Source organism: Papilio xuthus, unplaced genomic scaffold (assembly GCF_000836235.2).
Source record: "Papilio xuthus unplaced genomic scaffold, Pxut_1.1 DF828952.1, whole genome shotgun sequence".
Classification (NCBI taxonomy): Eukaryota; Metazoa; Arthropoda; class Insecta; order Lepidoptera; family Papilionidae; genus Papilio; species Papilio xuthus.
In genome coordinates this window covers 7,497,026-7,621,771 of record NW_013529697.1, presented here as the reverse complement: position 1 = coordinate 7,621,771, position 124,746 = coordinate 7,497,026, and the positions used below count along the sequence as shown (strand labels likewise).

At 35.7% G+C, this 124,746-nt stretch overlaps 14 protein-coding genes across 18 annotated transcripts in view; 6 read left to right on the top strand and 8 right to left on the bottom strand.

Annotated features, from left to right (window-relative positions):
- Nucleotides 1–18,987, bottom strand: part of Msp300 (Muscle-specific protein 300 kDa) — a 134,789-nt gene extending 115,802 nt beyond the window's left edge. Inside the window, exons 1-2 of the mRNA XM_013320259.1 lie at nt 18,747–18,987; nt 9,375–9,906 (exon numbers count right to left, since the gene is read on the bottom strand). Coding sequence (XP_013175713.1) covers nt 9,375–9,855 — 481 coding nt within the window. The 5' untranslated portion in view covers nt 9,856–9,906; nt 18,747–18,987. The remainder of the gene's footprint in view (nt 1–9,374; nt 9,907–18,746) is intronic.
- Nucleotides 18,988–21,729: 2,742 nt separating this feature from the next.
- On the top strand, nt 21,730–25,216 carry Stlk (Ste20-like kinase). 2 transcript variants are annotated; one of them, XM_013320432.1, is made up of 8 exons: nt 21,730–22,082; nt 22,190–22,422; nt 22,780–22,957; nt 23,520–23,712; nt 23,812–23,835; nt 24,360–24,483; nt 24,559–24,680; nt 24,885–25,216. In XM_013320432.1, exons 1-8 carry the CDS (start codon nt 21,918–21,920, stop codon nt 24,959–24,961), a joined length of 1,116 nt encoding a protein of 371 aa, XP_013175886.1. In that variant the 5' UTR covers nt 21,730–21,917; the 3' UTR covers nt 24,962–25,216. The 2 variants fall into 2 exon arrangements, with proteins under 2 accessions (XP_013175886.1, XP_013175893.1); XM_013320439.1 differs by lacking the exon at nt 23,812–23,835.
- Nucleotides 25,217–25,473: 257 nt separating this feature from the next.
- LOC106127834 (bifunctional ATP-dependent dihydroxyacetone kinase/FAD-AMP lyase (cyclizing)) lies at nt 25,474–31,005 on the bottom strand. Of its 4 annotated transcripts, none has more exons than XM_013326114.1 (15): nt 30,876–31,005; nt 29,211–29,360; nt 29,026–29,089; nt 28,741–28,851; nt 28,381–28,469; nt 28,209–28,298; nt 27,867–27,984; nt 27,635–27,762; nt 27,430–27,547; nt 27,126–27,358; nt 26,816–26,978; nt 26,588–26,735; nt 26,318–26,417; nt 26,026–26,153; nt 25,474–25,676 (listed from the first exon to the last, which is right to left on the bottom strand). In XM_013326114.1, exons 2-15 carry the CDS (start codon nt 29,349–29,351, stop codon nt 25,562–25,564), a joined length of 1,746 nt encoding a protein of 581 aa, XP_013181568.1. In that variant the 5' UTR covers nt 29,352–29,360; nt 30,876–31,005; the 3' UTR covers nt 25,474–25,561. The 4 variants fall into 4 exon arrangements, with proteins under 4 accessions (XP_013181568.1, XP_013181567.1, XP_013181566.1 ...); XM_013326113.1 differs by lacking the exon at nt 30,876–31,005 and adding an exon at nt 29,822–29,900; XM_013326112.1 differs by lacking the exon at nt 30,876–31,005 and adding an exon at nt 29,787–29,839.
- Nucleotides 31,006–32,152: 1,147 nt separating this feature from the next.
- LOC106127858 (neutral ceramidase) lies at nt 32,153–38,173 on the bottom strand. The gene is made up of 15 exons (XM_013326143.1): nt 38,139–38,173; nt 36,935–37,240; nt 36,390–36,533; nt 36,047–36,223; nt 35,725–35,852; nt 35,408–35,606; nt 34,948–35,151; nt 34,683–34,802; nt 34,519–34,608; nt 34,035–34,148; nt 33,481–33,708; nt 33,276–33,371; nt 32,801–32,968; nt 32,454–32,566; nt 32,153–32,371 (listed from the first exon to the last, which is right to left on the bottom strand). The coding sequence occupies exons 2-15, from the start codon at nt 37,235–37,237 to the stop codon at nt 32,191–32,193; spliced, it is 2,265 nt and encodes a 754-aa protein (XP_013181597.1). The 5' UTR covers nt 37,238–37,240; nt 38,139–38,173; the 3' UTR covers nt 32,153–32,190.
- A 2,917-nt stretch (nt 38,174–41,090) lies between these two features.
- On the bottom strand, nt 41,091–53,648 carry CDase (neutral ceramidase). The gene is made up of 14 exons (XM_013323218.1): nt 53,394–53,648; nt 47,119–47,223; nt 46,547–46,690; nt 46,021–46,197; nt 45,567–45,694; nt 44,892–45,093; nt 44,394–44,597; nt 44,199–44,318; nt 43,911–44,114; nt 43,373–43,594; nt 42,979–43,074; nt 42,546–42,713; nt 42,038–42,159; nt 41,091–41,707 (listed from the first exon to the last, which is right to left on the bottom strand). The coding sequence occupies exons 2-14, from the start codon at nt 47,221–47,223 to the stop codon at nt 41,530–41,532; spliced, it is 2,070 nt and encodes a 689-aa protein (XP_013178672.1). The 5' UTR covers nt 53,394–53,648; the 3' UTR covers nt 41,091–41,529.
- Nucleotides 53,649–55,423: 1,775 nt separating this feature from the next.
- Bacc (nuclear regulator Bacchus) lies at nt 55,424–59,203 on the bottom strand. The gene is made up of 3 exons (XM_013323230.1): nt 58,980–59,203; nt 57,360–57,543; nt 55,424–57,207 (listed from the first exon to the last, which is right to left on the bottom strand). Exons 1-3 carry the CDS (start codon nt 59,082–59,084, stop codon nt 57,155–57,157), a joined length of 342 nt encoding a protein of 113 aa, XP_013178684.1. The 5' UTR covers nt 59,085–59,203; the 3' UTR covers nt 55,424–57,154.
- Nucleotides 59,204–60,968: 1,765 nt separating this feature from the next.
- Nucleotides 60,969–67,249, bottom strand: LOC106127341 (DDB1- and CUL4-associated factor 8). Its single transcript, XM_013325424.1, has 11 exons — nt 66,943–67,249; nt 66,530–66,869; nt 65,889–66,148; nt 64,394–64,567; nt 63,988–64,163; nt 63,357–63,544; nt 62,918–63,086; nt 62,333–62,478; nt 61,657–61,855; nt 61,458–61,577; nt 60,969–61,312 (listed from the first exon to the last, which is right to left on the bottom strand). Exons 1-11 carry the CDS (start codon nt 67,058–67,060, stop codon nt 61,169–61,171), a joined length of 2,034 nt encoding a protein of 677 aa, XP_013180878.1. The 5' UTR covers nt 67,061–67,249; the 3' UTR covers nt 60,969–61,168.
- A 588-nt stretch (nt 67,250–67,837) lies between these two features.
- Nucleotides 67,838–74,928, top strand: LOC106127363 (uncharacterized). The gene is made up of 7 exons (XM_013325447.1): nt 67,838–70,639; nt 70,706–70,768; nt 71,797–72,130; nt 72,565–73,233; nt 73,615–73,769; nt 74,184–74,354; nt 74,757–74,928. The coding sequence occupies exons 1-7, from the start codon at nt 67,932–67,934 to the stop codon at nt 74,902–74,904; spliced, it is 4,248 nt and encodes a 1,415-aa protein (XP_013180901.1). The 5' UTR covers nt 67,838–67,931; the 3' UTR covers nt 74,905–74,928.
- On the bottom strand, nt 74,925–76,920 carry Mulk (acylglycerol kinase-like protein Mulk). Its single transcript, XM_013320149.1, has 5 exons — nt 76,689–76,920; nt 76,432–76,612; nt 76,101–76,218; nt 75,069–75,903; nt 74,925–74,940 (listed from the first exon to the last, which is right to left on the bottom strand). Exons 1-5 carry the CDS (start codon nt 76,796–76,798, stop codon nt 74,925–74,927), a joined length of 1,260 nt encoding a protein of 419 aa, XP_013175603.1. The 5' UTR covers nt 76,799–76,920.
- Nucleotides 76,921–77,879: 959 nt separating this feature from the next.
- On the top strand, nt 77,880–86,458 carry Swt1 (Swt1 RNA endoribonuclease). The gene is made up of 12 exons (XM_013326090.1): nt 77,880–78,091; nt 78,208–78,355; nt 78,465–79,186; nt 79,570–79,714; nt 80,264–80,422; nt 81,097–81,200; nt 81,558–81,743; nt 82,243–82,429; nt 83,036–83,240; nt 84,015–84,152; nt 85,436–85,582; nt 85,876–86,458. Exons 1-12 carry the CDS (start codon nt 77,969–77,971, stop codon nt 85,952–85,954), a joined length of 2,343 nt encoding a protein of 780 aa, XP_013181544.1. The 5' UTR covers nt 77,880–77,968; the 3' UTR covers nt 85,955–86,458.
- Nucleotides 86,459–93,521: 7,063 nt separating this feature from the next.
- LOC106124065 (glucose dehydrogenase [FAD, quinone]) lies at nt 93,522–98,104 on the top strand. Its single transcript, XM_013320523.1, has 3 exons — nt 93,522–93,711; nt 95,201–95,334; nt 96,547–98,104. Exons 1-3 carry the CDS (start codon nt 93,576–93,578, stop codon nt 98,071–98,073), a joined length of 1,797 nt encoding a protein of 598 aa, XP_013175977.1. The 5' UTR covers nt 93,522–93,575; the 3' UTR covers nt 98,074–98,104.
- A 459-nt stretch (nt 98,105–98,563) lies between these two features.
- Dbp21E2 (putative ATP-dependent RNA helicase Dbp21E2) lies at nt 98,564–100,990 on the top strand. The gene is made up of 5 exons (XM_013320487.1): nt 98,564–99,152; nt 99,335–99,606; nt 99,780–99,952; nt 100,158–100,434; nt 100,660–100,990. Exons 1-5 carry the CDS (start codon nt 98,642–98,644, stop codon nt 100,909–100,911), a joined length of 1,485 nt encoding a protein of 494 aa, XP_013175941.1. The 5' UTR covers nt 98,564–98,641; the 3' UTR covers nt 100,912–100,990.
- Nucleotides 100,991–102,447: 1,457 nt separating this feature from the next.
- GABA-B-R3 (gamma-aminobutyric acid type B receptor subunit 3) lies at nt 102,448–118,272 on the bottom strand. The gene is made up of 16 exons (XM_013320139.1): nt 118,260–118,272; nt 114,016–114,200; nt 113,631–113,774; nt 109,356–109,468; nt 108,067–108,229; nt 107,775–107,840; nt 107,309–107,485; nt 106,826–107,077; nt 106,436–106,496; nt 105,844–106,072; nt 105,539–105,674; nt 105,322–105,410; nt 105,050–105,239; nt 104,470–104,788; nt 103,853–104,079; nt 102,448–103,499 (listed from the first exon to the last, which is right to left on the bottom strand). The coding sequence occupies exons 1-16, from the start codon at nt 118,270–118,272 to the stop codon at nt 102,597–102,599; spliced, it is 3,267 nt and encodes a 1,088-aa protein (XP_013175593.1). The 3' UTR covers nt 102,448–102,596.
- A 730-nt stretch (nt 118,273–119,002) lies between these two features.
- LOC106123720 (uncharacterized) lies at nt 119,003–119,809 on the top strand. The gene has a single exon (XM_013320133.1). It carries the CDS (start codon nt 119,003–119,005, stop codon nt 119,807–119,809), a length of 807 nt encoding a protein of 268 aa, XP_013175587.1.
- Nucleotides 119,810–124,746: the final 4,937 nt, after the last annotated feature.

Here is a 124,746-nt window from a genome sequence, read left to right as displayed (position 1 = left end):
TGGGTTAAAATGTCAAAGGTTACAATATTTAAAGCTTATTGCAGAGATAAGATAGGAATAAAATAAACATGACATTTACAATGGTATTCTAAACTGGCTTTAAGTATTAACGATCAAGTATTAAAAATCCGAGCTAACAAAATTCGCTATGCAAATATAGGTTATTTGTACAACTTCCAGTTCCTATTAACGGGTTTGGTTAACAACGCTTTGTTTTCTGAGTGTAATTGACCCAAATATCAAACCACACGTAATGATACATAGTAAGTATGGTATTTTTTACTTACATTACTGTAAGGTGTGCCACAAAAATAACGATTATAGGGGAAATAATACAGATATGGTCCATTTTACAGATTGGCCTACAAAATTAATCTATATTTATCTTCGCTGAACATTAAAATGAATGAAAGTATATTTATTTTAAACTTGAAAATATTACTTAAATGTTCATAAGGTTCTAGACTGTGCATTGTACCAAAAATTCAAATGATTGGACCACAAAAAGACATTTTGGTCCACCCAAGACAGATATGGCCCACCATTTTGGGTACAATTAATCTATAACAAAGTATTGCCATATGCAAACTTTTAGTTGCTACTACCGTTAATCCATTGCAGAGATATGGCCAAAAGATACTAGATATTAATAGACCAGGAAGTGCGGTGTTGCCACATTAAATGTGTGTCTCGTTGCAATGGGATTCGGACGGTGGCAGTGTCAGCGGCTGTGGACATCAGCACGCTAATTGATGCAAATAGAATACTTAGAGGACGCGCTTAGCGACGCCATTTGCAATTGAGATTTAACGCTTTAAGTGCCGCTTCGCTACAGCGAATACGAACAATATGCGAATCGAATTGCATATATAATTTTTCGAAATTACATGATAATTATTTAATATTAAAAAAAAACGGTTTTATTTAACTCTTATTGTGGCAAGATTTCTTTTTTGAAGAAAAGCAAAAAACTAAATTTAAAATAATTTTATAGTGATCCTATATTTTTATAAAGTTGTATGTATGGTATACTATACAAAATGAACATAAAGATTAAACTTTATCTTCTAAAAATCGGTTTAACATAATTAGAAATCTACACACCCGTATAGTTAATTTCCTTTTAGATTAGTAATGTGTTTACCATACTGTATTTATAACTAACTAAAATTTTAAAAACTCGTATCCGTATTTACAAAACAAACTAATAATAACTAACAATAACTGTTGTATTTGAGCTTTTAATAGACTAAACATTCGACGTAGGTAGGCCGCACTTACATCCATAGCATTACAGGTCAATGAACTCGACTATGCAGAGTTTATCGTAATGGGCGTAAATACCTTACTGTGTTAATGTTATGTCCTATTTAAAATAACAACTACTTTCTACACTAAACGTTCACGAAGACTTGAATTTATTCAAAGCAGTTATTAAAGTAGTAAAGTAACAAAATACAGATGGTCAATATTTTACGAACTTATGGATAAAAAAATTGCGTAAATTTGTTACATAAACAATTGTATCTTTTGATTGGGATGGTTTAGAAGTTTTATTTTCTCACAGCACCTAGCTACCGCAGACCTGAGTATTTGATATAAATTCCAGCTTGATACCTTCACGCGTTTTCGAGAAAAAGGGTATTGACAGACAGACAGACAACAAAGTGATCCTATAAGGGTTCCGTTTTTTTCCTATGAGGTACGCAACCCTAAAAAGCAATTTGCATCGGACCATTACTTACTTCCAATGCCTTTAATCTAAGATATTCTCGCCAGAAACAAAGTAACATAAATAATAATAGCAAACAGTGTTTAAAGAATCTTTGCATTTATTTCTTTCCAAGATGGACGATCGAGAATTCTTATATTATATAAAATACATAATTAACATAGTAAACTAAAAAGAGGATAGTATAAGTTATAAGGAATCTCGGAACACGACATATAAGGCATACATGCTTGCGGGGACCGTGGATTACAATAAAAATATGGTGCGCCCGCGCCCACGCCGCGCCGGACCACTACCAACCGGTCGGACAACCTGGAACCCGAGCTGGCATTGTGCTAGGCCCGCGTCTAGGTCACAGCGCGTGCCTAACACTAGCAATCTAAGTATTTATAGCATAGATGATATGCAACTTTCTCGATGTACTTGTTTATATATTCGTTACTTTATGCTAAACGAAATGTTTGCCTGTTTGTAGGAGTCACTAAGTATATCGAAAATTCCCTCTAGCGGGTAGCGACTGCACTAAAGGGCTTCAGGCGATCGTGACGCGGCGTTTGTTGCAGGTCAAGTCAATAATAATTATGGACAAACCGACACCACTCAAGCTCGTTACCCAGAGGAGTAGGCAGAGATCTCTTTACACAATGTTTTATGTTAACAACAATTTGTTATGTATTTTCCTCTGTTCACAACAATTATTGAGAAATTGCACCCCTTATTTGCCAATTACCAAACGTCAATATGAGCCCACTCTAGGATGTAAGCCTTTAAAAGCATATCTGTCTGTCATAGTTACGCTTTCCGTGGGTCTAGCAAGAATATATACGACAATCGCCTTCGTATCGTAATCATCAATTATGTCAAAATTAGTATGACATTTTTGGTATACTTTACCGATATAAATCACATTTTGTCGATGATGATACGATGACGATGGTCACAAATATTCGTGCTAGGCCCACAGTATTTACAAATACCACGGAATTATTGGACCGCCTACATTGATCTAATCAAATAACTAATTTCTTCTTCCAACTGTTCTAAAAATGTAAAAACTGGATATGTTTTACAATAAAACGTAGCTCCATTAATAATAATCAAGAATCGTATTAACATAGTAAACATCGGGAGATATTCAAGATAAGCAATACGAGTGACCCCGACGTCTGCACTAATAATAGACGTAAAGGTCAGCTCTGGCAAATAATACAAACAAATGTATTTAAAGTCATACCAGTATTTATTAAACAAATGCCCACTTCTTGTACAAGAATACCCAAATAATTTACTAATATATTTAACTTTATATTCGCTTTTTTATGTCATAACAAACGAGCGAATGCCCTGAAACTTCGAAGTGACCTTTGCGCGTAAACATACGTAATTGCATATGAGTTGTCTACCTTTAATTGACAGCGCAGGAAATGCACAGAAAGAAATTATTTTCCCATCCCATGCATTCATCGGAAAATCCACTTCCACTTCCGATCCTTACTTAATAAGAAAAAGGGTGGGAAGGGAAAGAGGACTAAAATTAGGCCTCCGTTTTATAAACGAAACAAACACATTGGCAAAGTGTAGGTAGCAGACGGAATTTAATATTTTATTCGCGTATTACGTTAACAAATGAATGCGCAATTGCATTTGTCTGTTTGTAAACAATTTTATGTCTACCTACGAGCTTAAGCCAAAGGTCTAGGTTGCTCGTACAGTCATGTTCAAAATAAAATGTTTATCATAAAAATACTAGTTTGTATTTAAAGTGTAACTGGATTTTGATGTTTTTAGGTCATCAGAGTAGAATCATTTCTAATAAATTCCAGCTTGATACCTTCACGCGTTTTTGAAAAAAAGGGTCTTGTCAGACAGAGGGACGGACAACAAAGTGAACCTATAAGGGTTCCGTTTTTCCTATGAGGTACGGAACCCTATAAATACTCTAAGCACGTTGTTATAGACGTACTATTTTTTTTATTTTACTTGTACCAGTTTAGCAATGTTAAGGGAAAATTTATAAATGATTATAGCTGCAATGATGACCCTAGACAAATATTTTAAAGATATCTTGCTACACATTTGCCTTTTATCTTCTTATAAAAGTTTTGTTTTGTTGTCTTTTGTGCATGATTGTACTGCATATGGCCTTGAGGCATGATGTCACCGAAATCAATGCGCACTGCCGTACCCAGTAGCCACAATCTCTCATTAATTTTATTCACATGACATTCGTTCTAGAGGCGCCATTTTATTTTTCCTGTATAATTTTACGACTAAATATCTGTCCATAAAAACCCTCTATCTCTATTTAATCTTACTAATATTATAAATGCAAATGTTTAAATGGAAGGGTGTTTGTTTGAAGGTATCTTCAGAACGGCTGAATGGATCTTGACAAAATTTGGCATACATATAGAACATAGTTTAGAAGAACATATAGGCTACTAATTATTTTTTTTATTCAGCGCGGACGGAGTTGGTGATTAGCCAGTGCAATGTAAATAAAATAATTTTCGAAGCTTTCTAAGGATCGCTTATTGATTTTACCGTAATTCAATAAATTCACGTACACAAAACAATCATCCCGAATTTCCAAGATTACATCAAATTTAACGGTCATTAAGCGAGTTAAGGGCCATTGTAGATCTTCAAATAATCGAAGTAGAAGAGGTCAATGTCCTGGTCGGTCTAAATCTGTAGCAGTTTGAGGAAGCACGCAGCGGGACGCGTGTGATTGACGTGACGAGACGTCCACACGTGACAGATACATTCCATGTCACGCTGTTGGAGGAACAGACAGAATCTCTAATAAGAACACTAATACGGTAACTTCAGATAAAAGCTGTAGTATCACCAAAGTTTCTGTATGGAAATAACAGATATTTGTACTCACAAATTATTTTTCTTATTTCCTAGATGAGGCTAGTAACACGAATATATATACAATAGATCAGACCAAAGCAAAAACAGATGTAGCTTTAACATAATTATGAATTTGACAACAAGAGCTTAGCGCATCTAGAAATATGTAGTTCACAGTTCGTTGCTTTCGTGTAAAAGTGTTTACTTTCATTATTCATTTTATACATAGTTAAGATTGATCGTCGGTGTGGTTGTCTACACATCGCCTATCAAAACATTCAATAACTAAGCTTTGATCGCACATCAAGCGAAACTATCTCTAAAACCAACATAATACAGCATAAATTTCTATCAAATATGACGTCCAATCTATCGGTGCACACGAATTGAAAATCCAAAGTTTTAAATAGAGATGAGTTGTGTTTAAATATAATGAAGTTTAATATAGCATCGGATCTACGCGCGAGACGCAAGCGTGGGTACAGCCGCGGTTATTTGCGATCTGCGGGTTCGAGTCCAGTCTAGTTAATCAAATGATATATAAGACTAATAGACAAGATTTGATTTGAAGGAAATTATACGATTAAAACGAATCGATAACAACTTCTATAACTTCATTTTTGAAAATTTTAACACTTTCAATGCCACCGACTCGCCCTACGAGTTCACTTTAGTATACATCATGATGTATGCCATGGCGTGGCGTATATTGTTTTGTCATCAGAACATCATCATCATCAACCTGTCCTAATCCCTATTGGGGGTCGGCACAGTATATACTCCTCCATACATCTCTATCAGCCGTCATATCCAAATCTACCCCCTTCCTACGCATATCCTTGTTTTGTCATCAGAACAAATATTGTAATATCAAACAGATCAATCTATCAAAAGGAACTTGGTTTAATTTAATTGACTTACTTTAACCCAATTAAATAGAGAAAGTTAAATAAAACTATTTATCAAAAGTCAAGTAAATGATGCTCAAAATATTAAACTTGAGTGAAACCAAATGTCGAGTGTACTAAAATGTGGAATGTACTAGAAACATTTCAACCAATGTTCTGTATCCATTTATTAGGATTCTTATGACGCTCGCGGGACAGAGACGGGGGCGGGTGACGTCAACAGAAAAGATCAGCTGGACCAAATATATTTGGTCCAAGATCGTGTGTTATCACACGGCGACTGTTATTAATCTTAGCGACAGATAGAACGAACACATGTGAAAAGGATAGACAAAATAATATAAATGTTGGAATCACTAAAGTACGCATTCAAACCGAAGAGACAATGCGCATACACACGATTCTAAGACAGTACAAACTTCATAAAATGCGACAACTTGCAGACGAACTTGTGGCGCAAAAGCCTGGGAGCTAAATCTCGCACTGGGATTGGCTCCCGCGTTTTCTCGCGACATAGACAGGGCGCGAACACGATACGTCGAATATAAAATACTGAGAGTGAATTTATTGTAATACCGTGCCCCTTTATTTTAATATATTTCGTGCGTAGCAAGATTGCGTTTTATTATTGTTGCTTTACGTTATTGACGTTTACGTTCATGGGTATCCCGTTTACCAAACTAAGAAAACCCATAAACTTATTATATTTAGAAATAGAGAAAATATTACTAATATAAATTAAGGTTTTTTTTATAGAAACAAAAGAATAAAAGCTCTAATTTTAAATGTCTATATCAACTTGTAACAAGAATGAATTGAAAAAGGATTGATATTTTAGTTTCCTGGGAAGAGACTGATGCTTCGTTTTATGTGACGATGACGCCGTTGTAAATGGCGATTGGCTCTTGCTATTGGGATCAGCATGAGGGGCGCCGGCGTTCCTCAGTTGACGATCTGCCAACGTACAATAAGGTCGTAACCTTAATGAAGTCAACGGTAATATTGTTTTGAGGGCCGCGTGTCTAGGGGTCAGTGTACCAACCAGTCATGTACTACCAAATTCAACTTTTTTTCTATCTCACATTATGATACTCCGACACGTTTTTGTACAAGGGTTTCGACAGTGTAAACTCATCATTGTAATGATGAATTCGATTTGTTTGTGAAATGAAACCGTACACTTGTGCGTTTACCTTTAGGCAGCTGGTTCTAAACAATCAGACCTGTCACAATCGTCAAGGTGCGAGTTCAAAATAATATTCATGTATACATCCACGCTTGTATATATGTGCGTACGTCAGTCGTAACACTGAACCACTGAGATCATCCACCTTGTGCCAGATTCGGGCGCGGCGTGCACCGGGCTTCCTGTTGCCAAACGATATCGTTCTATTCTCGTATCTGCATCGTTATACAGGACCGGAATAAGCGGAAACTATAGTCGAAAACATTATGCTTTCGTAATGTATTCAAATTCCGTATGATTCAGAAAGTTACAAGTAACAATGATACGAATATTATTTCTTAATTACTTTGTTACTTTTTGAATTGAATGCGTCACGAGATTTCAAAGTAAAAAGCCTATAAAATCCCTTTTTACTTTTCTTTAACTTGTTCATTTCTTAATTTTTTTATAAGGAGTAAACGAGCAGGATCTTTATTTAAAAAAGGTCACCGTTGTCCATGGACATCCGCAACTCCAGAAAAATTGCAGATGACACAGACTTCAAGAGAAAGGTACCTAAGAACATAGCAGTTTGAAAATGACGTCAACTATTCCACAACACGGTAGTGCGAGGCAGAAAGTTTTGCGAAAACCCTGATGAATAATAAGTCCTCAATAAATAAGAATTAACTGTACTATTTAATGGAAATATTTAATCACAATATCGAAATTTAACCTAAATTTTATAACAGAACGAATAAGAGAATACTCAATTCTCAGTAGTGACGTGCGACCTAAATATTTTTCAAAGTGTTAGAATTTGAAAGAGAAAATATCACATCCGGTGCTACCTCGCACTTACTGTTCTATAATACGAATTGCTTCCAAAATATTTGTTAATCTAACCTCTTCTTCAGTATCCCAAATCGACTATCATGCCTTATAGAACTTTTTTTTTATAAGAGAAAAGGGCCAACCCATCCAAACCCAACATCCAAAACAAGACCCCATGGGACACCTATGTTCATCCGCAACACCAGAGGAACAGTATTCCTCACTCGCGGCTTACAAAGTTATAGGCGGTGGCCCGTCTGAAAATCCTGCTTCACCATACTGAGCACACCGAGCTCGGCAAATCTAGAATGTTCAATATCTCTTGATGAAATATCTTTTCGCATCGTTCTTTTATCTAAATAGATATAAGAACTTTTTGCTTCGTGGCTTTGATAAAAAAAAACTGTATTCAAAGCGCCTGATTGACATGTTGAGCTCACCAATCACATGTCTGTCGTTTTGTCGTGTGAAGGCATCAGCCACGCCCGGAGAATTATCGCTTTTGGCTCAACACCAACGTTACCGGACCGTGTCACCCTAAACTATAACATAAGCTTCATCATAATCTTACTGCCCTTTTCTCTACGGAGGAACGGCATCACTGACTAAATAGACTGGCCAAAAGACGTAGTATTTTGTGCTCATTTGATATACTCCATTTTGGCATTTATAGTAACTGTTTGTAGCGGTGGTATGGATTCGAAGTAATAATATAGATAGAATTAACTGTCGCGTAAGTTCAAGTGCTTGTTTAAATCAGTACGACACAAAAGCTGTCATTTCCAAGCAATCGCCTATCCATTTAGACCACCAGAGGTTTATACAATGTACAAACCGTAGTCTATTCAGAATGGCGCTAAATATGAATATAATTCCTTTAATATTTTTTTTAATTTGACGTCTTGTACGTTCCACAATTCACAAGCAACTTCTATGTCCTATCCTAAGAAAAACCTATTTTACAATAAAAATAACCAGATTCAGGCCACCAGTGTATTCGAAGCATCGGTCGCGAGCCGTTTTTATTTCCGACAGACAGATTTAGCCCAAGGCTGTCCGGAGCTTCCCTCAAACTGTAATCAATTTTACTAAAACGTTTGTGACGCGATATTCAATGGATTCGCAATACTAACAACGTGCTTTCAAGATAAAGTTAATCTTACTTTTTTAGTCGTTTACCGTTTTATAGCCACAGAATAGGAGAAAAGAGTATTCTTAAGCCGTTTACACAATTTAACAGCGCAGTATAAACTAAACAGTAAGACTCTTTAGTTAAATCGTAAATGAGTAAACAAAACTGAGAACTGGACTGTAAAAGCTAATACTTCAAACAGGATATTAAAAACAAAATTAAATAAGTAGTTTTAATTTTTTTAAGATATCACAAAATTATAATAGCAACCTTTTTAAAACAAAAATGTATACGAAATAAGCCTAAAGGATGAAAACAAACTGAAAATGTTTTGATAATTGTGAGATGTGTTTGTTTAAATAAACATTGAATATATAAATAGTTAATCTATTAAATGCATCGCCCTTGTTTACAACAATCCCGAAATACTTATGTTCGCCGAAACGTTAATGACTCATAAAGGTGACACCGAGATCGTGTGCACAGGAATGCAGTGTACTTCGCATGTTCCAATAGACCGTATCGAGCGTTATTCTTTTAAACACTAAGTTTAACAGAGATTTTAAATGAGTTGCAGTATAATCATAGAATACTGACTCAGGAAGCTATGCCAGTCGTTTAGAAGAAGCACTTGTTTGCTTTTCAAAGCCGCTGTTTCCATATTAAGATTGCTTTCGAAAGAAGACGGTACTTAAAGACGAAGAATGGTCATATGTTCCGCAAATTGTTAAATTCAAATCTTACCTTGTAGGAGTTGTATGGTGGCCTGGTACTCCGCGAGCTTCTCATCCACGTAGCCCTCCTGCGACTGGTTGGCGATGATCTCCGCGGTGGAAGGACCGCGATCTTCCTCCTCCTCCTCGAAGATCATAGGACGCGGTGGTGGCGGTGGCTCCGGGCCCGCGTAGTCATATTCCCGAATCGGTTCGTAGGGGGACGAGTAGTAGTACTCGGGACTCTGACCCAGGGTCGGGGACATTGGGTAGGGGGAGATGGAGAAATGGGAACTCGGGGAGGGAGAGTGAGGTCGGAAGTGGGGGGAGTGAAGGGGACGGAAAGGTTTTGGGGAGGGCTGCACCGGGGGTGGGGAGACGAGCGCGGTGGAATGGCGCGGGCCGGAGATTAGGGGAGGTGGGCTGGGCGCCCAAGGTGAGGGGGGCCGGTAGTGTAGCGAGGAGGGGGAAGGCGCCCGCGCGCGCCCCCTCCCATGCGGCTGCTGTGACATCGCGAGGATTGAGACAAGTCAACCCTGTGTGTCACACACGTATCGGCATCGCTGCAACAATACAAAAAACGATGTTAAAATTGAGGAACATACTACAAATAATTTACAAAAAAGATGAATTCTGCGCGCGATTGTATCAATTTCGAAGATAATTTAAACAATGCCGAGGACACAAAACGGCAATATACACATGATGATTATTTAAAGATGAAAATCTAAGGAAAGAGTTTTCATTGAAAATGGAAAGCGAAATTGTTATTCATGTAATTAAATACAATTTTCAATATCTAAATACAGATTCGTGTGCCAATTGTGGGCGAATCTATTTGCGTTCCTCCCTACAAAAGGGTAGACTGAGTTCAGTCAAGAATCAAGATGGCCGCTGACGTTTAGCAGATGGCCACCTTTTATTAGGTTCGAAACGATTCATAAGTGTTACTCTTATGAAATGATAGCAGGTTATCTTTGCAGGTTATTCAGACATCGGAATTTTTATTTCTTTGTTTTTTATTAGTGTTTGATTCAAAGAATTGTTTTTTAGAGTTTTATTTTGCAACCAACTAGCGTCGTTAGACGAAGTAATGTGTAAATTAGCTCCCATATGCGATTATAAACTAACCATCAGTGTTTTGCTTGTGGTAGATAAATTCTTATGTTATTAGAGAAATATCTGATGAAGAAGGAAACCTAGGACCTAAGTGTGCGCAGGAATTACACGAGATTCCCCCATCACCATTTTACCACCGGACGTTCAGTCATACGGCAAGAATCCATCCTTTTGTGGTAGAGGTACCGCGCGTTCGAACGAAGCGATTCGAAGCATCGTTCCTTGTTACCGCAAAGGATTGGAACAAGTTGCCAGCCTCTGTTTTTCCGTCCAAATATGATATTGGGACCTTCAAAAGTAGAGTGAATAGGCACATACTACGCTAGCGCGTACCATCTTTCGACCAAATCTCCACTTCATCAGGTGGGATAGTGGTCAAGCGCTAGCTTATAAAACGTAAAAAAAAACCTAAGAACCCGACACAGCATACTAAGTGTAATAGAAAGATAAGATACATTATTTATTATAATTCATATTAAGAAGAGAATATAATTATATATTTGTTACTAAGCCTAAAGGATTTGATACGAATTATTTATTCCATAAATGTATAAGAGAGTCCGCAACGGTGCCGCAGTTGTTTAGCGTTTGGCCGGTCCAGACCGAAATCTTAACGTATAGATGTGATCCCCGCCATATACAAATGTTATCCAATTTTTGTATACGACGTCCTGGCGGTGAAGGCAAATATGATGATGTAATCTGCACATATCTGTGAAGAAAGTCAAAATTATATGTGAAGTTAACCCGCACTGGGCCAACGTAGCTTACTATGGTCTCGTCACCTAACCTTCGGTAAGCTCTGTGCCTCTGACATGTATTATGACGATAATATGTTCGCGTTTTAATAACTTTAAACGTAGTTTTTGCATAATTATTTCTCCCTATAAAAAACTTTACAATTATTTTTCTTAGTGTTCCGTACCTCGATAGGACAAAATGGAACCCTTATAGGATCACTGTGTTATCCGTCCATCTGTGTGTCTATCAAGATCCTTTTTTTTCTTAAGATTCCAAATGACCAGTAGTATTTGAGTTAGACTCAAAGATAACAGGTCTCAACTAAACAACTGACAAACATATTATCGCAAAATTTATTTACACTAAAGTTAAATAATGCGTACAACAGCCTTGACGCAGTTGCAAGCCTCTTGCAGTCGATTTTGAAAGACATAACTATTAAATAAATATTTCTGGAGCATCGCCAATGGTCGTTACTGTATTAGACGCCATATCTCTTCTCCCTAACAATATAGGATCAAAGAACAAACATATTTATATATATTTTCGCAAAAAAAAACGCTTTCCGACATTTGAAGCATTTAGTTACTTATTTAATAGTTAAATGGGAATATTAATTCGGTCACCAGATGTGTATTTGTGTCGTCTTGTCGAAGTTAATTCTAAATATCAGCGTTCTTATTCGCTAGGTTAAAGATGTACCATTTTCTGTGTCAAGGTGACGAACAATAGGAGTTTAAAAAACACTTTATATTAAGAATAACGTTGATTTTTCCCTCAAAAAAATATATATCTTATATATAAAATTCTCGTGTCACAATTTTCGTTCCCATACTCCTGCGAAACGGATTGATCGATTCTCATGAAATTTTGTGAGCATATTGACTAGGTCTGAGAATCGGACAACATCTATTTTTCATTGCCCTAAATGTTAAGGGTAGTTCACTCCAAAATTTTTATTTTTTATTTTTTAGACAAACACGCGGACGGAGTCGCGGGCGACAGCTAGTATGTATATATTGTTATCTTTGTTATGTAGACAGAATCACCAATAACCAAGTAAGGATTTATAAACATCTAGCGGACCCGACAGACGTTGTCATGTCGTGACGTTCAGAAATTGAATTGACGTTTAAAATTCGAATATTATTTAAAATTTGACACTGCGATGGTAGCGCCGTCTGTCGGATCCAATGTAAAACATTCCAAAATCAACAACTACTAATATATTAAAAATTAATTAAAAAAACATTGTCCAGCGGATAAAATTGTGAATCTAAACCATTCCCAGATCCCCTTGAACACACACAAAAAATTTCATCAAAATCGGTCCAGTCGTTTGAGAGGAGTTCAGTGACATACACACTCACAGAAGAATTATATATATAAAGATAACCTATTTGTTTACTTAAAAGTGCTATTTTACTCTCGTTTATGTAACATTTATATGAGTAGTTTTTTTATTGCAGAACATAACAATATTTTCCTGTCACAACCAAACAACAAACATCCCCCGAAATTAATTTCAATTTACGAACACTAGAAAATTACAAGACTGAAATTCACCATTCACCCAAATATCTAATACAAGCGATAATAAAACGTAGAAACAGATTAGCAAGGTTTTGAAGTGTTAAACTTATTCGTTAAAATCCGTCCAGACATATATCACACGGGTCGTAAAATTGTCAGCGCCTGGATATTTCGAACATGCAACATAACTCGTCGTATATCATCCTTTTTTCACTATCAACAGGGACACATGCTCGACAAACAAACATAACAATATTCTAGTGTGATTATATCATTTCTTGGTTTGCTTAAACTTTAATATGATGATGTGCTCTGATATAACAACACGTCGAAAGTTTGAAATATTAAATTTCTGCCACTGCTGGCGACGTCCATGTCTGGTCACTCCCATCATATTATCTCTGGATTATAAAAGAATACTGCACTTAAGATTAAATGACGATATCGGGATTTTAATATGTTTTTATACAAGCGTTTCATCTTAGAAAATCAAGGTCAAAGTCAAATAACAATTTGTTAATTAAGTTATAACTTAAATGTACTTGAAACCGCTGAGAGGACTTAAAGTTTTTTCTTTTAACTTCTCAAGAGCTTATTGATTTGTTAATTTATGGATTTGCCATCGTCGGGTCTACGTGTACTACGACACGTGCTACGAAGCCTTACGATGCTACACCGGCTCACCTCTTAAACTGGTTTAGTATGATTAACGGAAATATCGTAATCTTATATCCAGCTGCACGTGAATATTTCCATAAATATCATCCTTTGTTTCCACGATTTTTATTTACATATTTTTTTAAAGAAGGCAAACGAGCGTCTGGTACACCGAGGTGATCAACGACACCCATGAACATCTGCAACACCAGAGGAACTGCAGACGGTGCTGCCCTTTAAGGAAATGGTATGCTCGCTTCTTAAAAGTCCCTAAGTCGTAAGAAGATAAATGATATAACAAATAAAGTGTCCTTACATAATTTAATTTAATTGTAAAACCACAATTCCAGCTGAAGTTGTAAATATTAAGCAATTTAATTATAGTGCTACTTAAAAGGCCCCTGTTCCTCCCTGCCTCTAGTCATCGACCTCTTAACGCGGCAACAAAATGGCCGCCGGCCAGACGGCCATAAGTCTAGCAAAAAATTAGAGTTCGGGACATGCAAGTTTCTCTGGCCATACTCCAAGCGTGCCAATTCCCGATGGGGTGACCACGCTATGCAAGGATGCCGGAAATTCCATGTATTCGTTTACTCCTATTATGATGAATATTATTTATTTTGACTTAATTTTATTTTCAACAGTCAGAACCAAATGTGATGGCATTGATTTATATATTTTTAAAGTACCACGTACAAGATGAGAAACCAGATAAGGATTTTGCTTTCAATTTATTTACTTCAAATCGTCCTTTGACTTTATTTAAAAGAAACGCCTACTCATCAATCAATAGCACTTACTTCGATAAGCAATATTGCTTTACGGCTGGAACAGGCACTACCATAAAGCACTCGTATGATTTTCCTAACAGGGCTTCATCGTTAGCGAATTAACATGGTAACCCTAATGAAAATTTGTTAGCGTTCTTACGTAATGTTGCGATTATGAAGCGCACACGGAAAAAAAGCGGCTGCCAAACTGCCAAATTGATTGCAAGGGTGTGAACACACTAGCTAAATAGATTATATTATAGTTTTTCCTTGTTATTTAAAAAATAATAAAATACACATTTATTTATTTAAATAAATTCAAGTGGAATTTAAGGGTTTCAAGACTTGCAATCTGCAAGTTCGAATTCCGCCGTGTACCAATGCCGTGTACCGATTTACATATCTACATTTATTCGACGTTCTTACAGTGAAGGAAAACATCGTGATGCAATCTGCACATAACTGCGAAGAAATTCAAAGATATTTTGTGAAGTCAACCCGCACTGGGCCAGTACGGTTGACAATAGTTTAGCCACCCCTAACTTAGGGTAGGCTCCGAGCCCTCTGTGGGGACATATAGTGAGCTGATGATAAAAAATAAAATGTATAAATATCGTTTAACTCCATACTTAAGATAATTGTTAGGATAAAAGCGCATTGTTAGTCTATTTGCAGTTCATAGCTAGCGTTAATCAATATTCGTATGTCCATGCCCTTATCCAAACATATGATATACCCGTGGCAGCTGAGCGCGATGTATAGCTCACATACAGATCCGTCACGTGATAAGTCGAAACTTTTATTTATTCTTGGAACAAAAGTTGCTCCAAATCACTTTTTAGATAGAACTAGAATTACTGCATCTAACCTATTTACGAGTAAACTACTTTGTCGACCAGTTATGCTAATATTGAAAGTACTATTCACTCTGCCCTTCTTCTAATCTATTTTAGTTAATATCCCTCTCTAAAATTGGAATGCTATTGACTCTTCTTATCAGTCTTTTCTTTTATTAGTCAATCAAATTCACTTTTAACCATTCTTACGCACATTTATAGTCAAATGTCGACATTTTTGTCCCACACTTTTAATTAATCGGTTACCAATAATCTTTTTTGTTATGCTAGTTTGTAAATATACATTTAAACATATTGTTATCTCCGTTTTGACAAAGACAATAAAAGGGATGACAATTTTTTATATATAGATTTCTGTCTCAGAAACCAACGCTAAATATATATCTTTAAAAGAATTCAAACAATCATCTCTTGATTAATAAATTTTTAAAAGGTAAAATACCTTTACTGGTAACACAGAGCTTATATTTTAGGTTAGCTTTTAGGTTATAAGACGCCGTCCCGCCCCCGTACGCTACTAAACATCGAACAGACGTAATATTAAATCAAAAAAAAAATTACGAAATTAGCCATACATCATGCGCCTCTTCGACTGGAGTGATTTTTCAATCTAAATCGGTCGCTTGTATCAGTGCACCGGCCGCCAAGAATAGTACGGACCGTGTATTGACTCCAGCACGCGCTATTGACAACGTCTAGAAAAATCGACATCTTGGATTTATCGAATTCAATTTTATTTTCAATGAAACTTTGAATTATGAAAGTCTAGTATTTATTTTATTACTACGCAAATTATTTCGAATATATTCAAGATTTGTTAAATATCATCATTGTTTTATTTAAAAAATTCTTTTGACGATTTTTAGCAAAAAGTTTCACGGAATTGTTTATTTACAACAAAAAAAATGATAATTTGGAAATTTCTTAAATCTGTTTAGTCCATTTGAGTCCAGTACGCGTCCATTGTCCCGCGCCGGACGCACCGCACGCACTGCCCACAACAGATTTTAGTTTGCTTTGTATGATGCTTCCATTATCCACGACGTCCGCATCTCATCAAGACAGAGCAAATCCGTTTAAACCGTGCGGTAGATGCGTCCGGCGCGGAACAATGGACACGTACCGCATATCTTCCATCATCGCTTTAACCGTACTCTTTGGCTCCATAAGCACGAATCTCAGCCAACAGTAAACACCGTCATCTTCATTCAGAGGACCTGATTCATTGCTGATAAACGCAATTGACATATTGCCTAACTACTATTAATATTACTTCTAAGAAACTTTAACATCGTCAATTAAAACAATACTGTATACTTCAAGTTAGAAACAAAGATCTAAACTTAGCATGGTGTCATCGTAGTCTTTATTTTTCAATAGATAAATGTTTTACATGCATACATTTAACCAGCGGGGCTTATGCTATAGGGGAAGGGCATTGAAGGTCACGATGCCTTGATCACCTTTTAAGGGAGACGTATTATAAACTAACTCTTCTCTGTACATATCCCATGAACACGTGGTAATTCTCTTTTTTTGTTCTGACTGAAATAATGTATTTGGTCTAATATATTTTTCAAGATTCATGTCCAAACCAACTTCTCGCTAAATACACTTATTAATTAGTAGGCACCTTTATTCGAAATATAATCAGATGATTTATGCAATGTGATTGAGGGGAGCTATGCGACTACTACGCGCGGGGATTTGGGCAGCTGTTCAGACAAGTATCGTTGGACGTGCTAGCGTCAGCAGTCAAGGCATCACGGGCACTGGGTTACCAAGTTTTCTAAATATTGAAGACATTAAAACAAAAATTAAGTGCACAACTTAGTAATTATTTAAGCTTACTAAGTTTTTTTTAATATATGTAGCAGATTTTTGTTAATTAACTAATATTTCCTGTACCATTCCTCCTAAGCTCTACGTTCGTGTTAGGATATGGTTTACGACAATAGTGGAATGGCGGAATACGAGCTCTAGACCACGTGGTCGGAAATCTGTACCCTTAACCATTAACCATTAGGCTATTGATCCTTCGATTTGATTTAACTTTCTAATTTAACAGTCAACATGCATCAATTTTTCTTTTCGCCTTCCTGTAAAATTGTAGACCCAACTTCAGAAACTTTAAGCACTTTGGCAATAGTTTTTCTGTGACTTCTTTTTCTCTGTCATTATCCCAATGTATTTGGCAGCCCTGAGCATTGGTCGCCGATCGCCAACCTCTAGGCGCCTTGGCCAAGGGCATTTTGTAACTTTTATTTTTAGACAACTCTTTTACAAGCGCACACCAACAATCGTTATATATTTCGTTGTCAAAACACAATTTGTTGTAGTCACAAGTAAAACTTTATTGCGTGCACATAATTGGAGTTAGATATAATATAAAGAACATAACAATAAACACATAATACTCGTTAGAGTACTCGCACAGAATAATGTACGTAAGCACCAAAAAATACGTTCATTTTTTTTGAGAGAAGAAAGAATTAATCGTGATAATACGAGCACCTAAATTATTGATAAAACAATTAAATACATTTTGTATAATATGTATATCATTAGTGAATTTCTTCTTTTAAAATAATCTTTATTTTAAAGTTCATTTCAAGAAGATATAACTCTTAACAGATATTGTGAAATATTTAACAAAATCTTCTGTAAATGCTTATATGGCCGGTGAATTTAGAATGTATAATGAATTTAAGGATAACAAGTCGAAGTAAAAAAGAGAAACGGATAAAAAAGAAAATTATTGATAAAGCGAAGGAAATGTTTTGGATTTATTTATGATTGGTAATAAAAACACTAAAATACTAATATAGTAAGTATTATTCATAAATCAATAAAGAATGTAGTCTATCCAGTAACATTTCGATAATTCATCATTAAAATTCAAGACGCAATGCGGAACCCATCGTAATATAAAACAACTAACATGCGTGCTCAACAACGCTAAGTTACAAATCAAGTAACAAAAAGAGAATTGAACTAACCATTTTCTCTTTTGTTTATAATTACTATTTTAAGTAAATGATTGTTTAAAGTCATGATAAACTATCTCATCTTGAAAATCATTTCTAAGTTAACAGCAGCCCGACATTTTCATATTGAAAACATGTTAAATACGGCTTATTTACAACACAGTTTGAAGCAAGATGAAGAAATATTTAAGAAGTACCTACTTAACATTATCATCCTCACTTATGAAGTCGTGGTAAAAAACTTGATAGTAAGAGTAGGGTAGATGCAAAATCGTTATGCGGATTATATGATTAACTGTAATCATCCATTTGGTGAGTAAACACAAAAAAATTATAAATACACAACATACGACTTTAACAATGCAATATCTTCATGGTTTAGGCTAAAGGAACAACCTTTGCAGTAAATAAAATCACACCAAAGACCAACTAAACAAAATATTCAAGTATTTATTTGATGTTCACAAAACGTCGTTATAAACTTTTGAGGTTATAAAGCTATCGGAAGCGAAAAAAAACAACGTAAATATTGCGCAACTGTTAAATATAAGCATTGCTCTAATTTATATTCACTGAATAATTCTGGAACGGCAGGCAGACATGTTGAAATCCAACACTCGTGCTGGAGGCACGTGTCAATCAATCATAGAGCAAGCGATTATACTTTTAATCTCTATCTACACGCCACAGATTAGAAATCGTTAAAGCTTTAAAAAATAAAACTAAAAAACATATTTACCGGTATCACGGAAAAAACTCGAAAATCCACCACACACTGTCACTTTGACACGATAATAAAAAAAAATAAGTTTTCACTTTAAACACGAACGCGTTCCCAAATTTGGAATTTGTTCTTTTTTTGAATTTTCACGGAGCGGTGTGTCGATGGCGACTGCGAGCGGATTCGTCGGGTAGCGCGCGTTCGGTCGCGACGTTCGGGAATGTCGGGGCGGCAGTTGGCGATGGACTGAGGCGGGCGGGCGGCTTCGGTGCGTTTCGGCTCGCTTCGGCCTTTAAATTTAGATTTTGGCTCTCACTCAGGTTTTATATAGCAGTGAGTACATCGTATAAAACGTACCTATTGGAGATGCGGTCTCCGGCCGCGTATATATAGGGATTACCGTCTTTATCGAGTCGATTCTTAGTTTTTACATTCCGAACTGTCGCACGCGAACTTTTTGGCCGATGTGACTTTTTAAGTTCATATTATAATCGAAAATAGCTTACGATTGCAACGTCACATCACTAGAATCTAATAATATCGCAAGCGAACGTCCAAAGTCGCGCCGAATGTTTACACAGTGCTTCTACAAACAAATTATGTTCTTTGAATAAAAGGGAAAAAAAATAAACTCCTTGTAAAGAAACGAAAAGCTTTATTTGTACCACACCTAAATTCCTTACACAGTTATTCATTACATGAATGGTATTTAGGTGACTTACGCTAACAGTGAGCTTAAGATTTAAAAAAAAAAAATTAGCTCAAAATTTTGTTGAAATACTATAGCACTGTTGACCTAGTTGACAATCCAGAAAGAAGTACTCATCCTCAGTAAACTAATTTGATTAAAACACGCGATATTAACTTCGCGAATATAAAATGTACAGTTGATAACTGTAATTTTCTTCTTTAATAAATCTCCTAACCTAAATTCACGACCTTGTGATCAGTCGCGATACAGTTTTACAACTCGTAAACTTACCCGAGGTTGAAGTTTAATTTTCGCTAATTTGTCTATGGCCGGTACACGTATGTGCGAAACGTCCGATGACCTAATTGTACGCGCAATCATCGAAATAACACGTTGAGTTATTGATAGGTATAACACCTAAATTAAATAATTGATGACTATTGAAAGCTGGTAATTTAAAAAAAAACTAAAATTGATGTTAAAAGTTACGATCGCTGTCTGTTCAGGGAACCTAGCACGAAAATGTTCTAGAATGTATTCGTAATATCAAAGAGAAAATTTGTATTATATTTGTATCGGGCGGTAAAGTACGACAAATCTTATAAGTAAAAATTTACGAATACTTTCTTTCAAATTTTCGTACTAGGCCCCTTTCTTACACACATTCATAATTCGTTAAAAGTCAAAGTGTCTACAATATTTAGTGACTTAATAATTAATATAGAGTTAAGTAATTCAATAATAAGTTTATGTATATATTTTTAAGTTATTTTTGAATGTTGGATGATTAAATTATTTATGATATTGAATCTGTTATACGTTTTTATACATTTAAATTTGTATTATTTGTTTGCTTTGGTGGAATGCGGTAGATCGCAGTGAATATATCATTTGTTGAAAAAAAAATGATATCTTTGGTTTTTTTGCAGGGGAATTAAAAAGATAATATATTTAAACGGTTTTTAGAGAACATAAACTACGATTGAAGACCAAACTGGCAAATTTCGCTATATCGAAATCCGCTTACGCTTCTGAATTCTACCGATGCTATCCAGCGAAGATAGGTAACATACATCAGTTAACTTATGACGTCATGCTTTTGTTTTTTATTACTTCTTTTCCGCAGAGGGGTTCGTACAAGCTAGAACTTCCAGTATTACAAAACAGCAGAATGGCGCATTGCGTCCAGACGGGCAGTCGTCCAAGTCCACAGGGGACCGGCGTACTTTTAAATATTGAACATTTTATGCCCCTTAAATGGTAACTTTAACCTTTGCTTATGAAGTGTAATATCAATATGGGGGATTGTTAGCGTTGTGTTTGTGTGCAGTAACACACTACGAAGCGATGCGTGATAATTCTTCAAGTTTCTTGACACGGATGATTTTCAAGGAAACCAAAACACAAGCGAAATATCTTATATACGTACAAAATAATGTCTAAATACCTAAGTCAAAGATTATAATAGTCATTAAGAGTCACTGCTGGAACGTAAAGACTTGTGATGCGGGAAATTAGGGTAAATCGGTCTAATAAGGGTCGAGGCGTCTAGGATAACCCATGCCATGTCCAACTTCCAACACTATTGGAATATGGTGGGGTTAATTGTATGCGGTGATGGCAGTTATTTTGATGGGGCTGCAATACGCATGTCGAGGGATCGGAATAGGATATTGATTACTCTACAAGGAAATAGGTTTTGGACAAACTACCCGCGACCGCAAGGCGCCTTGCTTTAATGGGGACTTGATTATTTAACTATGCATTTGAGAGGTATGTGGGTTTGACGACGGTAAAAATTGAGCTAGAATTGTTGTAATTTAATTACATTATGTGATGGTATCGAAGTAAAAATCATTTTGTCGACAGATTACGTGAATAGATTTATGCATTGTTAAAAAAAATAGTACCGGTGTTAAAATTAATAAACCATTTTGCAGTCTAAACGTACGTTTTGTTTAAGGCCAATTCGATGTAAAAAATGACATGACTGATAAATGAGTAGTTAATAACCTAGTTTAAAATCTCAATATAACTTGTATTATAATATTTTTACATTTCTGTTTATCCCAGATGTTGTGGCCGTGATAATTTATTAATCTGTTGGGACCAGTGTGCGTTCAAATACCATGTTTGAGAAACCGCATTTTAACGATTAATTGAAAGCAAAATAAAAATAACTAAATTAAATTGTTATAAATTAAACGAAATTTAAAATATATGTTTTGTGACAAAAAATCAGTAGCTGTAATTTTTCGTGTAACATTCTTGTTTTTGTGATCTCTATCTGTCAAGCTATGTGGTTTCTGAACTTACTTGTCACATGAATAGCTGAAAACAGGTTTATTTTGTTGATATTTACTTTTAAATAGTTACTATTTTTAGAACAAAAACATAACAATACAATGTTTTTATAACTGTTGGAACCTGAACAAATAGTGCGCAATTTGTTTGAAACAGACTGAGGAGTCAAATATTTTTTTCTTTTGTGCCTTGCCATGTACATTCCCGACATAAATGAATATCAACTGACTTCAATAGTAGCAGAGTGTTGTGGTGGAGTGGCTGTAGTTTATTCCGCTTTATACAAACCTAATAACCAAAATGTGGCCATCAAGAGATATTTCGTGGACAAAAGTAAAGAGAAAGCTAATTTGATACAGGTATTCGTAATTTTTAAACATCTCAGAAACACTACATTTATAAATGGTTCCAAATAATAAAGAATAATCGGTGTATATAAAAGCAAGAAAATTTATCTAATTTCCAGCAAGATATCTTGACAAGAAAGGAATTACAGCACCCTAATATATTATCATATTTGACCTCCTTTGTGCATGGTAAAGAGTTATATGTTGTATCTCCACTGATGAGTTTGGGTTCATGTCGTGATGTCCTGGACCGATACTTCCAAGAGGGGCTGCCGGAGCTAGCCTGTGCCATCATACTGAGAGATGTACTCTTTGCATTACAGTATCTACATAAGCAGTTATATATACATAGGTATGTTTAATATTCTGATACATTTACTCTGTATTCCTGAATAAAATATATCCTGATCCCTGACTTTCATCTTTGACAAAACAGAGATAATGTGTTTTAGACAAGGATTTTAGGTCTCGGAAATGACAATCCTATTAATATTTTTCAATGCGAAAGTTAAGATGGATGGATGTTTGTTAGAAGGCATCTCTGGAATGGCTCAACAGATCTTTATGAAATTTGGTATTAATGTAGAACATAACCTGGAAATACACATAGGCGTTTTATTTAATGACGCACATACGGAGTCGACAACTATTCGGAATATATCTTATTATACTTTCCGCATGTAATTCTGTAAAATTCTTAATATTTCAGAAGTGTGCGTGCAAGTCATGTATTACTTGATACAAATGGCTGTGTGAAGCTGTCAGGGTTACGAAGTGCAGCTTCAATGATGGTGCGAGGTAGAAGGCAACGTCAGCTACACAACCTACCCCCACCAGACCATGATAACGCAAATTTAATGTGGTTGAGTCCGGAGTTGTTGGAACAGGTAAATTCGAATGTTACTTATTTCTTCTAAGGGAGATAAAAAAAATCTTAACTGCGCACTGAAAAAAATCATGTATAGGTACTATCAGGATATGTGGTATTCCATCTTTGACGCCTAATTATAGTCCCCTTTTACTCCTCACCTTTTTCTTAAAAGGAAAGGATGGGAATGGGCAGTAGATTTGACAGAGTAGGGGACTCATATGAATATAACCTGTTTCTGTTTGTTATTGCCTCCGTTAATTGAAAGTGGGCAATGCATCTGCATTTGCAGATGTCCAAGGGCACTAACTACTCTGTGTGTCAATAAATCTTATCTTACTAATATTATAAATGTAAATTTTTAGATGCATAGAAGGATGGATGGATGTTTGTTTGAATATATCTCCATAACGGCTGAATGGATCTCATTGAAATTTGGCATACATATAGAACATAGTCTTGAAAAAAACGTAGGCTACTAATTATGTTTTTTTTTCGCGCGGTCGGGGTCGCCGGCGAGTGCTAGTATTTACATAAATATTGAATAGTATTAGTATAAAATAATTTTTTATCCGTTGCAGAATTTAAAAGGTTATGATGAACGTTCAGATATTTATTCTTTGGGTGTGTTGTGCTGTGAACTTGCCAATGGTGCTGTGCCATTCTCTGATGTGCCCACAACTCTCATGTTTACTGAGAAAGTGAGAGGTAACAGACCTCAGCTCCTCGACTGTTCATCATTCCCGGAACCACTTGATGACGGAGAGATGAAGAGTGAGTATTTACGTTATTATTTTTATATTTGTGTGGCTTGTGATAGTATTAGCTGTATATGTTAGATATAATTTAATATCTGAACATATTTTTTACCAGATTTAATTTGGAATGAATCGGATGGTAAGTAAATTTTGTCTTAATGTACAATTTGTTTATTTGTTTTATATGTTATGAAAAGATATTGGTCTCTGTTCAAGGTAGCCAGTTGTTGGTTAGTATATTTTCTAATCTCATACTAATATTATAAAAAAAAGAATTGATCGTTTGCATTGTATAGGCTCCAAAACTACTTAACTCTGACGCTAACCGCTAAACAATCTACAGATGAAATAGAATATATATTATTAGATTTTTTTATTAATTCTTTTGTGAACAAAGTCACGGGCAATTGCTAATGTTAATTAAAAGAAATATAAAGAGTAGAATACTTTTCCATTATATTAACTATCTACTTTATTAAGATGGATGGAGATATAATAATTATACAAAAGTGATTTTACTAAAGTACTTGAACTAAAAACACCTCTTTTCATGAGGGTACTGCACCGGTCAAGCTGGCTTACAGCTAATTTTTACAGTTTCATACGTCTAGTGGCACTACGTGACCTGAGTAAGTGGATACTTAAGTGTGGAACTGTAATTAGGCATGTACAACACGGACAGTGGTGTTGGCGACAGTGCGGACGGCGTGTGCCGACTGCGGCAGGTGTACGCCGCCCGCAAACTCTCAGAACCCTTTCATCATCTCAGCGAGATGGCGCTGCAGAGGTTTGTGCTAACAGTGACATCTGATAATTGAAATAACAATGTCTTTTCAAACTTTTAAACTTGTGCGTGACGCAGAGATCCCGAGCGGCGGCCATCAGCGACTCAAATGTTGAATCATCAATTCTTCAAGCAGATTAGGAAGACAGATTTCTTGCCGAGTCTCATCGGAAGAGTGAAGCCAATCAAACCAGACGCTAGTAAGTGTTACAGATTAAATTATGACACAAAAATTAATTATTTTGTAACAAAAGTACTTGCGACGCGACACCGCCCATGTGGCATATCTCTTAAATCTATTTCTTTTTTTTTTTAGCTTCAAAGCTAGTTATATGTAATTCCAAAACGATTTTAAAGTCTTTTTATAACATGTATGATAAGGTTTTTATGGTATCCTAAACCAGATGACATGTCGGCGCTGCTGCTGCAGGAGAAGATGTCAGAGATGGAAATAGAGAAACAAACGGAGTGGGACTTTTAGTGGCAGTACAATAATTTATTATATTACTAACAATTTAGATCATACGATTGTCGTCGGTTAAATCGTATGTCAAAGAGATAGAGAACAATTTTCAATAACAGCTAACATAATACTTTTAACAGCCGAATTCGGTAGAAATATCCATCCCATAGGCAAATATATTTTTCTACAAGAACTAGAACATTTCATATCAATGCTTACTATTCGAATATGTCAAATGAATGACTTTAAACAATAAATAATTTATCACTAAAATTTTGTCTTTTTTTTGTCTAACTGTCGCTCACGACTCCATGGGCGCGTGTTAAAAAAACTTAATTAGTAAGCCAATGTGTTCTTCCAGATTATGTTCTACATCTATGACAAATTTCAGCAAGATCCATGCAGGTGTTCTGGAGATACCTTCAAACAAACATCCATCCAAACATTCGCATTTATAATATTAGTAAGAAGTAAGATTGACATAAAAACATTTTTCATTCAATTATTTAAAAAATAAAACTTTAAAATATTTTTATTTAAATAAATATAATTCGAAAAATCAATTAAATTTTAATATTATTTTTTGGTATAAAATAATGTATTCATTGTAATATAAGCTTAATATGCTTGTGCAATAGAGTCGAGTACAGCTCGCAGCCAGAGCGCGGCGGCGCGCGCGCCCGCGTCCTCGCCGCTCACGTGCTCCTCCGACACGTACGACGCACGTCCCGCCCTGCACCTCACACAATATTAATTAAAAAAAATAAAAACTCTACCTCTATAAATGGAATGGCTATAAGAAATAGTACTTTGTGCCTATTTCATTTTCGTCATTTTGGTGCCGATGGTAGCGATTTGTAGATGGTGTGGTTCCAAGCAATCGCCTATCCATTTATAGAGACCAGTTATTGTTAAAAATAAAACAGCAATAATAAAGTTGAGGAAATTATGTTTGCAAAATTTACTACTAATAGTTATTTTGTAATTCTTAAAGTCCATTTAAAATAAAAAAAATCTACACTAAAGGTCCTCCTTAGTGCGGAAATTAATACTTCGGGTGGCGTAGTGAAAGATTAGATTACCTGGCCGTCATGTTGGCAGTAGCTCGGCAGCCAACTTCCGCAGCATCCGCGGTCTTCTGGAGTAAAGTTTTCAGGTCTGCGTTGAGGTTAGCTTTGAACGCACTCGCAGCCGTGTGCAGAGTGTCGAGCTGTATTCAGAAGAAAATAATAAATACGATAAACTCTAAAGATATTGTAAAACGCGGCTGAACGCCATAGAAAATAAAAAGAAGTTAAAGTCTGTAGGTTATTATAAACTTACTCAAAGGGAATAATGCTGGTCTCTTTGATTTAAAAAAAATACACGTCATACCATAGTCCTGTCTCCGGGTTCGGCGCCTCCGTACTTGGTGATAGCAGCCATAGCCTGCTCCCACGCCGAGAGCCAGGCCGCGGGGTCATTACATTTCGCACTAAAAAGATACGTTGATTCAGATACAGATCAGTTCAAAAGAAAATATACTTCAAAAGACTTTCGGACAAAGAAAACTAAGTAAGTAGTAAATAAGAGTAATTTATGTCAATGGTTGGAAGGACGTTACTCTTGTCAGTCTGGAAAACTTGAGCTTGTGCAGTAACTTACTTAGCCAGTGCCTGTGATGCGGCTGCCAGACCGAGGCTGTAGATACCACCAGAGGTGCCGCCCATGTCAGTCTCCGCCGCCTCCGACAGCGCCCACAGCACGCTGGACGGGTGCTCCAGATCCGCGTTCTCCAAGTATGATAGTGTAGCTACAAGATACATTGTTTAAGCTTTCGCCCTTCAGCGAGAGTGAGTCATGAACGTAATGTCATCATTCAAAGCGCCATACCTTGTGCAAACTTCTTGAGCGTGATACCACAGTCACCGTCCCCGCAGCCGGAGTCGAGCCTGTTGAGCAGCGCCTCGCTCTTAACGAGCGCCGCCGCCGCCGCAGTCAAACTGGCTTTAAGGACCGCCTGCTGCTTGCTGCCTAGAGATGGACCTGATGTCATCTGAACGAAATAGTAGCATTAGAAGAAACATCTGACCTGAACAGAAAATGTAGCGTCTTTCAAACCAAATTATGTATTTTTATACTCAGTCTTTTCAAAAGTCTCTAAGGGAGTATCTGAATGTAGATGTAATAAGAAAATTCTTACCTTCCTTCCATCAGCCTGCAGCAAGGTAAGATCGTCTCCGTGGTCCACCTCGCCCCTCTGGGACGCGACGCCTCCTGTCCAGCCGGCGGCGTCCGTGGGGAAGTCGAGCAGCTCCAGCCACAGGTCCCCGTGCTCCCTGTTCAGATGCAGCACGCAGATCTGGAAACCGTGCATCTCCAACGACGTCTTGAGATGGCCGGAGAATATCCGCTCCACAACAATTTGTTTGGATTCTGTAGATTAAAAAAGATATGGGAAAATTTTCTACAAACACTGAACTATCTCTACTCCTCAAAAACCCTACCTAAGTAATCTTTGGTTTCTGCGCTGATGATGTTCATCTCCAGGAAGGAGGTGCTGCCCAGGTTGTCAATGGTGACTGCTGTTCTGTCTCCCGCCTTCAACTTCAAATGATCTATTACCTAACAAAAGAAGTCGATATCATTTAAAATGTACTAATCAATCAATCAGGTTCTCAAACTTTAAACTACTTTTAAATTGATAATTACCTGGTCAAGTATCATGGCGACGACTTCCCTTGCAGTGCCGAGCTTCATTTTACGGATGCCCGCCTCTCCATGCACCCCCGCCCCCAGCTCCATTTCATCAGACAGGATCTCGAACAGCGGTGGCTGACCTGTCAATGTCACACTGGTCTTTAAATTTGTGGCGCTCTCTAGTGTCAGAGCCTAATACTCACTGCACCAGAAAAGTAAAGACTAGTGTAATGAGGTGTCTCACCTGGTAGGGAGCAAGCGCTCAGACAGACACCGAGGGTGGCCATGTACTTGTTGGCTTCAGCTGCCATATCACGGATGCTTACCAGCTCATACCCTTTCTGAGCCATCGCACCGCACAACTGAATAACATGAAAACACATTAAAATAATTCAATTCAATAGATTTTGTGTCCAGCAGTTGTAATCCTACCACAGACCGTAAGTCGATCGCACGAAATTAAAAAAAAATAATAGCCTATGTCTTCATCCTGCCTATGTTCTACATCTATGCCATCTGTTCTGGAGATACCTTCAAACAAACCTTCCATCCATCCATCTATCTAAATATTTGCGTTATAGGTTACCTTATAAAAGATGACCTCCCCGACCATACTACGACCGCCCGTCTTGTTCTGACTGGACGCCACGTCCTCGCCCACTATCAAACCTTCCACCTGAAAGAACAACATTCAAACTATGAACATTTAATAAAAAATCATTTGAATCAAAAGAAACGGTTGAAAATCGAATATTAACCTTTATGCCAGCAATCTTTGCCTTCTCTATAGCCTTGCCAAAATTCAGTCTGTCGCCTGTGTAGTTCCCGATGATCACCAGCACGCCACCTACCAAATATTATAACAGCTTAGAAATCTTTCATGTCCAATGTTTATTAGACTTGTTCAACTTGATAGTATTCATAATCACAAATAGAACTCTGTTAAAAAAATTTACTAATATTTCTCTGCGGATAATTTGACATAAACAAAACTTCAGACTTTCGAGGTTATTATAAGATTCAAATTTAACGTCAGCTCATTGTTAGCTGAGAACGTTTACGGAGTTTGATCCCAGATCCCACTTCGAGTAAAGAAAAGCGCTCGCAGCGTCTCATACCTGAGTTATACTTGTAGAGATGTGCGATGCCGTACAGCACATGTCCGGTGGGAGGCGAGGCAAACACACCGCCCGCCACCGCGCCGTCCAGCATGCCGCTACCCACCATACCTGACATACTTATTATTTAAGCAACAAACAGACGAACATTATGTGATGTTTAACATGTGCATGCAGAAACAACTGTCAAGATATCACCAAAAATAAACTAATCTCTTCCACAACCGGATTACGAACGTATTTGTTTTAACAGTGCCTTTAACTCTAAAAATGTGTAAAACTTACCAGCAGCAAAAGGTTCGTGACCGGATCCTCCACCGCCAAGCACCGCTACTCTACCAGTATCATTCTGAAAACAATCAATTACTTAAAACAATGCGGGGGCGGAGCCTATCTACGATGACATGCGCTGGCAGTTTGTAACAGGCGACCATAAAGTTTGAATCTGTTAATTCCATTTGACATTGTACCTTGGTCCGGACAGTAATAACACGATGTTTGGGATGCAACTTGAGCGCGGGGTACACTGCCACCACACCGCGCAAGTTGTCATCCACACACGTCTCCGGCGAGTTGATCACCTTCTTAGTCACTGGCTTCCGACCAGCCATGGCTTGATACTGGAACGGACATTATATACATCAATTTTAAAACCATGTTAAAATATCGCGATCGTTTGGACTCTCGTTTACTTTCGACTGTATGTAATGTCAGAAATTATTGTTAAAATGTTTAATAAAAACGGACTTTTTTGGAACAACTGAATTCTTTCGTATCATATCTATAACATAATCATTTCATATTTGTAACTCTTAAGCAAAAATCTTATAGCCATAGTAGCAGGAAGATATTGAAAAGGCATTTACGCAAACAATAAATAAATAAAACATCAACGCAAACGCATAACACAATGGTAAGATAGTTTAATAATAGTTATAACCTTAAATAATTTCCTAACAAAATTCACAAACGCAAAATGTAATATTAATCCTTATCAACCTTAAAACTTGATAAAATTTAAGATCAATAACAATTTAATACATAACTTTTATAACCACAGATAAAAAATAACGTAACGTACGTCCGTTCGCTTTGCAGTAACGAGAACATAAGAAAGATAAAATTTTATGTCTCAAACAATCTTATCAAGTTATGTTCTTCATTTATTAGTGTAAAGATGATGACCCTTGATTAAAAATAAATTGTCGTATTCACATGAAGATAAAAAAAAAATTGTTTTATCGAGTTCTTTTACATAATACCAACATTTATTACATAACGCGTACTTACACTGCTACCAAAATATATCAATTGGTCTTTTTGTAATTTAAATATTTGGTATTTACCTGATTACTAATATTTATCGTTAGGGTAGGGACTATCCGTCTATTTCTTTTCATTATCATCAACCTGCCCTTATTCCTATCGAGGGTCGGCAAAGTATGTACTACTCCTCTATACATCTCTATCAGCTGTCATATCCGAATCTACCCCCTTCCTACGCATATCCTCTTTCACACAGTCATTCCATACTTTTTTTGGTCTTCCCCTACCCTTGTAGCCATCCACATTCAATCTCATTACTTTTTTGCTTATATCATCATCATCCCTCCGCATAACATGTCCAAACCACTCTAATCTTTTACTCGTAAATTTCTCGATCACTGGCGCTACTTTCAAACTTCCTCTAATATACCTATAATAGTATATTTCTTTTATTTAACTAAATTATTTTAAACTTTCATTCGCTCTCTTTCAAGGTACTTCTCAATTTAATGGAAGTTGGGCGTCAGCATTTACTTATGTTAAATTTATTAGTTTATTTTATAGAACACACCAATTACACTCAACCTTCCATTATTAAACATTTATATTGTTAGAAACTGTATCATTTGATTATTTACAAAGGTGAGCATTAAATCTTTAATCTGTTAATCGTTAATTAACGAAATTATTTTTTTATTTAACAATTAACTAAGTTAACTTTTGGATTAACTGCCCATCTGATTATCCAAATTTTAAGAGTTACGGCGATGTCAGTGAAGTTGTAAGCTATAACTGGGCAATATCATAATTAACTATTCTTTTCATTTAGATAACAACAAAGTTAACATCTCATTATCTTTAATACATACCTTTTTACATGTGATATTTCTTCACTGACGTTAACACAACTAAAACTAAAATTATATAGCTTTTAAACTACATATTTTAAAAACATATTATTTATTTTACGACGAAATTAAGATTTACTATTTGAAGCACTTCCCTTTGCTTATTCTTACGTGAGACTAGTCTTCGAATTGTAAAGGGAAAACTCAATACAGTTGATATGTATTTTGTAATATGCACCTTATTATATGGGTAGTTAAGTTTATTTCTAGATGATATTGATACTTCGGTCATTGTGACAGTGTAACATTAGGTGTACTAAGGATGGACAGTAAGACAAATTAATATCTCTAGTTTACATATTGGTATATCGATTTTATCAAAGATATTTATTAACTGGGATAGTGATATGTTTTATACAACCATTTTGATTTTAAAACCGAAATAATAATAATATAAATAGTATAAATTACGAATTAAAAGATTTGGTTATTTTTTTAATTGGTTAAAGCAGTCTAGTACACTTTGAGTTCACTCACACTCGATATATATACTAGCGAACACGACAGACGTTGTCCTGTCTACACGTCTTTAATTTGAATAAATTAATATGAAGTTAATATTTGATGAAAATTGTCAATCTAAACCATTCCCAGATCCCCTTGAACACACACAAAAAATTTCATCTAAATCGCTCCAGTCGTTTGAGAGAAGTTCAGTGACATACACACGCACAGAACAATTATATATATATAAAGATATATATCAGTTATTTGGCATCAGAATTTTGCATTTCGATATTTAAATGATTTAGCAGGTACATCACTAGAGAATAAATTGCTCAGTTCGAAGACGGAAGATCTATTTGCGGTGTCGCTGCGTTCAGTACATTTGCTTTTATAACCTTGAAATGTCAAACTCATTGTTACATACGTGTCTTATATCATTTAAAACAAGTTTCGTATTCTGTTTATGATTTTACTAGCTGTCACACGCGACTCCGTCCGCGTCGTATTAAAAAAACTTAAATAGTAGCTTATCTGTTCTTTCAGAATATTTTCTACATCTGTGCCAAATTTCAGGGAGATCTATGCAGCCGTTCTGGAGATACCCTTAAACAAACATCCACCCATTCATCCATCCATCTAAACATTCGCATTTATAATATTAGTAAGATTATGACAAATATTCAGCTTTGCTGAAATGACTTAACTCCCAACAACGAGGTCTTTATTTATTAAACACCATATTAACTTATCGTTAAGTAATAAGTGAACAATTAAATAAAAGACTATTAATTTCTAATATTTAATTAACTAGCAGGTACTAATCTTAAGGTTAACTTTGAACTATGAAGGTGTCGGTGGCCCCTGTGAACTGTGTAATGAAGCCGGCGATGCTCCGCCAGGCGCCGCGGTACACGATACGGTAGGTGCCGGGCCTGGTGCCGGCCAGCACGTGCCACTCGTAACGCACTCGGCTCGTACCGAATATACTGGATATGCGCTCCCAATGGAACCTGAAACAAAGAGATTTTAAGAGCCAATTTGTTTTAAAATACACACTAAAATAGCAATATTAAAAGCTGGATAACAACTAACCTGGTTTCCCAGTCAGCGTCAGTGGCGACGGTGAACCATTCACCCTCCTCGTACCTCTCCACGTCTGCGTGAGAAGATTCCTGCCGGATGTCATTGCGAGGGTTGGCAGCGACCTGAACAAACATTATAATTGATGTGTAATAGTGTAACTTACACTGGTTAAATTATCTCAAAAGTCTGTTGTATGATAAAGGAATCAAACCATAATTTGCCAAAAAAAGATGTAGTCAAAAAAGCCCAATGCCCGAATTTATCTCTTTATTTCCATCAAAGAATATTCCACGTATGTTCGTACAATTGTCATTTTGTACGAAAATAGGTGGAATCTTTTGTCGTGGTGTACTTACAAAAGCGACGCTGACAACGTCTCCTACTCTGACAATAGTGGGAGGGGATATCAAGACGTCTCCAAACTTTCTGCCGATAGGCGTGGCGTCCAGGATGACGGGCGGCAGAAGAGAGGACGCATTCTCTCTGTGGTCTTCCGGCTCCGGACCGGGATCGACAACTCCGCCCTGGAATTACATTTTACTTGTTTACACAGAATTTTTTATGCAGTATTGTATCTTAAAAGTTGGTTTTCAGATTCGTGATACAACATTGAAACTAGAAGATATTAACGATGAAGACAGGTATATATAGGTTATCATATATCTTGTTGGCTCGGAACATTGCACGAGTTGCTGCGGAGAACACAATGTTAGGTGTATTAGGTAGTAGCGGGATGCGAGGGGGAAGGACACTACGCAGCGCACATGACCTTGAGCTGTCAACATATTTGAAAAGACGTATATCTTGCTATAGAGTTAATGAAACAATTACATCAATAGCAGCGGTGGTTAATTCAGCGAACTTGTTCAGTAAAATCTCGAGTGTGTGAGGTCCGTACAGCGTTGATGCGGCTTCATACCTTTGTACCTGTTTAAAAAAAAAAAATGAAGTCATAATTCTAAATTGTTCAAAGTTGATTAAAGCAATGGCAGTATGTAAGTAAAAACAAATAAAAATAAATAAAAATCCAAGTAACCTGATATTCCTCAAAAGTACTAATATAATGTATATATTCATTTGTAAGTCCCATGACTTCGACCCTGGGTTGGTATCCTCGAGCGCGCATCACGTCACCGAGTACATCGCGGATCCTTCTGCCGGACATAGTGGTCGGCTCCCCCGGAACTCCCGCTACCGCGAACCCCCCCAGCCAGATTACTGTCGCCGACACTATCTGTGTGTGCCACGGGATTGTTGAGTTTGCCTGCAAATAAAAACTGACTCAATATATCGTTAATTTATAGTTCAGTTTGCAAAAACAGTCCAAGACAGACCAACGTTATTAGCATAATTTAAACCAGACATAACACTTGTTGTTTCTGTCGTTTTAAAAACAGTGAAACAGTGGAAACTCACTCTTAAACAAAACAATAGCTAGAATTATGTTTAATTTATTACTCTTTTATTCAAGACTGCAGCGAGACATACTTATTTGAATTGGAATAGTTAAAATTATTAATAATTACTACCCATACTCAGCCAGCTAAATGCATTTTTGACGAATTTGTTTTATACATATTCCACACTCACCCTCGCCGTGGCGAGTAAGATAGGTTTAGGCGCGTGACACTCGATGTCCTCCACTGTTGGGCTCATGATAGCGCCCAGCAGTCCGTCCAGCTCCGGGACGCCAGTCAATGTGCCCTGACAGTGAAAAACTATGATTATATGACCAACAAGTAAAAAATGGTTTTTGGTCGAGTTCTATTCCTTTGTTTGCACAAACGATGTCGATTGAAGCGGTTTGAAAAATGCTTAGGACCATCTGTCTTGTATAATAAAATACTAGCTGTCGCCCGCGACTCCGTCCGCGAGGATTAAAAAACAAACTTAATAAGTAGCAAATGTGTTCTTCCAGACTATGTTCTACATCTACGCCAAATTTAAGCGAGATTTGTTTAGCCGTTCTAGAGACATGTATAGTAACAAACATCCATCTATTCACCTAAACATTTGCATTTATAATATTAGTAAGATTTTGTTAACAAAATAATATCTGATGTTAATAAGTTACCTGAGTTATATTAAATACATTAGCGCCATCTGTAGTGCCCGAGGCGAAGCTGTAGCCTAGCGCTGGTTTACAGCCTCTCACTGGTTCATTCTACGTTAATAAAAATACCATTTTAATTTCTAAAATACTTTTGTATCGAAAAAAAACAGAAAGTAAATATTTACAGTAATAAATCTCCTGTTGACAGGGTCGTACTTGGGCACGACCTCTTCCGGCACGTTGATAAACTGATGCATTACGGCCAAATCACCTTTCAGTTCTGTACCATCTCTGCTCAATACCTCCTAGAATATGAAAAAAAAAATTATAATTTTATCTCCAATCTTAAAAAAAATCATGATAATGTAGTCTAGAAGTATGTTATAAAATATAGTAAACGCAGAAGATAAGCCAGAGAATACTGATTTCACAATTGTGCCAATAACTTACCAAAGCAGCTTCAAACACCGCTGTACCGATAATCTGTGTGCTCTCAAACATATCTTTGCCAGGTCCGCCGGCGAAGCAGCGCTCCATGCGGTCACACAACACGAACTGGTTGTCGCAAATCTTGTCGCTGAATTCGCAGCGTGCTTCCTGCGTGTTGGGCGACACATCTCCCAGGTTCGCGGGGAAGAACCCGGCTACAATTGGCTGGAAATTATGGAAATTATTGGATTGCAATGAGGATTAATAGGAGTGAGCAAATTAAAACATGGAGTCACTAGACTCTTCTTGCAAGCATGTTTTCAAATGTATTTACTTAAGAATTCCACAAAGATAAAACAAGAAGAAACAAGCAAAGATTATCATTAGCACAGGCTAGTTCTGAGATCTTTTTCTGATTTACAGTTACTTTGAAGAGAAGTTACAAAGGCGAAAAGCTCGTATGGCACTATTTTAGTCTCACCCTCCGACTTGGGTACATAGCATTGAGTTCTTTCTCCAAGCGGACAGCCGCATAGCCTAGGTTGTCTGCGGAGATGAGGCGGTTGGTCATGTTCATGCTGGTGGCGTGCAACGGGAACCAGGTCAATGCGCCGTGCACACTGCCGTCTTCACGCTCTATGCGCACTTGTGTCAACACTGCGTCTGTGTTGCCGTCGTAGCTACAAGATACATTGTAAATTAAAGTGGACTATTAATTTGTAGTAGCTAGATTAAGATTGTCTTAATTTAATATCATATCGGATTTCATTTTATTGTTATTGTTAGAGTTTTATTTACCGTTCCCTCTCCTCAGCAGGATTGTTTTCGTACGAAAAAGGCGAGCGGTTCTTCTGTACGCCTGACACTCGTGTTTGTCCAAAGAACAGCCGTGCAGGAACTATATTCTCATGAGCACGCACTATACTCTGCATCAGGGAACACAGACAAACTATAGAAAATAAGAAATACTAGAGGCTAAGAGCTTTTCAATAGATAAACCACTGAGGAGCTAGGGTTTATTCCCAAATACTCTCATTTGTTTCTTCAAATTAATCACAGATTTAAGTGCAACCTTACTGATTTTCAGCCAGCTACTCATTGATAATTAGAAGGTACTCACCCTGGTGATTCCAGCAACATACGCGTTATAAGTCTCTCGGGAGAAACCGAGGATGGTGATGTCTAGCAACAGGTCGACTAGATGTCCGCCGGGCGCGCTGTGTGTGTGTGTGCCTGTCAGGATCACGTTTCGCAGCGAGTACATATCTCCATATAATTCTTGAAGGTTTTTCACCACCTGTCATATCAGAAGTCAATATTTATAATCAAAGAAATGAGTATCAAAAATTAATATTATATTTCTATGCAAAACTATGCAAAAGCCAATCTTCTGGGACTTTTCAAATACTGTTCCATCGTCCCGATAATAGATTTAAGATTTAAATTTACAAATCCAACTTCACCTCTCTTCTGACGCCAATACCGATGGCCAGCACGTCAGCGGTGACAAGCACAATCCTGGTGTCACCCTGCACGAAGAGGAAGGCGCGAGAGAACTGCCTTGTATGCAGGCCGCGACCTGACTGACCAATCTCCGCGTATCCCATCTGGAAGAGTACACAATTACTGAGATGGACAGGAAATAAAGACAAGCAAAAGAGAGAAAGAATAAAGACGCTGTGGAATAACTTTGCATTTGGGACATCAGAGACCTTGAGCGACAACGGAATATGATGCTTGTAGTGCGCTTCTCAGATGAAAAGCCTAAAGGACTTGATCTAAATGTAAATTAAATTCTTTCTATAATAATAGAATTGTAAAGCAATGAAACATTCCCGTTGAAATCAATCCATTTGTTCCATTATTATTGTAGCTGATTATTCTGATAGATCATAGATAATGTTATTTCCATTATCACTGATACGGTTAATTAAGAGTTTAATTAATAACACATTTTAAATACACATATATATTTAAGCAACTTAACTAAATATCTATCAGTACTTACAAAATTGACCTCGACACAAGGCCCTGTCATATCAGCGATGCCTACGCCGACTTGGTACAGAGTTTCCTTGGCGATGGGGCCTTCCGTAGTTGTATCTGGCGTAGCGCTACTTGTAGTACCTTCTGTCGACGGTGTAGAACTCGTAGAGGGTGTCGTTAACGGCGTTGTAGAGGGAGGTGGCAAAGTGGTGTTCGCAGAATCATTCTGGTCGTTCACTATGACCACTATGAGAGCCACCATTCCACCGATCACAGCAAGGACCAGTATTGGTATGATTATTTTACCAGCTAATGGTAACGCCATTTTCTGAGAAATAAATAGTTTTGTGCAGATTCTATCGTAGTTTTCTTTTTACGTACTTTCTTGTATAGAAAGGGATTATGATGGTTGAAATACTACGTACTTTAATTAATGAAGTTCATCGCTGTCCAATTTGGTATACTTGAACTTTGTAACAAAAAAAATACTGTCAAGGCTCCTCCGTAGTAATAGAAATCCGTTTAAAAAGATAGTGTTTGTCGCTGTTTATCAGATACATAATAAAAACAAATTAACATTAACGCAACCTAGGACTCAACTAGATAAAGGTAATCTACATTCCGTTGTACTCATTAAATCAGTAATTTCAAGGTCATCCATATAATCTGATTAACAGGACTTATTTACAACTAACTTCATGACTAAAGGTCATGGAAATAGAACGGACGGATGGGTCAAAGAAACGTAAATATCTACGAGTAGTCTACTGCTAAACATTTTATTTAGTTACGAACATAAAAGAATGTATTTATGATTGCGATTTGGTGACTTTACATAAGTATATTATATCAGTGACAGGGTCTGACTTCGAAGTAATTAGCAACTAAGTTAAAAATAAATTTACACAAGGGCAGAGAATATTAAACGATAATCCTGGTCATAATAGAAATAAACTACATTTATCAAAATTCTCTGTTCCTCAGTAGTTCAAAATAGGGATAAGTACATGGAAATTACGGAATAGAAATGGACTTGGGATTATCTTATTTACAACAAATAACGTAAGATAAAGTTAACAGGTAACTTTATGTGAACTTTTGTTTATTTCAATCAAAGGAATTTCCCACCAAAATAAAACCAGATACATTCTTAGAGTAATACTTGAACGAGTTTAGGCCAAAGGATTTTTGACTACCGATTTAAAAAAAAAATAAGCAATACTTACCAATAAAATAACACACTTTCCAAAACTAAACTTAAAACTTTAATTCATAAATACTTGTAACTTTTCAAAAAATTAATTTCTTAAAATGAACATCATAAATAAAAACGTGTGTAACTAATGCGACTTGATATTCAGTTATTAGTATCCAAAATGTACTTAATCGACTATTATGATAATGAGCTTAATCTTATCAGGATTATCAAAAAACATGTGCTATTGTCAAATGTATTAAAATTTTATCATTCATATAGTTACGACCGTCTTAACCCGAGTTTGTTAGCGCTCCATGCCTTAGGGAGACAAGCACTGGGGGCGCCAGCTATTGGCGCCCCTACACATGTACGTATTATTGTTGGAGGGCGCCTTTTCGCTATTGGGCGCCCACAATACTGAATACGGCCCTGTTAACAGTAAATGTTTTAAAAAGCCCCCATAGACAAGACCCAATTTCGGTTTTTATTTTATATCAAAAGGTGGCAAACGAGCGAGCGGCCACCTGAAATCGCTGAAATAGCGAAGTGACCGTTGCCCATAGACATACGCAATTGCATATGCGTTGCCTACCTTCAATCGACGGAGGAAAGGATGCACAGAAAGAAAATATTTTTCCCTTCCATGCATCCTCTCATCCGGAAAGTCCACTTCCACTTCCCATCCTTTTCTTATGAGAAAAAGGGTGGGGAAGGGAAAGTGGACTAAATTAGGCCTCCGGGACGCACACTCATCAGACGAAACGCAGAATAGCTTCCACTTCACGCCTGAACGGTGTGTTAAATGAAACAACTAATTAGGTAATGTTTTTTTATTCATTTTAGAAACCAAAACTTATTGCTATAAATCAATATTTTATTCGATATAAATAAGCTTTACATTATTATTAAAGTATTTCTTTCAGTTTACTTATTTAATAAGTACTAGTATGGTTACGTTATTTTATAATCCAATTAAGATCAAGAACACTGCACGAAAATTAGAAATGTCTTGATACTATTTATCACTCATAAAAATATCAATTCCTATTAAACAACTTCGTTAATCTTCAATAATTTGTTGACATGATCCATCCAATGCTCTCGCGTAACCTTGAAAACATCCACCAGAAAACGCAGACCTAGGTATATCATCGTTATCTCCATTTACCACTATCTTAGGTCTTTCCCTCCCTTTAATTATACAATCTCCGTTCTCTGTTGAAATCATTCCATCCGGACAACCAAGAGTTACGTTAATTTTGCTGTCCGGAAATAGAACTTTGTCATCTACAGTATTTGTTTCTACAACTACGACACCATCATTGTAAGTTATAATTGGTGTATTCATAGGTCCAGGAAATTTGATATTCGTATTAGTTTGTTGTACATCTACGGTCGATATTTTAATTGAATTTTGGTCAATATTAATTAAATTTGCATCAGTTACAGTTTCATTTGTGTTTGGATGATTTTTTTCAGTATTATCTTTGTTAGATTCTTCGTTTGGATGCGTGCTTGGTTTATTGTAATTTACAACTAGTGTTATGTCAACATTAACTTGTACAGGAGTATTATTTCTTTGATTTTGAATATTTGCTGAATTTTGTAATTCCGTATTAATTACCTTAGTAGATATATTATGTTTAGTATTCTCATATTCTTTTGCGTTTATTTCAATAGTTTGATCTTTATTTTGTACGTCAGATGTATTTTCACTTTTATTCGCTGCGATATTTTCATTATATCCAGCAATTTTGTTCACTTCGTTAGCCGCTGTTTCCACTAATTCTTTAACAACACCACATTGATAACTTTGACAATATAATAAAATAAGACTTAATAATAATAAAATCTTCATTTTCACTGCGAATGATGTTTATAATGTTCAAATCAGAACTATTTATGTAAGAAACGTGTATATGACAGTTTCTCATTAAAACGTGTTCATCGTATCTTATTAGAAGCAAAGGTTATCGTGAATTCCGTGTAATTTCACTACATAAAGAAGACTTACTTGATGTAATTGAAAATATTATATCTACATGCGACTCTGTCCGCGTGGAATTAAAAAAATTTAAAGTAGCCTATGTGCTCTTCCAGACTATGTTTTACATCTGTGCCAAGTTAAGACATTCCGGAGATACCTTCTAATAAACATTCATCAACAAAATGGTGAGAGAAAATTGTACCATATATTCTAATTGTTGAAAGCGCAGCGCGTTGTTTTGAGTGTTTCTAGTTTCTTAGCTTCTTTTGACTAAAAAAAGTCCTTTTATAAATTTTACACGGCTACTTATAACGCCATCTAGTGACAAAAGAATAAAATGAATTTTTTTCAAGAACTAGGAATGTTGTAATAAATAAAACTGTCATTTTAAAATTTTATTACGTTTATTCATAACTTAAATAATAATTTACAATATACTTTATCTATAAGCAAGGACACGACTAGTTATATGTTTAATCCTAAAACAGCTTAAGTAAGATAGTCTCTATCCATAAAGGTACACGTTCATTATTCCGCGCCGGACGCGCAGCACGCAACAGATTTTAGTTTGCTTTATATAATTTTACATAGCACTGCGTCAAAAGACAAAGCAAATCCGTTTAATTTGTCCGGTGCATCCGATACGAGCCAATGTACGCTTACCTTAATACGTCAAACATTTACGTATTATCGTGCATTTCCAATATCTAAGATCTGTTCAAAACATATTGCTATTTTTTTATTCAAGGAGTACGAATGTTTTGTCTTATTTAAACATTGTATTTGCGTTTGATCTTCTAGTACTAATAAATATTTTGTACTTAAGTATCTTAAAGAAATCCTATATGGAAATATTTTACAAGTCTTTGTATAAAACAGTAGGTTTACTACTGGATTAAAAAAAGGATAAACATAAATATTACTTAAACAAAACAAATGGTTTTGTTAGTAACTAGTGAGTTTCTGAGACCGAAATCTCCTTTTAAAATATATCGTTATCTCTGTTTTGTCAAAAATGACAAGAATCACATGTTTTATATAGAAATTTTGGTTTCAGAAACCCACAGTTTGTAAGTCATCTGTTTGACGTAACCGTCCACGGGAAATATTTTAAAATTATGACTACAAAAAATATCTTCAAAATATCTTTTTGGTAATTAATTGGTTATTAATCTCTTGACTATGAAGAATGATTAAACCCATTTCCACTAAGCGATGAAATGTACGACTGTTTAACTTGACTTAATCGCGCGCCAATATAACGTTCCGCGTATTTCTAGTGGAAATGTGGTTTAAGTGTGTAATTATTAACCATTATCCACTAAGCATCCAACTAATTCGACGAATTCATATGACCACTTGCTCGATGCGATTTTACTGAGGCGTAGCTGTTGCATTGTTGCGCTAGTGGAAATGGGGTTTAAGTGTGACATTATGTGACCTCGAAGCTGTCAGAGAAGCCACTGTATGGGTAGATACCACCGAGGATGTATTTGTAGTTACCGAAGTGATGGAGGCGGTATGTACCTGCAGGAGTACCCGCGGGGATCTCCCACTCTATCTCCGCGTGGCTAGTACCCAATATCTTTGAGTTGCGACGCCATATGTACCTGTGGATAGAGATAGACATTCCTCTTTCATATCCTTTGAATCCACCAAATCTAATTCTGACGAAAGTTATAAAAGTACAGAAGTAAAAAAAAATTAAGCAACCCTTATTAAGTTAATTATTTAAGATACTTTTCTTTAGAATTTCTAGACATCTTCTCCTAGGTCTTGAATTTATGTAACTAGATTAAAACTGGGAAAAACAAAGTAAACATTTCAAAGCACTCAGACCAATGGAAAGCTTCTAGATCAGGAGAAAATCTGAAAGCACCAAGTAGGTGGTTCCAGCACCAATAGTCCGCTATCATCTGTCATCTGTAAGAATGTCTTACTTGGTCTCCCAGTCAGCATCAGTGGCGATGGTGACCCAGGCGTCGTCCTGTGCAGACTGCAGGCGCTCCACTGCAGCATACCAGCGACCATGTCTCACACTGTTGCGCGGGTGACCTGACACCTGGACAACAACATACCGCTCCATCGCATCCGACTCCAAGGACCAGACATTTCAGTTGGTCCTTCCAGTCGGGATAAAAAGTATATTGGGACTTGCGGTCACCTGGAACTTTATCAGCGAAAATTTAAAAAAAGTAGCCTATAACATGCCCGCGTGCATTAGCTATAGCTATATTCCCGTCTCAATCTCATCAAAATCTGTTCAGCCGTTCCGGAGACTATTCGGAAAAAATGCGGCCTTGCAGACAGACATACAGATAGACAGGCAAACAAACATTTAAAATTAGTTTTCCTTTATCGCTTCAGTGATGAACTAAGGAGTGCGAGCAATCTTATTTAAGAATCTGATGATATAAAACTGTTGCCTAACAAAAAAAAATCTCTTACAAAAGTAGCAGTGACGGTGTCTCCATGGCTGTACTGCTTCTGTGGCTGGACTAGACAGTCCCCGAACTCCTTGCCCCAGGGTGCGGCGTCCCACAGCACTGGCGGCACCAGGGTGATCAGCTGGTCACTGAAGTCTGGCGGCTGCGGGCCAGGGTCTACTGATCTACCCTGGAAGAAGACAGAAGGTAACATATATTATATATACTAACATTATAAAGAGGAAAGTATTGTTTGTAAGTATTAAATAAGCTCCGAGACTATTGAACCTACACTATCCCCGGGTGATAGGCCTTTTATTCCTTCAGTATAGGTAAAATTAGGAAAAAAACTGATAGAATTAATTTAAGAGCTTGGATTTATATATATGGAAGTCAGTAATTTTTGCTTATCGATATGGTTATATAGTTGTGTAATTGTATAAGTATAAACTGACCTCAAATAGTGCACGAGTGAGCTCGACGTACTTGTTGAGGTAGATGTCGAGTGTGTGAGGTCCAAATATTGTGGACGCTGCTTCGTACCGCTGTGCCTTTGGATTGGACAAAATGTTCTAGTATTTGTCTTTTAACATGATTAAGATAACTATGTTAGTCAATTAAAAAAAATACAAGTAAAACCTATCATATACGAAAAAACTGTTTTTATAATAAAACAAATCTAACCCAATGAGAGACACTTTTTACGTTTACACGAGGGCGCTAGTGAGCTATCATAATTTAGTTTGTCCTATTCCCACCGAGTGAGACATCCTCATCGATATATAAGTTATCAAACTAATCAGACAGAACGTAAAGAATTGAACAGTTAATTCGGCAGTAATGTTATACCTGATACTCTTCAGGCGTGGCGATGTAGTCGGCGTAGACATTGGAGAGTCCGGCGAGCACGACACGAGACGCGCCGGCGGAGGTGATGCGGGCGAGCTGACGACGCAGCCGGCGTCCCGACATCGTGGTGAACTCTCCCGGCACCGCCGCCACCACCAGCCCGCCCACACGCGCCACGCTGCACGACACCACGCGCGGCTGCCACTCGTACGGGAACTTCGCCTGAACACCAAACTTTACACTACAAAGCTGCTTCAATAGTGGTACCACACAGAGGGCACGCAACACTGGTGACTTTGATGCCGAAAGCCAAATTTTAGTCGTGTTTCGTTTAAGGAAGAGAATTTGACGGAAGTCGGTCACGGAAAGAACAATCTTGGATCACCTTTGTGATATCCAGAGGGGGCGCTACTGGGCTATTATAGTTTACTACACTTATAAACTAATTAAAAACGTCTGCACTCATATATAATTATATTATCGTGAAATTGAACGTGGATATTATTATTTGAAGCGCATAGTAAAACTGTCCACTCACCCTGCCAGTGGCGAGCAGTATAGGTTTGGGCGCCTGACAGTCGATGTCCTCCTTGGTGGGCTCGGCGATAAAGTCCCTGACTACGTTCCACAGCGGGTTGGAGGTGGTGGTGCCCTGCGTGAAGTCGAAGGCTCCCGGCCCGTCCGTCGTGCCCGCCGCGAAACTGTACCCCATCGCCGGCAGACACCCCGATACCTTGGCGCTCTGGGAACACAGGGGTCAAGTGATGCTGGTTGTATTTGCGAACTGGACACTAAATAAGATCATGTTTTTATCGTAATCGCTTACCGTATTAAACGTATCGGTGATGGGATCGAAGGGCGCGACCACCTGCTTGGGCATCTCGACGTACTGGTGCACCACGCCCACTGGACCCGTCAGGTCCTCGCCCGGCTGCTTCAGAACCGACTACAAATAATAGCGCATCCAAAGTTAGTAATGAAGGTCACAAGGGAAAATGAGTTGGTACAAATAGCAACATACCATAGCGGTTTGAAAGATCTTGGTGGCAATGATGCGTGTGCTATCAAACATGTCGCGTCCCGGACCCGAGGCGAAGCAGCGCTCCTTGTGTCCGCAGAGCGCGCTCTGGTCGCACGCGAGTCCGCTGAACTCGCAGACCGGACCGCGCGTGTTCGGGGACACGTCGCCCAGGTTCGTGGACGCGAATGCGCACACCACGCTACCCTGGAAACCAATGCAATTAAAATGGACAAAAGAAGACGAAGTTTTGCGCAGCGATATTCCTAAAATTTGGAAAAACTGGTGAATCTGAACACAATCAAATAAGACGAGTTATCAAAAACAAATTATTAAAACAAAATATCCCTAGTTTTTCCTCTCTTATGTTCAACAAAAATTAACCCATCTGTTAAAAAATATATTTTTGCAGGCGTTTATTTCTAGCGATCATTTAACATCAAGTATCCTGATTCCTATTTTATCTCCTTGCAATCCTGTCAAAAAGGGGAAAAAGTGTACCTTTCCAGGCAAAGTATTGGGTCCATTCAAAGCCTTTTCCATGAGAATAGATGCGTATCCGACGTTGTCTGAGGAAATAAGTCGATTGGTGTTGTTCATACTGGTGGGATGCACCGCAAACCAGTTGATCACTCCCAACACTTTGTCCTGGGGGCCCAGGAACCGAACCTGCGCTAGGGTCTTGTCCACGTCGTATTTGTACCTGAATATAATATCATAATCCTAGTACAAAGATCAACTGTAGTAGAAGATTTGACGTTTTAAAAAAACTTTAATAAAAAAACAAGCAAGAATTTATAAATGAAATATCGTAAGAATAATAAAAACTTTATTAAAGTTAAAACAATACTAATGCAGATAACAAATTTACAATTTTAGTTTTTTTTACATCTATCTATTTTTCCAATATATGTTCCAAATATGGACCTTCTTGTCTTCTAAATGTTGGCAATTTGCCTACACCAGCAACATTAGTTCTTACTTAAAATCGGTACTGATTTAAATCTTTACGTTTGAATAGATGGCGGATGCTAAAGATATGTTCTTATGCGTAAGTAGGAAAAGATGGATAGTTTGTGAGGGTGACATAAACAGCAATGAAGACTTAAATGAAGGATGAAAACCTTACAAGTGAGACAAGGACTGAGAGATGTGTTTCCATAGTAGCAGACTTACTTGGCTCTCTCCTCCGGCGGGTTGCGGAGATAAGAGGTGGGAGATCTGTTGATGTTGGCATCTAGAAGTTCACCCTCCGCATACTCGAGACGTGCTGGCTTCATGTTGTTGTGTGCTATGTAGATGCTCTGTCAAACATATGATGTATACGATAGGGGAAGTTAGGCAAAATTGGTCTTTGGTTGCAAACTTATTCAATTTAAGGTATAAAATGGTTGTGTTTGACTGTTGAAATCAATATTCTATCCTTTAGAGAAACTAAAGTTAATTTAATCTAAACTTTGTATACGCTGCAAAAAAATTATGCGATACCTAAAAAGGTCATGTTTTTCGAATGCAAAGACCTTAAGAATCAAAAATATAAAATCTTATTAGTTGAGGATTGAACGATGGGTTTAGATTAGCCACTGCGCTATAACAATCTATTAAAGTTCAATTATATATTCGTATTTACCTTTAGTATTCCAGCAATATAAGCAACGTATGTCTCTTTAACAAAGCCAAGTATGGGCAGGTCAAAGAGGAAGTCCATAAGAAAGCCCCCCGGCGTGGAGTGCGTGTGTGTACCACTCAGTATCACATTGTTCTCTGTGTACAAATCGCCGAAACGCTTCTGTAGACGCTTTAGTACCTGCATATTGTAGTTAAGGAATTAAATTCACTTCCCACTTACACTTGTATAAAATATATGAGGTATAATTAAGCACTTGAAAGTAGCTGTAAAAAGTTTTAGATTTTGGATGGTTGGTTATATGGAGAGATGAATTGATTGCGAAAAAGTATTCGCATAGGGGGAAATATCCTCTTTGTGTGTGTCCCCTCCTCCGTTAATGAAAAAGATTCGTTACGTTTACCACCTTCTAAATCTAAAAAAAGAAATTGAGGAATAAAATGCCAATTGTTAGATTTTGTGCAAAATTCTGTTATACCAACATAATATAGGATGAGGTCAGGGAGATGATAAATTAATATGAATTAACCTCTTTCCTTATTCCGTTGCCCATCATAGCAGCATCTACGGAGACGAAAACAAGCCGGCTGTTGTCATCGGCGATCACGAACGCACGCGCGAACTGACGCAAATGAATTCCCTGCCCGCTCTGCTCGAAATTCGCGTACCCCATCTGCAATAATGATAAATATTTAACAATATATAAAAATGTAAACGAAAGCAATTCAATTTAAATTTAACGTATGTTCTCGTTTGTATATTTTTAAGAGCCATCTATTGGTAGCATATGAAAAGAAATCTGAATCTTATTTTAATACGCAGAGAATTTTGTTTCTGTTTGTTGTTTATTATTTCATTGTTACGTACGTGTTTTTAATATCCAAAGATTAATTATTATCTGTTTAATTATTAATAGGTTTTTAAACACTTTACATTTTATGACATCACAACTACTTTTGTAGTTGTGTTTTTCGACAAGAGATGGCGTTAGCAGTAATTCCGTTTATTTCTACCCCAAGGACATTTTATTTAGTAAAGGGACTTTAATAACAAATTTATACACGTCACGCGTTTATAAGTAGAGAGGTTAAAAGTACTTACAAAGCCGATCTCTGCTGGGGGTCCGGTGACGTCAGCGATGCCCACGCCCACGCGGAGCCCATGCGCAGCGCACACGCTGACCGCGAGACATAACAATGCCCACATCTGGAACAATGGTTATTAATTATTATGAATTACCGGAACAATATTAAATGCTACTTTCATTCTACAATAATGCTGTATATTAGGTACTTTTTTAGGTTAAGAGTCTATTGGAACACTCACGAAATTTTCCGATCCGCGATTGGAAAATTACGGAGGGAAAGTGAACTGTTTTGTTTTTGCAAGTATGTAACGGAGCAACTAAGTGGAGATTTTCATTACAATTAGAAGTACCTAATTATAAAACGATTCTAAGTATGAAAGTCTAATAACTTAACGGTATTATTTGGAATGTAATATATTTGGTTAGTTACATTTTTAATTTACTCCTGAGTCGTCTAACATTGAGTTAATTGCAATGCTAATACTGTACGCGAGCAATTGTGATAATTACATTTTTCATACAAATGCTAATTTTTGTACTTCAAATAGTTTACAGAGCATTTTGTTTGTTTACTATAAAATAATGAATATTTGCGATAAAAATTACTACGAATTTTGACGGTACTATAATACTATTCAAGTATTAGTTCCGCCAAATAAACATAAAATATAAAGCCGAGTATATTGTTTGTTTTCAAATCTTTCTTCTGTGCTCGTGTCAATAATTTTAATAATTTTCATTGCGTAACCGTCAAATTCAACCGGATAAATCCCACGTAAAATATTTATCACACAAAACAGAATGTTTTTATCGCTTTTATTTTTTAGTAAACAAGGTTATTCGACGGTCAGTAATGCTTGCCTGAATTACACTATTCATTTGCCAATTCGCAGTAAAAAAAATGCATTTATGCAGATATAGCATATGGCAACTCTGATTGATAATGACATGTTATTTGTCACAATCAAGCACAAATGCCAACAATTAGAAAAAAATTGGCCTTTAATGTCAAATTTCGCACATAATCAAGGCTTTTCTAAATTGAATTTTATATGATAGGTGCGCAACTAAGTTCTCGCTGTTTGTCAGTAGATAGCTCTAGCAGTAAGAGCTGGTCTATTTTGACATATCCAAAACGTCATGAACCAAGCTTAGACATATATATATATATATATATATAAAGAACGTATACGCAATAATTCCTATAATTTAAAGAAACTTGTTTTCAAGTTAACCCGCTCAACCATCCGATTTCTTCTCACAAATACTTTCACTAGTTTCTCAAGACTATCTACAAATAAAGAAAACTTGAGTTATTTGATAAACGCATATAACACGAATGTATCAGACTAATTTACAGGCTGGACTGCTATTATATAAATATCAAAACTCAAACAACAAATATGAAAATGGCTAACTCTGCCTTGAATGTACAAAAGTATTTTATTATATTAAATTATTAGTAAGAACAACAATTTCAAATAATGAACTTGAAAAATCAATTTAATATTTCCGGTCACCACAAGGCCAGGGTCTAGTTCGATCGCTTTCCTTCAACCGTTGCATTAACGCAGACCACGTTTCACGGAAGTAGGGCATAGTCATTGTCGATATATCGAGTGGTGCGCTTCGATTGAATCGTAATCGATGTGAATCAAAGCCTCATGATACTCGATATCGTTGTTAGTTTGGTTCCGCTATCCGTCAAAACCATAGACAAAGGTTGGATGAAATGATTCTTTTATCATGAGTTCATAGACTAAAATCCACGTTTAAATCATATTGTTATCTATGCTTTGTCAAAGATGAAAGACAGAGATAACGTGATATGTCAATAGGTTAAATATTGAATACGTTAAAGTTGAATATTCTTTTCCCCACCCTTTTCTGAGAAAGGCTGTTATTGCCAATACACAAGGTTACCTCTATATATAACATGCCAGCTATTTATTATAATTACTGCATATCTTTTACAGCAGTAAACAGATAAAAGCATCGCAATTACTGGTAACCATTGGTAATAAATACGCATAAACTTTGTCTTTACGTGTATATATAATTTTGTAACCGATGCCGTTTGTTTTGCAAGAGACGATGCTGTTTTACTAAAACGATATTATACAGATGAAATATATATTTTCCGTACGATAAGCTCCTCACAAACTTACCTCTTTCTAATATTATAAATGCGAAAGTTTAAATGGATGGATGTTTGGATACAAGGTATCTCCGGAACGGCTCAACGGATCTTATTAGAACTTGGCACAGATGTAGAACATAGTCTGGAAGAACACATAGGCTACTTATTAAGTTTTTTAATCCCGCGGACAGAATCGCGGACGACTGCTAGTTTTATTGTTAGCTTATTCTATTTCCATATTTCCTCTGTTTTCCTCGTTACCAAGTTTATTTACCTTTAAATTATCCTGAATATGTCATTTATTTTATTAAAATGCGACTTAATATATTTGAAAAAGGCAATAACTAACATACAGATGCGTAGCATAGTTAATAAACAGCAGTCTTATATTTTCAAAGCAGATGAGTTATGTTTAAATAAATCATGTCAAGGCCGCGACACTCAAATTATGCAAGCATTCGTAGTTCCTTCACCTCTTGCAAAGTTCAAAATGTTTATCATTCGATTACAAACCTTAAGTTCTAAGTAATAACAACTAGATTAGTTTTTAATGGTATAAACATAACTTTGGCATACTTACGAGAATCATTGCATTAATTTCTATTTTCTGTAAGCAACTATAGTCATAAAAGTTGATAATAATCTTTTTATGACTACGTGAGTAAACTTTTAATATTTTTGTGTAAAAAACAAATCGTAGTGTAGGAAGAATATCCTGGCAGAACCTTCAGTTATTCAAAAACACCTATTTGCTTTTCAAAGCCGTGGTTATAAGACGCGCAAATGTCGCAAAAATCGCCGACCTACGAAATAATGTAAAGTAAAAATACTTACTTTAAAAAAAATGTTTAATTTTTAAGTAAAAAAAAATCTATGAAAGAATATTACTTTATTTTCTAAGTGATAACACTTTTCCAGTTTCGGTAAAAATATTTACAATATCTAACCTTTGTTGTTTTGGCTTCAGTGCAGTGTTACTTAATCAAAATATTACGTTAAAAGGCAAGATTTTTTATATCAAGAATCACTCACCTTGGCCGACGAGGCCGAATACAAATTGCATTGATCAGTTTAAACTATGTTAAGGTACGTAATATATAATATAATCCAACTAAAATATTGATTACAATCGATTATTTTCTAAAATCGATTTTTAAATAGAGAGTAATCGTGTAATTTCACTTTCGTTCAGAAATCACGGACTAAAATTAATACATAGGAATAAAAAAACAGTAATCATATTTATTTGACGTTTTACGATTTATGCACATTCAGATGTTAAAAAAAAGAAAAAGGCGTGTCAAAAACAAGTAAATATTTTTTACCACTAGATTATAGGTATGATGGTGGAAATAATCGTTTATTAAATATGATGTTATCGTTGATCGTGACTGTACTTGCCGAGAGCGGGTACAGTCGCGTACAGCTTGGTTAGTGTGACAAGTTGTCCAAGGAGAACCACTTTCGTGCGTAAGCTATGCACAATTTCTTAATATTATATTCTGTAATGTGCCCATAGACACGCAATCAAAAATAAAACCAGGTGAATGATGATGATGATAAAAATTAATGAAAAAAATACCTATAAATAAGATGCCAACCTTAGCAAAGACAAATAACCAACGTTTCAATTTACGTCTCTGCGTTCAATAATATCTACTTATTCAAATTATTTATTGTTTCGTGCGAAATTATAATAAAGATTGAGGTTAGTTTATTTGAATATTTTATTATTTCAGAGACGTGACCTTTCCTAGAGAAACGTAAGAATACATTAAATTCAATGCTAAATAAATCACGTTATAAAACTAAAAACATGTAGAAAAACAAATAACAAAGAAGATCAGAAAATAATTTACATAATTTAGTTAAACAATATATAATATTACTTTATTATTTATTAATAAGAAAAATTATGAAGAAAGGTCTAATACAGGGATGACGAACCAATGGCACGGGTTATAATATTTTGGGCACTTCAATGATCATAAAATTCAATATGAACTAAGAAAAAGCATGTGAATTAGGTGTTATATTTATGTTCCTAATAATCACAAAGTGATAATTATTTGATGGCACGATCCCATTAAATATTTTTTTTAGAAAAATGGCACGCAGATTCGTAAAGGATTTGCTATCTCTGATTTAGGATTAGGGTATAGAGAACGAATACCATTACGAATTTCAAAACAAAAGCAACGATAAGACGAACAACATATCTTACTAATAATATAAATGCGAATATTTAGATGGATGTTTGTTTGAAGATATCTCTAGAACGGCTGCATGAATCTCGCTGAAATTTAGTATAGACGTAGAACATAGCCTGGAGGAACACATGAGCTACTGATTACGTTTATTTTTTAATCCTGTGCGGAAGGAGTCGCAAGCAACAGCTAGTATAGTATAGAAATAAATTAAACTGTAGATACATTTATCATATTTCTATCTCTATTATTTTAAAGATTATGAGCTGGACAAAAATATGTATGAATACAAGTCAACAGTGGAAACCCACAAACAACACTCGTCTACCTGATACCGTTATCGTACACCGATGATGATGACTTCATTTTGATAACAAAACACAAAGACAAAAGATGTCAGATGATACTGTATACACAATTCATCAGAGCATTGTGTTACTAAAGATAAAATAGATTAACATTGTTACTAACCTTTGTGGTTCTATTCATAGTAATATAAACAATGTAAACGTTTTTCTTAAATAATACATCAAGCGTCCGATCTGGCTAAACAAAAGGGTTTTAAATGTTGGCTGAATACAGAAGTTATGCTATTTATGAAAGAACGTCACTGTCCTTTGAATATTCGTTTTTCAAATATTGATGCCGGGATATTTTTATAATTATTTCAAGTGCTAGTAACCAACTTACTGACTGGCTAAGTACACATTTCACACTCCGAGTAAGAATACGAATCGAAAGATACTTCAGTCTTTAAAATTAAATATAATCGTTTAGGCTATATACAACAGGTCACAATGGAATTGACATACTTGTATGTATTTTAAAACATTTATTAATTACAATCCTTTGGCGCGAATGGCGCGCTTTCATAGCCTAGTCAAGTGTCAGAATCATTAGTGAGGGGACATAGGCGTCAACATTTTAGTAAGGCTAGTGTTGTGCCAGTACACCGGAACAGTGTCGGATTTTACCTAACAGTATATGTATACATACATGCGAGCAAAAAATATAACCCTTCGTCATTCGGGTAAAAAGAGCAGTTACCTCAAAACTAACTGAAGGTCATCAGGGATGAGCATTTATTTTTCTCAATGACTAGCCACATTTTAATCCGATTCCACCAGTCATACTGGCCCAAAATATATAGAAAAACCTCTACTCGATACTACTAAAATTCAAAATTTTCTGTAGGAATGATGACGTTGTTTATATTTGTTAGTTGCAGTAACTACGCAATTAATCGCACGCATCCTTCATTTATTTCTACCTCAAATAATGAGTCATAAAATCCGCTGCAAAAATATGCAAAAGTATACACATGTAAGAGACAATTTTGCAAAGTAATGTGTGATTGAGTCGATCGACCTTGACCATAACAAGAGAAGTCAAATTGACCATTGCTTGCTAAAGTAAAACGTAGCCCAGCTCTGTAGTCTTGGTACTTGTTTTAAATTTCTTTAAAAATGAGTCGGTCATTTTTGATACTTCTTCTGATGTCTATATTTTTTTTCTTGTTACTTTAATTTTTTGAACTGTCGTCTTCCTTGGTTTGTTATTTACTCCCGATCAAGAACGTTTAACTCGTCACAAAAATATCAAAGGAAATTTAAATATTATTATTCGTAATGTTTCTGGATATCTCGGTTAAAAGAAATTGACAATCCAAAAGGTGTGTAAGACTTTTTCTATTGTAAAAGATTAATACGCAAATTAATTCTATTTTTATTTCATAGTAATAAAAAACAATACCAGGGCCGTTAATACCAAATCTATAATCTCTGCCTACTTTTGTAGGTGTGGGTATGAAAGTACGTGAATATAAATGTTATTAGCTGAAACCTGTGGAGTTAATCCCATTTAATACCCTATAAATAAGTTTTATTAATGTGTGTTCTTTACCCCAGCAGTGCATTCTTGTTAAATTATAAAATCTGTTTACCTTGCAAATTGGATCAATCACTGTAAAAAAATCAGTCCACACTCAAACACCTCACATTTTGCCTCCAAAATACCATAGACTAAACAAATATCTTTTTAATTCACAATACTAGTTATAAAAAAAAATAATCGTTGAGCTTTATTAAAAATTGTTTTTTATTAACGTAGCACGATTTAAGTTCGAAGTAATTTTATTTGAAGAGAAAAATACGTTCTCAGCGTTGTGAGTTCAAGAAGAGACTAGCACTGTCGCGCCATTGGACTTGAGCGGTGGCTCATTGAATCATTCAACCTTAACAAATTAGATACGTCACGATCACAAAGGCACATTACATTAACAAGGTGTCAATCCAATATGGTCAGGTTACCCATTGTTAAACGATGACCCATACTAGTAAACAAAGGCGTAAAAGCATTTTGTTTCATTAAAACCGGTAAACCTAACCAAAATACAATATATTGGTTACCTAAATACTACATATCAAAATCTCGATTTCGAGAACAAGTTTATACAAACTTGTGATGAAGGAGAGGCAAGACATAACTCTTGACTCCCCTTTGCGTTGAAAAAAGCCCGCAACGCCTGCATTAGAAATATTATATAAATACAAAAGTTATGTCCGTAGTTAGTAATATTTGTTTCTTTTCAACTGTTTTATTTTTCGACGATCTATGCGGGAGGCCTACGTTTAGCAGTAGACCTAAGGCTGAATGGATAAATTTTGTCTATGTAAAATGTAGTTAATAAATAAAGATTGTCACATTTTTTGCAACAAATCAAATACAACCTTGAAAGTATTCGCAGACATAGATTGCAACGTCCGTCAGCAGTGGATAAGGATCATTTACAACATGAACCTATCTTGCTAGTCAGTTAACTGTCATTTTGTAAACTTTTACTTATTATTAATATAAAAACTCTCTCTCTCTCTCTCTGTATAGATTGCATCCCACGAGATGGATCAGCTTTGCTATTAAAAAAAAACTATTTTACCTACACCATATCTTTTATTTGTTGTTTCTCTACAAGTTATAGTACTTTACAGGTAGTAAAGTATCAAATAGAGTTAATAAAACATATAAATATGCATTATAAATTACGTAACGACGGTAAATTATCAATCTTTCCAATACTTTAAACCCGCATCACAAGATAGCTTCTTATTGTGTAGTTTAAAAAGCCCGCTCATTTTTATCATACCAGAGATAATAGCACAACAGAGGTTTAAAATAGCGCCATCTATTAGAACAACCTTGCATTTAGCAGAATATTTTTGACAGAGGTCGCTAGTTGTGAGAAGACGATGTGAATCGCATTCCTAAATGTATACCGTTATACGCCGTCTTCTAGAAATGCCATTGACATATTTACCGGAGACTTGCTTTTATGAATAGATTTAATATAATTTAATAAAATATATACAAGAGGTGCAATAACACCATTGTAACACTTACCAGAACAAATAGTAATAAATGCAAGTCCGGAAATGGGGTGCCTACCCTAAGTCGGCTCCCCCTAAGCTACAACCCTCTGCTTGATCGCATAACTTCGTGTAATAATAATTTAATACCCATGACGTTTTAGGTAAAAATTACTTTTAGTGTCTGCAATCAAGAAAAACCTCGAGACCTCGTTAGCACTTTGCAAAGTATTGCAGGATTGACTCCTCTTCGACTATTTTAGGCAAATAGGTACCGTATTGGTAACAACGGCCGCCTTGATGTTGCGCAACATATATTTTTATAGCGCTATCTTTAAAATTATTAATGCTCGTGTGCAACTCATGTTTTATCAGTATAAGCGACTTCAACTACTCGGGTACAAATAAATAAGCTAAGAAACAAAATAACGTTTTTTTACTTAAAATCGGTTGTATTTACATTTATTTTGTCAAATGTAGAAAATCAAGTGTTTATCACAAATAAATAAATCGTTCTAAGGTTCACATTTGACGTACACAATATGAAAACAGCTCATTCTTACCACAAACGAAAGGCGGGACACGATAGGATTAATTCATAAGATAATTAAATTTCATTTTCGTTTTATTTTTATGTCAATTGATGCTAATGAAAACAGTTCTGCTCCCTTCGATGCGCGAACGACAACGAAGCATTCTCGTGTAAATGTTCGAATAACCCCGCAGTCTATGCTAGCTGAAAAAAAATATGACGTGGCTCGACTATTGTGATGCAGGCCGCCGGCGTCAGCCGGCGGTCGCGGTCCAACGAGCGGCGGCGCGGTCGTCGCCGTCCGACCGGCGTCGGCCGCGCGGCAATGGACACCGTGATGTCGGTTATTTTCCACGCGCGGGAACGCGTCGCCGTGCCGCGGTACGAGGGGCGCCGGACGCCGCCGGGTCGCCGCGGGCGGTGGCGGGGGGCGGCCGCGGCAAATCGAAAGAGGCCACGCGCGCGCGGGAGGGGGCCGCAGCGACGCGTACCCCTCCCCTCCGCCCGCACGCTGCCGCCACCGGTCGACTTCCCGGGCGTCTCTTCATAAAATATATCGTACCAACTACTTACTAGATCACTTTAACCTAGGAATCTCTTAGTCCACACCTCGTAATTGGAATACCGAACTGAAGGTTCTATCCTAATTAACAATATGGACAAAGTTACGGGCCGGTTATAGGTGTTGGGTGTCGCGACGCGCCGCGCCAACCGTCACGCTATTTATCAGTCGAGCGGGCGACGGGCGCGCGCAGCGAGATAGTGTAGCAAAATTGTGATGTTTTTCTATCAAAAGTAGTCGCTCTTTGTTGTGAACTCTACCGCACGATTAGCAGAAGCCAGTGGCGGGCTACGAACTCCCGACCCACTTCAATTTTACAAATTCAAAGATTCTATAACAAGCGCTATGCGGCGGGAATTTCGTCCCCGCCGAAACTACACGGGTCATATTATGGCCCGAAGGTGCCGCCGGAAAAACAGAAAGAGTGGTATATGAATTGCAGCAAACACGCTATGTTGCATTGCCGCTTACAAAATGCCAGGCTTCACTTACTCTTTATATATACACAATCTCTCGATTATACAAAAGGATAATTTTGGCTCTGCTTGCAACACATTTTCAAAATAAAAAAATGGTTTTCTTCGGACTTTTTCATGGAAAAATATCACAACTTTGCCGCACAACGGGCTCATAGGATTACTTCTAAATACAGAGCAAATTTTCACTTAGACATAAAGTTTACTTTCAAAAAGAAAACACATTTGTACATCTCATGACAAAAATTCAACAGCATTCCACTAAGTCTTAATTGTTAGCAGCGAGCGCCGCAATGTACATCGGACCGCTTTCTGTTTAAAACTTATAACATTGTAAAAAATTGAAAATCTGCATTGGATTCGACTTAATTACGGTTTGTTGTCATTTATTAAATTAACTGCACCCGTTTTAGGTGGGAGCGTCGTCGGCCCCGCGTGTTCCCAACTAGCCGCCGCGAGCACTGGCCCGGGCTTGGTGCACCCTTATATTAGTCCATTTTATTATTAATTCATAACTATGTGGCAATTTGCGAACTAAAATTCGACTACTAAAACTTTAAATGGCAACATGTTTATTTCTTATACAGTTTGAGACACATATAGTCTCAAAACGGCGCAACTTGCGGTGTAAGTGTGAAGGAACATTTTCAATTGTCCAATATAAGGGTGCACCGAAGGGTGCGTTGGGGCGAAGCGAGGCCGCGCCAGTCCGGGCCGTCACGTGCACTAACACTTCACTGTGACATTGTCCTTATAGAGGCACGGAGCGTATTACGCATCCTCTTCCTCCTCTTCCCCTAATAATTCCTCTTCCACCTCTTCATCTGCAACAAAAACATTAATTATTATTAAAATACGTACTTTTAACATGGTCAGCATACTTAGGTGACAAGAATTTTAATTCAAAGTCTGTGATTATTATTCAACTATTTTATACAAATATTGTTTTTACAAACTTAAACAACAAATACTTTACCTTCGATATCGTCTTCTTCGCCCTCTTCTAAATCTTCTTCATCTTCGTCACCTTCGTCTACTTCCTCATCATCGTCCTCCTCCCCTTCGCCTTCTCCTTCCAAATCGTCCTCTTCACTATGTGCTTCGTCGTCCCCGCCGCCATTTTCTTCTTTTCGCGCCTTTTTTGCTTCTATCGCTTTGTCCTTATGCAAAAAAAAAACAAATTTATTTGGCGGGAAATGTTGTTCCTTAAAAAGGAATGTACAGAACTACAAAATACTGCATTTTTTTACTAGTTTGAGTGGATCAAACAAGTGAGAACTGGCTATCAGCCAATTGATGTATTCTACAATTTGCGCGAACTAAAATCGACCAACGGAGTATGTCATTTTTATGCATTTTCTGAAACAAGATAATGAATAGCAGGTGGTAACTATTTGTACAGTAGAAATAAAATAGCGTGGGTTACATTCATGTGGGGGAAAGAGAAAGGCGAAGTGCGGTACCGGTGCCATACGGCCGAATTTGCTGTGGCAAATTTTAACGGAAGGCGACCGACCCATGACGCCACAACAGTCAACAGACTAAACGCTATGGCTAAGAACACCATCTCAGTTTACAAGCATGGCAATTTAAATTTAAGCGCATGCTTCTTATAACACTTTCAGCAATTTTATTTTACATTTTAAAATAAATATCACACGCGAATAACATTTGTGTCGTGTTTTGTATTTAGGTTACATTGTGCGACAGAGACAAAAGATATACTAGCTCTTGGGGATAATTTTCCAAATTCCCGCCTATTTCGTGAATCCAAATACATTTCAAAATTGATTATTTGAGTTTTCAATGGATAAAACAAAGGAAGTCTGATCTACTATAACACTCGAAACACCTACATGCAAATACGCCGGGTCATTGACTACAGTTTAGTGTAACGTACTAGCAGAATAAATTCACAACTGTGCGAGTTGTATAATTTGTAGCTTCTACGTAGTTTGATTAGTAGCCTTGGTGCTGCTAGGAAAGCAAAATTAAGTAAATGATAATATCAACTTCTACGCTACATAAGACAACACACACTGACATTCGCCGGCCATGTTTCCATTTAGCGTCACGCTACACGACCGTAAATCGAAGTGCGAAAATTAGTCAAAAATAGCAGCAGACCACAAGTAATAATATTCATATCAAGGCTTGCAATCGAGATAGGGACAAGACGAGTTTGATTTTTGTTTGTAATAATATCTAAATCATTGAGGACAAGCGTACGTTCCCGCGCCATATTTTTTTTCTGCCAAGGTCATGCCTTCGTAAAACGGGTAAACAAAGCTGGAAACCTCCAAAAGATTGGAGATAAATCGATTTTACATGTATAAAGTATTGAGCACATTAAGTATAACTTATATTAGTACTGACTCATCGATTAGCTCACATACTAAAATATGTATCAAGTCTGAAATGACATCCAAAAATACGCCGGCCCTCAATGTTTCAACGCTCCTGTAAAGCACTTTCCATAACCACGTGGGCCATAAGTTTTAAAATTTGACCGTATTAACTTTACCCTATATTGCAAGCGTTCAATAAAATGGCGAGCGGCTAAAATGAATACATTTAGCTTGACATGTGCACTCACCTCTGCTGCCCTTTTGGCTCCTTTTAGATCACTTTTCGCATCTCCAGTTTTCTCGTCTCCGACCTTGTCAACGGCCACTTCACTGTTATTTTCATTGGTGCTCATGATTGTTCTGATTTTTGTTAATTACTAGAAATAATACGCTAGGTATATGGTTACTCCAACCCGACGCACGACTGACTGATCGAGTGAGCGGGCGGGCGCGATGGAGATGATTTTGAAAACGAAGATGGCGCGGGCTTGTACACGCTGGCCTTCTGATTGGTTGGAACCGTTCGCCATTAACAAGCCTAACTAGCATGTGGGTATTTTTTTTTAGATCGCATTTTTGTTATATTATTACTTAAACTTTTCCAAATTATGGTAAAAATATGTTAAAACCTATAGAGAATGGTTTAATATTGTATTAAATGCTTTGTGCTACGTATTTATTAAATGAACCGGGAAAATAATAATCAATAAACGCCATTAGTTTCACATAATAACGCTACGCGGCGCTGGCATCAATGGATTTTGAATAGCGGGAAACTTCAATGACACTCAAAAGAACATGGCAGGTATTTTCACACTATTTTTTTTTAAAGTTGTACTGTCGACGCATTTTTATTCTGACTACTTATTTTATTCTTCTATTAAGTGACTGATTTTGTAATATTAAAGTGAATATGTTGTTTAATACCAAGATATGCTTTTATTTATCATCGGGTTTGTAAACATACAATCATCTTTACTTTTATGTTAATAATAATTACCAGGACACTTAAACGATTCTATAAATTATAATTGAATGAAAATACATTAAATATCATATTTTTCGTTTATTTACATAATTGAAACTAACTTACGAATGTTATGGATCATGCAATATCTCACATACAAATGTAAATGAAAACATAAGAAAAAAGCACATGTAGAATGTAGTACATATCCTAGCAAGATAAGGAACTATTATATGATAAATGAATACATCTATTAGAGCAATAAAAAGGTTTATGAGTTTAAAAGAGAGAGATTTTTTTTATTGGTATCACATTTAAATTTAGAATATTTCAAGTGTTACCATTACTCACGTGACGAAATCTTTTAAAATATTAATGACATACGAAATATTATTTAAATACTACTATAAAGGCAAAACAAACATTTGATATTATTCCACTAAACAAGCACTTTCTAATTTAATATTTTAATGAATACGATAAGATATAGCGGTTTTTCGGTTCTCCAAATAACATCTAACACCTAACCGTAGAATGTTTTTTTTTCTTTTTCTAACAATTTTTTTTATTAATTAATTTTGAAATTGTACGAATATGAGTACACAATCTAAACTACAATAGTAGAACACAAAATACTATATCACAGGCATAAAATATAAAAACAAAACATCCCTTTAATGTTAATTAAAAAGTAACAATGGAATACAGTGAATGAGTTTATATTTTAAATTACGAAATAGTCGTAAAACTGTAATTTAAAAGAACTAGTAGCTTCTATGCAGCCATGTTTGGGAGATGAGATTTAAATAAAATTTTCATTAATAATCGTACAGATAAAAAAAGAAAAAAGCTAAAATCAATTTGAATGTAAAGAATTTATTTCAATACAACACTACTTTAAAATTATTTGAGAATTTTTAGTCTTGCATGCGAAATGTAAGATTGACTAAAATTCTAAATAAGTATAAGTATTTTTTTATGAAATGATTAAAAAACCACAAACAACATTGAAACGACACAGAGATTTATAGCTGCACAGAACCAATTTTGTCAAACTCTGTTATTTTGTTAACACAATTAAGTCGCAAAGATAGCTTGATTGATTTGACATATTTAATGTCAATGTTTTTCTGACATAGATTTGACGGGGCACTTTATTTGAGTTGCCAAATGCGCAGTTATATGATTTTACTATTTGTTACTATTGTCAAATTTAGAGTTACTGCCGCAAACAGTCGTTATGGCCGTTAAGGAGATCTCATAAGTATTGATTTACGATAGAAAACTCACTTGAAAATGCAACATTTAATCATCGAGACAATTGTGTTAGCAAACTTGAACGGTTTTTGGTAAATGAATAAACTAGAGCAGTGTGAGAATATTCAAGATTCTACAACATTCCAGAATGTTCTAGATGATTCCAGAACACTTCAGAATGTTCCAGAATATTGTACAACATTCCAGAATGTTCTAGAAGGCGGTGCAGGCGTTGCCGTCGAAGTCCAGGTTCCTGCCGAGCGCGTGCGGGTTGTCCTCGCGCCAGGCGCTGTATATCGCCGGCAGGAAGTCATTGAATAACGGACTTCGCATTGTCACGCTGTTTTCGCGTATCACCTGGAACAAATAACAAAAATGTGGATAAGCAGAGTAAAAATTAATTACATTCAGTGTTTCAGCAGTGCATTGTTTTTGTTACATTTGGAATTCGTATATTTTTATAGGTTAAAATATAATAATAACTCTCTAAATAATAAAATACCTTCTCCATGCCCTCATAGTCAGGATCAGCTTGCTTTATCGGTACCCATATCTTGACGTCCCTGTCGAGGCCGCTAGTCGCCAGCACGGGGAAGCGCGGGTGTGCTTCTATTGAGTTCACCTTAAACATAATTAACCGTTGGTTTTTAAGATCAAAATCTTTCCTTAGACCAAAGAATATTGCTAAATAAATAACTCACGACTCCATTAATATCCGCATATAGCCATTGCACAATAGCTTCACTCTCTGTATCCCAGATGTAAAGATAAGAGCAGTCAGAGCCTGACACCACGTACTGACTGCGAGGCCCAAAGAATGACACCCCTTTGAATGTGGCACTGTTCCGATGACCCGTATACCGCCGCCTGTATCCCACTGCGTCCTCGGCTGACATGTCACTATATATTAAAAAATAAATTAATAACTTGCTGTCAGAAAACAAAAAAAAAATATTCTGTTACATACCAGCGTGCATTATGTTTAACATTTAAATTACTCATACATTTTCTACACAAACATTCATCGTAAATGATTATGGATTTAAATCATGCATCTTTGGTTTAAAAAAATAATAAAAAATCACTTTTCTTTACTACACAAAAAGTATTTTTGTTATTTATTACAATCATAACATACCACTTACATTCTACATCTTACATCTTACTTATATATGAGATTGTTTAGATGGATGGATGTTTGTTTGAATATATCTCCAGAAAGCCTGAATGGATCTCGATGAAATTTGGCATACATATAGAACATAGTCTGGAAGAACGCATAGCCTCCTAATTCTGTTTTTTTTCTGCGTTTACGGATTCGTGGGTGACCGCTTACAATAATAAATATATTTTCTGTCGTTTTATAAAATAACAGACCTGTCCTCGATATATTCATCTTGTTTGGTATCAATAAGGTATATGTCCTCGTCGTTGTAGGAGCCCAATATCTTTGTGCCGTCATGGTTGTATATTGCGCAAGTGAGATGCTTATTCAGAGGCTGTTGTCTCTTCTTATTATTCATCTGGAAGTTAAACATAATATTATTATTCATAAATATCTTGACATTTTGATTAAATAACAAATAATTGTTTGCATAGGGTGATTTAAAATAGTTTAATACCGTCTCTAATACAGAAATTAAGTATAATATTGAGAAATGTTCAAATTGGTGGCCATTACAGATTTTTTGAGTTATTTTGTAAAAACTACGAGATAAATTAGTACTAGAAGGTAGCTGATGTTGTCTAGTTATGTGAGTTTAACTGTTTTACTGAAATATTTTTTAAATGAGAATATTAAGTATGAATGTATGTATGGATGGATGTTTTTAGAAAGTATCACAACAGCTTAATGGATCTCATTCGAATTTGGCATAGATGTAGAACAGTCTATAAGAACATATAGGCTACTAATTTAGTTCCTCGTTGATATGGATATAGTTGAGGAAGGCAGCTAGTCACCATAGCGATGTGGAAGGGGCAGTATGAGGCTGCGGGGGCTGAGGGGCGGCGGCGGTCGTACACGTGCATGTATCGGTCTCGTCCCGCCACCAGCAGCTTGTTGCCGGTACAGTCCACATCCACACTGTACAGCGGCACTGTCAGACCATCACGACGCACGTGCACCAATCTGTAATATATTCATCTCACTGTTGGTATACGGACGAAACAAAATTCTCTATAAAAAAATAATTTAACTTTGTTTTTATGTGTTTCAGCAGGAAAAAGTTAGTAACACATTCAGTATCGTCATAATAATTTATAACTAAAGCAAAGTTGCATTGAACGTAGTGAGTTTATCAGCTGTGAGACGGCTCATTGATCTGTTCGTACATGAACTGTGATCTGATCTGATCTGATGGTGTGTGAGGTTGAAGGTGTTGTGAAAGTTGTTACATACTTGGTGGGTGTATTGGAGCGCACATCTGCAAGCAGCACGAGTCCGTCCTCTCCCGCCGAGATGACCTCGTGCGGCGCCTGCGCACTCACGTGCAGCTTGTGTGCGGGGCGCGCGTGTGTCGCCAGCCGGCGCCGCGCCACGCCCGGCCCGCTGTTCCCGCCGCTCGGCGCGCACTGCACCAGCCGCACCTAACCAACGCACATTTTATCATCTCTTATTTAGTTTTTTTATTTTAGAAGTTGACAAACCAGCCATGGTTGACTGAATTCGTCGAAATGGCTGGTGGACTATTCCCCATAGACATAGACTATAAAAATTTGATTAAAATCATGGCTTATCCAAACAGCTCTTTATAGCTTTGAGAAATTTTTTGTCTCAAATGATTCTTTCAAGTTTACAAAATTTAGTTTTATTGTATTTAGACATTTATATTTTTATAATAGCAACTGGATTATGATAATTTTTCTTTATTGATCTATTATTTATAAGCAAATTGGTCTCGAGTCATGAGTCGAGTCGAGAGAGTGCTATATTATATCTGTTAAGATGGCATTTCGCTGTAAAACAGTCATCTGTGAGGAATAAACAACAAACAGGTATCATCAGGTATCACAGCTTGGTTATTAGTTACCTGACCATCCCTGGAACAAGTGACAATATTCAGCTGGCTCCGAGCATTGAGATAGAGGAACTTGCTTTGAAACACATTAGCCCTGTGCCCAGTTTTGATAGACTGCAGGGCGCGGTTGCGAGCCCAATCCCAAACTACAACATTCATGTCATCCGAACCCGATGCTAGAAGATGCCCTTTGGAGAGAAAAGTCGCAAAATTAGTACAACATTATTCTAATATTACTATTATTAATAATACGAGACTAGATGGATGTATGGATGGATGGATAGATATTAGAAGGTATCTCTGGGACGGATCAACGGATCTTGATGAAATTTCACACAGATGTAGAACATAATTTAGAAGAATGGCAACTTAATAAATATTTTAAGTCTGCGGAAACTTAAATATGTAAAATCCTTACCCTCAGGGTGGAAATTTATAGAGTTAACACATCCATGGTGCTTGTTGAGATTGTGCAGTTTTTCAAGTCTATAAACTGCATGAAGTGATCCATAGAATTTCTGCTCAAACTTCATGGGGCTCTGCGCCGTTTTACCGCAGGGAAATGTCAGACCCATCTCTCGGTTTATTACTTCTGCAACAAAAGATTAACACTTTCAGATATTTATAATATACTTACATTTATTTCTTTTTATTTAAATAAATTCTTAAAGAGATAATCAAAGACCACAGTAATAATTGCTAATAGCCCTTATGATCATCTTAAATTAACAAATTTGATTAGGGTTTTTATTATATCATAAGGTTGCAATGAGCGAGCGGCCACCTGCAATAGCTGAAATAGCGAAGTGACCGTTGCCCATAGACATACGCAACCGCATATGCGTTGCCTACCTTTAATCGACGGAGGAGAGGATGCACAGAAAGAAAATATCCTCCCTTCCCATGCATCCTCTCATCCGGAAAGTCCACATCCACTTCCCATACTTTCCTTATAAGGGAAAGTGGACTAAATTAGACCTCCGGGACACACACTCATCGGACTGTACGCGGAATTGCTTCCACTTGACGCCTGTCTTCTGTGTGGTTGTGGTATTTCACCGGGCGAGCCGGGCCGATTCGTGTGAAGATGTTAAAGTGGGCTCTACTACTGTTAGTGTGTTTGTAAAAAAACAATCTCTTTGATAAAGATCATTAAAATTTGATTGATTATAATTAATTTACATATTCAGATAAAACTTTTTTAATATTAATCATAAAAAACATGACTAAGTTAAAAATCTATTACTAATTTCAATCGTCTTTTATTATAAACCAGCTGTCGCCTGCGACTCCGTCCGAGTGGATATATAAGAAAACTTAATTAGTGTAGCCTATGTGTTCTTTCAGACTATGTTCTATATGTATGCCATATTTAATTGAGTTCCTTTCAGCCGTTCTAGAAATATCTTCAAACACCCATCCATCCATCCACATCACATCCATCTAATTTATAATAAATTTGATGGATGTGATGTGAAAAAGAATAAATAGTATCCTATGTCCGTCTCCTGGCTATAAGCTACCTCCTCACCAATTTTCAGCCATATCGGTTAAGCCGTTCTTGAGTTATAGATAGTGTAACTAACACGACTTTCTTTTATATGTATATATATAAGATAAAATAAATAAATAGCCCCTTAAGAACCCTTTCATTAAATATGTAAAGGTTATTTGATTAACTTTGATTTTGATTAAAATGAATTTTATAATACCACTAGTCATATTTGAATAAGTCTTGGTTTTTGAAATATTCAAACATATCATTAAATGAAAATTAAGGAAATATCAAAACAGTTAGTCAACATCACAGCAGACCAAAGAGCTGGCAGCAACCTCGGACAAAGAATTAGGTTAGCTGCGCAGTAAGTGGCTGACCTTGAGCAACCAAATAGATTGAAATGGCCTATACTTACCCCTTACAATAATATAATCATGCTTTGGTCTTTCCTTCAATAATACTTTTGGTGGGGGACCAAAAAGTCCTTCTGTATTATTTCCTAATAAGTCTTCATTGTTTTCCATCAGAGCTGCATTGATGCTCGGAGTGTGCGCCCAGAGGCCATCATCATCGCTGGAGTCCATAGGTTGGAAGTTGACATTATCACTCTCGAAGCTGTAGTTACTGTATGAACTATTACTGCTGCCACTTGAACTGCCACTGCTGTTGGAGCTTCTGTATAACAGATAATTTTATTGTAATTTTAGACATGGGTAACTCAACTATGAACTGCAGATCAGCTCATGACTCACATATGTGAAGCAGATGAACCAACTCAAATGAATAGACTTGCAGCCCATCTCAAATAATACTGGCATTGTTGATTTGTGTTTCAAGGTGCAACCTACTATCACCTATCAGTTTGAAGGTCATAGTACATCACAATGAGATGCAAATTCAGATGTTGAGCTACAGCTCAATGGTTCAAGACTACGTGACCTGAGTCTTATTAAGCTCTTTCATTTGAGAAATCATCTCATAATAGTATGAAATAGTATCAACATTTATCATAGTCTATATTCTTATCAATACAATTTATATAGAAATAATACTTACGAACTTGATGTATCTTGTGAAATTATGGTCAAAAGATGTTGCATGTCATCACCATCATTATTATCATCTGGAACTATGCGAATCTCACTAGAAAAATCATCAGAGTCAGTCGACGACTCATCAGAGTCTGGAGTCTTTCTTTTCCGGTAATTTCTATCGCGACCGTGGTGACGGAGGTTTTGCATCATAACCCGTACCATATTGTCAGATGTACCAACATTTACCACGACATTTGAAGGGCCAGAAGCGGACAAAAGATCATCACTACTCGTACTTTCCGATTTATCTGGGGATATACCACTATCCACTACCTCTTCTTTATTATTACTACCCTCTGCAGCTAAAAGGAGAAGAAGGAAATGTTATATGCGTAATTAAAATGCTAAAGCGTATAACAGGAATAATGATAATACCTGCATCCTTAGCGCTGTTTTGTGAGGTCCCATCGTTTAATTTTATCTTTTTTCCACTCAATTTTCGACTTGCAGGAGAATCGTTAACCTCGTCATCACTAGACGAATTATCTTCCATATTTGTCTAAGTTTACAGCAGCTTAACAGAAAAACTAATAACACACAACTTGCGATACTTAGCACTTAAAATGTTAAACTAAACAGATCACAACGTTATTTTACATCAATAAAAACAATAATTCAATGAGATGAAGGATGGAATTTTTTCCTATTCTTTTTCTGACTTAATGATTTTTATTCTATGCCAAAAACCTAAAAAGACGTGAAGTCGTGCAGATTATTAAAGTTTTTATCTGATGTTATGATTTGCAGAGTGCAAATGTTTTTTTTTTGTTTAATTAGGTTCTTATAGATGAATTTATATCCATAATTTTAATAAAAATGAATGAAGGTAATATTTAAAGATTTAATTTAAAATGATGTCGTTTCTTTTGTAGATAAAAATCAAAGGTTTCCTGTTCCTGATAGAATATTTAAATTGATCGCCCTAATTTGCTTTACCTAATAAATCGATTAAACTTAAATTTATAGCATGTGTATTATGCACACCAAATACACACACTTTATTTTTCTTATAGTATTCAAGAGAAGTCGGCCTTTGAATTTAACATAATTCAACACAAAAATAAAATACGTGACCACACTCATTACTTCCTTATTTAGATAAATTATACGATTTTTTTTTGAAAATTGGAATCGAAATAAAATTAATTTAAATACTTTCTTAAGTTGTTCAATAGATGGCTAAAACTTAAAAAAGTTCACAGAATTTTTATTGCTTTCGTTTTGCCTGTTTGTCAGTACGGATTTATCATCTTTGTACAACGTCAAAAAACTGTCAAAAATCGTTGAACGTAAACAGAAACAAACACATGGACTGATTCGCCGAATTATTGTATTTGAGTGTATTTAAGTTTTTAATACTAAAAATGCTACCCCGTGACGATTTAATATCTTTTATGGATCTGCTCGACTTAGATGAAGAAGTTGTCGATACTCGGTTGGCAGCAATAATGGACCGATCAAATTTCATCGAAAACCATTTATCAAATGCTCTACATTTACTGAAATATAAACAACTTATTAACTTAAGAGAAGATTCTGAATGCGATAATGATAAAGAATTTTGTTTCGTAAGTAAATTATTAAGTAATCTACAAGAAGATAACGTAGAAATTATTTGTAAAATAATTAAAGTTGTATTATCACTTAATCCGAATACTTTAGTGTCTAAGTCGGAGCATTTGGTTCAACAAATCTTATGCAATTTGGAGTTACCATCACAGCCTGTTAAACCGTTGATGAGCGTCAATGAGGATCAGGTTACAAAAATAATGCTTGATTTAAAAGTATGCAGTAGTATTGTTGAAGCAGTTATAAACAACAATGATGTTCTAACACTACCATTTCTAGAAGTACCATTAGAAAATGTTTTATATAGTAATGAAGATAAGCTAAAAGGTTATTTTCTAACCAAGACAGTTCCATTATTCTTTAAAGGTGTCCATGGTTATGGTATATTGGACAGAATTTGGAAACATCTCATACAGCTAAATAATAAGACAGATATAGGTCTTAAAACACTAAGTTGTCTTTCAGACTACTATTTACCAAGTGCAGATGGTAAAATAACTTTAGAGTCAGAAATTATATTTAAACAACAGTTTTGGGAGATCATTCTAGATGGTTTAATGTCTGATTTAACAAACAGAAAGATGTCTATGTATCTAGCTAAACGAGCACTTGATTATTTAAGGTTTCTTAAAAAAGATGCAATGATAAAATCAGAGGATAATATCATATTTAAATGGACATATAAAAATATGGATGAGCAGAAAGTTATGTGGAATAATTTCTTTATAGTGCTAGACAGTTTAGAAGAGAAACAAAGTAATATTGTCCTTCCATCTTTAAGACTTCTTGAAACATTAAAAGATATGCCAGAATATTGGTTAAATTGTATATTTAATCTTGGTTTGAAACATGATAATACACAAGTTCGTTTAAAATGCATCGAAAATAGATTAAAATTTAAAATATATGTTAAATCAGAAGCAAAGACACTTCTAGATGCATTGAATGATACATATCTATTTGACAAGAACACTGACTACAATAAGCTTAAGAATATACTATCAAATGTGTTTTCAGATATTAAAACTTTAATGTGTATTCTTTCTACAATGCCTGAAATTAAATGGGCCCCTGTCCCATTATTTCATATAAGCGAAGTATTGGCAAGTGTACGAAAAGATTTATTAAGCAAATATGATCAATCGAGTATCACCCAAACAATATTAAATATTTTAAAAATTTCGTGTAATAATATACTTATACGTAAAGCTATTCTAGTAAATATTTCACACTTAGTTGGCAACTGTTGTAAAGGATTGCATTGGAAAGAATATTTGAATTTATATTCACATTTTCAATTTGATTCGTACATCGAAGAGAGTAGGAATAGCAACCCATTTCTAATGTATTTAAAAGAAAACACATTGTTACAAGCTGAAGATATACAATCATTATTCATTTTAATAACAACTGTGGAAAGAAATATAGATTTTGGTTTATTTTATATTCAAACACATCCTGTAGAAGTGACGGGATTATTAACATTGATTAATAAAATGATTTTAAACATTCAAGACATCAATCAGAGGCAATTTGCTGATAAAATGAAATGCTTTGATGATGTAGTTTCATTAACAAACATTTTTAGTAAGACAATAAGAAAGAATAATTCAGCTATAGAAAATATAAATCTGATTACAGCAACAGCTTATAAAACTATACTGGAATATTTGATTTCTTTGTTGGGAAGTGACAAATATTTGTGTGTACAAGAAATTGACTTATTATTTGTTGGATTAAAACCGATGATTGGTAATTTAAGTGATTACAATTCAATTCAGACTGTATTACAAGTATTTAAGTCATGTATTCTTTTACTTCTAGATAGTAATGTTGTTTTAGAAGTAAAGATTTTCTCCGTACATATTTTGAGTGCTTTATTAACAAGTCCATTAATGATAGAATATTATGGACATATAATTTTGTCTATAGAAGATTTCTTAAAACTAACAAAGACAGGATTTGTAGAGTCCAGTACAAAAGAAAGAAGTGGCAGACTTAAAAATATTTTGTATGAAAAATATTGTGAAATTCTATACAATATTATTAAAATTAATAAAAATAAAAATTTGAAAACAGTGCCAAAAGAGTTTACAAGCTTTATTGATAATGCAGTCGAGTGTGGAGGCTATGGATGTTTGATTTGGATTCTTAAAATTATGAAAGAAGTTATACCAATTTTGGATCATGAATTTGATTTGTCGTTATTTTTAGAAAAAATGTGGAAAGAAATAGAAGAATTAAAAACCAATAATCAATATATAAAATGTATTGAAGAATTTGTTAATATAATAACTGAAAATTCATTATTAAATAAACCTGAATATAACAATTTATTTTTGTCATATTGGCATAAAATAATTGAATACGGTCCAATAAAGAATACTCCGTTATTCTTCCTAATAAGAGAAATCAATGGAAAAGATTTGTCTATGTTTAGTCAAATGGTATATGCCCTTTGTGACATATTATTATATTGTCCAATTCCTAGAAAAGATCAGAGGTGAGAGTTATAAATTATGGTATGTAATAAATTTAATACATCATAATATAAACAATATTTTTCCAGGATTACCGATAATCTTTCAATTGAAATTTTAAATCAAAATAAATATGGCATAGATAATAGAAGGTAAGAATTCATCATCATCAGCTCACTAAACGTTCCCAACCGAGGGGCTCGGAGCCTACTGGTTGACTTCACACATATCTTTGAATTACTTCTCAGATATGTGCAGCATCACGATGTTTTCCTTCACCGTAAGAACATAGGATAAATGTACATATGTAAATCGGAAATCGAAAGACACATTGGTACATGGCGGGATTCGAACCCAGGACTTGCAGATTGCAAGTCAAGTGCTTGAACACTGAGCTACCGACGCTCTAAGGTAAGAATTACACATTAAAATATATTGTATGGTGTATTTAATACAAGCTGTCGCCCCCGACTCCGTCCGCGAGGATTCAAAAAAAAAAAAAACAGTGGTAGAGCCCGCTTTAATATCTTCGCAAGAATTGGCCCTGTTCGCCCGGTGAAATACCACGACCACACAGAAGACAGGCGTCAAGTAGAAGCAATTCCGCGTTTCGTCTAATGAGTGTGTGTCCCGGAAGCCTAATTTAGTCCTCTTTCCCTTCCCACCCTTTTTCTTGTTAGGAAAGGATGGGAAGTGTAAGTGGACTTTCCGGATGAGAGGATGCATGGAAGGGAAAATATTTTCTTTCTGTGCATCCTCTCCTCCGTCGATTAATGCTAGGCAACGCATATGCAATTGCGTATGTCGTAAAAAAAAAACGTAGTAGCCTATTTGCCCCTCGGGATCTGTTGATCCATCATTGAGATATCTTCTAACAAACATCTATCCATTAAAATTTTCGCACTTATATTATTAAGAATCTTCTAATAAATTCTATAGTTTTACCTTACATTCCAAATCTTATATTATAAATCTGATGTTTGGATGGTTTTTTGTTACAAGGTATCTCCGGAACGATTCAACAGATCTTCATGAAATTTGGCACAGATGTTGATCATAGTGTGTTTGTGTTCTTCCAGACTTTGATTCAGTTTTTTTTTAATTCCACGCGGTGGCAGTCGACAGCTATTTAAAACAATTTTGTCATACTTCAAATTAATTAATTCTGTGTTCCTTTCAGTTACGATGTCCATTTTAATTTTCATATACAATATTTATCGTACTCTGCATTAAGTAAAGCTGATAATCAAGAAGTTTTAAACACAATAATAAGATTTATTATAAATAAAATCAATATGATATTTACAAGTAAAAAACGCTATCATGGTAATTCAATATCACATAGAACATTGTTAACTGCTATGCAAACTTTGCTTCTAATATTGTTGAAATCTAGAGATAGCCAAATGGATAATACTGCAGACTGGTGTATGGATATATTAGGTTCCATTCCTCATCAACCAAGTGTTAGAATTTGTTTGGAATGGTATATTGCACTATACTACTGTTTCAAGGTAACATGTTAAAAGTATTTTATTAAAAAAAATATATATATTTTATCAATACACACAATACTCATGCCTGTATTCCAGAGGGGTAGGCAGATACCATGGATCTCCATTTGACGTGGCCAAACGAAAGTCTGCATTCCACTATCGGGAGAATGACCAGCAGTGTAGCTTTTTTCACACGGGAATTGACACATATCTTTGAAATTTATTTTGCCCATATATGCAGGTATATGAATCACGATGTTTTCCTATACCGTAAGAACCTCGGATAAGTGCAAATATGTAAATCGTAATAGTACATGGCGCGATTCGGATTACGAGTCAAGTACTTAACCCCTGAGCCATCGACGCTTCATATTTATAAATAATTGATTTTAATTTGAAAACAGCATTGTAACAAAATGTAATTAAACATTTTTAATATTTTTTTTTCTCAGGAGGTCCAAATTGGTGAGAATATGGTAGAGCATTTTAAGTCGAAAAATATGCCTTTGACATCACAGTTTATAATTCTGTTTTGGATTATTAAATTTAGGATAAAACATGGTTCTTTAAAAAGCGATGAATACGAATTTGTAATGGACAATCTCCTTTATCATACTATGGGACAAATATTTAGTTTGAGATTGCACGCGCAATATCTCGCTGCAAAACTTTACGATTTAAATATTAATAAATCAGACAAATATAATTTCACCATACAAGTAATAAGGAAAACGTTCACAGAGAGTTCTGGCGACAAAGGATTTATAAAACTTCAAAAAGATTATTTCGCGAACGACTTCGATCTAGTCATAGATTTTATACCGAGTTTTATATTTTATTTTCTACCGAGATATTGTGAGATGTACATCAATGAAAAAGTGGATAAGACTTTTATTAAAAGCATTCTGCAAGAAATAGATGATAATTCTTTTGCGAAAGTTTCAAAGAGCGTTTTTAAGACCGAATGGACGAAATATCAAAAGAGACATGATAATATTTACGATGTTTTGATCACGGACATGAAAGAAGCCGTTGAAGAAGATGAATCAAAGGGTACTATCCAAAAGAAATATGTTCCTTGGACGAATATGAGTGACATAAATATAGACCTTCAAGATAAGGTAGAAAACTTACATCTTTAGTTGTCCATTACGTAAGACCTCTCCCTTCATACATAAGGCAACGTAAATTGACGAAACTAACATTGTATGGTTACGTCGCGTGAATCGCGTACCCACAACTTTGAATTTTAGACGCGTTCTTTTGGTTTTAGTAGATGTGATCCGCCATCTTGAAAATCGCAACTTTTCTTATGACAATTTTAACAAACAGATGGCTTAGACGACGAGGTAGAAATGTCGGCAACGCTGTGTACGGATCTTTATCACATTGTTTTGTATAAAAGGCTTAGCGATTGAATCCGTCGGGTTTTAAAGATTTACGTTGCCTTGTATACGAAGGGCCTAAGAGTAAGGTGTTAATACATTTTTTTTCATAACCAGAAAGGTAAAAAGGGTGAACTTATAGTGGTTGCATCATTGATCGATAAACTGCCGAATCTTGGAGGATTAGCTCGCACTAGTGAAGTGTTCGGTATTAAAACTTATGTTATCGATAGCCTTCGTCATTTACAGGATAAGCAATTTCAAGGCTTAAGGTATGCAAAAATCAAATTAACTTTTAGTATTTGGTTTATATTTCTAAATAGCATGAAGTTTAAGTAACAGTTTCTTCTAGAAGTTAAGGTTAAGGTTAAAAAACCTTCAAATTCTAGCAAGAACTAATGCTGCATTCTATGGATTTATCGCTTAAACTTATATTAATCTAATCTGTCGTTTTCTGGGTCTTTAGTCTCTTACGTCTTTATTTTTTATAAGTAGCAAATAATTGTGTACATTTAAGGTAAGCGTCCATTGGCTCGCACCGGACGCACCTCACGTACGGATTAATGGACGCAGCGTTATGTAAAATCATACAAAGCAAACTGAAATTCGTTGCGGACCGTACGGTGCGTTCTGTTCGGGCCAATGGATGCGTAGCTTCATATGTGTTTTTCTTTCTCAATATTAAGTGTATCAGCGGAACGTTGGATTGATGTGGAAGAGGTGAGACCTTGTGGTTTGAAGCAATACCTCATGGAAAAGAAATCTGAAGGTTATTCAGTTGTTGCTGCTGAGCAAACTTCTACCAGTTCACAACTGCAGAAGTTCAAGTTTCCAAAGAAGACATTGCTTTTGCTCGGGTAAGATTAATATTTGAACTAGAGTCCAAATAAGATGGTATGTTGACTCGGCATTGGTGATATTGTTTACGTCAGATCAAATCAATTGAGTGCTTATTATAAAGTTTTATAATATTATTACATGTTTTATAATTTATCGTATACTGGATGTGGCCCGCGACTCGGTTCGCACGAAAATAAAAAAAAATAGTGGCCTATTTGTTCTTCCAGACTATTATCTACATTTATGCCAAATATCAGCGAAATCCATGCTGGAGCTACCTTCTAACAAACATTCAAACATTTGCATTTATAATATAAGTAAGATAATTTTATACTGACAGCGATATATTTATAATTCCGTAATTTTAGGTTGTTTTACGAATTCGTTTTATAATTTTTGAGTGTTTAAATTAATTTCAGACATGAAAAGGAAGGCGTACCTTGCGATCTTTTACCGCTGATGGACTTTTGCGTTGAAATTCCGCAGCAGGGTGTGGTTCGGTCTCTGAACGTTCATGTTACAGCCGCCATCTTTGTTTGGGAGTATTCTAGGCAAATCATGTTATAATATATTATGTAAATAAATATTTATCCCATAATACAACTGAATTTTAATTTCCATTATCGTTTAATTTGTATTTTTTTTTAAATTTAATATTAAGGTTATCTACTAGCGAAATATTTCGACTTTTATTTAAATTAAAAAAAAAAGATTTTACGATTTTTCTTTACATAATCATTTTATTATTATTACAAAAAACTTTAACAATATGAGGTAGTAATGTTATTTTAACAGGTTTCACTTCAAATTCTTCTCTGTCTATATCAATAATAACATCAGGACCGGATTCATTTGGTATGAGCTCCACAGTCCTAGCGGCAATGCTTTTGTTATTATCATCAATGCCGTTAATTCGTTGCCAACCTTCGGAAACAAATTCAGAGTAACTGTACTTATTTTTACCAATTACAACACTAAGTGAAGGAATTTCAGATTGACCAAATTTTTGTGGTCTTATTCTAAGATTGCTCGTCTTGAAACATAATTCTTGTAATATAGCACATTCAGGATTAACAACTGTTGTGGTAGCCGTTTCCGGTGCACTCGGCATAAAGAAACTCCATTTTCTTTTTACTTCTGGCTTCTTCTGTATACAGTTGTTACAACCTGCACAAGGCGGTGTATATTTGATAACACCGCTGCAATTCCAATTAAGAGATTCTTTGTAACCATTAAAAATGTATGAAGCATAATCCCTTAGTGACCCATAAAACCAATATTTATCTCTCTTTGCCATTGTATCCCTAAATGCACCCCACTCTAGAGAAGTCATTGCGTAAATAGGTCTACTTGATGTCTCTTCTTCATGTACCATTGGTTCAATTTTCATAGCATCTTTCCATACTGTATCTCCTTTAATGATGGCCATAGAGGCTTCTATTAATTGCTTAACTCTTTCTACACCTTTGCCACCTTCAAATAAACTGTTTCCAAAATTGTTGGTGCGTCCCAATGGCAAGATTCCAAGTGGAAATTGATTGGCCCCATCATTTCTTCTTAATAAACCTGCAAAGACAAGAAAATATTACCTTTATCAATGTTACCTGAGGGACTGCACTAAGATAGACTTCTGAAATTAGAGTTAAAGAAGAAAAATTGGGTACTATGGAATAATATATAATTGTCATAATCAGCAGAGAACATAAAAAAGAGATTTCAGTATTATAATTTGTTAAATGTTCTAGTGAATATTTGCTGTCTACCTGTAACAGTTTCAGAGAAAGTTCCATCCCCTCCTGCAACAATGATGGCCTCAGTTCCACGAAGGGTTTCAACGATTTCCTTAGCATTACCTTCTGATGTTGTCTGTATTACATCCACCTAAGTATGTAAAAATATATCTCTTACTAACATTATAAATATGAATGTTTAGATGGATGGATGTTTGTTTGAAGCTATCTCCAGAACGGATGAACGGATCTCTATGAAATTTGGCATACATATAGAATATAGTCTGGAACATTAGGCTACTATGTTTTCTTTTAATTCCGCGCGGGCCGAGTCGCAGGCGACAGCTACTATATTAAAACTTACTTGCAACCCAGCTAAATGTAGTAATGGTTCACAATATTTCTCAAAATCTCTTTTCGCTTTTCTTTTATTTGCTACGGGGTTTAATATAACCGTAACAAGAGTTGGGTTCCTCTCCATGGGTATCAATGAATCGCCATATTTCACGGCTTCTCGACATGCTGCACGCATCAGAAGATTTATCCTAAAATAAAATAAATAAAAATAAAGAAGTATAAACAGCGTATGATAGTTAAAATATTTAATTTTATTACACTAACTCATATTTCTCCTTGATGGTCGCAGCGCCGTAATATAGAGCAAAAACACCGACAGCAGATTTTTTCCAATTATTTCTAATTGTTTTACTGAATTTTATTAACCTCTCCATCACAGAAAAACTTTTTAATCGACTTATATTCTTACATTTACTAATATTATTATTTTTATAAGTTTAGTTTATAGGTTAGTAGAATTGTCAGAATCAGCTGTTAATTTTTTCTTCCATCTGACATTGCTGTTTGTACCAAAGAATAAGAACCGGTACCAATTCAGGTGCACTGTGGTATTTGAAGTTAAAAAGTAGACATTAAGTAACTCAAGGACCCATGGTCCAGTGAACAGCAGACTTATAAGACCTTGTCTAAAAATATTGATGAGTAAGAGATCTATATTCTATTCAGGAGGAATTTTAAGCGCTAAGACTCAACCATGAATAGCAAAGTGCTGGCAAAGAGAAATCAATAATGAATGAATGATAGTTAGGTATTTTATATCGATAAATGAATAACAACTGAACTGCAGCTCTCGTAGATCTCGTATCTTTGTCTCGTATAGTGATATAGGGATGGTCGTTAATGGGTTTGGGGTCAACGAAACGAAACGTTTAAATTGCTTTTTCCATGTAAAATTTTAATCAAATTATATTCAATAAACAAAGATCAATCATATAGTATTACCCCGAAAATAAAGTTATACATTGTTGACTTAAACATGTGTTTTAACACTTTGTACGTCGGCGAAGGGTATTATGGACATCAAAGTTGTGTGTCAAAAAACATGTCTCACCAAAGAGTATATAAATATGTATCGCCTAACTACTTTTGGCATAAGTATTTCATTATTTATTGGTGTAGAACTCATTTGGCAAGTCGACGAATAGTTAAATACCAAGATTTGTCGAAAATCCAAGTGTTAAAATCATGAGATAAATTGACGTACGTACACTGTCAATTTTTTTTATAGTAAGGCCCCGAAGACTAGCACATAAATAAAAAACGATCAGTGATTTCTACATTTTATATACTCTTTGGATTCCTATGAAAATTTTGCGTTGCGTTCAATGAAAACGATCAACGGTTGAAACTTGTTTAAACGTTAAATGGTGATCAACGGTTGATTCAACTGGTTCGTTAAATCAACGCCCATCCCTAGTCTCGTAGGTGGTGTATATTTTTATTTGGCAGCTTTGGCAGATATTTTTCTTAAGAATAATTCATCTACATTTTTATAAGTAGAAAATGTTTTCATTGCTTTATTTTAACATTGTACACTAACATTTATGATGAATATTATCAGTGATAAATTCACAGATTGTTGGGTACTTTGTAAATCTAGATCAAACCCAGGAAAACAGTATTATTTTAACACAAGGACTCGCGAGTCCTCTTGGATAAAGCCCAAGGTATATTTTGCAACTTATTTTCTCTATCTTTTTTTTAAGTTTTAAAAAATGATCTAGGATTTATTACACTTGTAAAAACTGAATAAAGGGTAATTACAATTGTTTTTTTTTCGAAGTCTGTACAGGAAAAAGAATCTTGCAGCGATGCCGCCATCAAAGTAGAGTCTAATCGCAATGAACAGAAAAACAGAAAGGAGATCGATAGCAAATCTTCAAAGCGAAATTATGGTAATAATACCTTACAGTCTTCAAAGTCAAATAATGGTAAGTAATTGTGTGTGTAATATAGTGGGTAGCTAGTAATAAGTAATATGTTATTGTCAATATCTTGTATTACTTTATATTTTATTTATCTTTCTATATTAATTTACAGAAGTCAAACAAAAACAATCTCATAATTCAGTTTCTCATGGGAGTAGGCACAATCACCTAAACATGCATAAGAACAAAAACAGATGTTCACAATCATTAAAGCCAGCAAAGAATTTAGCAAAGAACAGGCTGACAAAACTAAGAACCCAACTAACCAAGGAAGTGGAGCAGGAAAAGAAGAGAAATGTTAGTAGAAATTGTGAATCGATGAATGAAAAATTAAGCCAAACAAGCAAAGCTGAAACCCCAACAAAGAGTCAAAGATCTGAATTGAACAGTCCAAATTTTAATGAGTCTAATTGCACTATCACTTCACAAACAAGCAGCGACAGCGGCAGTTCATCACCTTCACAGTTCTTTGCTGCGAACAAAATAATATCATCAATGAAAGCTCAGTTGCCTGAAGAGTATGACAACAAAGACATACAGAAAGACACCTATGCAGATATCGAACAGGGCATATGTAATAAGATAACTGGATATCCATCAAATGCACATCCATCTACACCACCACAGTTTTCTCAAGCTGATAAACTTTTGTCAGCAATTAAAACGAAGCTTGCATACAAATTGCCAATAAAAGATAGGACCGATAACTCATATACAGCTTCAGATCGAATGCAAATGTTACGGAGATTATCAAATGAAACTGATGACTCCCGGTCTGGTAGACATATTGAACAGATGGATGTGGATGAAGGTGTTACATTGGTTTATTCAAGGGTATGCAATTCTTTTTACAATCTTATGCATTATAGTAGTTTTCATACATCTTGACACCACTTAATCTTAATCATTCTAGCTAGCCTAGTACCCGCTACAAACCAAAGTGGCCAAATAACCAAAGACACTGTTTACACTACACTTTTTTCTCAAATGTAATTACTAAGGAAGTTTGTGTCTACTTAATGACTGCATTTATTATGCTTTTCTGTATAGCGTTTTTATATTGTTTTGTTAATTACAATAGCTTTTTAAATCTTTCAAGTGGCAAAAGAATTTCTTGAAATTGTTTCAGTAGCTTTTGAGTTTATTAATTACAGATAATAATATTAATCTTTCTCTTTATAGTATTATTATAATATAAGAAGAATTATTTGTTTAAGGTGGATGCACACAAGCCTAGCAGCAGCTGTACTCCACCGAACATGTTGAACACAATACAGACCAACGCAGTAATAGTTGTTGATACAAACATCTTCATACATGATCTGCACTGCATCACGCATGTTCTGAACTCACAAATAAAAGGTGAGAAAACAACTACTAAATTATTGTTATATTTCTTTTCTATTATACCTCCTTATCTATTAGTATTATACATGGAATTAAAAAAAAAGTAACCTTTGTTCCTTCAGATGATTTTATACAATTGTGCCAAATTTCAGAGAGATTTGTTAAGCCATCTTAGAGATATGTAGTAAACATCCATACATTCTAACTTTCCCCATTTGTACTGTTACTAGCTGTCGCCTGTGACTCCATCCGTGCAGAGTTAATAAGGAATTAATTCATAGCCTATGTGATCTTCCAGACTATGTTCTACACCTATACCAAATTTTAGCTACATCTATGCAGGTCCGGAGATTCCTTCTAACAAACATCCTTCGACACTTCCAAACATTCGCATTTATAATATTAGTAAGATAGCTATATAAATCATTAATGTTTATTACAATAGTCTTTAAGTGTAGATTTAGTGAGAGAAATCCTCAGTTACACCTACCTTAACTATCTGCACTTCTGTTTTTAAATTACTGCACATTGACTTGATATAGTCACGTTGTTGTTTCTCCGCAGGTTACAGAGAGCAGCCAACATTGCTGGTGCCGTGGCGTGTGATCAATGAACTGGACAAGTTGAAGGACAATAACAACGGCAATGGAGTTCTTTGTAAGCGAGCAAAGGCTGCCATGGACTATTTGTATAAGTCATTGCCTGTCGCCAATAGACTGAAAGGTAAAGTAGCTTCTTGTATCTTTTATACCTATTCTGATATGAAAAGTACATGAAATTGTGTTTGAATATAACATAATTTATATATTTATAATGCAACTAGCTGACAATGACTCAGTCTGCATGCGATTAAAAAAAAAACTTAATTAGTAGCCGATGTGTACTTCAAGATTGTACTTTTTTTTTAAATAAAATATTAGCAGATTTTTGTGTAAATTTACAAATATTTCTTTAACCATTCCAAATAAGCTCTAGGCTTGTGCTAGGATATTTTTTACGACAATAGTCGAATGGCGGGATTCGAACCCCCGACCTCGTGATCAGAAATCCGTACCCTTAACCATTAGGCTATTGACGCTCGAGCTCGAACTCTACATCTATGCCAAATTTTAGTGAGTTCTATACAACAGTCCTGGCAAACATCCATCTAAAAATTAGCATTTATAATATTAGTAAGTAACTATTAAAATCACCCCTAACTTAGGGTAGGCTCCGAGCCCCTCGGTGGGGACGTATAGTGAGCTGATGATGATGAACTATTAAAAAGCTATGTACTTTTTATTAATATCTATAACTTTCCTTAATAGTTAAATAAAGAAGTATATAAGTATTTGAAAATTCCAAGCAGTAGTTACTAAGATTAATTGCATTTAAATAGGTCTTTAATGTATTTCCAGGACAGTCACTACGCGATTCAAATTCTCACATCTTTCCTTGTGAAGTACCAGATGATGAGATTCTGAACTGCTGTCTACAACAATCTGAAAGGGGAAAGTCTGTGGTAACTATATGTTTAACTATTATTATATATATTATAAAATTTCCTTTGTAGATTTTTTTTTATTTCACTGATAGTGAGCCAAAGTGAGTCTTGGCTCTATACAAAAGATTTTTGTAAAAAAAAAATGTACAGTCAAGATCATTGGTGGTCTATGTTTAAAGTGGTAATAAACTGTTAAACGTCTTGTTCACACTTACACAATAAATATTGTACAGTTCAAGTAATCAATATTGTTTTTGTTTGATATAATTAATAAATTATATATTTGTAAGTATTGATTGCAATTAATCTATAACTGTAACACAGCGAATTTGTTGGACTGTACACATTAAATATTTTCTTATATGTATATTGCAGGTGCTACTATCAAATGACAAGAATTTATGCAACAAGGCAGTGATAAATGGCATAAAGACAATGACAGTGACCGACCTGATGTCAATGTTGGAGGGCAGACCTCGCCCTCTGCCCGACCCCTCACTCTACGCCAGCGTGAAGCACTACGAGCTAACTATGTACCAACTACTCGCTAATATATTAGAGGTAAATTATTTAACAGTAATCATAAATAAAAAAAACCAGATTGATTCTATGAAACTTTGGGGAATATGAAATTCTTCTATTGGTTACGGAGCCAAGATTTCTTTGATTTTTAAAACATTTAATTACTAAAATTCTAGGTTGTTTAAGAAATCTCTCAGCTATCTTTGAAATGATTCCTTCACTCTTAGTCCACATTTCCTTCCCACCCTTATATTATATGGGAAGGGGAAATAATTTCTTTCTATGCATCCCCTCCGCTGATTACATGTAGGCATCTGCAAATGTCTGACCGATAGATGCTCATTTGCCACCTTATAATATACTAGCTGTCGCCCTCAACTCCCATCGCGAGGAATTGAACATTAATTAGTAGCTTATTAATTCTTCCAGACTATGTTCTTCATCTGTGCCATCCATACATCCAAACATTCGACAAACATTAGTAAGATGCAAAAAAATATTTATATGTACTGTTTGAACAGATTCTGTGTTTTTGTAGAACGAGATGCGCGCGAGATACAAGACGCTGTGGGAGCACGTGGTGTGCAGGCCGCCGCCCTGGGACCTGCAGGACGTGCTTTTTGCTCTGCTGAAGCACTGGATAGCAGTCTTCCACGAGGTCTTCCCAAGGATCGACACTTTGCTGAACGATCTCAAGAAAAGTTATACTTATATTAGGAATAAAGGTATGTCTTATGTTTTTATAGCTTTTATTAAAAAGTGCTCATCTTTGCTCTCGGGCTGAGATTTTTTTTTGATATAATAAGTAGTCCAAGAGACCATTACACTTTTCTTGCTTAAAGAGGTTTCTCTCCAACCCAATTTACTTATGGAGGTTGTCTATCGGGACCGGACAATGACTCCTGATGAAGGTTTCTCGCTTATCCGGGTACGAATATAATAAATGATATTTTATAAGAGTAGAGAGCATCGGTGGCTCAGGGGTCAAGCACTTGACTTGCAATGCATTTTACGATTTCCGATTTACACATGTACATTTATCCTATGTTCTTATGGTGAAGGAAAACATCGTGATGCAACCTGCACACATCTGAGAAGAAATTCAAAGATATGTGTGAAGTCAACCCGCAGTGGGCCAGCGTGGTTGACTATGGTCTAATCACCCTTAGGGTAGGCTCCGAGCTCCTCGGTGGGGACGTATAGTGAGCTGATGATGATTATAAGAATATATCAATAATTGTCAGTAAAAAGCAGAGAATTATTACACCAATTTTTTTTGTTAAATTATTATATTTTTGACAGATCCTAAGTCTGTATGTATTTTTATCCAGACCCGAAGACCCTGGTGGAAGCTGAGGTGTGCAACTTCAAAGAGTTATGCGTAGAGGTGGCAAAGAAGTGTCAGATCATACCGGAGTATATGGAACTAGCCAAGAACACGGTGGACCGGCTGAATGACAGACAGACACGAGGACAGAATAATGTGTCTGTTATGCAAGCATTCGAGACTGTATGGATTATATTTTCCAGTTATTGGTATGTTTTTAACAATTTTAGTAACTATTTCATCTGAACTATGGACAGGATTTGAACCCACATGATAGATATAGCTGATGCAATGCAAGGTTTCCTATCTTTAATCAATGGTGGAGGAGATGCACAGGAAGAAAAAAAATCCTATTACCATCCTCTCCTCCTTCCTTCCTCCCCCTCTGTACAGGAACCCAAAAAGCCCCGGGATCCGTGTTAATAAATGATACAAAAAAAGGTCGGGTGGATGAGTCGTTTAATTAGCGTTAAGCGCAATCACAACAAAACAGTAAAACAAAATGCTAGCGTGCTTTTAAATAGCGCAGCGCCATCTAGTTCTTTTACAACGAAACTTATATTTTTATAAACATTGAACTTTTTATTTGCTCGTGAACACACTCTGTTATTAGAAAAGGGTGAGAAGGGAAGTCTAAAATTAGGTCTTTGGTACCATCACTCATCGGACAGTACCTGGTATTCTCTTGATCAATGTCCTCTGTGTGATCGTAGTATTGCATTGCAAGGCAAATTTGTGATGATATCACTAGCGTCTTCCAAAACATTAACTTACAAATATAATTTATTTTCAAATGGAGAAGCTTTCAACTTTTAACTTTTAACTTTTAAGAAGAGTGTTGTTTTTATATAATGAATATCTATTGACATGATGGATCTCGATGAAATTTAATACACATATAGAACATATAGTAGAAGAACACTTAGGTTACTTATTATCTTTTTTTTAATACCGCTAGTAGTAATATATAAATGATATTCCAGTGCGAAGCTGTGCCGATGTTTGGGCATACCTCATAGCATAGAAGACCAAATACCGGGCAACGAGCCGGTGGAGGGCCTCATCAGCAAGTACTCCATGTTCAGGAACCATATTATATCTCTTAACCACACCATACAAGGGTATGTATATCTTACTAATATTATATATATAAATGTTTGTATGGATGGATGGATGTTACAAGTTGTTTGTGGAACGGCTGCATGGACCTGGCTGAAATTTGGCATAGATGTAGGACATAGTATGTGAGAACACATAGGTTATTTATTATTTTTTATTCCGAGCAGACGGAATCGCGGGCGACAACTAGTATTTATATAAACTAAATTAACTGTTGCCCGCGACTTTGTTTACGCCAAATTAAAAAACAAATTTTGTTATATACACCAAATTTCATCCATATTCATTTAGCTCTTCTGTAGTTAAATGTTAACATGTATGATATTTTGGATGGATGTATCCATCCATCCAAGAATCATCGGTGGCTCAGGGGTCAAGCACTTGACTTGCAATCTGCAGGTCCTGGGTTTGAATCCCGCCATGTACCAATGTGTTTTACGATTTACATATGTACATTTATCCTATGTTCTTACGGTGAAGGAAAACATCGTGATGCAACCTGCACATATCTGAGAAGTAATTCAAAGATATGTGTGAAGTCAACCAACCCGCACTTGGCCAGCGTGGTTGACTATGGTCTAGTTACCCCTAACTTAGGGTAGGCTACCCCCCTCAGTGGGGACGTATAGTGAGCTGATGATGATGATCCATCCATCCAAATATTATCGTTTATAGTCTTTGTTATTTATTTAAAGGCACATGGAATTAAATAAGATTATGAAATCTCGCGTATTTAAATATATTATTATGTATAAATCTTTGTAACTTCTTATACTCTAAATTAATAACTTGATTTTGAAGGAATGGGTGTCATTTGATTCGTATTCATCCCCTGAGTGTTTTTTTTTATATCAAAAGATGGCAAACGAGCAATCGGCCACCTAAAATCGCTGATATAGCGAAGTGACCGTTGCCCATAGACATACACAATTGCATATGCGTTGCCTACCTTTAATCGACGGAGGAGAGGATGCACAGAAGGAAAATATTTTCCCTTTCCATGCATCCTCTCATCCGGAGAGTCCAGTTCCACTTCCCATTCTTTTCTAATAAGGAAAAGGGTGGGAAGGGAAAGGGGACTAAATTAGTCCGGGACGCACACTCATCAGACTGTACGCGGAATTGCATCCACTTGACGCCTGTCTTCTGTGTGGTCGTAGTATTTCACCGGGCGAGTGTCATACTGTCATATACTATATATGCCAGTATGACACTCTATATCTATATAAACTGGCATATATATTATATATGCCAGTTTTTTTTAATAACCACTTTTTTATTCCAGAGTACTGAATGTGGACAACTCAAGTAACTTATTAGAAGGACGTATATCTAATTTGGAGACTGAATTGAAATCCAGTTTGAATTTGAATGCGAGTGAAAGTGGTATTATAGTGCGGGATGAATTGAAAATGTTTTGTATTAAAAACAGGTATGTTTGGAAATTAAACTCTATTTTTATATATATAGAAAGTACAAATTTGTCTGTCGGCACGTTTGCTTTTTAATTTAGTTTCTCATTGATTGTTATTATATCGTATTTTGATGGCTTTAGTATAATAATACCATGATTTTTTTGCATTTTCGTAATTTTTAGTAAATATTTTCCGTTTTGCTTATTTTTCAAATCGGACCAGTAGTTCCTGAGATTATCGCGTTTAAACAAACAAACTCTTTCTCTTTATAATATTAGTATTGATTAAACATTAATTATTTTCTTTTCAGAGATCTGTTGCAGGATGCTACAGCGAATCTATCAACGCTTATAGAATTGTTGGACGTGTGCAAAAATAATTTTCATTAACTTGTTACATTTAAATCTGTGATTTTATGTCATTTTCTTATGTACATATGTATATAAACTCGTATACATAACACAACGTACATACATACATACATACAATAGATATATGTTTGAATGAAGAACAGATTTTATAGATTTATTTTATTAAATTCATTATATATGAGTTAGCAAATGCATTTAAAATAATCGGTACTGAATGTAAGCATCAGGCGTTGCCTGTCGATATTATGAACTTTAATTTTAGATTAAGTAATAAAAAAAGATAAAAAATACCTATAGTACGAACGCCCATCGCATATATTCGGTACCGATTAGTAAAATCCGTGTATATAATTATTAAATATTAGTGTCGCCCGCGTGGAATAAGAAAACTTAATTAGTCCCCGGTAATTATTCGAATTTTTCTCGTCTCTTTAAACCTTCCCTAGATCTGCACGAACGTTTCCATGACCAAGATAAAATAAATTTGTTCAGCTGTTCTCAAGTTTTAGCGAAACTTATCAATATATATATATATATATATATTAAAACAAGCAGATTAGTTGTGATGCGTTATAATCTAACAAAGTTATCTGGCCCGGTGGTCATAAATGAAACTAAATTTTATTAGCTCACTAGCGCCGCCCTTTCAATCTTAAAGTCGTAATATACCTGTGTTCTGTCTTGTTTATATTATTTTCTATGTCTAAGTGGGTTTTAAATATTTTCTATAAAGATAGCAGTGACTCTCACTGGGCTTGACAATTCTGCCCTTTCTTTTACAAAAGAAGAAAACTAGGGAAAGTGTTTTCATTTAAATATTATCGGTTGATTTCAAACTTTTTTCGCCCCGCGACTTCGTCTGCTTAGAATTATAAAAAATAGCTTATGTCTTTCAGTGGTAGTTTTTAAATTTTTTCAAATCAGTCCAATATTTTTTCTCTAATATTATAATAGAATATAAATTTACAAATCGAGTAACGGGATTTAAACCTATGACCTCCTGATTGTCGAACATCTAAGTCATTAGGCAAAATCTAGAATCTTCTTAAAACATATCTTCTATGAGTTTGTGGTATTTAATTGCATATTCCTCGATAGATGTCGCTGCTAACTTTATTTTTTATTTTTAAGATATTTTTTCATATAAAATTAATTAAAACTGTTCTATATTTAAATGTATATCAATTGCATTCACAATACATACAAAACACGAGAACAAATTAATAAAACACATTCTTAACAATATTAAATTCATATAAAATATAGCTATGAAATTGTCATCGTTTAAATGTTTTATATCTTTATATATATAATTCTTCTGTGAATGTGTATGTCACTGAACTTCTCTCAAACGACTGGACCGATTTTGATGAAATTTTTTGTGTGGGTTCAAGGGGATCTGGGAATGGTTTAGATTCACAATTTTCATCAAATATTAACTTCATATTAATTTATTCAAATTAAAGACGTGTAGACAGGACAACGTCTGTCGGGTCCGCTAGGATATGTATAAATTCAATGGAATTGAGAAATTATATTCAAAATGTATTAAAAAAAAACAACTATTTGTCTTTGAATGAACAGTATTCTACATCATACAAATTTGAACTTGGGTGGCTCAGGGGTTAAGCTTGACTTGCAATCTGCAAGTCCTGGGTTCGTATCCCGCCATGTATTAATGTGTTTTTAGATTTCCGATTTACATATGTACATTTATCCTATGTTGTTACGGTGAAGGAAAACATTGTGATGCTGCACATATCTGAGAGGAAATTCAAAGATATGTGTGAAGTCAACCTGCACTTGGCCAGCGTGGTTGACTATGCCCTAATCACCCTTAACTTAGTGTAGGCTCCGAGCCCCTTAGTGGGGAAGTATAGTGAGCTGATGATGAATGCCAAATTTACATGAAATCCGTTGAGCCGTTTTGAAGATATGTATCCATCCAACTAAATTTTACTAACATTACTAAATTTATTTTTTAAATTGATTAAACATTAAATAATTCAAACTTTCGTGAGACATACTAAACTGATATATAAACACGGCTGAACACTCACGTATATTCTCACTCCGAGTGAGCTGAGGGCCGCGTCCGCGAAATAACACAAGTACCACTCATTCAGATGAAGGCCAACCGATTGGCTCGAAACTAGTCGGTGCCGCCACCGGACGAATATACGTGAGTGTTTAGTCGTGTTTATATATCAGTTTGATTAAACATGTCTATTCTTTTATTAAGTCTATGATTACAGACTTATAAATGTATTTAGATAGGTTATAATTTCTCATTTCTAATTAATTTTGATACATCATTGTATATTTGTTATGTGTAAGAATCTAATTACAGATTTCCACTTCCGAGTATGTTGTCTCTCTTATTCTTTTAATAAAAAGGGAGACAGATATATGTTTGTGTGTTAGGCAGTTGATTTTAATGTTTTGTATAATCTACGCTTAATTGTACTAATAGAAGGACAAAGTTATCTGACCCGGTCTATGATAAATTATTTTAGTCCACTAGCGCCCCCCATGATGATATCAAGAAAGTATTACCACATCCTTGTCTTATCCTGGGTTTCTGAGTACAAAATATTTCGCTTTAAAACATATTGTTATCTCTTTATTGTCAATGATGACGACAGATGACTTTTATACAGAGATTTTTGTCTCAGAAACCCATAGTTGCTGTGTGAATTTATGTATTTACTAGCTGTCGCGTGCAACTCTGTCCGCGCGGAATTAAAGTGTTTAATTGTGTGTTAAGTAAGTTTAGTTTTAACTATGTGTTCTTCCAGACTATGTTCTACATCTATGACAAATTTCAGCGAGATTCATGCAGGTGTTCTGGAGATACCTTCTAACAAACTTCCATCCAAACATTCGCATTTATAATATAAGTAAGATGTTGTCTATGTTTTAGCTGCGATAGTAGCGCCCCTCATCGGGTCAGTTAATTTGTCGTACTATACTTTAGTCATTCCATGTCAACTGATTATTGTCATTTAGTAACTTCATGTCAGTTTTTGTAAATATTTTTTTAATAATAAATAAAATATTATATACATTATATATAAGTCAAAATGTTAGCTTTTCAAGTTATTAAATATTAAGTGAAGTAGGAAAAAGAAATGTTTTCTTTATTTGTCAACAAAAATGTTAGTTTTTTCAACTTATGAAGTATTGGATGGTCCAATAATCACGTGATAAAGGTTGTGGAAAATCACGGGATATCGCAAGAAAGAGAGAGGGATATAATGAAGCCACGAGGATTTTTTAGTAGCAGTTTCTTGTTAATTTATTAATATTTCTTTTACCGTTCAAACTTAGCTACTTACTAAGCGCGTACGCTTGTTGCTAGGATATGGTCTACGACAATAATGGAGTGACGGGATTCGTACCCCCGACCTCATGATCGGAAATCAATACCCTTAACCATTAGGCTATTTGTTTAAATAATAAAAATATACAATAAAATATCTCGACAGCAGACTGGTTGAAAAGTTGCAACTGAATCACAGAGTGTCGGTGGCTCAGGGGTCAAGCACTTGACTTGCAATCTGCAGGTCCTGGGTTTGAATCCCAACATGTACCGATGTGTTTTTCAATTTTCGATTTACATATGTATATTTATCTGACGTTCTTACGGCGAAGGAAGACATCGTGATGCTGCACATATCTGAGAAGAAATTCAAAGATATGTGTGAAGTCAACCCGCACTTGGCCAGCGTGGTTGACTATGGCCTAGTCACCCCTAACTTAGGGTAGGCTCCGAGCCCCTCGGTGGGGACGTATAGTGAGATGAAAGATGAAAATAGCTGATGATGAATTGAATCACGTGATTAATGGACGACATCTTATTTACAAGTATATGTAATTTCTTTCTTGTGTAAATACTTAAACGATTTAAAAAGTTTTACTAAATGTATTTTTTTTCTTATTAAAGCGGGTCTGTTGTCAAATAAGGTAATTTTATTTATTCCCATTCAATAATCTTATAATCGAAACTAATCTGATCTCCAAAATTTATTTACTACAGGTCACTCGGGTTAAAAATAACCTATAACATCGTATAGTCTGTGGCTCAGGGGTTAATCACTTATAATCTGCAAGTCCTTGTCTATGTCTGTGCAAAATTTCATCAAGATCCGTTGAGCCGTTTCAGAGGTACCTTCTAACAAACATCCATCCATCTAAACATTCGCATCTTATCTATATATATAAAAGAAAGTCGTGTTAGTTACACTATTTATAACTCGAGAACGGCTTTACCGATATGCCTGAAAATTGTTGTGGATGTAGCTTACAGCCAGGAGACGGACATAGGATACTATTTATTATTATTTTTTCGAATTTATGCCTTGAAGAGCTGCTTTTTATTTAACTTATCTATATATTAAGTTTATATATCCACGCGGACGGAGTCGCGGGCGACAGCTAGTTTATGATATAAGTGGGATATTAATGAGACTTGTGAGTAAATGAGGAAGCACCTTTGACCCTTGTTGCAAATTTATGTTAATTAAAACGAATACATAGTATTTTTTTTATTATCGCATGTTTTCCTATTAGGATGTTGTGTATAATTTTAAATTTAATGTCTTCAATATAAGACTGGTTATGTATATAGGTTCCAGATGTGACTCGAATTGGGAAGGAACAAGTCTAAAAAACGGAAGGGTTTGTATTTTTGCATGTAACGAATAAAAAACTACTGGACTAAAATCTGTCGCCATTAGATAGATACATTGCCACTGACCAACGAAGTATGATAGGTTATTTTTTAGAGGCACGGGGCAAATTAGCAACGGATTGCAATGATCTCCCGCTTTTACTGGTTCGGCTTTGTTTTCAAGAAAAATGACTATCGAAAATCATTGTCAAGTAACATTTTTCTCTGTTTTTCTAACAGTCATTTTTTATATATATAAATACAAGTACATACTAATAAACGGCGTGGAAAATTTTAGAGCGCATTCGCACGAGCGCTTTTTTAACCACTTTATAATCAAACTTGTTTCCTTCGCTGAGTGCTTAAACAGCATCATCATCGTCATAATCAGCCTAAATTCATCCACTGCTGGACGTAGGCCTCCCCCATCGATTGCCACAATGCCCGGTCCTGTGCCGCCCGCATCCAGTGCACTCCCGCAACCTTGACCAGGCCATCGGTCCATCGTGCGGGAGGCCTACCAACGCTGCGTCGACTCGCCTTTCGGCCCCTTCGGCCCTTTTAAAAAGCATTGCTGGATAAAAAAGCGTCGCGGTTTAAAAGTTCGCTATGGAATAATGGCTTCGAAGCGAATACACGTTGTCTAACCCCGACGAGCGTTTTTTTAGCGCGCGTTAGAAGAACGCATGTCCGATTGGAGCTCAGATATATTAGAAACATTAATGTGTTTTTGTCACGTTAGTAATTTTGAATAAATTTACATATTAATAAAACTAGTTTAAAATATTTTAGTATGCGTCACAAGATTAATTTATGTTAGATGGCAAATATACAAAGGTGTTATGTAAGTTGTAAATAAGTATCTGTCCCTTTATATACAATGAGAATAAGGAATATTCTTGTAAAAAAATAACACCGGTGTTAAGAGTCAATGTCAGTATCCCCCTAAAGCCCCAACGACTGTAGTTTTCTTTCACAAGGCAAAGTTTTAAGAGTGAGGAAGTAATTATCGATCACCGTGGATTGGAATTATCAATTTAGTTGAGGCTTTTGGCTCGCTAATAAAAATTCATTAGGGTTTCTCAAACTTTTTCATTGTATTTTTCACCTCTGGACAATTTAAATAACCTAAAAATTTAGAAGTAAAAAACAAAATCACCTATCGTCTTTTTTTTAACTATTAAGAGCCCTATGTCATCTTTGGGGGTCCTTTAATTAATTAGTAAAGAAAAAAACAGTTACCGATCCTTGCTGCAATCTTGTTAACCTCTTGGTGTCATTGCGGCGCCATTTTGTCGCTCCCGAAATTTACTTGGTGTTTCCACCCAAAAAGCTCCGCACCATTGGGGGTCGGTCCCACGGTTTGAGAAACTATGGTAGGCACTAGACATGAAGGCAAATAGGCGAATTATCATAAGCAGTTTCATTTCAATGAACTAACATAATAAATAGTTTAGTTACAATTTAGTGGACTAACAAATCACACGCGTTTTTATCTTCGGAAGATATAGGCTTTTTTAACACGTTATTATATTTTTATTATCAACGAAAACAAGTAATATTTTTTAAAGTTTACATATCGATTAATTAAGTTCAGATAATTATCGTTGATTTCTGAGACCAGACTCTTTGTATTATACGTATTACCATCCCAATCATTATCATTGACAAAACCAAGATGACAATATGTTTTAAACGGGGATTTTGGTCTTAGCAATCCACGGTAAGTTATCGCTTACTACTAGCCTATAAAGCTTTTTTATACTGTTATTCATTTTGTGCTTGTTATTATTTTTATAGCTTAGACTAAATTAAATTAGACTCAGAATACTAGATTTGACGTTTGAGAGGAATTCGTATAAACAGTGTTTAGTTATCAGTGGGTTTTCACGCCAATCCGGTAATAATAACGAAGTAACGGCCCGAGCCGAGGTTCCTGAGGGAGCCCTCGAGCTTAGTTACTCTTAAATGAGGTTTCGGCTAAGTGCCATCTGCGCTCGGCCACCTCAAGCCCGGTGAAGCTGTAAATGCCTCCTCAAAGTGACAATTCAGTAACAATAAAAAGTGGTATTTCACTGGCGAAATACTTGTTTACTAGCAAATTCTCCTTTTGTTTCTCTTTGATATATCACAGATCATAGTTCTGAATCAATAGCCTAATGGTTAAGGGTACCGATTACCGATCATGAGGTCGGGGGTTCGAATCGACTATTGTCGTAAACCATATCCTAGCACAAGCCTCGAGCTTAGTTGGAATGGTAAAAAGAAATATTAGTAAATTTCCAGAAAAAATCTGCTAATATTTAAAAAATAAATTAGTTTGTTTTAGAACAGGACTCTCGGTCGGTGAAAACTTACAATGAAATATGAAAATAGTTTAAATACTTTGATAAATTCCTACTCTAAAGTTATACAATAAAAAGTCTCTCTCTCTCTCTCTAAAGTAATATAACATTCTCTTTAAACTTATTCTAATTTGAAGGACACAAATAAAGCGTTGAAGTTTTTAGGTATATAAATAATGAAAATTAATCGTATCTTTTCCTTTTTGAGTTTATTATAGTCTGAAGAATGTTTTTATGAAAGATAAAAATTAAGAACATGACGTCTGTCTAGTCAGCTAGTCTATACATATTAATTGGATTGTTTGTATGTAATAACGAGAAAAAAATGATATTTGGTACAAAGAAATAAAAAAAAAAATATCCGTATGTTTCTTTCGGGTAATCTCCGTTACTGCTGAACCGATTTTGACGGAACTATGGCGAGAAGATAGCTGATGAACGCTGGCATATAATATATTTTAATTCCGACTCTAACGAAGTCGCTGATAACCGCTAGTTTAAATTAAACTTGCACGAAATCATATAAAAGTAGTTGGTACATTGTATTGTGTTTATTCGCTAGTCGTGTTTTGTGAACTCTGTTTATGTATCGGCGGGTACATTATATGTAATATATTGCAGAATGTTGGTGACTTCAATAGCATATTTTCAATTAAATATTTTATTACCTTTCATTAATGTTTTATCCACAATATTTCTTGCGGTGGCCCCTCTACTGCTCAATACTCAAGAATACAAAACACAAACTCACGTCTCCGGTAAGTTAGTTTTAAGAAACCAGTCTAATTATATACCTTTGTCATCGATTTTTGATCTCATTCGATTCTTAGTCTTCACCTTCGTATCTTTTTGGTTTACTTTACGCCCTACAGCGCTGTAGAAATTTTACTAATATTATAAATGCAAAAGTTTAGATGGATGGATGTTTGTTACGAGGTATCATCAGAATGGCTTAACGGATCTTGATGAAATTTAACACATATGTAGAATATAGTCTAGAAAAACACATAGTCTACTAATTAAGGTTTATTTAAATTCCGTGCGGACAGAGTCGCGGAGATAGCTAGCCTTAATATAAATTTTTAGTCGACGAACATTTTCCTGCCAGGCCCAATTATTTAAATTTTGGTACGATTCGTTTTTCCACTTGTCCGTTGTGAGAAAAGAAGTAGATTTTTAATTCAACCTTATATTTTTTTTTCCATTTGTACTTTGTAGTTTCACGTCTATTGTGTCCCAGCACACATTTTGATATTTTTTTTATCATGGGAGACAAAGGCCTTTTTTGCTGGTCTCACGAAATAAACATAAAATTATGCGTAATTTTTTATTCTATTACTACACGTAGTACACGAAGGTCAACAAGTTCAAACGAATATTCATAATGATGTTCATCTCGCCTTAATAAAAACATGTAAATAAAAAAAAAACAATTGACAAAAGGTTGTTTATAAGGTTCTTTTTGGATATGTACAACAAATTTATTTGTGACTATCTGTCGCCCGCGAGTACGTCCGCACGGGATTAAACAAAAATAATAAATATGTGTTCTCCCAGACTATATTCTACATCGGTGTTAAATTTCATCACGATCCGATCAGTCGTTCCAGAGATACCTTCTAACATCTATCCATCCATCCATCCATCTAAACAATCATATTTATAATATTAGTAATATCATGATATATGACGGCATATTAGGGCTTATTTAAAATTTGAAGTGTGTGATGTCCCTTTTTATTCTTATTTTTTATCACTTTTCAATTACTTAATGTTCCAATTTACACTTTATACAAACTAAAAATGCAACTAAATTTAAATTAAGTCGATTATTTTTGTGAACTTTGAGTTGTGGTTTTTTTAACTTGAGAAAATTAATGGCTTACATTTTTCATTGTGAAAGATTTCTTTAAATCACAATGTTAAATTTGACGCAGCTGTCACATTATTCATTGTATCTTTAACAATAGAGAAATGGACTAGGCAAAGAGCCACTGTTATCCTAAATCAATTCTGCCAAGCTCTTGGAGGTTGTCGATATGCAGATACAAATTAAAATGTTTTTATGAACGCATACTGACTCAAAAATATACACATACAAAAAAGCAACAAATATCCATCCATCTAAACATTCGCATTTGTAATTAGTAAGATCGTCTTTATTTAACTGTCAAATTTTGACAGAGGGAAAAGCGCGCCTTTGATAGTTCCTATATCTTAAAAGTCAAAGCTTTGTATATATTCTAGATGGCGACAGTTTCGACTTCATCGTTGTGGGTGCGGGTTCAGCGGGCTGCGTGCTCGCCAATCGCCTTACAGAAATTGGAAACTGGAGCGTGTTGCTGATAGAAGCTGGCGATGACCCACCTCTCATCTCTGATGTTTGTATTTGTCATCGCGAAATTGTTAATCCCGCTCGATTGTAATTTGCCACGGCACATCGTAAGGACTTGGCAAATTGCATATTGAACGAATAGGGCCGGTTTTAGCATTTCTGGCGTCCTGGGCGAGATTTTTTATGTTGAAAGGAAATCTTCCAAAGATTAAAGGGTATCATAGTGGGCGCACATTTGTATCCGACTCTGGCGCCTGCAGCGCCCTCTAATGCCCTGGGTGGTCAAATACTTGTGTACTAAGCGCCTAAAGGTGATATTGACGGGCTGTCGTCAATTCTTCATTGGCTGCACAGAATTAACTGCCAAAAAAGTTTCACCTCTACAAATCAGTGTCAAAAAAAAAACAATTTATAAATGAATTCCATCAAAATGCAATTTGCAGAGTCTAAATAAAAAACGGGCGCCATATTCCATTTGCTAATGATATAATCATTCATTCATTCATTCACTAACTCACTTAATCACATTAATATTCATTATTTAACTTTATGTTTTTGCCGTGAGTTTCTAGAATAAATAAAAGAAAAGTTAAATACTTTTCGTATTCTAGACCAAAAAGAAACATCAATTAATCAAAACTTAATAATTTTTATAATAATAGTTGCTTCATTGCAAATAATAGCATGTATACTAAAAGTAGAAAAAAATATATTTAATTCATGTGAGATTCACGAAACAAAGAGATTAAAAATAACAATTGAGTTAGAAATGATGTTTTATTGCAATGTTTGTTAAGTTTAAGTTATTTATTTTAATTACTTTATTGTTATTTTAATACATTAATTAGTCGCGTTTATATAACATAAGGCTGCGATTGCAGAATATAAAATTATACTTTACATTTTAGTTACTGACAATAAACTTACGACCTAATAACTTAAACGATTAAATAACTTCTTACTTTTTACTAATATTCTTAATAAATCCAAATGGATGGATGTTTGTTTGAAGGTATCTCCAAAACGTCTGCTTGAATCCCGCTGAAATTGGCATAGATGTAGAGCAGGACCGGCAGATTATAAATAGCCACCACAGTCAGTAAATAAATTTAAAAATATATATATTTTATATCCATACAATAAGATATGACGACGTATTCATACATCCATCCAAATTTTCACATTAATAAGATCGTATTCATAAAATTGTGTATTGCTTCAGAGTTAAGATAAAAAAAAGATCAACTTTTTTTTATAGAGTCCCGGATTATCAGTGTTGATGCCAATGGCACTGCCGGACTGGAATTATCAAACACTTGACGATGGCTATTCCAGTCAGGCACAAAAGACAAGAAACATACACATGGTTAGAGGAAAAATGTTGGGAGGATCCAGTGGCGTCCATTACATGTACTATGTTAGAGGTAATAAAGCAGACTACGACAAATGGACCCAATTAGGTAACCCAGGATGGGACTGGCACAATGTGACACATTATTTCAAAAAAAGCGAACATTTATTAGATCCTGTTATTTTAAATGGTAAAACATCTAACCTACATGGAAAAAATGGATACATGCATATTACCCGACCAGTTTGGAAAGGTAGACCTGAACGATATTTGGAAGCTTTCGAAGAGATAGGTAACAATCTATTACTTGATACAAACGGCATTGAACAAATCGGCTATTCGTTTCCATCGTTCACAATCGGTAATAATTTAAGGCAAAGCACTGCGGTTGCATTTCTACAACCTATATTGGACAGAAAAAACTTATATTTGCTAAAGAATACGTTGACGAGAAAAGTAATTTTTGATAATGACAAAACTATTGTAGGCGTAGAAGTAAAATTATCAAGTAATAAAATTGTAACCATAAGAGCAAAAAAAGAAGTAATTTTATCAGCAGGCGCTCTAAACAGTCCTCAACTTTTAATGCTGTCCGGGATAGGACCAAAAGATCACTTGGATAAAATTGGAATTAAAACATTAGTCAATTCCCCTAATGTTGGGAAAAATATGCAAGATCATGCATTGGTTCCAGTATTAATAAGTGGGGGTGATAATATACGATCATTTATTGAAATAATAAATGTATTCAGAAATCTGGACAAGTTTCCAACAGCGAGTTTGCTTGGGCACATCGCTTTGGATAAATCTCAAACATATCCAGATTACCAGGCGACAGTTCTTCCAGAACATAGAGGATCAATATTGCCAGTATTTATGTGTAAAAACGTATTCAAATGGAACGATAAAGTATGTACTTCAATGGCAAAAGCTGCTTTAAAAAGAGAAGTGGCGTTCGCGGTATTAACTTTACTACATCCGGAATCTAGAGGTAAAATTGAACTGAAAAGCAGTGATCCTGAAGTTGCACCATTAATACATTCCGGTTTCTTCTCTGATGTACAAGATATAGAAACATTCGCAAGATGTGTTGAAGATTATACTAAAGTAATAAATTCCTCGTACCACAAAAGTTTTGAAGCTGAAATTGTGGATTTAAATCTCGATAAATGCGCTAAATTACCATTTGGAAGTCATGAATACTGGAAATGTTACGTATTAAATTTGTCAGGAACACAGTTTCATCCAGTAGGTACTTGCGCAATGGGTGCGGAAGGGGTTGTGGACGAAAGATTAAGAGTAAAGGGTGTAAGAGGCCTACGTGTCGTAGATGCCAGTGTGATGCCAACTATTACTAGTGGAAATACTAATGCCCCTGTCGTGATGATAGCAGAGAAAGCGGCGGATATGATTAAAACAGATAATGGTTGTTAATGAAAGATTTTTTGAAATAAATATTTTATTAAAACAACAATAGCTTTTAATTAAAAACTTTAATTCCGTCTTAGGTCTTATAACATCAGCGCTGGTGGCGTGGCGAAAATTAAGCAGGCACAAAACTACGCGTTTTTGCCAGTCCATACATAGAGGTCAGTTAATACGAGCCGGAACATGAAGAGCATTTTTATTTTCCGGGACAAGCTATCTAATCAGATTACAAGTAATTTTATGCACTCAATAGCCGTGTTCATTTTGCAGCCGTACGTTTTTGTTAGATCAAAAATAATTGTTTAATATAGAATCATATTTAGTAAATTATTATAGAAACAAATAAAAGCAAAGCTTTGAAATTCCATCGTCAACAACGGACTTTGTCTATTTTTATTTTTTTTAACAAGACAGGTTAACAGTGACAATCTATGACATTACTTGGACATTGCATTCAAGACTGGAATTTCTATAAAGTGAGGTTATACCATATACTTTAATTTATTTTGAATGTGCTAAAATGAATAAACATTGACATAACCTTTTTAAGTTATGAGTGCTAATAGTTTTAAAAATGTCCAAATTACGACACTTGTTTAATATATCGTACTGCCGGTATTATAGTATTCAGCAAGCAAAGAAAAAGTTGCCTATAATATCCTGCAAACGTCCAGAGTATAATCATTATGAGGGACAAACATATCGTAAATTCGATGGCATTAAATTAGCGTCCCAAGGTTGGCTGAGTTCTAAATCAAAGAATGATCACTTTACTATCTATTATGACGCAAATAAAAAGGAAGAAAAAGAGGTATACAGAAAGAGTTTTGAGGAAATTGGCGTTTGTAATGAGCTAAGTGAGATTATGATTGCTCAGGGATTTGAATTACCAACTTTAATACAGACAAAAGCCATTCCGTCTATTCTTGAAGGATATAATTCAGTTATAACAGCGGAGACTGGTTGTGGCAAAACATTGGCTTACTTATTGCCAATTATTCAGCATATTTTAGAATGGAAACCTCACATGAAAGAGGAATTCAATAGTCCTTTGGCTGTTGTCTTAACTCCTAGTAGAGAACTAGGTAAGTTGTTATTCATTTTGGATCAACAGAGAAAACTATAATTTTAGTTTTCACATGATAACAATAAGAAGAATAAAAGACAGTCAATATTAATATTATATTATGCAATAAAGAGTGCTGATTGCATTATTTTTAAGTGTACAATTCTGTAACATAATCAACATTATTCTCTTTATCTCTAGCAAGTCAAATAGGCCAAGTTGCGGAGAATATAGCACAAAGCTTCAACATCAATGTAACAACTTTAATTGGAGGGAAGACTAAGCAAAAAATCCTGAACCCTCCGATTGAATACTCTGACATTCTTATCACGACTCTCGGAGCATACAGCAAGTTGGTGACAACTGGCATCCTAAAGGTGCACAATGTACATCATGTGGTACTTGATGAAGCTGATACATTACTTGATGATAGTTTTATTGGGAAAGTAGAGAATTTGTTGAAAAAGTTTGGGGTAAGTGTTATATTTGAGTGGCTTTTAACCATCAAACAAATTTTGACAAACTAAGAACACTGGAGAAGGCTTTGAAGCAATTTGTTTGTTTCTTAATAACGAAAAAAAATATTTACATGATTTTTACGTGTTAATGGCAACACATATATTCAGCCAGTTATTTATATTTTTAGATTCAGTATAAAGTTCAAATTCAAGCCCCCCCAGTGGGGTGTCAGTTGACCCTGGTGAGTGCCACCATGCCCCATGAGCTGCCGGAAGCTGTCAACTCCTTTGTAGACCCTCAGTCCTTGAGGACGATTACCACAAGTAATATACACAAGTTACTGCCACATGTGCCACAAAAGTAAGTAACTAACCTAAAGGTCCACTTGTGTTGCTACATAACCTAGTCTTTATTTTTCAAAGAGTATGACAGGAGGAGAAATGGAGGGAAAAATTATAAAGGTTGTCATAACACCTAATCATGGAATCTTTTCGATCATATAACTTTTTTGTTTTGCTATATATTAAAAAGTTAGTATATGCTTGAGTTATCCTTTTTTTTTCAGATTCCTTCGTCTTGGAAAAGCACAAAAACCTATGGAATTGCTGAAACTAGTCCAAGCAGATGTCAACCAGAAGAGACCTGTAATGATTTTTTCCAATAAGACATCAACATGCGACTTTGTCTCCATGTTTCTAAATGAAAATAACATACAATGTGTCAATATTAACGGTCAAATGGCTGTTCCACTGAAGCAAGGAAAGTTTGAGTTGTACAACAATGGTTCCGTTAATGTTCTGTCTTGTACAGATATTGCTTCACGTGGATTAGATACAATACGGGTTGGAATTTTTTTTTAATATTTAAAAAAGTTGTCTTGTTGAATTGCTTGAACTTTTTCGTAAGGCGTTTTTTAATCAACTGTGTTGCTATTTTTAAAAATTGTCCTAATACTGTTTGAGTTTTATGTGTTTTTGAATCACTACAAGCATTTTAAAAATTTCCCATGAGTTATTTTGGATCATTTTAGAATGGACAACAATATTATAGATGTTAATTATTTTCAGACCCGTCACATAATCAACTATGATTTCCCTCTTTACATTGCTGATTACATTCACCGTTGTGGAAGGACGGGACGCATTGGTTCCACTAACGATTGTACTGTCACCAACTTTGTTGCATGGCCAAGGGAGATAAACATAGTCCAGAAAATAGAAACCTCTGTCAGGAAGGGTATTGACCTGCCAAATGTCAACGCCAACATACGGAGGCAGATCGAAGACAGAATTGCTAGGATGACAGGAGCTGGAATTTAACACATTCAATGAAGCTTTTATTTGTAAAAAAGCAAATTTATAACTCGATGGCACTTGTGTTAAACGAATAGGTATAAGAATAGATCAGTTATTAATGTTGTTAATAAAATTGTAATATTTTTTCTTGTTTTATTTAATTAAAAAAATTATGTTCCTACCTAAAATTTTTTTAAATTCATACTAAACTAAACGCCCAGTGTGGCTAGACAAAATACATTCGACCTGAAGTGACTCCATAGCGAACTTCAAAAATGATTGGAACTGATCCACGACGATTACGTGACTTCTCGAAAATTATTGTCAGTTCTATACATTTTTGAAGTTCGTTATAAAATTGCTTCGGAACGAATGCACTTTGTCTAACCCCACAGTTGGATTAAAATATGATTTTGTAAATTTCAGACTTGGGATTAGTGATTATTTAAGGAAACCAATCGTGTTCTATAAATTTAATCACAAATATACATATTTGATAATACATTTGTTACACCCATTGATATATCAATGTCTCCCATGTAAATAGTCGTATCCCATAATTTTTTTTTTCATACGATGTTTTATGTTTTTTTTTATTACTTGACTGAAAGCATAGGTAACTAATTTATGTTGATTAAAAAGAAAATCGATTGTCTATGACATATTTTGCATGCAGCGTAATTAATCATGTTTTAATTTCTTAAAATTCGCTTTTAAACATACGAATATTTACATTAGAACCGTTGATAATTATATTTTAGTTTGTAAATATTGAACACTATATTAACCTTAAAGTACAAATCACACAGAAGAATACAAAATATATTAAAATACCTAAATCGTCGGATTTATTTGTTTGATTTAATTTATTACAACACCGATTTTCGATAGTTCATAGTTCGTTATGCGCGTACGTTCCGACACTGACAATCGTTTAAATTAAACATTAATCTTCAATTTTCATACAAAATTAATACAATACTTCATAGCGATACGTCAGCTGTCAAACTGATCACCAGATTAGATATCCTTGTTGGCAATTTTATCATGTATTCTTTATAAATGTCAAATAATATTCTGTATAAGTCTCCAAAACTAATTTAATTTTACCTTTTATACTCTTCTGTGTGAATAATGCTTAAAAGTTATAAAGGACAGAAACACTAATGTATCTAAAAATACCTTAAACGAAAATAGTTCTCCGAAATTCTGCTAATACCTAATATTTTAATTCTAGTATATAACATACAATAATATTGCTTTTAAAATACTTTTAAGATGTCTTAAATACATTTTGATATGATTAATAATGTATTGTGTATAATTTTATATACTAATGCAGTTAGAATTTTTTACTTTTTAAAATTTTTTTACAAAAGAATGAATAGGGAATAGAAATGAAAGTGGCCGTTCTAAAAAATTCGAAAAACAATTTTTTCGACTAAAATATTTGAAAAAATCTTTAAAACTTTATTTAGTAGAATTTTTTTATGGATGATTCAGGTATGAAATATAAAATTAATAGTCTAATATGAAAATATTTTACATTAATATCTAGGCCAGAATATTTTCACACGAACTATGAAATAAAGTCTATTAATAAAATAAATTTATAGTCTACTCCCTACATTATATTAAATAACGAGTATATGTATAACTTTGGCTTGTAGTTTACAAACTTGGCACACAAAATATGAAATATAGTTTATTCAGGTCCCTGCAGGTCCAGGTCTTGCGTCTTCTGTAGATTTCCACCTACTCTCTAACGTAGCCCTGGTCTGGTTCTGGTTACAAACGTTCTGATGACTGAACCTTCGCTGTTCGTCAAACACACCTTGGGATATGTTAAAGACACTGTCGGCGCTCGTTTTCCTCCGTCCGTCCAGCGTGGAGAGGCTGGCCGCGCTCGGAGCTATCCTGTGAGGAAACCTCGGTGAACCTTTTATCCTCTCACTGGAGTTCTGATGGGACATCGCTTTTCTATGACTGGTGGGTAGGACGAAGTTTACTCGGGTCTCGGGCTCCGCGACGTATTTGTTTGTCGACGATATACTCCTTTCGGACGAGTATTTCGAACAAGATGGTTCGTCGTCAATGATTCTGATTATGGGGCCGCTTTTTGCGTACGATTCTCTTCTCAATTTTAGCTCCGGGTTGGGCACGTTAAGGGTGTTACATGAGAGGACCATGGAGTGCTTTCTATTACCAGGCACGAGGCCGGCTATCATACCCACGTGCATACGAAGCGCAGCCGCGATGCTCTGCCCGGTGGGGTCCGCTATGGACATGGTGGACGCTTTTCTACTCGATGGTCTACTACCGAAGAAATTTTTTAATCTACTGAGGAAGCCGTGGTTCTCGTCTCTTTTGTTTAGGCAGAGGTTGTAGAGGTCTATTGCCGGCTGAGATTTCCTATAGTTTAGTTTGGGTTGCGAGCTAAAGCTTACTGAGTTCCTGGCGCGGCAAGCCTCGGCAGAAGGCCAGCTGGCGCGCGGGATGACCGGCGGCAGCACAGACAGCAGAAGCATGGGCAGTCCACCGCTGATGCTTGGCGTTCTCTTCTCCAACCCCCCATTGCCTTTGCTTTCTTCCTCTACTGTATTTAGTTCAGTCTGAAAGATTTATAAAAAGTTAATTGATAAGTTGTCAATACAATTTGGTTTAATGTAATGCTAAACTTGAAAAACTACCAACACTCTATTAAATAATGAAATCTATTTCTAATCATAAAACTTCTAATTTATCTATAGTGGTTTACTTTAATGTTTACAGTAGCCGCGTGATGCTAAACGAAGATGATTGTCTAAAAAAAAATTGCTATGTTTGAAACTCCTTGCACATTCCTCTAAGTAAGTAAACTCTTGAACAATGGGAACTTAAACGATCGTGTGATCTTTATGTTATGTCACCTTCGAACTTGTCTTCTTGATCACCTTGTAAAATAAAATCAATAAGGTGTACTTACCCGTCTATGTAGTACTACAGAGGCACTCGAGCTTGCAGATTCCAAGGGTTCTGCGAGCAGCCTCTCTAACCTGCCGATCTCTCTGTCGAGTGCTGCCACCTCGCGCTTGTACACTCTGTTCTGTATCTCGATTCTAAAGTGTAGCTCTTGAGTCTCGTCGGTGACGAATCTTCTCGTCTTACATTCCAGTCTTAAACCCATACTCTGTATTACTGGATCATCTTCCGCTGGAATATCATATTTCACATTGATTCTTTCATAACACTAACTTAGTGTAAAGATCTAAAAAACAGCAAACTTGTTGCTGCTGTTTGGAAATCTTAACATGAAAACTTGCACTAATATTTCTTAGTCTAAGTCAAATACAAAATCCTTTAAATACTCTGAAAACACTTTGAAGAAGAAATAATGAAGTGCCTGTGCTGCTAGTTTTTAAAAATCTCTTCTAATCTGCAATGATGGCTATGATGTTGTACTAATAGATTTTGCTAAAATTATGCATGATAAAAATATCTAGACTTATTACAAAAGGAAGTGACTTAGCTGTCATCACGTAGATTTGTTCTTCATGAAATAGAGACTATTATAAGAGAAGTTTCATATTAAGATATACATACTTTTACTTCTTATAGCAATAATCTTGGGCAGGAAAAGAAGACATAGAGTTGATGTGGTCGCGATGAGGATTAGACTGGTGATAGTTATGTAAGCTAAGGTAGCTCTCTCGGAGATGATGGTTCCAATAACGACGACGCTGGTGCTGGTGATGACAACGGAGTAGACGCTGATGCCGATGTACTTGGAGTCATTGAGGGCGGAGATCTTGACGTGACGTGTCTCCCACGCCATATACACGCCCACGATCAGCAACAGCCCTTTATAAGCGTACAGTGCGCACAGCCAGCCAGTCATGTTTTGTGATTTGCACACTTCTATCTGGAAGAGATTTATGTCTGCTGAGTTTATCATTGTCATAATTTTCTATGATTTTCGATACATTTGTAATATAATGACAATTATTTAAAACATAAATTCTAAATCTAAAGTCAAAATGGAGTAGAAAAAGGGAAATACAACCTTCAAGATTGCGGGTATGCAAGGTAGAAAACTACTATGGAATTAGAGTTTTCCGATAAGCGGTACGCTATTATGCTATAATTAAGTGTCTTTCTGACATCTTGGCCTGTTATAACAAACCTGTGGCTGGTAGACGACGCTTCGGTCTGTGGCGCTGATTTCTATGGTAAGGTTTTTGAGGTGGCGCTCCATCGGGTCGAGGATAGCCCACAACGTCACTATCAGTGCATCGATGAGCAACAGCGCGCATACCAGAGATATCAACGGCGTATCTTGAAGGAGCTTTGTTTTGCAAACACCACTGCGATTGCTGTAAGTAAAACAAAAAAAACTATTGCTTTTTAATTTTACTTTTAAATTTTAGACTGATATTTGTAAAAGGTCAAACTCACCTTATAAAAATTCGATGAACTCTATAAGTCTTAGCAAACATTGATCCAAATGCTAAAGAGAATCCCGCCGAAAGGATGTAGACTCTACCCTGGAAAGAAACAAAGTGGTATCAAATGTACCGTAAGACAATAATTGCCTATTCTCATAGTGGTTCATACAGATCGATTTATACTCTGGCATCAGCCTCAGAATAAAGTTGGGAGATGCTATACTTACGGTACACATCGCGGAGAATGGCACGAAAGAAGGTAACGTGGCGTTGTCGACTCCAAGCAGTGCCACCGCCGTGTACACCAGCACACATCCGATCAGAGTCATATTGTTAAGACGAGGAGATGAAAGCTTTATTGATCTGCAGAAATAAATTTATGGAGACGTTAAGAACTAGCAAATATCTCATAGCAGATCAACTTTGAAGTAATGGATCAGGTCCAGTGCCACTCACGTCTGTGGATCGGAACCGAGGACGAAATTTAGAGAGAAGACGGACATATAAAGCTCTAGAAGCCATATCTACCTACCTTCGTTTACTATAATGCAAGTTGAATGCCAAAAACGCTAGCGCTAGTGCCACACCGGCAGCGGCTAATGCGGCGACGGCCAACCGCGCGGGCGCCCACACCGAGTCCACTCGCAGCACCAACACTCTGCGCGCTGTCGGAATGCCACCCGCCCAATGTGGCCGCGTGCACTCAGGACATGTAACTTCGCGCCCATGAGTATATAACGCCACAGTTTTCGGTCGTCCACCTTGGGAAGGTATTTATTAGAGTTTAGGTTTATTAGAGTAAAGGCTAAACTATAGGAAGGTCAGTGATTATTCAACTATCCATCTTTGACTGTAACTTTTTAAAACTTAGTTTTGCTCATATTTATAGTAAGTGGTTACAGTAAAGTATGTTATTTTATATTATTAGTGTATTCAAATAGTCAATAACCCCAGATTTTTTTTATTATTACTGACTAAGATGAACTGTGGAATATTCGACCAATGAATAGGATCTTTTTCTTATGCTTAATAAATTTTAACAGCACCCTTATTTCATAGTCATGTTTGAAAGCTTACGGATAAAGAAAAAAATGTCTTACATTAAATTGGGGTTTGTTTCATACCTTGTATTTGATAGAAGGCCGACATTCCGATTCTATCAGCCCCGTTGAAGGCCACGGGTCCCTGAAAAAATATTCCTTATTATGTATTCCGGCCGCTGTGCTCAAACAAATTCGTCGAATAATTTTTTCGAGGGTATTATTTTATCAATAAAAGCTTGCCTCTTATTTGGTTCATATTAAGTTTTAGGATTTTGGTAAGAATTTCTAATTTTGTCGCTTAAAATAGGAATGGGTTCTTTACTCTCTGCTACAATAAGAGTAAGTATAAAATATAGTAAGTCAGAATGTCTAAAACGTAACAATAATGGTACTTATAAAAAAGTATGCAGCTGAAGTATGCTACCTTTTGGTACCTGGTCTACATTAGTTCTATCTGAAAATATAACTTACAGATATTCCTAAAAAGCTGAGGTTTGCGAATTGATTGAGGAATTCTTCGGCCATGTCTTTCCGATCGTAGTCAAAGTGACTTAAACTCAGTGGTCTATTGCCTGTAGTATTGAGTGTCTCCGCATTCCTCCAGAGTAGCTCTGCTCTGCTGAGAGTTAGGGCTATAGCCCACACCGCGTCGTAAGTATGCGGAGCGAAACGAGATACCGCTACTCCGAACCCTTCCATTTCACGATGGAACATTTTGTTTGTCTGTAAACAGTTAGGAAGAATCAGAAATATTTATGTTGTTCGGTACACTGATAGAGCACGCAAGGTATTTGAATATATTAGGTGACCTTTATGAAGCTTTGGATGGACGATGAGAGTTATTTGCGTCTATGAGTCATTAAGTAATATCGGAAGTGATAAGGCTGAGAAATATTTTATTGTTAACTTCATGTAATTAATTAGTAGTTGGCTAATTTGAAAGTAAGTACTTACTAAACCAGAATAAGAGACGGCATCGCCAGCGATACCCCTATGTGCAGTGACCGAGACGAGCCCCTCGAGGGCACGAGCGAGCTGTGCGCGGGCGCAGGGTGCGGCACCTCGCGGTCGAGGCGGAACGCCCGCAACAAGCCACGCATACTCTCCGCCGTACATGCCCAGCCTGAACGCCTGCGATCTCGACACCACATCTCAATTATGAAATAAATAAGTAAACAAACACGAATGTAAGAAGCGAGAGGTGTGTGCCAGACTAGGATCGCATCAAATGGAAATTCTAATTCTCTGCCGTAAATCTGACCGTAATCGAAAACGTGGATGTAGTGGACAACGTTTAGATTTTAATTTTTTTTTTTAATTTTGATAGTAAATTATATCTAAGTAATGGACTGGATGAATAATTTTTAAATTTGACAATTTTACAACACACTGGCAGCTATAATTGCGGATTTCAACTCACCTCGCAAAATATCTTCGGCACCATTTCTTGCGAGAAACTGCCAATAATTATGCGGATATCCAATTTCTGTGAACATGTAGAAGAGAAAGAGACAATTTTACTGCCATAGAGTAATTAAATGGTAACTTAAACCTCTTTTACTCTCTTAATACTCGATTTATGACTCAACAGCAGTTAGTGAAATTTTGATAGTTTTTTATCCCCTTCTGACAGCTCCTGTTCTCAGCTACTCCGGGTGGGTCTTAATTTAGTAATTAATTACAAGTGTATTGAGTTTGAAATTACGTGAAACCTTTAGTTGTTGCAGTTGTTCTTTGAAGTCTGACTCAGCGAAGGTGATGGACGCGGCGCAGGTGATGTTGGCTGCCTCCAGTTGCGTCACCAGCTCGTTCACAGCTAAAGAGTACACCTCCTCATTCTGTGAGAATGCTGTCACTGTGTCCCAACCGTGTTGTCTGTGAACACCGTGTATGCAATTGAGTTAGGAGTCATTTCATCCAAACGGTTGTATGTTTGAAGGTTGATATGCTACGTGCTATGTTTTTATGTTTTGGTAAATTACAATAACATAGCGTGGTATCTTTTTATCGTAGTGAGTCTGTTATTAATAATAGACTATTACTAATAAAATATTCAAAGTTGAATTTAATCATGTAAATTATGTTATTGGAATTTGTAAATTTTACGATTGTGTCAGTTAATCGAGAAATTATTTTGTTTCGACATCTTGGAAGTTCGTAACAAGATTTGTTTCTGACATATTTTCTCGTTTGACGAGCGTGTTATGATTATGATATTTTGTTTTTGATAATAAATGTTGTGTTTACATACTTTAATACATGTTTCTCCTCGTCTTAAGGATTGTTTTGATATTAAGAATTGTTACATAATAAGTTGAATATTATTTTACGAAGGGATGTTTTAGTGTTATCTGAAATTCATTTATCAATCTTATACCAACTTGGAATATACGTTATTTTGCTAATTTTTCATCATTAACACACAGATTTTTAAAACTATTGATGTCTTATATCAGGTTTCTGAAGTTCGTATTTATTTTTTCATTATCCAGTAGTTCAACAGTTTTCTTAAAAGATTAACTGTAACTGTGTTTTTAAGTATCTTATTTCCTTTTAATAATTTTGAAGCCGCTTAATAGTTCAATTTAAGTTTCGACGTATTAAAACTGATATGATTCGGATACGCATCTTTTAAAGTTATCGCACCATAAAGTTGTTAAGCATGAAAGGACTTCAGAAACCAGACAGTGATAAATATTAATTTTATTATTTATTAATGAAAGTTTACTTAACATATAAGGAGGATAATTAATATTTCAATTAAGTATCATTTAATTATGATTAATAGGCATTAAAAAGAATCTGTCAGCCTTAATTAGGCGGTAAAAATAAATCGAATTTTCAATTTGCGCAAATGTGACGTGAAACAGAAGATTAATTACAAGAATCTTGGAATCAAATTACTGTATTCTTTTTAAAGCGTACTATCATCTTTAAATTTAATTAATTACTCATTATTAAGATCCTCTTTGTGTAGGATATTTCGACTTGTTAAGGTTACCTTATAAAGGCAATCCTTGCCGGGTTGTGCGACGAGTCCGGGGCCACAGTTCTACAGAAGAGCGGAAATTCTGAGCGGTCACTTAGTGCTGGTGACGTTGACCCGAATGACACCTAGAAAATATATTACCAAAGTCTTGATGTATTATTATATATTTCAAGGAAGACCATCAGCATTTTTTTTTACAAAGTAGGTGCTCAATAGTAAAGAGGTGTTCAATAATAGGTCCTTATAAATAGGAATATTCTATTAAAATATGTTAGAAGATGAAAGATAACAGATGCGTCGTCTACTTTTATGAACCTAAAGAGAGGTTGTACAGAAAAAGGACGCTTCCCTTTCCTACACAACCTATCGGACAAATCCTTCCCATCCTATCCTAATTACAAAACTAGCTGTCGCCTGCGCCTCCTTCCATTCAGAATTAATAAAAACCTTTTAATAAGTAGCCTACTTTTCTGGAGCCTTTCCGGCGATTACCTTCTAAATAACATTCATCCATCCATCTAAACTTTCGCATTTAAAATATTAAGATGGTCAGAAGGTGACTTCATGTTTTTCGTCTGTGTGATCGTTGTATTACGGTTGGAACTTTTAATAACTTGTCATTACAGCTTTGTAGAGTATTGAAACAATGTATTAGTGATTGGCATTTGCAAGTCAGTCTGTAGCTGACGAACTGTTTTGTAATAAAAGCCCGCCGGCCGCCGGCGAAAGCCTGCGTTTGTCATTTTAACAGAGCTTTGCTTGTATTGTTTGCTTTTGTTCTACGAAATTTGCTAACTCTACAAACAGTCGTTTTGTTTAGTTAGTTTGTTTAGTACAAACAAAAAGTATATAGCAGTATACGGCGCCACATGATGTATTTGTCAAATCGTATACCATTTTTTCTGACGCATAATCCACCTAAGTATTCTGATAAGGGTATACACAAGGATTCAAAGTAGATTTTGAATAGACAAAATGGATATATCCTCTTCCTATGCGTCCCATCCTTTATCAAAACCCCTTCCTATTCCCTTACCCATTCTTTTCTAAACAGAAAAGGGGAAACGCGCGCATTCAAGCCTTTCTTCTCTTGGTCGTGGTATTTCACCGGTTTGACTAACGGGGCTAGATAAAGTACATTCGCTTCGATGCGATTCCATAACGGACTTCAAAAATGTACAGAACTGACTATAATTTTTGAAAAGTCACGTGATTGTCACGCGTCAGTTCTATACATTTTTGAAGTTCGCTATGGAATCGCTTCATATCGAATGCACTATGTCTAACTCTCCAGCCAATCGTGTTGCCAATTAAATGTGCAAAATATATATATAATAATAGTATTAAAAAATTACAAGTTGATTAATCACCTCCTTAAGTAAGTTTCTTTCATCACTTTGTCGTAACTTAAGTGAGGGGACATATACAAAAGATGTAACTTAACGTCGCTAAAACTCTAAGTGGAAAGAATCAAAGAAATGAGAAATTTCCTCGTGGCCGAAAACTTTCTACTCGATTTCTTTGTTCGTTAAAAAGTTGATATAAAGTTAATGCTTGATAAGAGCACGACTTGTGCGATTCTTTATTTTATATTGACACAATAAAACTCAACGCGTCTATCAAGTGTTTAATAAAAATTATAGTTTCTAGAAATGATTTAGTGTACAAACTTTACGCTAACTAAATGTACTATTAACTGAAGTCAAAATTATACAAAAAATATTGTAACTTTCCGGCGACGGATTTCCGTCAAAAATGTCATAAATCTTACTAATATTATAAATGCGAATATTTGGATGTACGCATGTATGTTTGTTAAAGCGTATCTCTAGAACAGCTGCATGGACCTCGCTGAAATGTGGCGCATATGTACAACATAATGTGGAAGAACACATAGGCTACTTATTAAGTTTTTCCTTTAAATCCTGGCGAACGTAGTCGCGGTCGACAGCTACTTAGTAATCTATATATAAAAGAAAGTTGTGTTAGTTACACTATTTATAACTCAAGAACGGCTTTACCGATATGTGAAAATTGGTGAGGAGCCAGGAGACGGACATAGGATACTATTTTTTTTTTCGAATTTACGCCTTGATATGCTTTTTATTTAACTTCTCTATGTATATATTATTTTTTTTATGTATCCAAGCGGACGGAGTCGCGGGTGACAGCTATTAAGACGTAATTGTTAAACAGACTGTTAATTTGCCGGTGACAATTTGTTACAAAATTTTGATGAATACTTTTATATCTTTAAAATATTTGTTTTTAGGGTATTTTAATCATATTTAAGAAGAGCTTGTGTTTATGACTTGTAGACGCAGAGCAACAGATTCAGACAGAGATTTTTGAGAAATCCATTAGCGGATGGGCTTTCACTGCGATTACTGGATGTAATTATGTTCTCAAGGGACGACGTTTTCATGCTCCAGTTATTTTCGATGATAATTACTTTAGCGCATATTTAGTTTTTAATATCACAATAACAAAATACACAAAACCCTAAACAAATCTCTCCGAGCTAGAGGGGAGTATCCTGACAAGAGCATACAAATATATTTTTGCTCGTGATATATAATATTAACCGTAGTTTTTTGATACCAAAATCTCTGTTCAAAACATATCACTGTCTCCGTTTCGTCAACGATAATGACAGGGATGATGACATGTTCTATACAGTGATTTCCGTCTAAGAAACTCACTGTAAATGATTTTAAAAATAGGTGACGTCACTTAATTCGCACAGTTATTTGCTTTTTAAATTTATTGCCAGTAATACAGAAATCTTATTGCTATCTTTTCGAGTTACTTTCGTTATAGATTTTCGATCTTATCAAAGCGAGAAATCCAGATTCTTGAGAATACTGGTTGTTGAACTTACGGAATATTGCATTGTTAGGAATAAGAAATTATAGGTACTCTATTCTTCAGGCTCAAAGTTTTTTCTGGCGAATTGGCTGATGTAACAGTAACAGTGGTAGACCCCGCTTTAATATCTTCGCACGAATTGGCCCGGTTCGCCCGGTGAGATACCACGACCACGCAGAAGACAGGCGTGAAGTGGAAGCAATTCCGCGTTTCGTCTGATGAGTGTGCGTCCCGGAGGCCTAATTTAGTCCTCTTCCCCTTCCCACCCTTTTTCTTATAAGGAAAGGGTGGGAAGTGGAAGTGGACTTTCCGGATGAGGGGATGCATGGAAAGGGACGATATTTTCTTTCTGTGCATCTTCTCCTCCGTTGATTAAAGGTGGGCACCGCATATGCCATTGCGTATGTCTATGTACAACGGCCACTTCGCTATTTCAGCGAATTCAGGTGGCCGCTCGCTCGTTTGCCACCTTATGATATAAAAAAAATGTAACTTTTCTTCGGCATTACTTGCTTGGATTGTTTATAGTATTGCCTACATTGTAAATTATTTTTTTTTTTCAAACGGAGCTTTTCATATTTTATTTAGTTTAAAAAAGATTGAACTTAATTCTAGTTGTTTTACTTAAACTAGCTGATTTCATTTTTATCCCTAGACTTGTAAGTAAACAATCATTATTATTAAAAAACAAAGCTAATAAGAAATACCGCAAACTCCTTTACAAGGCTCTATCTATAAAATTTACATATAACCTCCGTAAAATTTAAGCACAGAAAATATGTGTGATGTTTAAAAGCTTTTATTTGTGTTACTTGAACTTTTCAATTGGCGAACTTTAAATGTAAGTGTAAGACGATCTTTGTTGTCTTTTCGCGAGAGCTTTGAGCCTCGCTCTGGGAGCTTATTTTGCTTAAACTTTTCAGATAACATTGATCTATTTAAAAGTTATTCTATGCAAGTCGGAAAGTAATCATAGAGATAAAAAAATTTATTTGTTTATTTCGGGGTATTTTATATTCTTAAATTTATTACTATTTTCAGATCAAGTTTATTCTAAGCTGAACTGATGCATTAACAACATGTATTTCTTATTTTAATAGACAGAGACAGTCTAGCCTTCCCCTGAGTAAGTCATTTTATTCCTTTCATTCTTCCCTTAATAGTTTTTAAGGAGAACACTCTCGTCTTTCACCAGCCAAGCAGGCAAATTGGCTCATCAGATATTGCAGGTTAAAATAAAATGTGTCTGTTAACTTTTGGTTACTAATAGCAACTTTGTGCCTATTATTTGAGACAAACACTTTCGTACCATCATCCTCAATTACGGCGAAATTAGTATGAGTTTTTGGTGTGCTTTATCGAAAATCTCATACTATCTTTTCGGTTGCTATTGTTAATTAAAGATATTAACAGTAGTACCTGTACAATGTTCCAGTAGGGGACGATCTTGGCGATGCTCTCAGTGACGTCGGAGCAAGCGCTGCCGAGCAGCATGAGCATACGTGCTGAGCGCTCCGTGTATAGTGCGTGGAAGAACCGGTCCACGCCCACGCCGGGGTCACACTGAACACACATTATTTCATATTTACAGAGTACACACAACAATTTTGGTCTGATTTTGCGCTGTCCAAAGTATATGACCGCTGGGAATAACGGTACCCAATTTTAGGCTTAGGTTATGGTGATGGGACCCTTTTTAGCATGCTCAATGGACCCTTCATCGCAGAAATGCACTCGAAGTTACAGACGAGCAACCACAAAATATGAATTTTAAAATACCAACAAAAAGTTGCAACGAGCAAACCTTGGTATCATTAGTGATGAGATGCAGCGTGTATCCTGGCAGCAGTTCCCGCTGGTTGACATGGCTGACAGCCAGCCGTGCGGCCGCCAGCTCAGAGGCGCCCTCTGCTCGCGGCACGTCCCCCACTGTCAACTCGAACAGACCCAGGATTGATACTACTCTCTTGCTCGATGATTCCGATAGATCTGACAATCAAGATTAGAAAAAATAACTAGATGGCGTTATTTTCAATTTATTAATTATATTTAAAATTTTATTGGAAAAATTGTGAAACATATAGAGCGAGGAGTTAGTAGGAAATAGGATTAATAATTATAATATTTAAGAAGTAATAAACATTAAAAAAGAAGCTTGTGTGTAAAAATTCTATAGCAAAGTAATATATTCTTTGTACGAAATACTTTGCCTTTTTATCAGCATAGCAGTCTTTGTAGTTAGATCATAAAACTATATAGAAAAGGGTTTACTTGGGCCGGAGAAAGGTCGCGTACTTTTATTAACTCGTAAAATTTATTTAACACTTTAAAAGAATCCTTCGATATAATTAATCCATCCAATGTTTTTTTTTGACATAAAAGTATTTTTTGTTCTATCAAGTCTCTGAAATAGTGAATATCATAAGAAATCTTATGTTACTAATATTATAAATACAAATGAACGATGGTATGTATGGTATGTATGATGAGATGGATGGACGTTTGAAGGTATCAAGAGAACGGCTGAACGGATCGAGTTGAAATTTGGTATACATGTAGAACATAGTCTGGAATACCCATAGGCTAATAATTAAGTTTTATTTTAAATCCCGCGCTGATGAAGTCGCGGGCGACAGCTAGTGAGATAATAAAATAACAAATATGGTAAAATATTAAATCTTAAATGTTATTGGCCATCTAACACGTACTCTAATGGCCATATGCCTGTATTATTAATGACATCAAACGATTTAATGGTGTCGGGACATTTAATATACGCTTGGGAACATCGCCCATTAAGTTTAGGCCTTGCCATTTTAGCAAGTCATTTGTCTAGACTCGAATATTTGATATATGAAGGAAAATTTACTCAATCCACTCAATAATTACACTCCATGTACAGGCTATTGATGGCCGTAGTGTTTGTTTTTAGTTGTATAAAACACAGTTAAAATACATGTAAAACGTTTTAATGGAAAATCAAAATCTAATAAATAAATGGACTTTATTTCGTTGAGAAACGTTCTTTAACTTTCGAAACATAAACGTCTTTTTGGTCGTTAAAGTTGTATGTCAAAATGACGTTTGCGTTCGGAAGTTTCTTAGTTCCCTTTATGACCGATAGAGGCGCTGCACAAATCTTAGACAAATTATATCGTAACAATCAACACGATGATAAGAAATTCTTGTAAAAATGTTTTCTGCTTTAGTCTCTGGAGTGGTTATGATCGTCGGATTTACTTGAACTAGTTGGTTCAAGTTGTATTTTGCTTTGACAGCTGTTAGCTATACTTGTAACGAGTATAGTTAATTATAAAATTAATAAACGCATCCTTACGACTGACATCAAATAATTTATTATCTGTGGTAATAAAATACGCTGCGGCGAGGATTAGCCCGGGAACCGACGTGTGACGTCACAGCAATGGCCGTTGTAATGACGCGGTATTAATAGTCTGCGGAGGCGGGAAATTTAATATTCACCTTTTAATGACGGTCAGGTATGTTTGGTTTATTATCCTTTCATAGGGAGGATATGTAGGATTAACACGCGCATTCGTATTTTAAAAATCATGGAATATTCATTACGATAAATTTTAATTACCGCCATCTATTATCGTAAAACGTCATTTTTTAAAGAATTAGATTTTAATATATTTTTTATTCCTTGCACTAGCTATCGACCGAGACTCCGTCCGCGGAGAATTAAAATAAAACATAATTAGTGTTCCAGACTATGTTCCACATCTATGCCAAATTTCAGCGAGATTCATGCAGCCGTTCTGGATATACCTTCAAACAAACATCCATACATCTAAACATTCGCATTTATAATATTAGTAAGATTAAACTATATTGAATATTTTATTAAATATGCCATCTTTCGACTCATATTGGTCTCGATTAAATCGTTAAAAGTTCCTAGTTTCAATTTGGCCGTATAGCTAGTTAAAACGATAAAATTTTATTGGCTCTTAAGCTATAAATCCAATGCTTTCAGTCGAATGTAATAAAAGGACATACCTTCGAGTGACGTCGTATCCTCCGACGGAAATTAATTTTCTTTCCCGAAGTGAAATCATTAAGCGTTAAGTTTTACTCTCTTTTTATCAAATGTAACGATTTGAAAGAACACAATTGTTTTTTTTAACTTAATGTATATTTCACAGCGAAGTTATTAAGTAATCATTATTTTATAAATTAAAAATTAGTTATACTAAAAGAATGTCCAAAAGTTTTTCTAACGGAGTTACAATAAACAAATAGTCATCCATACATTTCAACTTTCGCATTTATATTAACAACTAGCTGTCGCCCGTGACTCCGTCCGCGCGGGATTAAAAATAGATGTTGGCCGATTCTCAGACCAACTCAATATGCTCACAAAATTTCATGAGAATCGGTTAAGCCGTTTTGGAGGAGTACGGGAACGAACATTGTGACACGAGAATTTTATATATAAGACTAGCTGTTGCCCGCGACTCCGACCGCGTGAAATGAAAAAAAAAATAGTTCCCGGCAATTATTCGAATTTTTCTCGCCGTAAAATATTTGAACTTCAACGAACATTTGAAAAAAAAAGAATTGGCCAAATTGGTCCAGACGTTGTTGACTTATGTGCTTACAAACATATTTTACGATTCATTTTTATATTACAGATAAATAAGATTAAGATTCTCTAAGTACTGATGTTGTACAAATAAGCTGATAACTTCTAACAAAGTTTATGTATAGTATCGGTTCTAGATGTCTCAAGAGACGTGTTCCAGAACCTTTAGAAGCTAACAATATTTTTACGAAAATAGATAATACTAGCGTACCCGACAGACGTTGTCTGACAATTTGACACTGCGATGGTAGCGCCGTCTTTCGGATCCAATGTATAACATTCCAAAATCAACAACTACTGATAAATTAAAAATTAATTAAAAAAACATTGTCCAGCGGACAAAATTGTGAATCTAAACCATTCCCAGATCCCCTTGAACACACACAAAAAATGTTATCAACATCGGTCCAGTCGTTTGAGAGAAGTTCAGTGACATACACACTCACAGAAGAATTATATATATAAAGAGGTATCGGTTCTAGATGTCTCAAGAGACGTGTTCCAGAGCCTTTAGAAGCTAACAATATTTTTACGAAAATAGACAATAATATTTAAATAACTGATAGAAATCAGTCGGGCAAAAACCTTTCTGTTCTAAAAATAAAAGATTAATAAGAAAAGATGATTGAATAGAATTATGAAGATTTCAATTTCGCCAGGATCCCTTTAACTGCTTTCCGCTCGTAAATTAAAAATCTTCGAATATACAAATGGAATTGTTTCACCATCCCTCTTCGGAATTCTGTTTACGAAGGTTTTATTTGGTAACTATTGTTAGGAAGAAAATCCAACCATGCCAGTGTACTGGCGCAACACTTGCCTTACTTAAAATTTCGCTATTTATATTCCCTCACTAATCATTACACTTGACTTTGTAAGGAAACCGCGCCTCTAAAATTATATACAGTTGGCCCTTGGAAAGGTAACTTAAATCTTCAAAACCCGGCAATTTTTAGTCGCTAAGCGTCAATACAATGGCATAAAGATTCGTACAAAGGACAGGTCGCGGACATTTCGCCATAGCTTTCTTCAGTTTGTCAAGATTGCTGATTTTCAAGATGGCGGACCAAATCTATATATTTGACATTTAGCTATACAAGACAATATATACTTTGTATTTTACAATTTTTAACCGACTTCAAAAAGGAAGAGGTTATCAATTCGTCTGTATGTTTTTATGTGTGTTACCGAGTAACTCCGTCATTGGTGCTCGGATTTAAAAAAAAAAATTGATCGAAAGGTTTTGAGTGCAGGTGTGTCCCATTTTTTTATTTATAAGGACAGTCGTACACGGATCGGATATTTTAATTCCAAGCGGTGTACTGCTCTTACCTTAACACAAAAGAATGGTTTAATCTCATTAACAATGAATATGACAGGCAGCTTTTAATTATGCTGAATTATACCAGCTGCGGATGAACTCGTCGAATTAATGTTACCTGTTAAATCCATTTCATGCTTTTAATATCATTATTATAATAATTTTCTGTAGCCTATTAAAAGAGCTATGAGTTATTTAAAGCGATAAAAATAATATCCGTAATCAAGCATGTTAGAAGAATGAAATTTTAGGGGACATCCTCATAAGCTAGGCAAATAATACATATATGGATTTATTGCTTTATTAACGTATTTATAATTTGAAAAAAAAAAATGGATCCTGCCCATATATATATGTAGGTGACCTCCTATTCCCAAACACTACACAGTCATACGTACGTACACACACATACATAACACGCATACTACAACACATACACATAAACACGGGTGCATGACGAGTGGTCGACGTCACGTCGATTTGTTGACCTCTGATTGGCAAATTCGAATTGCAACGCACAGCTGAGCGGGGGTCCTGACCGGTTTTGCTTACGCGCGAAACGACAGTGGAGTTCTGCAGCGCCCGCGATATACCACGCTTCTCGATTACGCAACTTGTTCCGTTGTTGTCTCAATTTGTGTATTTCTCTTTCTCCTACTTGTATTCTTCTTCTCAGTGTTGTACTCTCCTTCTTATTATTTGTTGTGGACTGTGTGTAATAATAAACCGTGTTGTGAATATAACGATGGCCTCATTTCACCTGTTGCCGCACTCACCCTTCACATCACCTTTCACACACACCCCCACACAGAGGTGACACCACGTCACCCCCCCTCATTGGTGACCCCGAGGAGCATAAAGATGAGCAACACCAAAGACGAATTCCAGGAGGCACGGATTTTGCGAAATAACCCTTCTGCCCATGTATGTAAGGTTGGAATTCGCATACCACCGTTTTGGCCGGAGGAACCCGAGATATGGTTTGCACAAGTGGAAGGTCAGTTTAGCATTGCTGGCATCACCAGTGACTCGACCAAATTTAATTACGCCATTGGCCAGCTTGGAAACCTGTACTCCAAAGAGGTCAAGGATTTAATTATTAATCCACCCTCCACCAACAAATTTGAAAAGCTGAAAACGGAGCTGATAAAAAGGCTGACTGCATCCAAAGAAAAGAAGTTGACGCAGCTGCTGATGCATGAAGAGATGGGTGACAGGAAGCCGTTACAGTTTTCTCGGCACCTCGAGAGCTTAGGCGGGTCGCAAATTTCAACCGACTTTTTGAAGACAGTTTGGGTCAGCCTGTTACCTACCGGCATTCAAACAGTCTTGGCTGGACAGACTTCTACCACGATTGAAGAGATGGCGGATATAGCAGATAGGATCAATGACCTAGTCCCCTGGACACCTCAGGTGGCATCAACCAGCCGGCAGAGTGAGAATGTCGACTTGGCCAGGGAGATCGCTGCTTTACGAAAAGAGGTCCAACAGCTGGCCATCAGACAGCGAAGCGGCAGATCAAGGAGCAGGTCCCGACTACGCGATCGTCAGCGTTCTTCAACGAGGTCCCAGTCCAGCTACCGGCGCCACCCAGTCTGCTGGTACCACTTTAAGTTCGCCGATAAGGCGACCAAGTGCTGCCCTCCATGTGACTTCAAGTCGGAATAAATGGGAAAAAAAACTGGAAGGAAATCGTTAATGACGGCCGACGATTGCCCCTCTTCAACTGGTCGCCTATTCGTCACCGATCGCAAATCCAAGACACAGTTCCTGGTCGACACTGGGAGCGACCTCTGTGTCTTCCAGACTTCACGCCCCCTCATATATATTACTCAAAACTCACACAGAGTCTCCGGACGCTATGTCTAGAGGTATAAATCTATACCTGTATCTAAATTTAGATCTGGTATATGTCGAACCCCTAACTTAGGGTAGGCTCCGAGCCCCTCGGTGGGGACGTATAGTGAGCTGATGATGATGATGATATGTCGAACAATAGATACATTTTTGGTTAATAAGATGAATAGTGCGTTTGAAAGGTGGATAAAACTTTTCTTGCAGTATCTCAGCCTTCGTAGCAACTTCAGTTATATATGTTGCCACGGCTTGCTGCAAACGATTTCTAAGACCAAAATTTCCGTTTAAAAACTGTTGCTTTCTCTGTTTTGTTAAAGATGTCGATGCTTTATACAGAGACTAGCTGTCGCCTGCACCTCTGTCCGCGCATAATTAGTCAAAATATAAGTCGCCTATCTGTTCTTGCAGATTATGTTCTACATATGTGCCAAATTTCATCAAAATCTGTTCAGCCGTTCCATAAATACCTTCAAACAAACACCCATCCATACATTCGAATTTATAATATTAGTAAGACTTAATTCTCAGACACCCACTGTAAGAAAAGACTTGAGTGTCCTGCCATCTCAATTTAATAAATTAGTCCTCTTTCGAGATTTAATGAATACTAAAAGTATTCATTTATATTTAACAACTTTAAAACCTTAATTTAGTGGAAGAAAAATGGCCAATACGGAGTATAATCAGCTTTAGTCTCACAGTCACTAATTGAGGTTAAACCTTGTACATTTAGTGGTAATAATTGGGTTGAAACCAGCTTAGCTGCTAGTGGAATTGAATTAATCTGCCAATGGAACAGTATTTTATGTCTAAGAGTACCGACTTCACACTGAGGATTATTCTTAACACTATTGAGTAATTTACTTCAAATATTATTTTTAAGTTATGGTTATATTATATTTATTTATTGTAAATGTATTAATTATAGTTTAACCGTGGGTTTCTGAGACTAAAATGCCCGTATAAAACATATTGTTACGTGTGTTTTCTTAAAGATAATGACAGGGACGACGATGTATTTATTCAGAGAGATTGATCTCAGAAACCAACAGTAAATATCTCTTTAAAAGTCATCATCATCAGCTCACTATACCTCTCCACTGAAGGGCTCGGTGCCTACCCTAAGTTAGTTGTGACTAGGCCATAGTCAACCAATGGCCAAGTGCGGGTTGGTTGAATTCACACATATCTTTGAATTTGTTCTCAGATATGTGCAGGTTACATCACGATGTTTTCTTTCACCGTAAGATCGAAAAATCGAAAAACACGTGGCGGGATTCGAACCCAGGACCTGCGGATTACAAGTCAAGTGCTTGACCCCTGAGCCACCGACGCTCTTTAAACGACGACGACACCGACGTTGTTTAAAAAGTTTCTATCTGTGATTTTATTGTACCAAATTAATGAGTAATATCTTGTTTTCGATTTAGGCTTTTTATTCGTCCATTTTGTATTGTGATAATAAAAAAGCCTTAAATGTAATAAAAAGGGGAGTATAATTGTTTCGAAGCTCCCTCTAGCGGGAAATTGGGACGTCTGTTTTCAAATCGTTGAAATTTAGAAATAAATTAGTCCGCTCGGCGCTAACTTTCCCTTTGCTTCTTATCCTCTAGGTAATTATCCACAAATAGCTCGCTCAGTCGTAACGCGTTCTTTCTAAATTCGATTTTATAAGATAAATATTCGAAGGAAATTCAATCTCCTTTAGTATTTTATACTTCATTTCTTTGTTACACTGGTTTCCATTATAGTGAAACGTAATATCTTTATATATATAATTCTTCTGTGATTGTGTATGTCACTGAACTTCTCTCAAACGACTGGACCGATTTTGATGAAATTTTTTGTGTGTGTTCAAGGGGATCTGGGAATGGTTTAGATTCACAATTTTCATCAAATATTAACTTCATATTAATTTATTCAAATTAAAGACGTGTAGACAGGACAACGTCTGTCGGGTCCGCTAGTCTTCTATATAAAATTCTCGTGTCACAATTTTCGTTCCCATACTCCTCCGAAACCTCTTGACCGATTCTCATGAAATTTTGTGAGCATATTGTCTAGGTCTGAGAATCGGCCAACATCTATTTTTAAACCCGCGCGGACGGAGTCGCGGGCGACAGCTATTATATATATATATATAATAACGAAATGGATCTCTTTATAATTCGGCATAGCTGTAGCACAAAGTCTAAAGAACATACAAGCTACTCATTATTTTTTTTTAATTCAACGCGAACGGAGTTGCGGGCAACAGCTAGTATTATAAAAGTGATATTTTAATGAATTCTAGAGTGCTAACTAGAGTGATGGAGCGGCCTAAAGTAAGACTTGTCCTAAAGTCTATTTTCTCAGTCCTAGTGTGCAGAGTTCTCATACATCTTTTCCCCACTTTCCAGAGATGGAATAGATCAGTGGATGATGACGCTCCGAAGTATCCTTGTAGTAGTAATGTTACTAATTTTAGACATTATTAGTTAGAATCCTTTGGCGCGAATGGCGAGCTTTCGTTACAAAGTCAAGTGTTAAAATGATTACTGAGGGGACATAAACGTCGACATTTTAGTAAGGCTAGTGTTGCGCCAGTAAACCGGCATAGTGTCGGATTTCTTCCTAACACTAATAACATCAATGTAAATGTTTAGATGGATGTTTTTTAGTAGGTATCTCCAGAACGGCTCAATGGATCTCGCTTGAATTTGGCATAGATGTAGAACATAGTTTAGAAGAACACATATATTACTAATTTTTTTTATTTCTTGCGTACGTTACAGGCAAAGCTATAAATATGGCAGTATTTATTTGTTATCATTATTGTAGCAATCTTTACCAACATCTAACGTTACAACTAAACTAGTTATATCCAATTTTCTGTGCAAATCGTTTACGTAGCTAATAACATTTTGTTTAAGTACGAGATTCAGAGCACTTAATGTAATAAGGGTTTGCTAAGCTTTTGTTAGCATTTAAAATGCATAGAATATTTACATAAACATGATTATAATCAAATTTATTTTATATCATTCTTACTTATATTATAAATGCGATATTTATGTTATTAAATTATTCAAACTTTCGTGAGACATTATACTAAACTGATATATACACTCTCACATCGAGAGTCACATTCTAACAAACATAAATATCAAAACTGATATATAAACACGGCTAAACACTCACGTATATACGTCCGGTGGCGGCGGAGTGAGCGACGGGCCGCGTCCGCGAAATAATACCAGTGCCACTCATCCTGATGAAGGGCCCCCGATGGGCTCGAAACTAGTCGGTGCCGCCACCGGACGTATATACGTGACTGTTTAGCCGTGTTTATATATCAGTTTTGATATTTATGTTTGTTAGAATGTGACTCTCGATGTAAAACATAACGTGATAGTACATATAAGTTACTAATTATTTTTGTTATTCCGCGCGGACGCAGTCGTGCAACACAGCTTGTATTATACAATGTATTTAATATGACTAAAACCAAATCCGTGTAACACGTCGTCGTCTGTTAATGACGTCATAATTAAATGTGACAGTTATTCTAGTGAAGTGTAACGGATTATTCGAATATCACCTCGTTTATTATGTTTAGAGATATATTCGTTCGATTAATGACATTTTTGATGGTGATATCTTGATTCCTTTGAGCTTTTTAGCAACATTTTTTTTGTTTCATTTTTGCTTGACCGATAAATGGTGAAAATTTTTGCGTTTGCGTATATTTTTAAACGGCTTATTGTGAGTTTCTGAGACCTGTATATATCGTCATCTCTGTCATCTTTGACAAAACGGAGTTAACAATATATTTTAAATTTAGATTTTGGTCTTAGAAACTCACGGTTAAAGGTTGATGTATCATTTGCTTCCTTTTCCATATTCCATAAGGGTACTTTTTGTGATCTATTTTTAAATGAACTAATATGTAGTTCCATAAATAAAACATTTTTCCGGAAAAAATCCTTTATTTTCCCACGCGTCCACTTGAAATCCCCCTCGGACATTCTAATTTCTCGCTACGGAGAACTTCGTAATTACAACTCGTTTTCCTTTTTGGTGATAACATACGAACGTGCGGTTAATTCACAAATTAATAATAAACACATTGATATAAACGTAAATCTTCTTAATAAAAAAGAGTGCATAGAGATTGAGAATTTTTATTCAAGACTGTTATAAAATAAATTTAAGCAAGTTTAAAATGTAAAGAGAAGAAACACTTCATGACTCGCCATTAGCCTAATGGTTAAGGGTACAGATTTCCGATTAGGTGGTCGAGAGTTTGAATCCCGCTCTTCGACTATGTAAACTATATCCTAGCACAAGTGTAGAGCGTGTTTGGAGTACAGGTAATATTAATAAATAGTTTTCGCCCGCGACTCTGTCCGCGCGCTTAAAAACAAACATAAATGTGTTCTATATGTATGACAAATATCATCCAGATCTGTTGACCCGTTCCGGACATACCTTCAAACAAACATCCATCTAAACTATCGCATTTATAATATTAGTAAGAAGTAAGATTAACAAAAATCTAGTAATATTTATAATTATTAACCGTATGAAGAGAAACTTTTATTCAGAAATATATTAATACAACTTCGTTAACTCTTCAAAGTAATTGCCCCTTTCGTCATTATACGAAATGATTGCTTTTACATTGAAGTGAGATCGTACGTAAACGTTTGCTTCATTACAGACGTAATTAAGTGATGGGGATGTCATGAATGTGAAATTGTGAGTAT

Excerpts from the sequence above, each read along its gene's own strand:
- LOC106127834 (XM_013326114.1), bottom strand. The coding sequence starts at position 29,351 with ATGGCTGGTCGGAAGCCAGTGACTAAGAAGGTGATCAACTCGCCGGAG. Across the intron at positions 29,090-29,210 it reads TTATTACTGTCCGGACCAAG|AATGATACTGGTAGAGTAGC; the intron begins GTACAATGTCAA and ends GATTGTTTTCAG. Across the intron at positions 27,985-28,208 it reads GGGAGGTCATCTTTTATAAG|TTGTGCGGTGCGATGGCTCA; the intron begins GTAACCTATAAC and ends CATGTTATTCAG.
- LOC106127341 (XM_013325424.1), bottom strand. The coding sequence starts at position 67,060 with ATGGAAGATAATTCGTCTAGTGATGACGAGGTTAACGATTCTCCTGCA. Across the intron at positions 66,149-66,529 it reads TCACAAGATACATCAAGTTC|AAGCTCCAACAGCAGTGGCA; the intron begins GTAAGTATTATT and ends TCTGTTATACAG. Across the intron at positions 63,545-63,987 it reads CTTGTTCCAGGGATGGTCAG|GTGCGGCTGGTGCAGTGCGC; the intron begins GTAACTAATAAC and ends TGCGTTGGTTAG.
- Swt1 (XM_013326090.1), top strand. The coding sequence starts at position 77,969 with ATGATGAATATTATCAGTGATAAATTCACAGATTGTTGGGTACTTTGT. Across the intron at positions 78,092-78,207 it reads CCTCTTGGATAAAGCCCAAG|TCTGTACAGGAAAAAGAATC; the intron begins GTATATTTTGCA and ends TTTTTTTCGAAG. Across the intron at positions 81,201-81,557 it reads CTGAAAGGGGAAAGTCTGTG|GTGCTACTATCAAATGACAA; the intron begins GTAACTATATGT and ends TGTATATTGCAG.
- Mulk (XM_013320149.1), bottom strand. The coding sequence starts at position 76,798 with ATGGAGAGGTTAATAAAATTCAGTAAAACAATTAGAAATAATTGGAAA. Across the intron at positions 76,219-76,431 it reads TACATTTAGCTGGGTTGCAA|GTGGATGTAATACAGACAAC; the intron begins GTAAGTTTTAAT and ends TTACATACTTAG. Across the intron at positions 75,904-76,100 it reads TTTCTCTGAAACTGTTACAG|GTTTATTAAGAAGAAATGAT; the intron begins GTAGACAGCAAA and ends TTGTCTTTGCAG.
- LOC106123720 (XM_013320133.1), top strand. The coding sequence starts at position 119,003 with ATGAGCAACACCAAAGACGAATTCCAGGAGGCACGGATTTTGCGAAAT.
- GABA-B-R3 (XM_013320139.1), bottom strand. Across the intron at positions 107,841-108,066 it reads AACAACTGCAACAACTAAAG|AAATTGGATATCCGCATAAT; the intron begins GTTTCACGTAAT and ends ACATGTTCACAG. Across the intron at positions 107,486-107,774 it reads TGCCGAAGATATTTTGCGAG|GCGTTCAGGCTGGGCATGTA; the intron begins GTGAGTTGAAAT and ends TCGAGATCGCAG.
- Bacc (XM_013323230.1), bottom strand. The coding sequence starts at position 59,084 with ATGAGCACCAATGAAAATAACAGTGAAGTGGCCGTTGACAAGGTCGGA. Across the intron at positions 57,544-58,979 it reads GAGCCAAAAGGGCAGCAGAG|GACAAAGCGATAGAAGCAAA; the intron begins GTGAGTGCACAT and ends TTTTTGCATAAG. Across the intron at positions 57,208-57,359 it reads CGAAGAAGACGATATCGAAG|ATGAAGAGGTGGAAGAGGAA; the intron begins GTAAAGTATTTG and ends TTTTTGTTGCAG.
- LOC106127363 (XM_013325447.1), top strand. The coding sequence starts at position 67,932 with ATGCTACCCCGTGACGATTTAATATCTTTTATGGATCTGCTCGACTTA. Across the intron at positions 70,640-70,705 it reads ATTCCTAGAAAAGATCAGAG|GATTACCGATAATCTTTCAA; the intron begins GTGAGAGTTATA and ends ATATTTTTCCAG. Across the intron at positions 70,769-71,796 it reads TATGGCATAGATAATAGAAG|TTACGATGTCCATTTTAATT; the intron begins GTAAGAATTCAT and ends TGTTCCTTTCAG.
- CDase (XM_013323218.1), bottom strand. The coding sequence starts at position 47,223 with ATGTGGGCATTGTTATGTCTCGCGGTCAGCGTGTGCGCTGCGCATGGG. Across the intron at positions 43,075-43,372 it reads CCACGCCTGAAGAGTATCAG|GCACAGCGGTACGAAGCAGC; the intron begins GTATAACATTAC and ends TCCAATCCAAAG. Across the intron at positions 41,708-42,037 it reads GATGCTGACTGGGAGACCAA|GTACATATGGCGTCGCAACT; the intron begins GTAAGACATTCT and ends CTCTATCCACAG.
- LOC106127858 (XM_013326143.1), bottom strand. The coding sequence starts at position 37,237 with ATGGCGTTACCATTAGCTGGTAAAATAATCATACCAATACTGGTCCTT. Across the intron at positions 35,607-35,724 it reads CCTGCTGAGGAGAGGGAACG|CTACGACGGCAACACAGACG; the intron begins GTAAATAAAACT and ends TGTATCTTGTAG. Across the intron at positions 32,372-32,453 it reads GACGCTGACTGGGAAACCAG|GTTCCATTGGGAGCGCATAT; the intron begins GTTAGTTGTTAT and ends TCTTTGTTTCAG.
- Dbp21E2 (XM_013320487.1), top strand. The coding sequence starts at position 98,642 with ATGTCCAAATTACGACACTTGTTTAATATATCGTACTGCCGGTATTAT. Across the intron at positions 99,953-100,157 it reads CTGCCACATGTGCCACAAAA|ATTCCTTCGTCTTGGAAAAG; the intron begins GTAAGTAACTAA and ends TTTTTTTTTCAG. Across the intron at positions 100,435-100,659 it reads GTGGATTAGATACAATACGG|ACCCGTCACATAATCAACTA; the intron begins GTTGGAATTTTT and ends AATTATTTTCAG.
- Stlk (XM_013320432.1), top strand. The coding sequence starts at position 21,918 with ATGTACATTCCCGACATAAATGAATATCAACTGACTTCAATAGTAGCA. Across the intron at positions 22,958-23,519 it reads GTCCGGAGTTGTTGGAACAG|AATTTAAAAGGTTATGATGA; the intron begins GTAAATTCGAAT and ends TATCCGTTGCAG. Across the intron at positions 23,713-23,811 it reads TGATGACGGAGAGATGAAGA|ATTTAATTTGGAATGAATCG; the intron begins GTGAGTATTTAC and ends ATTTTTTACCAG.
- LOC106124065 (XM_013320523.1), top strand. The coding sequence starts at position 93,576 with ATGTTGGTGACTTCAATAGCATATTTTCAATTAAATATTTTATTACCT. Across the intron at positions 93,712-95,200 it reads AACACAAACTCACGTCTCCG|ATGGCGACAGTTTCGACTTC; the intron begins GTAAGTTAGTTT and ends TATATATTCTAG. Across the intron at positions 95,335-96,546 it reads ACCCACCTCTCATCTCTGAT|AGTCCCGGATTATCAGTGTT; the intron begins GTTTGTATTTGT and ends TTTTTTTTATAG.